The sequence below is a fragment of the Panthera tigris genome, chromosome A3 (assembly GCF_018350195.1).
Source record: "Panthera tigris isolate Pti1 chromosome A3, P.tigris_Pti1_mat1.1, whole genome shotgun sequence".
NCBI lineage: Eukaryota > Metazoa > Chordata > Mammalia > Carnivora > Felidae > Panthera > Panthera tigris.
In genome coordinates, this window is record NC_056662.1 from 12,475,668 (window position 1) to 12,619,846 (window position 144,179).

The 144,179-nt window shown below is 45.6% G+C and overlaps 1 protein-coding gene across 2 annotated transcripts; it reads right to left on the reverse strand.

The window, feature by feature from the left end:
- Positions 1 to 241: 241 nt before the first annotated feature.
- On the reverse strand, positions 242 to 99,000 carry ARFGEF2 (ADP ribosylation factor guanine nucleotide exchange factor 2). Of its 2 annotated transcripts, none has more exons than XM_042980206.1 (39): positions 98,715 to 99,000; positions 84,946 to 84,976; positions 84,238 to 84,361; positions 74,877 to 75,023; positions 73,737 to 73,916; positions 73,039 to 73,273; positions 63,880 to 63,948; positions 61,841 to 61,989; positions 59,090 to 59,220; positions 57,703 to 57,937; positions 56,957 to 57,056; positions 56,069 to 56,208; positions 54,464 to 54,572; positions 53,633 to 53,816; positions 51,288 to 51,399; positions 50,571 to 50,776; positions 47,661 to 47,745; positions 47,387 to 47,558; positions 46,678 to 46,829; positions 45,502 to 45,630; positions 44,097 to 44,255; positions 39,832 to 39,979; positions 38,596 to 38,695; positions 33,326 to 33,366; positions 33,052 to 33,221; positions 29,269 to 29,420; positions 23,699 to 23,871; positions 21,801 to 21,961; positions 19,919 to 20,049; positions 19,648 to 19,777; positions 16,704 to 16,839; positions 14,562 to 14,700; positions 14,399 to 14,453; positions 12,819 to 12,933; positions 10,356 to 10,486; positions 6,163 to 6,331; positions 5,131 to 5,269; positions 1,265 to 1,382; positions 242 to 699 (listed from the first exon to the last, which is right to left on the reverse strand). In XM_042980206.1, exons 1-39 carry the CDS (start codon positions 98,833 to 98,835, stop codon positions 523 to 525), a joined length of 5,355 nt encoding a protein of 1,784 aa, XP_042836140.1. In that variant the 5' UTR covers positions 98,836 to 99,000; the 3' UTR covers positions 242 to 522. The 2 variants fall into 2 exon arrangements, with proteins under 2 accessions (XP_042836140.1, XP_042836139.1); XM_042980205.1 differs by having other exon boundaries at positions 61,841 to 61,992.
- Positions 99,001 to 144,179: the final 45,179 nt, after the last annotated feature.

Below are 144,179 nucleotides of genomic sequence, written 5' to 3' on the forward strand. Positions count from 1 at the left end.
CCACAGCTGACTCACAACTGACAAAAACACTCAAAATTGTCCAACACGCTCAAACAACAACAAAAAATCCAGCATATTTTAGGTGGCACTTAGCCGTTACAACAAGAAATTTTATTAACATACTCTCTAATAATCACAAACCTATACAGCTATGTTCAGTGTTTTCAAGGAGAGCAACTTCCTCGGACAAAACACGGACAGCCAATCGTGGGACTCTGCTAGGAAATGACCACATGTGCAGTGACAGGTTTGACAGTTTAATCAGTAAAATGGAATGACGGAGAGGAAACAGACTCCCCACCTACTGTGTTAACTGGGTATGCAACACTTGAATGAAACGGCACAACGTCTTAGTCAGGGACCGATGGGGCCAGCGCAGCGGCCGGCTTCCTCCAGGCCATTCTGAGCTCCCAGAGGCCGACTCCTCGTGTCTAAGACCTGACCCCGTCACGAGATGTGCCAGGCAGAGGCGGCATGGTGAGCGTTCTGCAGAGCTGCAGCAGTGGCCCGCTGGGGCCGGGGCTACCACACTGGTGACAGTGTCCCCGGTAGCTGCGACGGCTCTTCTGGAATCCAGATCTTATACACAACGCCTATCCGCAGGAAGAACTTGCGCAGGACCGCTCGGAGCTCAGGGATGAGGTCAAACTGCATGATTTCACACAAGTAGGGGTAGTACATAGAAGCGTGTGCTTTAAACTTGAGGTGGGAGAGAAGGAGAGAGAGAATTAGACAGGGAGCTATTTTTTCTGGCACTACTTTGCCAAGAGTATTCATCTCACCCTGGAACTTCTTGCAAGATTCTGGTGGTTTTTCTTGCTATTAAAAAGTTGATGTGAGAAATTTGCAAATTAGACTGTCTCTTAATTACGTTTAACTCCAAACACAAATTATTTGGGGGACAGCTTTGCTACCGGAGTCAACTTTCATTTTAGCAAAGCAGATTCCCAGCTCTGAACCACTGCTTCACAATCGCCACCCTCTCTTCCAACACAGCCGCACTGAAAATCACCGCCGCTGTTTCACAGCCGCATGGACGGTCTCAACATCAGCCTTTCTCAACTGGGCTTCTTTGAGAGAAAGAGCCCCAGTGGGCCACAGCATCGCTGTCTGTCATGAATTAACTTTTCTCCAATGCATCTAGAATGGTGCTAGTTATGTAACCATCCTTAGAAGAATTGAGAAAAACAGTCTTGAAATTCTGAGTAAAATGCCAACCCAAACCTATGTCCTAGTGGAGACATTAGAGTTTCCTGGTTTATACCTTGTCATCGTTTATTTTGAGGGTTTTTGTTAGAAGTAACAACAGAAGACTTGTCCAGGCCTCCCGATGGCTTTCCGAATTCACGGTGATGAAATAGGCAAGGGCCTCACTGCACACGCTAGAAGAGTCGGAAACAGGGAGGCACATCAAACCCAAGATTAACCTCAGGGCGCCTGGGTGGCTCAGTCGGTTAAGTATCCGGCTTAAGCCCAGGTCATGGTGGGTTTGAGCCCCATGTTGGGCTCTGTGCAGCTCAGAGCCTGGAGCCTGCTTCAGATTCTGTGTCTCCCTCTCTCTCCGCCCCTCCTCTACTCACTCTTTCTCTCTCAAAAATAAATAAACATTTAAAATTTTTTTTTAAAAACCCACAAGATTAACCTCTCACATTTTACTAGACAATTTTTTTTTTTTTTTAATTTTAGAGACAGCATGTGAGTGAGGAAGAGGGGCAGAGGGAGGGAGAGAGGAAGCAGGGGTGGGAGGAGAGAGAGGGAGAGGGAGAGGGAGAGGGAGAGGGAGAGGGAGAGGGAGAGGGAGAGGGAGAGGGAGAGGGAGAGGGAGAGGGAGAGGGAGAGGGAGAGGGAGAGGGGGAGGGAGAGGGGGAGGGAGAGGGGGAGAGGGGGAGAGGGAGAGAGGGAGAGAGGGAGAGAGGGAGAGAGGGAGAGAGGGAGAGAGGGAGAGAGGGAGAGAGGGAGAGAGGGAGAGAGGGAGAGAGGGAGAGAGAAAATGAATGAATGAATGAATATCTTAAGCAGATTCCATGCTCAGCACAGAGCCTGATGCCAGGCTCCATCCAACGACCCTGGGATCATGACCTGAGCAGAAATCAAGAGTCAGACACCCAACCGACTGAGCCACCCAGGTGCCCCATGTAGTGGAAAACTCTTCATTCTGGCAATGAGTATTTATTTGCTGGGCACTTGCTCTGGCTTCTGGCTATGCCATCTTGGGCAAAGCTATAAAACAGGGATAAATAACTGTACCCAACTCAAGGGACTGTGGTAAAGATTAAATGAGACTGGTGTGTTGAATGTTAGCATAGCTCAGGGCCTGCTCAGAGAAGAGGGCCCAATCAGCATTTGTGCACAATGAACATAGAGCCTATCATCCACAGCTGGCTACACACTGCCTTTCTCTTCTCCTGTCACATACAATTGCTTTTTTTTTTTTTTTTTTTTAATGTTTGTTTATTTTTGAGAGAGAGGGAGCACAAGCAGGGGAGGGGCAAAGAGAGAGGGAGACACAGAATCTGAAGCAGGCTTCAGGCTCTGAGCGGTCAGCATAGAGCCCAACACCGGGCTCGAACCCATGAACCATGAGATCATGACCTGAGCTAAAGATGGACGCTTAACTGACTGAGCCCCCCAGGCACCCCACTACTTTTTTTTTTTTTAAAGTAATCTCTACCCCCAACATGTGGCTTGAACTTGCAACCACGAGACCAAAAGTAGCATGCTCTACCAACTGAGCCAGCTAGGTGCCCCACAAATGCTACTTTTATTTAACTTTTTGGTTATTATTTCTTTCAGTTTATTTTTGAGGGGGTGGGGCAGAGAGAGAATCCCAAGCAGGCTCTGCACTGTCAGTGCAGAACCCAACATGGAGCTCAATCCCATGAACTGTGAGATCATGACCTGAGCTGAAATCAAGAGCCAGAGGCTTAACCAACTGATCCAGTCAGGTGCCCTACAACTGCTACTTTCAAAACACATGTTATGCTGGGGTGCCTGGCTGGCTCAGTTGGTGGAGCATGTGACTCAAAATTGTGAGTTCAAGCCCCACACTAGAGGTAGAGCCTACTTAAAAAAAAATGTTATGCTAGAAATTGCAAATTTATCTCCTTTACAGAAACTTTATGAGACTATGTAGATAATTATCCTTTGAGCTTGATTGAAGTTAATATGAGCTATTGGTGTCTCTATAATTAATTATGATGAACGAAAAGTGCAAAAAATTATAAAGGAGAAAAAAATACCCGTAATTCCATCATCCTAAGGGACATATATCAAAATATTGTCCTATTTCCTTCTAGTCTTTTTGTCTGTGATATTTAAAAAACATTGCTGAAAAATCAGATCTATATGGTTTTACATCCTGTTTTGTGGTGAAACTTGTATCATGAGCACATTCCCACATTCTGGAAAATTATTTTGTAAAACTTCATTTTCAATGCCTGCATAATATTCTACCACAGGATAGACTGTAATTTAGTTATCCATTCTACAGCTGAGCTGTTTTAAATTTCTTCTCTTATTTTCGCATTTTTAATTTTTAAAAAGTAATCTATGCCTAACATGGGGACTCATGAGAGTGAACTCATGAGAGATTACTTTAAAATCTTAAAAGAAAAAAAAAAAAAAGTCTCATGCTTTACCAACTGAGCCAGCCAGGCACCCGATATTTCTTCTCTTTATAAGTAAGTCTGCAGTGAAGAGTTCTTTGTGGGAATCCTGGTTCCTATTTCTAACAAAATTTCTTTTTTTAAAAAAATTGTTTTGTAAGTAATCTCCATGCCCAAAGTGGGGCTGGAACTCACAACCCTGAGATCATGAGTCGCACGCTCTATAGACTGAGCCAGTCAGGCACCCCTCTAAGACATTTTAGATTCCATGACAGTGGAATTACTGTGCCAAAGAAAGGCACTGAACATTTTCACGTTCCTGATTTTAATGCCACCTGCTTTCTAGAAAAATCCCCTCACTGTACACTCCTAGCAGTGCAGGAGAATACACATCCTATCGTGGTTGCCAGAACCACAAGCTAATGATTTGAAATCATAAAGGAGTGAAAAGGGGGCGCAGACATGGTGTCTTGCTCACAAGATGCTGGGTGGCGAACGTCTACTTTTCTAATTTTTTTAATGTTTTACTTATTTTTGAGACAGAGACAGAACATGAGCAGGGGAGGGGCAGAGAGAGAGAGGGACACAGAATCCGAAGCAGGCTCCAGGCCCTGAGCCGTCAGCACAGAGCCTGATGCGGGGCTCGAAGTCGCGAACCGTGAGATCATGACCTGAGCCGAAGCCAGACACTTAACCAACTGAGCCGCCCAGGCGCCCCTCAAACGTCTACTTTTCTGTCTGGGACTCTCAGTGCCACCCCCCATCTCCTCCTTATGCGTTTCTGCATAATCTAAGTCAGGACACCCTGGTATCCACAGGATTCCAACACATGCTTCTTGGGAAGAAGGAAGGGTGGGAAGTTTAAGTGGACGTTGCCCTAAAGAGGACTTAGTCAGGACTTCACTCCGGACCTGCTGACTCAGAGTACTTTGTACTGCCCATGTTTTTGTGCCTTAAGAAATTTATGAATGAGGGACGCCTGGTAGCTTAGTCGGTTGAGCGTCTGACTCTTGATTTCAGCTCAGGTAATGATCTCAGGGTTGTGAGATTGAGCCCCACGCTGAATGGGGAGCCTGCTTAAGATTTTCTCTCTCGCCCCCTCTCAACCTATAAATGAAAGAAATGAGGCCCCAGCCTCCTCAGGGCATTAAGAAAAGTGAAGTAGAAGTGTCAGCAAAGGGGCACCTGGGTGGCTCAGTCGGTTGAGCATCCGACTTCAGCTCAGGTCATGATCTTAAGATCATGAGTTCAAGCTCCACAACAGGCTCGCTGCTGTCAGCACAGAGCCCGCTTCAGATCCTCCGTCCTCCCCTCTCTGCCCCTTCCCTGCCTACGCTCTCTCAAATAAAACGTTAAAAAAAAAAAAAAAAAAGCATCAGCAAATAGAAAACACAAAAAAAGAAAAGCAGTTTGTGAGGGTGTCAGCATGTATATGTTTTTTCTTATTCTTTTCAATTCAGAGTATTACTGTGATGCAGTTTGTGTTTTACAGATAAGACATTTAATCAGGAACCAATCTTCTTACGTTAAAAGTCGCTGCTGGATTTCATCCCAGGAATCCCTGCGGTTCTCGTCAACATACATCCGAAACAGGATCCTCAAACAACAGGCCAGGCTGCTGGTTTCTTGCTTTAGAAGATTGGGTTTAGATTTGCCTTTAAAACCTAGAGATTAGACAGTCAGATAAACAGTGCACACTTCTAGGATAAGACTGAGAAGTCACGCGGGAACCTAATCTAGTTACCTTAGGGAAAGAACACTGAAACATCTCACCTTCTTTTTAACTGAAATCTGGCTGACATATAACATTACTCTTAAACACCTTTTCTTAAACAAAGCAGTACCAGTCAGCCACAGAGATACGTAAACAACTCTCACAAGCAAAGCCTTATTACAGGCAAAGGCATAAAATACCTAGATCTGTTAAAGTCATAAAGGAAAACAGTATTATAAAACTGAGGATTAAAATAAGCACTTGGGAAGAAAATGAATGGATACCCAGTAACAGTAACAATACAAACATTATATAAAGTCTCACTTTTGTGCAAAGTTCACAAAATGAGACTCTTACTGGCACCATGCATGCACACCTATCTATATATAAATATATCTATATAAATGTGTGTATGTATCTATATGTATCTCTATATCACCTCCAGAGTTTATGTATTTATTTTTGGAGGTGGGAAGGAGAACCCCTAAAAGCCTCAGAAAATGTCTGAATGCTTTTCTGTTTCTCCCAGACCACCACAATTTTTGATACAAAAATATTTAACTACATAATTTTACCTTGATTTGCTAGATCAGTTCCGGTCTCTATGAATTCACTTTTCCGCCAGATACTTACTGAAAATCCCCTGCGTGCCAGGCAGTATTCCTGGAATTCCTGGTACCGGGATGGAATGTACCCAGCATTCCTTCTTTTTCCCTCAAGCATGAAAATTATCTGCCAAGTTATTCCAGCTAAGTGTACAAGTATCAGGAGTTTCCCAAGGGCTTCCATGTTTTAGGGTGGTGACCGGTGTGGCCACCTGTCCCATCTGCTGTGTGGCCTTACCTGCTCGCCACAGGACAGTCCGTTGCTCGTAATTGGAGTTGAAGGCCTTTGAGAACGAATGGGACTCCTGCAAGCAGTCCAGCAGCTTGAAGAGATGCTGGGAAGACATGCACTTATACATGCCCTGGTCCTCTGTCTCTATGTGGATGTCTGCATCCAGCGTGTCTTGCTAGAGAGGGGAGGGTGGGAGAGCTAAGTGAGGGTGGTTTTGGAGCCGTCACATCGAGGCACTCATTACTCGCCACAAGTCATACGCACACTTCGTTCCTCACCACCCTGAATGTCTCCCCTTTACACTCTGTTCACCGGCAGGGGCAGTGGGGAGAATTACGCCGAGCTCTTGCGTGACGTCAGGCTTTGCTGGCCCGAGTGTCCGTTCTGTCGGTACTGCCTTCATTGCATGAACACAAGTACTTCTCCAGTTATTTCACAATAGGACTGCACGGTCCTCTACTTATCAAAGAAACAATTTTTTAAAGACTTTATTTTTAAGTAATATCTACATCCAACGTGGGGATCAAACTCACAAGCCCGAGATCAAGAGTTGCACGTCCCTCGGACTGAACCAGCCAGGCGCTCCTCCTCTTTTATTTATTTTTATTTTTTATTTTTTTTTAATGTTTATTTATTTTTGAGAGAGACAGAAACAGAATGCGAGTGGGTTAGGGGCAGAGAGAGAGGGAGACACAGAAGCAGAAGCAGGCTCCAGGCTCTGAGCTGTCAGCACAGAGCCTGACGTGAGGCTTGAGCTCACGAGCTGTGAGATCATGACCTGAACCGAAGCTGGACGCTCAATGGACTGAGCCACCCAGGTGCCCCTATTTTATTTGTATTTTATAATGAGATTGGACATGAGAAAGTCAAACTGTACTGTATGTCATAGAAGGTGTGATCTCAAACCATACTTATTGAAAGACTGAAACTGGGGCGCCTGGCTGGCTCAATCAGTTGAGCATCCAACCCTTGGTTTTGACCCAGATCTTGATCTCATGGTTCAGGGGTTCGAGCCCCAGGTTGGGCTGTCCACTGATGGTACAGATCCTGCTTGGGATTCTCTCCGCCCCTCCCCCCCCACCCCACTCACGTGCTGTCTCTCAAAATAAAATAAACTTAACAGCAACAACAGAGAAACTGCTAAGTGAAGCCTGAGCGGCATCTTTAGCTTCAACTTTGTTTACAAATGTGAAGAGAAAAAAACATAAAAATAGGTACAAAATGCTAGACATTTTTATCAAACATGTTGCCTAAAATGTGAGACGTAATTAGGGATTTTATATTTGTTGAGCATTCTAAGAATAGAATGGATCTATCCTTCTTATAAGCCGGAGGTTAATGAAAAATGGAGTTGGCCATGTTTCCTAAATTGATCTATGAATTCAATGCAATCCTTATCAAAATCCCAGATTACTACCTTTTATTTATTAATTTTTTTTAACGTTTGTTTATTTCTGAGACAGAGAGAGACAGAGCATGAGTGGGGGAGGGGCAGAGAGAGAGGGAGACACAGAATCTGAAACAGGCACCAGGCTCTGAGCTGTCAGCACAGAGCCCAACGCGGGGCTCGAACTCACAAACCGTGAGATCATGACCTGAGCTGGAGTCGGTTGCTCAACTGACTGAGCCACCCAGGCGCCCCAGAAATTGACAAGCTGATCCTAAATTCATGTGGAAACACAACTGACACAGAATAGCCAAAACAATGTTGAAAAAAGAAATGCAAAGTTAGAAGACTCACAATTTGATTTCATTCAAGACAGTATGGTGGTATTGGTATAAAGATGGACATACAGGTCAGTGGAACAGAACTGAGAACCCAGAAATAAATCCTTATATTTAGGATTAAGTGATTTCCAACATGCATGCCAGAACAATTCACTGGGGAGAAAACAGTCTTTACAATAAATGGTGCTGGGACAACTGGGGATGTCCACGTGTTTAAAAAAAAAAAAAAAAAAAAAAAAGATGATCTCCTATTTCCCATTATACACAAAAATGAACTAAAAAATGGATCAAACACCTACATGTAAAAGCTAAAATTATAAAACTCTTAAAAGAAACCGTGGGCCTAATCTCTGTGACCCTGAATCAGGCCATGCTTTCTCAGATATAACACTAAAAGTACAAGGACTCAAGTAAAAATAGTAATTCAGAACTTCATTAAAATTAAGTTTTGGTGCTTCAAAGGCCACCATCAAGAAACTGAAAAGACAATGCACAGAATGGGAGAAAATAGTTGTATCTGATAAGTGGCTAGTATCCAGAATATATAAAAACTCATGTAATTCAATGGCTGAAAGATAAATACTCCAACTTAAAAGTGGGTACGTGATTTGAAAAGACATCTCCCCAAAAATACAAATCAGCCAATCAACACAGAAGATAGCTGTTCAAGGTCATTAGTCACTAGGGGAATGGGAATCCAAATCACAATGAGATACCACTTCATACTCACTGGGATGGCTGTGATAATTACAAAAAAAAAAAAAAGAAAGAAAAAAGAAAAAGAAAGAAAAAAGAACAATAACAACCATTGATGAGGATGTGGAAAATTAGAGCCTTCATCAATTGCTGATGGTAGGGTAAAATAGTCCAGCTGTTTTAGAAAATGGTCTGGTACTTCCTCAGAAAGGTAGGCATAGAGTTATGGTGTCACCTGGAAATTCCACTCCTAGGTACAAGCTCAAGAGAATTAAAAACATGTCCACATAAAAACTCATATACAAATGTTCACAGCACTGTTATTCACAATAGCCAGGCAGTGGAAACAATCCAAATGTCCATCGACTGATGAAAGGATAAATAAAATGTGGAACAGCTGTACGATGGAATATTCTAGACATATATATACACATATAGATGCGCGTACACACACATCTGTATATATATAACAACGTGGATGTCACATGCTACAACACGGATGAACTCGGGAAACGTTATGCTAAGTGGAGGAAGCTGGACACAAAAGCTCATGTATTATAGGATTCTATTAATATGAAATATGCAGATTAGGTAAACCCATAGAGCCAGACAGTAGATTAGTGGCTATCAAGGGCTGGGACGAAGAGAGAAGGGGGACTGACTGCTAATGGTTAGGGCATTCCCTTTTGCGGTGACAAAAATATTCTGGAATTAGATAGGGGTGATGTTTGTACAACTTTGTGAATATTCCAAAACACTGAACTGTACATTTAAAAAATAAAAACCAGGGGTGCCAGGGTGGCTCGGTCGGGAAAGAGTCTGACTCTTGACTTTGGCTCAGGTCATGATCTCATACTTTGTGAGTTTGAGCCCCACATCAGGCTCTGCACTGACAGCGTGGAGCCTGCTTGGGATTCTCTCTCTCCCTCTGTCTGTGTCCCTGTGCCACTTGCTCTCTCTGTCTCTCTCTCTCTCTCTCAAACAAACAAAAAGGAGGATAGCCTTTGGGCTGGATCTAGCCCACAGATATATTCTGTTCATTGGTAATTATATTACTTAATAAACAGGAGATTTCCTATATGAAAAAAAATCTCGATCTGGCTCCTGTTGAAAAACTGGGAGCCTGTCGTGACTTGACCCATCTGTTAGCAACACACCGCTGGGCTGGGAGGCGGCTGCGGCTCTGGCGGGGCTGGAGGTGCCTGGACTCTCTGCTCCCGGTCCCACCTAGGCTGAGTAGGCATTCACAGGATGTTAGTCCCAGAACCACGTAAGTTTACAACCCATGGTGTAATGTTATGGTTCAGCTTTTGGACACCCAACCCTCTGTCGCCAAGAACAATAGGTTGTACATACAAGACAAAAAAGTAAACTTTCTAAAGGAAAAAGTGGTATCTTCACCCATATATTTTTCTCTCTCGGTTACTTATGGTTAAACCATACAACAATTATGTGAAACAGGCCTGTGATTAACAACACTCTTTTTCGAAGCACTGGGGAGGGTGGGATCTGAGCAGTGGCATGCTGGTAGACCGGCTCTCTGGGAAATTAAAAAAAAAAAAAAAAAAGGAAAAGAAAGTTCTGATTTTTAGGGTTTGCTGATTTCTGTGGTATAAATATTCTCATCATGGCCAATTTCAAGCTACCAATATGCCGTGACTGATCACAGGGCTGGGGAGAGATGAGCACGATCTACGAGCTGGCTCCAGCACACCACTGCATCTGAGCAACCTCTCCAGGGGCAAGTTGGTCCTCCTCGAGGCTCGTCCTATTACCTGGGCAGCAACCATGTGTTCTGCATCTTCTTTTTTGCTTGTTGCAGGGTAGAACACGATGTTGTCAATGGTCTGTATCAATTCCAGCTGGACCACACACTTGATGAGGAGGCTGGCAAACAGTTTCTGATCTATATTAGATGATAAAGATTAACCCTAATAATGATTCAGCCAGTGTTGAGTAAGTATTAACCGAGCTCCTTCTACATGCCAGGCACAGTCCTTGATGCTGTGGCATAACAATGAATAAGCTGGACAAAAATCCCTGCTTCCATGGCAGAGACAGAAAATAAACAAGATGTTTAAGGCACATGTCTACCTATGTCAAATGACGATGACAAAGGTAGGGATGGGGACAAGGTAGGGATGTCATCAGGATGGGGCTTCAAGTTTAAATAAGCTGGTCAGGAAAGCTCCGAGAATGTGATACTTGAGCAAAGACCTGAAGGGGAGGAGTCAGCTACGCAGGGCCCACGTCTTCCGACAAGCTTCTCTGCCACCTGCAGCTACTGACTAGACTCTAGCTAACAACTCCTCCCTCCATCTTTGTCTTCTCACTCCCTGGGCTCAGTGGTGGTCCATGTCAGGCACTTCGGAGGTGTGGGTTGATTTGACTATAATAAAAGTAGAGATTCCTCATTCAACTTATTGTTATAGAATCAGGAAGTTGAAAACATTAAATAAAGCATTTAGTGATGTCAAATGAGGTTAGGTCATTCTCAAGTTTTGGAAAGTGACTAAAACTGTCTTTCTGTCTGTCTATCAATTTTCTATGTAGAATCAGTTTAATTAAAGAGGAATGTGGTGGAGCTGCAAAACATGTACATTTGACTCATGCCAATTCAGTAACATCAAAAATTAAAATTAAATTAAAAATTTAAATTAAAATTTAAAAGAACCAAAAATTAAAAATTAAAAAGAAGAGACCAAAAATTAAAAAGAAGAGAAACAACGCAAGTGCTGTGAGCCTGTACCTGCTGCCCACAGGGCAGGCTGAGATGGGAGACTGGAGGCACGTTCCCAGGAGGAAGGACAGGGGTCTCAAGGCCCAGGCACCTCTCAGAGTATAAACATCCTGCTGCACCAAGAGTGGTTCTAGTTAAAACGTGCCTCCTCCACACGAGCCAATCCTTTATCTGGAGCCAATGAGGCAGCACAGTTCATTCTCTCACTGGCTACTACAGAGAGACTGGCACGAGCTGCAGATATGGAGGAACATGGTAGCTTTTCAATGGATCCCAAGGGTGCTTCTGTTTTATGCCTTCAAAAAATAGCGGTGAGCACGTGTGGCTTTGTCTAATGCACTGGTTGCGAAGTTAACAGCGGTGTTAACACCTACAGCCTGGTGTGTGGAGAAGAGGGTGGGGCTGCTATGAAGGAAAACAATATGGCCACAGCTTGAAAACAACCAGACCAGGAAACAGGACGGTTCCAGTTTCTCAGTCAGCCAGAAGTGCGCTAGGTCCCAAGGATCCAAATGTCAACAGTACCTCCTCAAACGGTAGAGTACCAATTATGTGAGATCACATATTTGAAACACACAGTGCTGTGCCTGGTGCATAGCAACTGTCAGACCTGTTTTTTAAAATGACAGGCAGTAAAATAGATCACAAGAACACTGTGGGACAAACTGATAAAAGTCATCTGAAACTCATATCCAGAAAAGGGATCTCTAACACATAAAAAGCTTCTCCAAACCAATAAAGACTAACAGCCAATATAAAATGAAGATTTGAACAGATCATGAAAAGATCTTAGACACATGAAAAACTGCTCATTTCACTCATAATTAGGAAACTGAAAATTAAAAATACTCCAAAGGTCTGAAATATCACCTGTGTGTTCCTGAAGATCACGTCAACAGAAACAACATTAATGGGGCAAGAATCTAATCATCCGTCAAAATGGCAAGTGCACTTCACCCAGCAATCCCATTTTTAGGAATTTATTACACAGATAAACTCACAAATGACACACACATTAAGTGATTCAATGCTGTACTGTTCGTCACGAAGATTGGGAATAATATAAATGTCCATTAGTAGGAAACCCAATTAAGCAAACAATAGTACATCCACATCCTTGGATAACATAAACAGTATAAAAGAATGTGAAAGCTTTTAAGGTACTGATTTTGAATGATCTTAAAGATATACTAACTGAAAAAACAATGTATAGTATTCCCTAATTTGTATAAAAAGGACAGGAGAATTCATGTGTATGTGTGTACACGTACATATATGTTTACGGATATGCATTTCTTATATATGGATAAAATGTCTTTGGAAACGTACAGAAGCTGGTGACACTGGCTGCCACAGGAAGGGACTGGCAGACTGAGGCACAGGGTGGAAGGCAGGCTTATCGTGTTTATCCTCTTGTACTTTGCAAATATTTAAACTGAGTAAGTGTGTTACCTATTTAAAATAAATAAATGAAAACAACTAGAAAAAGTAGCCTTACTTGCATATGGTCTACCTTTCCAGCTGTCATCGGTCGGGTTAGAGAGTTGACTCTGGCCTCTCTCAGAGGCATTTCTATCTATGCTGCTCAGAGACTGGCGGTCCAGATCCACATCCTAAAAGTAAGCCAGAGAGAAATACAATGTTCACTTTATCCACAATTGAGTACCTGGGCAGAGATGTGCCCGGCTTAACACTGGGGCTGGCCCAACTTGACGGTAAGTGCCTTGCTTAGACTTCAGTAAAATGACATTCCATGCTGGACTGCAAAGGAGACATTATAAATTTCACTTATTTCTCCCTCTCTCTAAAATTTCACGTTTTCTTGGGGTGCCGGGGTGGCTCAGTCGGTTAAGCGTCTGACTTTGCCTCAGGTCACGATCTCACAGTTCGTGAGTCTGAGCCCCGCATCGGGCTCTGTGCTGACAGCTCAGAGCCTGGAACCTGCTTCGGATTCTGTGTCTCCTCCTCTCCTCCCCTCCCCTGCTCACGTTCTGTCTCTTTCTCAAAAATAAACAAACATTAAAAAAAATTTTTTTTTTAAATCTCGTATTTTCTTATTCTGACTTCGAAGGTATTTCTCTACATATTATGATTTAACAATACATATGACCAATTAATGAGGACAAGCTCAAAAATACACTAGTGCCAAAAGCTAGCTTTTCAAAAAGTTGACAGAAGACAAACAAAAAATGTTTAAATAGGGTGCTTCATTTTTTAAGTTGCTATATCCTAAATGCCACCCCTTTTTTAAAGTAGGCTCCAGGCCCAATGTGGGGCTCGAACTCATGACTCTGATAGTAAGTGTCACATGCTCCACTGAGTCAGCCAGATGCCCTCCAAATGACTTTTAAAATCTAATGGCTTTACAGTTATTTGGGAAGAGACGTTAATAATACAAACCCCGTATAAAGCAAAATATTGTAAAGTGAGACTTGAATTAGAACTTCTTGATGTGGCCTCACACAAAAAATAACAATCACTATTTCACTGGTGGTGGAAGAAAGCACTCTTTATTTAGGAGAGGAATAAATGAGGATAATTACACCAAAGTATTACTTCTAACCGGCAAACACCAGACCTGAGAGTCCAACAAGGGAGAATTCACTAAATATAATAATGTATAGCCACTGAAAAGGCTGCTCTCAAACAATATTTAAAAACATGGAAGACTGCTTACACGTTGTTAGGTAAAACATTCTGTGCCAAGCGCGCCCGAATTTCAAACACGCGTGGGTTATACGTGTGCCGTCGCACAAAGTAAAAACTAGAAATGTGAACTGTGGCTTTTATTGGGTGAGGTGACTTATCTTCTGTACTTTCTAAAACAACGTGTTAATGAACATAGTTTTTAACTCTTTTTTTTTTTTTTAAAGTAATCTCCATGCCCCAAGTGAGGCTCCAACTCACGACCCCAAGATCAAGAGCTGCACGCTCCACTGACTGAGCCAGCCTGGCACTCCTAAAGCTTATAGCCTTTTTTGCTCACTTCCCATCAGAAAAGCACAAACTCCTTGGGCTACTTAATTTTTTTTTTACCTAATACGAGATCAGAGAAAAGATGACAACAAAAACCCCTACCAAGTGTTTCTCCGATGGATCTTCCTCCATCCCTACAGGTCTCCATGTCAGCAAACTGAAGGGAATGCAAGAGAAGGAAAATGATCAGTGTGAAAGGCAATGTGGAGCGTTAAGACATCTACTGGGCTCAGCAAGAATCAGCAACAATCACATCTGCACTCACACGTGTGGAATGGTTGTCTTGAAGATATCCAGCATACAACTGCACGTTTCATCCCAGACGTCGGGACTGAATTTCTCTCCATTGGATATCACTAAGTTTTCTAAGCAATTTGTACCTGAGCGAGCCAACTGCTCATTATCTGCAAAATAAAGCAACATCTATCATCAAACTTCCGCTGCTGGTTTGATTCCCACCAGGGCACTGATGCTTCGTCTTGCGAGGTGGGGACATGACAGAGGGTTTGCAGGCTCTTACTTAATGAAGCAATGATACAGTGTTAAAACTTTTGTTGTTGGGGTGCCTGGGTGGCTCAGTCGGTTGAGCGTCCGACTTCAGCTCAGGTCATGATCTCACGGTCTGTGGGTTTGAGCTCTGTGCTGACAGCGCAGAGCCTGGAGCCTGCTTCGGATTCTGTCTCCCTCTCTCTCTGCCCCTCCCCCGTTCATGCTCTATCTTTCTCTTTGTCAAAAATAAATAAAAATTAAAAAAAAATTTTTTTTAAATAAAAAAAATAACTTTTGTTGTTAAACAGGCTATCAAGAGTTAAAATTACTTATCACAGCTTTACTGCTGGGATGGAAAAAGGTCAGTTTGTTAATTAACTGGCTTCTTATGTGATCAATGATAGAAGACGGAAATATTAGATCAGTGTCTCTCAAAATTTAGTCACTCAAACATTGCACTTCCAGTTTTTGCCATACTGGTATTGATTGTTTTTTCACTTATTTTAAAACTGAGTCAGTCACTTTTTGAAAAACTTTGCGAAATTAAGCTTTGTCCTAAGCCAAAACTATCTACGGAATCCAGGTCTAATGTGCTATGTAGGTATTCTTCCTAGGATGTACTAAAATCAACACATAAGTACTCAAACGAAAAATGTCCACTGATGAAGCTGTTGTTTATACTGACTCCCATAATATATTAAAAAAAAATGTTTATTTATTTTTGAGAGAGCAAGCAGGGGAGGGGCAGAGAGAGAGGGAGAGAGAGAGAATCCCAAGTAGGCTCACACTATCAGTGCAGAGCCCAACGAGGCCTTGAACTCAAGAACTCTGAGATAATGACCTGAGCCAAAATCAAGAGTCGGACACTTAATCAACTGAGCCATCCAGGTGCCCCTCCCACAGGACATTTTAAGAACATTACAGAAAATTTCAACTACGACAAAAGCAGAAACCATAGTATAATATAGAAAGGCACATCTTTTTTTAAAAATTTTTTTTAAATGTTTAATGTTTTTTTAATGTTTTATTTTTGAGAGAGACAGACACAGATTGTGAGCGGGGTTGGGGCAGAGAGAGAGGGAAACACAGAATCCGAAGCAGGCTCCGGGCTCTGAGCTGCCAGCACACAGCCTGACATGGGGCTCGAACTTGCAAACTACAAGATCATGACCTGAGCCAAAGTTGGGACGATTAACCCACTGAGCTACCCAGGCACCCCTAAAGGCACTTCTTTTTAAATATAATAACTACATCCATCTTTAAAAAATGCTTTAGGAGCACCTGGGTGGCTCAGTTGGTTAAGCATCCAACTTGGGTTCAGGTCATGATCTCACGGTTTGTGAGTTCAAGCCCCATGTCAGGCTCTGTGCTGACAGCTCAGAGCCCGGAGTCTGCTTTGGATTCTGTGTCTCCCTCTCTCTCTGCCCCTCCCCTGCTCGTGCTCTAGCTCTCTCAAAATAAATAAATAAATATTAAAATAATTAAACAAACAAACAAACAAGGGGCACCTGGGTGGCTCAGGCAGCTAAGCGTCTGACTTCAACTCGGGTCATGATCTCATGGTTCGTGAGTTCAAGCCCCGCACTGGGCTCTGTGCTGACAGCTCAGAGCTTGGAGCCTGCTTCGGATTCTGTGTCTCCCTCTCTCTCTTTGCCCTTCCTTCACTCACGGGCGCTCTCTCCCTCCCTCTCTCTCTCAAAAATAAACATTAAAAAAAAAAATTTAAAAAAATAATAAAAAATGCTTTATAACTGCCTTCAGATTGTTTCTATGTTCTTATTAAATAAAAAAATACACATTTTCACTGATTATATATTGTACTCCTTGGCATTACATTCTTGCTTTCATATACTGAAATAACGAACCTCTCATTAAAAACTACGTCAAGAAGGATGACGCCTGGAGACGGAGAGAGTACCTTGTTTTACACACCACTGCAACTGTGCAAACACATCAGAAAGAAGAACTTCGTTCAGAGCTTCATAAAACTGGGTGAACACGTCACAAATAGCATAGAGCGCGTGATTGCACGTTGTCGTCATCCACTCGGATTTCTGAAAAACAACAAGGTAATGTTTAAAAGCTACTCTCCTTGTGGTGAGATGGGCCCACTCCTACCTCAGGGGAAAAACCTCTCTGCTGTGCAACCTGGAAGTACGTGTCTACAGTCAGTCTTTACAACGCTCACACCCACGGACGCAGTCACGCTGCCCAAAGGAGTGGATCCTAAGGAAAGCAGTAAACATCTGTGGGTGAAGTCTTGTGAATAAAGATGTTTATGCCACACTGGCACTTACACACTGAAAACACATATGAACAAATGCCCAAGAAGGTGGCAACTAAATTAAATTTATACATATGTCAGGACATTAATAGTCATTCAAAGGGATACTGACCAAAGGCTTTAATGATTTGGAAAAAGTGAGTAGGAGATTGTGCTAAGTTATACCTTACACCCAAAATTTACCGCTGGTAATTTCATGGCACTATTTTAAGTATTTAATGTATACAGAGATTTAGAAAATCATCGAAAAGGGAAGGGTTGCTAATTGCAAAACAAGATTCCAGAAGTGGAAGCCATAAGGGAAAAAGACTGATGAATTTGGTTCCTTAAAAGCTAAAATTTTCTAAAATGAAAACAAAACGAGAATAATAAAGTGGGCAAAAGCATTTGCAATTTATGGAAGGATATGCTATGTTACTTATACACTAAAAAGCTCCTAAATCAATAGAAGAAAGATAACTAACCCAATAGATCGGCTAAGGATGTGAAAAAGCAACTCATAAAAGAAAAAAATTGTGAATCAGCAATGTGAAAAAAAGTTTGCAACCTCACCAGCAATTACAAAACTTTGTCACTGTGATACTTATGGCCCATCAAATGAACAAGGATTAAAAAAAGTATGGGGGCACCTGGGTGGCTCAGTCAGTTGAACATTCAGCTCTTGATTTCAGCTTAGGTCATAATCTCACAGTTCGTGAGATTGGGCCCCGAGTTGGGCACTGCGCTGACAGCATGGAGCCTACTTGGGATTCCTTTTCTCCCCCTCTCTCTCTGCCCTTCCCCCCACACGTGCTCTCTCTCTCAAAAATAAACATTAAAAAAATTCATTAAGGTATGAAGAGTTGGAGTGGGTATGGAGAAACGGGAACTCTTGTGCACTGTTCAAATGTAAAAGGCTGTAAATTTATAAAGGTTGCGAATTTATTTGGAAGTAATTTGAAAGTACGTATCAAAAGCCTCAGTAATGTGTAAGCCCCAAACCTGACATACCACTTGTCCCAAGAGAAAAAAAAAAACAAGAACAAAGGTAGCAGCAAAGAATGTTCATTTCAGTGCTGCCTTCTTTCTAATGTTTATTTATTTACTTTTGAAAGAGAGAGAGAAAGAGAGCGGGTATGCGGGGAGGGGTGGAGAGAAAGGGAGAGAGGGAATCCCAAGCAGGCTCTGCACTATAGCTGACATGGAGATCAATCCCACAAACGCATGAGACCAGGACCTGAGCTGAAATCAAGAGTCAGGTGCTTAACTGACTGAGCCACCCAGGTGCCCCAACAGTTTGCAGCTTTTAAAAACAGTATGGAAGAAGACTTAGGGTTGGGAAAAACACTCAGGTATTAAACTGATAAAGGAATTTACGGTGTGTGGGCTGGGATCCCATTTTTGTAAAAAAGAAAACACACGAAGAATGTGAAGGGGTTAACAGTGGTTGCCTGTGGAAGCTGGAACAGTGGCTGTTCAAATGTTTTCTTTGTTTTTCTGTCTTCTGATTGGTTTTACAAGGAAGAAAAATTTAAGTTACTTTAAAATAAGATTAGAAAGCTAAACTCTTATACTGTGACCTCAACCATACTTTAACCATGTAGAAGACAGAAATTTGCCAAAACATTAACTCTTATTTCTGAATGGTAAAATTGTGAGTCTTCTGCGTATTCTTTTCTTTTTTTTAAGCTTATTTATCTTGAGAGAGAGAGAAGAGAGAGTGTGAGTGGGGGAGGGGCAGAGAGAGAATCCCAAGCAGGCTCCACACTGTCAACAGAGAGCCTGATGTGGGGCTCGATCTCATGAACCGTGAGATCATGACTGGAGCCGAAGTTGGATGCTTAACTGACTGAGGTACCCAGGCGCCCCTGAGTTTTCTATATATTCTCAATATTCCATACTAAACCTATGTTGCTTTTATACCAGGGGGAGGGAGAGAACGGTATTCCTCAAAGTGGTTAAGAAAGTGACTCTTTCCCTTCTAAAAGTCTTAGAATATCCTCTCCTCCTCCCTCTATCCCTGGGGGATAAATAACAATGACAACTAGAGGCATCAGATATCCTTTAAAAAAAAAAAAAAGCCTAATAATTTGCCAACGTCATCTCCAACTGTAACTTCATTAAAAACTTTTCTTTTTAAAATTTTATTTTTAAGTAATCTCTATGCCAAATGTGGGGCTTCAACTCACAACTCCAAGATCAAGAATCCACATTCTTCTGACTGAACCAGCCAGGCACTCGTAAAAGTGTTTTAAATGGGTTCTTTTAGGGACCAGAGACATCCCATTGTTTACTGACTGCTGAGAAGCTGATACGGACCAAAGAACAGACAGGAGCAGTGCCCTGTTGAACTGGCAGGTGTAATGCCCAAGGGCCAAGCAGGCCAGCCATGGTGACTTCTCTCCCCTTACCCTTCCTCAGATGGGGACAGTTTCTTAGCATTAGTTGCTTCTGGTATAAGAGTTCCAAGGAGGGGGTTTTCATTTTGAAACACACCTCGTGGGGATGATGACACAATCCCACAGCAGACAAAGGCAGAGACTCCCCCACCCCCACGCCACCTAGCCATATCTAGGGCACCGTGTTAGTCATCACCTACCTCTGACTGCTGCTCAGGGAGTTTCATGTTGTCAAAAATCCTGAACACGATTCTGAACAAGTCCTGCCACCAGTGCTTCTCGAAGGTGTGGCCATAGCTCTTCATGATCTCGAACATGACTGTGAGTCCTCTGGAGGAACAAAGCCAGGCACAGAGAGGGAATGGGTGAGGGGGAAAAGAGCAGAGAAGACGGTGGGAGATCACGGGTCAACTAAGCCGGTGACCGAGGCTCATTCCATGACAGAAGCGGCACCGTCCGGGACATGGTTACCTTGTCCGAACATCCAGCTTGCATCTATTGATGATGCAGGAGAGCTCGAACAGGATGGGGAACCAGCCTCGGACCCAGACCCGATCGCCAGGAGCCACATTCATGTCGTCACTTGTGTATTCTTGTAGCACCTACAAGGAGGGTCGTCTCTCAGATGCAGGCCAAGCAAGCAAAGGAAGAAAGTCAAAGAGAACTACATGAAGCTCCAGGCCCCACACATCTTCCCCTCCTAAAAACATCCACTCAGCAAGGGTGGGACCGGGAATCCAGAGGAGGCAGACACAAGCCTCTTCTCCCAAGAGCACACGAGCAGCTTCCACGTATGAACCTCTGGACCTCTGTGGGTTTTAGAATAAGCCAAGTGGGCAGATCGCGAGGGTCCTGCGGGTGGGAGGTGTTCCATTAAGAAAAGCACCAAAGGTCGGGGCACCTGGGTGGCTCAGTCGATGAAGCGTCTCCCTCATGGTTCATGAATTTGAGCCCCATGTTAGGCTCTCTGCTGTCAGCACAGAGCCTGCCTCAGATCCTCTGTCCCCCACTTCTCTCTGCCCCTCCCCTGCTTGGGCGCACACTCTGTCTCTCTCTTTCTCAAAAATAAACATTAAAAAAAAAAAGAGCATTAAAGGTCAAAAGGTATTCAAGATGATTCCGTACCTTAGGCCTTTCTGGAATATAACTGTAATACACACTCCTTAAAACAATACCACCAGCAGCTCTTTATTGAGGGCTTGCTTTGCGTCAGGAACTGTGACAGTGCTTTATGTGGATTAACAATCCTCACGGTAACACCATGAGCCAGATACAAATAAATGTCCTACTTTACAGATGAGTTAACTGAGGCACCGGGATTATAAGTAAGCTGCCCGAGGTCATGCAGCTAGAAGCTGACAGTCTTTCCCAGTCTGGGTGGGAAGCCCTACTCCCTGCCCCACCTCTGGAATTTTGAGCCTTTTGCTCTGGAACCACTGTTGAAGCAGTGCTGTCTCTGCTGTAATGGGATTTCTTTATCAGCTCAGCTTATCCAACATTAGGCAATTTCTCTGTTTCAGTGAACTCTCCAGTACAATGGGGACATAATTCCCAATCTCATAGGTCTGATGTGGAGACTAAATAAGTCAATACGCAGAAAAGATCTGAAGAAGAGATCTGTATGAGCCATCGTAGTTTAGATGTGCTGATTCTACTTAATGTCACTGTTTGAGATGGTCGTTTAAACCAAGCAGGCTTCTTTGGAAAGGTGAGACATAACAGAATAAACTCGGACATTTCTGGGAGAAAACAAAAGATGATTTTTAAAGTGTGATTTCTCAGTCATGTCAAAATGGTAAAATGTCGTGTTTTTTTTTTGGGGGGGGGGTAAAATGTCTTTCCTTAAGAGGTAGGTTTGTTCTTTCTCTTGCTTTATTTTTTGAGAGAGCGAGCACGTGTGCGAGAGAGGGGAAGGTGAAAGGGAGAGGGAGAGAGAGAATCTCAAGCAAGCCCCACACCTGACTCAGGCCTTGCTCCCACCACTGGGAGATCACAACCTGAACCAAAATCAAGACTCGGACGCTCGCCCGACTGAGCCACTCGGGGGCCCCAGGTTTGTTCTCTTACAAATAGAAAGGTCTAGCTTCTTCAGCTTTGCCAAAATTCAAAGCTTAATACTATTATTTTCCACAAAAACAATTAGTAGAATACTACAAAGAAGTTCGGTAGGGGTAAAACAAGTCACCTCATACACACAAAACAGCAACAGCGGCATTCTGAACTGAACGCCTAGCTGAGGGCAAACACGCACTTCTAAAAGCACAGCTGGAAAGTTCTTTGCCAGGAGTAAGGGTTTTTTGCCCCGTGTTTCCTTTTCCCTCAGTGCCCGAGGGGGAGGAGAGGAAAAATGTACCCGAGGCCTCTCAGAGACATATTTCCCACAGAAGCGGATGAGCCGGATGGCCTCCATGCTGGTGTCCGGGAAGGCGGCATTGCAGGCAAACTCTGATAAGCACTTGACAGCATCCTGAAAGGAGTCGATGGCTGCAGGGAAATGGTGCTGGAAAATAGTTGCTGTGGAAACAAAGCCACACTGTTTATAAGACCAGGACTTAGAAATGGGGATCGAACACCCCCTCCCACCCCAAGACAATTACTTTTGTGAAAATCTAGGAGAAACATGTCACCATCTCCGGAAGACAACTTTTTATTAAGTTATTCAGGGATGAATCCACTGCGCACCACTTGGGCTAAACTGGTTCCTGAGCTCAAGCAACGATGCAAAGGTCCAAATATTCATTCATTCGACAAACGTTTAGAGTGCCAACTATGTGCAAAGCATGGTTGTGGGCCCTGGGGACAGAGGTGACCAATCGAATTCCCTGTCCTCACAATGCTCTTGCTCCAATGGGCAAGACAGACAAGAATCACCTGTGTCAGTACATTTATAAAATATCATCTCAGGTCGGGTGAGTGTTGGGTGAGGGGACAGAAGGCAGGAGAGGCTGCTTAGGCTGGGGGTCAGAGAAGGACTCTCTGAAGAAGTCCTACCTGACAGGTGTCCCCAAAGAAGTGAGAGAGGACAAGCCATAAAAAAAACAAGCTTCATCAGGATGCCAAGGTGTCCATTTCAATTTAAGCTACTTTAGGATGGAGTTTAAGGAATGATACAGGATAAACACTGATGTGTGTGTGAAATGGCCCCCTAGCTGCCTTCGCCGACAGAAGGTGAGCACTGAGTTAGGCCCTGGTTGGGTGATCCCGAGTGCGTCCTTTACTGCCCTGGCCGTTTCTGTCCCAAGACCACCCCTTACCTGACTGTGAAGACAAAGGGAGATAAAGAAGGTCAATGAGCTAAAGGTGAAAGGTAATTTAGAAATCTAAAGTTTCTGAAAACCTACAAATATCACCTAAGACAAAAATATGAATAGCAAGAAGCTTACAAAGAGTTAAAAGACCTCAAAAAAGATCAAAGATGATCTGCTTTATACTTTTTATGAAGACCGGGGCGCCTGGGCAGCTCAGCCGGTTGAGCGTCTGACTTCAGCTCAGGTCATGATCTTGCAGTCTGTGAGGTCGAGCCCCACGTCAGGCTCGGTGCTGACAGCTCGGAGCCTGGAGCCTGCTTCGGATCCTGTGTCTCCCTCTCTCTCTGCCCCTCCCCCACTCACACTCTGTCTCTCTCAAAAATGAATAAACGTTACAAAAAACCCGATCAATATATAACCTTGTTTTATGTGTGTTTCAGGATTTAACAAATAGTGTTCGTTCACAACACAGAACTTTTCGCCAACTGCACTTTAACTCAAGCTTGAACAAAGCTTATCGAGAACGTGTATTCTCTCCAGGGACACTGGACAGCACTCCGGCACTATACTTCAGGGCCATCTTAAATGGTGAACTCACCAACAAAAAAATCAAAAATGAAAACAATACGTGGTAGTAGGTAGACCATGGAAAGGACCTTTATTTATTTACAGCGGGAGAGCTGAAACAAAAAGGCAGAGCATCGCCTCGCTTCACCTCAGCTGGGAACACGTGCCTCGGGCGACTCAAGTGTCTCCCTGCTGGATGCACGCATGTGTCCGCAAAAGTGCTGGCAGCACTAGTTCTGTGGTTGCGAACCATGAGACTCGACCGTATCCCCCTCACGGGGTTCTTGCGCACATGCCTCAAGTGCTCAGAATACCACCTGTCACGTTATTATATGACGGCAGATCTCAAACAAGGAAGCCCCTTTGGGGAGTAAAAGAGACAGGAAATAAGTGGTCACCCTTTGAGACTTGCAGGCGGGACAGTAGAGCCACTTACTGACAATGTGGCCCGTGGTCTGGAAGGCCAGCTCCACAATGTTCCCGTCGTGATCCGAGGCTGCCTGGTGGAACACGGCAAAGATGTTCTTCCAGCCTGAGCGGATGTTGGCCGCCTGGGAGTTCACCATCTGGGCGATGCAGCGGATCACCATGTCCCGGATGGTCGGAGATCTGAGGAAAGAACGGGGCAGCCATGTCAGCTGTACTTTGCATGGTGGGACGAAAGTGACACGGCATCACCTTAGAAGCAGCATGTTAAAAAAAAAAAAACCCACATTTTTAAAAGCACATAGTAATCCACATTCATTAAAAATAAATTAAATTAGTGTCCCAAAAATAAATTAAAAACGTTGAAAAAAAAAATTAAAAAAAAAAAAAAAAAAAAAAGGGGGCGCCTGGGTGGCGCAGTCGGTTAAGCGTCCGACTTCAGCCAGGTCACGATCTCGCGGTCCGTGAGTTCGAGCCCCGCGTCAGGCTCTGGGCTGATGGCTCGGAGCCTGGAGCCTGTTTCCGATTCTGTGTCTCCCTCTCTCTCTGCCCCTCCCCCGTTCATGCTCTGTCTCTCTCTGTCCCAAAAATAAATTAAAAACGTTGAAAAAAAAAATTAAAAAAAAAAAATAAAAATAAATTAAATTAGAAACAACAAAAAGAAAAAACATTAAGATGATCACTGTGGCAGACAGTTAGCTGCTTTCCCAGCAGCCACCTCTCCCTCACCTCCTTGACAACAGGACTCTAGTTTTATCCAGGAAGCAACATGCCTGACCTCGGGGAACCAACCATAAATGGGACAAGACAACATGACAATCTTGTCTCATCTGTCAGGTCCTCAATTACCCAGACTTCTTTGGAGCCTGGGGAGCTATATGACTCGTTCTAATTACATATAAGAGACAGTCATGGGAATGGCATGGGGAGAGGTTTCTACTATGGCTTTGGTTTTACAAGGAAAACAATTCCTTGTCTTACAAGGAATACACGTGGTAGGTTCTGCCCCCTTCCCTGGCATCCCCATTGTGAACACAGCATGATGCCTGGAGATAGAACCTCCGTTCAGCAGCATGAAATAGTAGGCTCCAGGATAAAAAATGATCCTGTGGGTGGCCAAAGGGACAGAAAGAACCTGGGTCCTCGATGACAATCTGGGCTAAGGAATCAAAGTTGGGACTGCCTGCCTCTGACTTAAGTAAACAACACACAACCTTGTGGTTTAAGCCATCGTCGGCCAGTTTTTCTGGCTGAAAACCTTTACACGAATATAATTCTGCCACCCAGACATGACCATTCCTCAATTCTTAGCGCATATCCTCTTAGATTTTTGGGCAGGGATATACGTGTACGGTAAACACATATGCATGGATGGGAGTAGACATATATAACTTAAGATGCAACCTTTTAAATTATTACAAAACAAAACGTGAAGGTAGGAAAAATGGCCCATTTTCTGAAGCAGCTGCATGGTTCACCATGTTATTATCTGGGTATCTGTGACAGATTAGCGTATATGTCTTGGAACCTATTAAGACATATACAGTCATGAAGTAAGCTCTATTATTTTACAAATAAAACAAGAAGCAAGCTCTTATACCACTAGCTTTGAAAGTCACATTAGAGTGGCTTTGGGACTGCAAACTTGGCTTGCAAATTTCATCTGTCTTAGATAACATTCATGTTAGTCTGCAAGACTCATGCTAACTGATAACAGGTCATTTAGAGAAGGCAAACAAAAAGTCCAAACAGAGTCGAAAATTATCTAAAAGTCCACAAAGTAAATATGCTGCCCACAGATGACAAAAGACTGACTACATACTTAGGTGACTTTAATATGTAATATAACTGAATTTAGGGTTGCCTCCTAATGGGGAAAAAAAGCAGCTTGTTGAGATGAACTACACGTACTGATTAATGCTTGGGGCGCCTAGGTGGCTCGGTGGAATGTCTAGCTCTTAGTTTTGGCTCAGGTCATGATCTCACAGTTCATAGGATCGAGCCCCACATCAGGCTGTGTGCTGACAGTGCGGAGCTTGCTTGGGATTCTCTCTGCCCCTTCCCCACTATCTGTCTCTGGATAAACAGTTTTAAAAATACAAAAAAAACAATGAATAAAATAAAATGTTTTTTGCCTGATTGTTAATATGTGTCATACCGTAATACGTGATGACAGTTAATATTCTGGAAAATGTAGAAAAAACATGATGAAAAAAAATTCCTGTGATAGTACAGTATTCACATGCAGAGATTGATCTCGCTGTCTTTTTGAAATTTTCATTTATTTGTTTATAAACGTTTACTCGTTTTTGAGAGAGAGTGCAAGCAGGGGTGGGGTGGGGGAGGCAGACAGAGCATCCGATGTGGGCTCTGTGCAGACAGCAGCAGGCCCATTGCAGGGCTCGAGCTCACAAAATGTGAGATCATGACCTGAGGTGAAGTTGGACACTTAACCGACTGAACCACCCAGGTACCCCCACTTTTTTTTTTTTAAGTGTATTTATTTTAGGGGGTGCCTGGGTGGCTCTATCAGTTAAGCGTCCGACTTTGGCTCAGGTCATGATTGATCGCGCAGCTCATGGGTTTGAGCCCCACGTCGAGCTCTGTGCTGATACCATAGAGCCTGGAGCCTGCTTCGGATTCCGTGTTTCCGTCTCTCTCTGCCCCTCCCTCACTTGTGCTGTCTCTCAAAAATAAATAAACATTAAAAAAAGTTTATTTTTGAGCGAGAGTGTGCATGTGTGTGTGCAGGGGGAAGGCAGAGACAGAGAGAGACAGAGAGAGAGAGACAGAGAGAGACAGAGAGAGACAGAGAGAGGGAAGAGAATTCCAAGCAGGCTCTGTGCTCAGCACAGAGCCCAACATGGGGCTCAATCTCACAACAGTGAGCTCATGACCTGAGCCAAAATCAAGAGTCAGATGTTCAACCGACTGAGCCACCCAGGCGCCCCGATAGCACTATTATTACACTGTCCAATTCTATAACCTGGCCTTTTGACTAAACTCTTAAGCATTTCCTATGTCATAAACTTTGTGAACATCTTTTTTCTTTTTTTAAGTTTATTTTGAGAGAGAGAGCACGAGAAGGGGCAGGGCAGAGGGAGAGGGACAGAGAAGAGAATCCCAGGCAGGCTCTGCACCATCAGCATGGAGCCTGATGTGGGGCTCGAACTCACAAACCATGAGATCATGACCTGAGCCAAAACCAAGAGTTGGGCGCTTAACCGACTGAGCCACCCAGGCGCCCCAAACTTTGTGAACATCTTTCACAGCTGCACAATATTCCATGTTGTGGCTGTACCAAGAATTACTTTAACACTCTTGTATATTTAGGTGGTATCTGGCTTTTAAAAAATTATTTGGTGTTATTTCAACATTTCGTTGTATTTCAAATTAATTCCTTACAAGAGTTGCAAAAGTATAGAACTAGTGAGTCAAAAGGCACAAAAATAGTAAGGTTCTGGATGGACACTGCCCCAATGATTTTGAAAATGTTACAGCAAGTTACGGTTCCATCAACAGTGTCTAAGAGTGGCTGGCGATGTGTGATTCTAAACTCACTCTGCCCCTTACTCAAATGCTGGCTGGGCAGCCACGGGATGGGCAGGGAGGGCCTGGGATTCTGGGGCCATCAGTGCCACCAGCCAGTCAGGCAGGCGTGAGCACACTGCTCTGCTACACGAGGCCTCGGTCTCCTTGGCACTATCAACAGTGTCCCCAGAGGCGGGAGGGTATTTCTGTGTGCACATTAAACTCAGGGGTGAGGCCAGATTCTGGGATGAGCTTTATTTTCTATTAAAATAAGCAGTAAGGTGAAGAAGAAAGACACCAAGAGAAAGACACATCAAGCAGACTTTGCTGCTGCCCTTTTTATTATCCTAAGTGACCCACGCTGGCTTATAGCCTTTGAACTTGTAAGCTCTTTTTTTAATGTTTATTTTTGAGAGACAGAGACCAAGCGTGGGTGGCAGAGGGATAGAGAGAGGGAGACACAGAATCGGAAGCAGGCTCCAGGCTCTGAGCTGTCAGCACGGAGCCCGACGCGGGGCTTGAACTCATGGACTGGGAAATCATGATCTGAGTTGAAGTAGGATGCTTAACCGACCGAGCCACCCAGGCACCCCTCTCATTAAAAACAAACAATCCAAGCAGATCTCATGGACACATTTTAGGGATGGGGACAGACACAAAGGGTTACAGCTAAGAGTCATCCTTGACATTTTGTTTTATGCCCCACAGCTAACTCCTCAGCGCACACAGTAGGCTGTCCTTTCAAAACATATGCAGAATCAAATCCCACGGTATCTCACCCCCGGGTCCAAATCTGAACTATTATAGTAGCTGCTTAACCCATCCCACTGCTTTCCATTTTCCACAGATAAATGCAGGACAATCCCTTAACACTTCAGACCATTTCACTTCTCGGCTCAAAAGCCTCCAATGGCTTCTGTCTTTCACAGAGAACAAACCAAAGTGCTGACAAAAGCTGACGGCTCCTCTATGACCTAGGCACTCTGCGACCCAGGGCTTCATCCTCCAGGACCTTCTGCCTTTACTCTGTCCAGCTACACCAGCCTCCTTGCTCCTCCTTATCTATGTCCAGCATACTCTGTCACAGGGCTTTCGCTCTTACTTCTCCCAAGACCACATACAGCCACTCCTGGCTTGTTCCTCCCTTTGCATAAGGGTCAGCCTACCAAACGCCTGCTTACCGGCCTGTATAAAAGAGTGCTTCTACTCTTAGCCCCTTACCTTGATTTAAACATTTATTTATCTATCTCACTGGAATCTAAACAAGGGTTTACTTTTGAATTTCATTATGGAAAATTTCAAACATGTACAAAAGTAAAGAGAATATGGTAACGAACACCCCTGTACCCAGTTGCGATGAGGATTAAATCAGGGCCAGATGAAAACAGGAATTTTTGACTGTTTGCTTCTGTGCCGTATGCGTGGCACTTAGAACAGTACCTAGCGATGGCAGGCTGCAATAAATACAGGCGAAGGGAACAAATGATGAACAGGGAGAGTGCTTCAGAGGGACAGCTGTCCTGATCTCTTCTATCGCCTTCCGGGGCAGAAATGAAGGATCATGTAATTCTTGACCTTGTTTTGGGATGCCTCAGCAGTGGCTCTTTCTCTGGACTTCAGCACCCACCCCAGTAACGATGCATGGTATGTTTCTACTAGTTGTGGTGGTGTAACCTGTCCTTCTGGTGAAGGCCACACACAGATCTCAGTGATTTACTTAGAAATGACACGTGTGGGGGCGCCTGGGTGGCTCAGTCGGCTAGGCGTCATGGTCTCGTGGTGCGTGGGTTCAGGCCCCGCATTGGGCTCTCTGCTGTCAGTGCAGAGCCCGCGTTGGACCCTCTGTCCCTCAATCTTGTCTCTCACCCGCTCATGCTCTCTTTCAAAAATAGGTAAACATAAAAAAAAAAAAGATACAGATGAATTATAGGCTGTTCATTTTATTTGCTTCCATCAACAAGGGAAGAAAATATCGTGTGATTAGTGTTAGGTCTTTTTGGGCCTCCCCTGGGGAGTTTGACCAAAGGTCTTCTAGAACAATGTACATACCTGTTTTTCTTCATGATATGCTCAAAGGGCCTCAGAAAATCTTTCTGGAAACGGAAGTTGGCTAATTCTCCTTTCTCGAGAAACTTCATAGAGAGCTGCCTTAAGGAGTCAACAGCAAAGATGGCCACATCTTCATTGGGGTTACAGCCAACCTGAGCAGGAAAGGGAGGTGAGGTGACACAGGCACAGTGCAACTGTGGATGTGGGGTTCTGAACATCAAAAACGGATAGGCTGCCTTCAAAACAAATGCTCTGGAAAAGCACGCCGAAGGAAAAAAGAAAATGGCATTTCTTGGCTATGACCTGTACAATTTTTAAGTTTAATGATGAAAGATCAGTACTGCACATTTAAAGTGCTTTCAAAATATGCTAAAAATTTTTTTTTAATGTTCATTTATTTTTGGGAGAGAGACAGAGCACCAGCAAGTGGGGGAGGGGCAGAGAGAGACACACCCAGAATCCGAACAGGCTACAGGTTCTGAGCTGGCAGCATAGAGCCTGATGCAGGGCTCGAACTCATGAACCATGAGATCATGACCTGAGCCGAAGTCAGATGCTTAACTGCCTGAGCCACCCAGGCACCCCGCTATTTAAATTTTTTTTTTAAGATTGTGGCCAAATACATGTAAAACATAAAAGTGACCATCTGAAGTGCACACAGTTCAGCAGTGTTAAGTACATTCACGTTGTTGTGCAATAGATCTCTGGAACTCTTTATGTAGCAAAACTGAAACTCTATACTCATTAAATAATTCCTCATGTACTAATTAATTTTATCTAAACAAAAGGAGAAGTCAAAAGACTTTAAAGTCTCTAAAGCCTTTTCATACTTGCCTGTCACCTAAAGCAAATTATAAATGTCTATCGCCAGCCTCAAAGAATTCAGCACATTGAGGCTTTTGATTTCCTTAAAACTGTACTTGTCTATAGTCCACCTACTTTTAGGGACTGGAGCTGTGGCTATATATTTGGTTGCTCAGGCTTTTGCCTCAAAAAGAATCCTAAAAGCAGAGCAAGGGGATGTTTCCCACCAGAACCCATGCGAAGGGACCTGGGGCATGTTGCAGGAGCCTGCTCCAAGCAAGGAACTTCGCTAGCATGTGGTCTGACCTGAAAATGCGTTACTTTTAACGAAAGTAACATGGCAATAACATTTGCAATAAAGAAAAATTGGAGGTGCGCCTGGGTGGCTCAGTCGGTTAAGGGTCCAACTCTTCAACTCAGGTCATGGATCTCATGGTTCATGGAATCACGCCCCATGCTGGGCTCTGAGCTGACAGTATGGGGCCTCCTTGCGATTCTCTCTCTCTGCCTCTCCAGCACAAGCATGCTCGCTCGCTGTCTCTCTCTCAAAAGAAATAAACTTAAAAAAAAAAGAAAAATTGGAAACATCAATAGGAAAATGGTTACATAATGGTATATTCACATACATGCAATAAAATTTGGCAGTTAAAAACAAATACGTCCAAGCCTTAAAAAAAAAAAAAAAAGAAGAAGAAGAAAAAAGAAGAAAATTCTATCATAGGCTACAGTACAGATAAACCTTGAGGACATTATGCCAAGTGAAATAAGCCAGTCACCAAAAGATAAATACTGCATGATTCCACTTATACGAAGTCCCTAGAACAGTTGAATTCACAGAGACAAGAAGCAGAATGGTGGTTGCCAGGAACTGGGGGAGGGGTGGTGAAGAATGGGAAGCTGGTGTTTGATGAATTTGGAGTTTCAGTTTTACGGGAGGAAAAGAAGAGCTCGGCAGATCTGTTGCACATGATGTGAGTGTACTTAACACTAATAAATTCTACGTTTACCAACAGTTACAATGAAAAATGTTATGCGTATTTTACAATTATAAAAATAAATTCATACACTCTAATAGCAGTCAAATCTTTAAGATTCCTTGCTAAGTGGAAGACGAAAGTTACAAACTTACCGGTATGTAATACTAATCACGTTTTTTAGAAAAACAAAACAAATCAAGACAAGATTATCTGTATTTCTATGATATATTTCTATATATTTATATTTCTATTATATTTCTACAAAAATGTTTGGGAAAATATATACCAAACTGGTAACAATTAGTTTGGGGCAGGGCTCAACTGGGGAGTGGTGATGGTCGAAAGTGGTTTTAGCTGTAATTTTTTTTAAGGTGTTCATGGAGTGTTCATTTATTTAAAAAAAAAAATCTTTTTTTAATGTTTATTTATTTTTTGAGAGAGAGAAACACAGAGTGCAAGCAGGGGAGGGGCAGAGAGAGAGGGAGACACAGAATCCCAAGCAGGCTCCAGGCTCTGAGCCGTCAGCAGAGTCCGACATGGGACTTGAACCCACAAACCGCGAGATCACGACGTGAGCTGAAGTGGGACGCCCAACTGACCGAGCCACCCAGGCGCCCCTCATGTAACGTTCGTTTAATTAAAGACTAATAAAGAGAATATTCCTCTCGTAAAAATCAGGGGGATTCAGGAATTCCTGCTGCAGAGCACACTCCATGCTGATTGAGCAGCTTTGCACACACCCCAGGACACGCATGCGCCCTAGTTTAAAAGAGGAACATGGGACTGTGCCAAAGACTCTGCTAGAATTCCAAGAGCTAAGTTACAGCTGTACTCAGCCAACCATCTCTTCAAACCTTGAGACCCTTACGTGCCCCGGTTCCCAAGGGGAAGCACAACATCTTCCTGAAGTGGTAGAAAGAATGACGAGCTGCAGACGGAGGGACTGAATTTTCCACAACTTTGTGCTTAATGGTTCTGATGAGATGGAACAGACATTTGTAATGAAGCTGACAACCACGAAAAGTCTAATTACTACCTGCCAGCCCATGTCCCAGGCCTGCCCATAAGCGGCCCAAAGATAACTGAGAACCGGCACGTAAAGACTCTTGACAAAAGGGGTGCCTTCAGTCAGTTGAGCATCTGACTCTTGATTTCAGGTCAGGTCATGATCTCACGGTTCGTGGGATCGAGCCCCACATCCGGTTCTGTGCTTGGGATTCTCTGTCTCTCTCCCTCTCTCTCTGCCCCTCTCTGGCGTGCACTCTCTCTCTCTCTCTCTCTCTCAAAGTAAATAAAAGAAAAAAAAAAACTCTTGACAATAGAATCACAGGTGGGAACAGTAATCTGTATAAACTGATGTTCTCTCTCAAGTCCCACCGAACATAAAATCTAGACTCGAAAGAGTTGGGAAATGTTTACCAAAAAAACCCCACTTTTGGATGATCACTTCTTTTTTTTTTTTTTTTTTTTTTTTTATTTTTATTTTTTTTTTATTTTTTATTTTTTATTTTTTAATATATGAAATTTACTGTCAAATTGGTTTCCATACAACACCCAGTGCTCATCCCAAAAGGTGTGGATGATCACTTCTAAGAGAAAACAGTCCAGAGGCCGGACTGGTGTCACCAAGCCCCCGCCCCGGGAACTCCACTTGGTGTCCTCTGGCATCAAGCTGCCAGAGCTTTGAACTCTCACTGAGCACCTGGGCTTTATCTCGATTCCGTGCTTCGTTAGCAAGATGTGTCCTGAAGTATCAGAAATGCCTGAGAGAGGTTATTCGGGGGGTCTGGGGACACTCAAAAAACTTTTCATACAAGTTAACGGTAACTACCTCTTTGCTTTACATCATTTCAGCTTACAAAAGGTTTCACAGGAATGCTCTACTCTCGGATAGCATGGAAATGTGTACAGGCACCTACACTCTCAATCACTTCTTTTTTGAATACAGTTGCCTGCGTTTTTCTGGACATCGATGGAGTAGTTTTTGAATGTGAAGAGTTACCTTATTGAAGTGATCTCCAATCACATGCCATATTCGGGACCATTGCAGCCGAATCCGATTCATGTTGTAGTACGAGATCTCCACGATCTTCTGCAAGCTGAACATGCGGGGGTGGTGGGGGGAGGCCAGCTCATCCATGGACACGGCACACAACCAGCGGACAAAGTCAACTGCAGGCCGGACCCAACAACACATGTGAGGCTTCATTAGTAACGGCCAGAGAGTCACAACATGAGGATTCTGTAACTGTCACATGTGAGTGACAAATACATACCTATGGCATTTCCATCCAGTCTGGTAGATCCAGTAAAAATTCTAGGAAGATAATTTCAGACACAGTAAGATCAAAGTTAGATTTGGAAGCTGAGTTTCAATTTCAAACACTGAAGAAAAGGCAAAAAAGGAAACATTTTGGGTCTGGCACCTCTACTAAAATAAATGAGGAGGGATCAGAGGCACAGAACTGGTAAATGAACTGAGTTGAAAGCAGAAATGCCTACAACGGTAGAAAGAAAAAGCGACACATCAAAAGGAGGAAGGGGGAGTAAAGTATAACAGCACGTGATGTCACGACAGTGGGACACTGTCAACTAAATCAACTAAAGTTGATTATTTCAAATGTGTTCCAAGAACTTAAGGAAAGGATAAGAACAATGTCTCTCTAATAGAGAATATTAACAAATATACTAAAAAGGTGCTCCTCCATAAGATGAACACAAACACACAAAACAATTTTTTTTTTGGCAAAAAAACTTACCAAAACCAACTCTTCTAGGACTGACTCTGGAAATTACCAAAGGCTGATAAAATGCTCATTCAAGAAAAATGGCTAAATCTTGGTATGAATAGAGGACACGACGGTGTTTTAACTTGGCCTATTTCCATTACTGTCTCCCCAGCTCCATGGGAGTGTTGAAAACCAACCGCTCTGAAGTCAAAGTAACTGTGAGACCAGCAACCTAGCTCCACAGGAGAGAACAGAACAGTCCTGGAATTTCCCCCAAAATACCATTCTCAGGGAACTGACGTGTGACCTGCCTGGCACAGTACCCTGGGAACCCTCATTTCTAGGATTTGTCCATATTTGACACAGACCTCGTTCAGTTCAAACAGCCTTTTCTCTGGGGCTTTTGTCACAAGCAATCTGTGTAACCAATGAACAATGCAGCTACCTGAGTACGACCAGGTCAAACAAGGACCTGGGCAAAAATTTAAAAGGAAAAGTTGGGAATAAGGTGTCCACGGGAGGCTTTAAAAAGGTACACCAGGGGCGCCTGAGTGGCTCAGTCAGTTGAGCGTCTGACTCTTGATTTTGGCTCAGGCTGTGATCCCGGGGGCATGGGACTGAGCCCCGCATTGGGCTCTGCACTGGGTGTCAAGCCTGTTTGAGATTCTCTCTCTCCCTCTGCCCCTCTTCCCTACTCGCATGTGCACACATGCACATTCTCTCCCTCTTTCAAATAAAAATTAAAAAAAAATATTAAAAAAAAAAAGCAATAAAAAGCTCTACCATATTCCTGGTGATCTAGATAGCCATCACATGGGTAAGGCTTTGTACACACCCACGGAAGACAGGACAGGGCCCTAAGCGCTCATCTTTGGCAGGCCTTAAGGCACAACACAACATGCCAGAGCATCAGAGGGGCACCCCAAAACACACTCAAAACTCCGCAGCAAAGGCTGGCATGCTTAACAGTCCCAGGCATATGGGATCTTTGTCCAATTCTTAGCTGATCACAAAGACCAAATGAGCAGACAGTGGCTATATGTGAAAAGAATACAGGCTTTATATAGTTAGTTCAGGAAAGTCATTCAACAAACTAATAGCAATGACAACAATAATAAACCCTGGGTGTGTGGTGGGCAACCTGATACCCAAAGCTGTCTCAATGTATTTTTTTAAAGTATCAATTTTCAACAAAAAATTGTTAAGACATGTAAAGAAACAAGAAACGATGGCCTATTTACAGGTAAACAACAACAGATCCAGTCCCTGAGGAAACCGAGATATTGAATTTACTGAAGTTTTAAAGTTGATTATTTTATTTTTATTAAAAATTTTTAATGTTTATTTTTGAGAGAGAGAGAGAGAGAGAGAGAGTGTGTGTGTGTGTGAGAGAGAGAGAACAGGGGAGGGGCAGAGAGAGAACAGGGGAGGGGCAGAGAGAGAGGGAGACAGAGGATCCGAAGTAGGCTCTAGGCTCTGAGCTGTCAGCACAGAGCCGGATGCAAGGCTCGAACTCACGAGTTGTGAGATCATAACCTGAGCCGAAGTTGGATGCTTAACCAACTGAGCCACGCAGGTAACACCTAAAGATGATTATTTCAAATATGTTCAAAGAACTTAAGGAAAGGATAAGAACAATGTCTCATTAATAGTGAATATTAATAAATATATTAAAAAAGTAATAAATAACCCAACAGAAATTCTGGAGTTGAAAATCATAAAACTGAAATGAGAAATTCACTGGAGGGGCTCAACAGCAGTTTTCAGCTGACCAAAGAGTTCGTGAACTTGAAGATAGGTCAGATGAGATTATGCAGTGTGATAAACAGACATAAAAAGAATTAAAAAGAAAGTGAACAGAGCCTCAGAGACCTGTAGGGCACTATCAAATATATAGACATACATAAGGGATGTCTGAACAAGAGAGGAAAGAAAGCGGTTGGAAGAACTTTTGAAGAAATAATGGCTACAAATACCCCAAATTTGATGAAAAACAATCTACACATTCTAGAATCTCAACAAACTCCAGTAAGATAAACTCAAGAGATCCACATTCAGACATATAATAATCAAAATGATGAAAGGCACAGACTGTGAGAGAATCTTGGAAGTAGAAAGAGAGCAGAGATTTGTGACTGCATAATGGATCCTATGGAAAATGAAAAGCTGATTTCCCATCACAAACCACGGAGGCTAAAAGGCAGTGGGATATCATATTTAAGGTGCCAAAACAAAAAGACTATAAGCCAAGAATTCTAAATGCAGCAAAACTTACCTTCGAAAATGAAGGAGTAACTAAAATATCCCAAGATACACAAAATCGGAGATGATTCATTGCTAACCAACCTACCCTATAGGAAATATTAAAGGAAGTTCTTCAGGTTCTAATGAAAGGATGACAGAGAATAACTCAAAAGAATCTGAAGAAATAAAGAGCACTGGTAAAGGTAAGTGCGTGGGGAAATAGGTATTTCTTGTTTGTAACTCATTTTATTTACCGGATTCGAGGACAGCGAAGGTAATCATTGTAAACCGTGTTGATGGGCAGGTGTGTATAAACATGTAAGTCATATGACAGCACAAAGGAGAGGGGAGAGAATGGAGCTATACAGAAGACATGTTTCAGACTATTCAAATTAAGTGGACATTAATTCAAAGTCAAATGTTCAAAGTTAAAATGTTACTAATCATGATCCCCAAAGCAATCAGTAAGAAAAACACTCAAAAAATATAGTAAAACAGACGAGGAAAGTAAAATGATACACTAGAAAATATCTTACCATATAAGAAGGCAGTGATAATGAAGGAACGGGAGAACAAAAATGACACATTTTTAAAAAGAGCAAAAGAGCGGATATAAATCCTATATATCAGCAATTAAATTATAATTAAATGTAAATAGATACTTTAATAGATATAATTAAAAGTAATAGACACTTCTCGGGATTCTCTCTCTTCCCCCATCTCGTGTTCTCTCTCAAAATAAATTAAATAAAAACTTAAAAAATGGTCCAACCATCTGCTGTCCAAAGAGACTCGATTTGTTGATTATTATTTTGCTAAAGTAGGCTCCATGCCCAACGTGGGGTTTAAACTCATGACTCTGAGGTCAAGAGTCACATGCTCTACTGACTGAGCCAGACAGGTGCCCCCAAAGAGTTTCGCTTTAAATTCAAAGACACAAATAGGTTGAAAGTAAAACAATAGAAAAGACACAGCATATCAAAAAGTAAACAAGAGAGAGCTGGGTGGCTGCACCAATGTAAGACAAGAGATTTAAAAATCATTACTAGAGGGGTGCCTGTGTGGCTCAGTCGGTTAAGTGTCAGACTTCGGCTCAGGTCATGATCTCACGGTTTGAGTTCAAGCCCCGTGTCGGGCTCTGTGCTGACAGCTTAGAGCCTGGAGCCTGCTTCAGGTTCTGTGTCTCCTCCTCTCTCTCTGTCCCTCCCATGCTCATGCTCATGCTCTGTCTCTCAATAATAAATAAACGTTAAAAAAAATTAAATAAATAAATAAATAAATAAAAATCATTAGTAGAGACAAAGACTGTTTTATAACATAAAAGGTTAAATCTGTCAAGAAAACATATAATTACAAACATATGCATCTAACAACAAACCCCAAAGTCACGAGGCAAACAGATAGAACTGGAAAGCAGAAATGGACAATTGAACCATGCCCAGAATCCACAAATCCATATAGACGGAATGAAGATTACGGGCTCAGGGACCACTGGCAGAGGAAATGGGGAATGACTGCTAATAAGCACAGGGAGATGAAAATGCCCTGAAATTCCACAGTGGTGATGACCACACAACTCCAAATATACTAAAACCCACGGAATTGTACGTTTTAAAAGAACAGATCTTATGGTATGCGAATTATATCTCGGTTTTTAGAAATGTAACAGCACAAGAGTGGTGCTAGGCAAGACTGCCTGTGGTCCGTGATGTGGCTGAGGCAGAGAAACAGAAAAGAAGTAAGTGTGGTTAGTGGAAGAACAAAAATTTTGTACTATTAGCCTAAACCTAACTGAAAAATGTGGGGGAAACCAGTCAAAAGTATGTTACAGAGAGTGTCTCTCTTAGAAGCAGAGAAGCAACAGGAACAAGGTAATTAAATACACTGACAAAGAATTCAAAATACTAAGGATTGTCCTGAGAACAATACAAATTATGACAAAAATTCTGTACGGCTGTCATCGCAAAATGGTCTATATTTAACGCACCAGGCTGGGTCAATAACCAAATGAACAGCAGCGTACATGATTATTCGGTGGTAAGTTTCAGGAGCGTGTTCATTTTAGAAAATTCACATTTCAAGCACTGGTACCTAATGAATGTGTTCAAATGAGAGTACCTGTGTTTCTCTCAGATGTTTAGGTCAAGTTTCAAGTAAACAGATAGAATGGAAAGGTTCGGAGGAAAAACAAATGGAAACTATCAATTTGGCCAAGTCTCACTCATGGATGTAGGCTTTAAATCTTAAACCCTTCTTGACATTTTTATGAAAGTAATTTCTATTAAGGAAACAAGGTAACCTAAAACATGAGCACAAGCAAAAAATCTTGTTTCTGACATGATTTGGTCACAAGGTTAAAGTTATAATTTTTCTTCAAAAGGTCAGGAGGCAATTCAGGTCCCAATTCAGATGAACGTGAAGGTTATGAGTGGCTGTGGATGCCACTTCCTAGCCTGAGTGATCTGGAGCTCACCACACTCACAAGAGGCAAACGAGCGGAGAGTCCAATAACGACACAGACGATGTGCCAAGCTACTGGACAGTCCAGCTTTGCTGGAGAACAAAATCATTACCTGTCCACAGCTACAACCACACTCTGCGAGCTGGTCTCACCAACCGACTCCTGGAAGCTGGCCATCTGTCTTTTATCCACGCCACCACTCACCAAATTACCTGGAAGGCAACGCGCAAAAGTCAACAGTGCTTCAAAAACAGTCAAATATTTAGAACAAAGTATTCTGTGGCATCAGTCTGCAGCAACAAGAGACATATATGCGAAGGGTTTGGGGGGGGGGGGAAGCCCCAAGCCCCCTCAACTGATGACAGAATAAAAATATATTCTTATTCTGTAAATACAAACTCCTTTGCTTGTACCAACCACCTCCTTTCCTTTACAGTCTTTTACATTTTTATAGTATTGAATGCCTACATTTAGGAAAACAAATACGAATTAAACAACCCTAACTTAGAGCTCCTGGAAGATGTGATGGCCTCCACTTGCTGAATGTCCGGCATGCTTTCCAGGACTTCAGGCCAGCCATCCCTGTGTGCACCCTAAGGAGGCGATGCTATGACAACCCCTCCCCTCTCACACCATCTGTGCTTTTAACATTACCCGGCACTATTCCAACCAGTGCAGTGGGACCTAGGAGCCTGCCCTCTGCCCCGAGACAGCCTGGGTTTGACACCCGCCTCTGCTACCCCTTGCAGTGTGGTCTTGCTCGGGTCACTTCACCCCAGCCTCACCTTCCTCACTTACAAGATGGGGATGACAATCGTGCCAATCTCAATGCGTTGTTCAGAGGAATGAATGCGTTCAAATGTGTAAACGGAGGGTTTCGAATGTGGTCCCACACATCTGTTTGCCCTACTTACTGTTACTGTTCTATCACTGATGGAGTCTCTCGATTCAGTGAGAAAGAATTCTACTTTCATGAGAATACCATTTAGTTAAAAGGTCCCCAAATGAACACGGAAGAGACGGTGAAGAATCCTTCTAAAAATCGAGAGATGCAGATATCCACTAGGTACTAACGCTGCAGCCTTTCTAAAGCAAATGGCCCTCCACCCAATAGTTCTATGCACAGAAAGAGAAGTAATGCACCCTGATTTTGACAAAATAGGCATTTACTCAACAGTTCGAGCACAGACATGAGAGCCAGAGCAGCACTTGCACTTCCACGAATAAACATGCTGTCAGCTGGCACACAAGGAAGAGGTTTACACAACAGTCCTGCTGAGACAAGAAGCGTTTCATTCCGGTTAACTTGTGACTCCAGGATGGCCAGCCGTGGGGCCTGGTGTCTTACCAAGGCCAAGGCCCATGAACTCTTCTCCTGCCAACGTGTGGCTCTTCAGGCTCCCTTCTCTTTCACGTCCAGATCCAGACAAGTAGCGGGTTTTCACACCGGTTCCTATGAGCTGAGCAAGCTCCAGCTGGCTGATGCATTTCAAGATCTAATGAAGAGAAGGCATGAAGAAATGAGTTCCTGGGGCACCCAGGTGGCTCAGTCAGTTAAGCATCTGACTCCTGATTTTGGCTCAGGTCATGATCTCACAATTGTGAGACTGAGCCCTAAGTAGGACTCTGTGCTGGTCATGGAGCCTGCTTAAGATTCTCTCTCTTTCTCTCCCTCTGCTTCTCCCCCCACCCCACCCCCCCAAAAAAGAGTATACTTATCTTGATGAGCACTGAGTAATGTATAGAAATGTTGAATCACTGTATTGTACACCTGAAACTAATATAACACTATATGTTAACTGTACTAGAATTAAAAAAAATAAAAATAAAAAACAGTATCGGGGCACCTGGGTGGCTCAGTCGGTTAAGTGTCTGACTGCGGCTCAGGTCACGATCTCATGGTTTGTGAGTCCGAGCCCCGCGTCGGGCTCTGTGCTGACAGCTCGGAGCCTGGAGCCTGCTTCGGACTCTATGTCTCCCTCTCTTTCTGCCCCTCCCCTACTTGTGCTCTGTCTCTATCAAAACTAAATAAACGTAAAAAAAAAAAAAAAAAAAAAAACAACCAGTATCCACTAAGGCTGAAGAAAAAGAAAAAAAACCTCACATCTTTAAAATACAAAAAGAAACCAGTTCCCATTTCTAGCAATCTTAGTCATTAAAGAGTTCTTTGAAACACACAGCTTTTCAGGTGAGAATAAAATCTGAGGGTCTTAGGGTGGTTTCCCTAGTCATGGTTAGGCGACCCGTTGAGTGTGGGCCTGGAAGACAGACTTCGCTATTTTTTTTTCAAACTATTAAAAAGGAAAAGAGAAAATGACCGAAAGAAAAGCTGGTACGATGGAGTTATGCCATATGGATGTTTAATGAACTCCTCAGACACATAAAACACTAGTCTCCCTGCTGCTCCATTAACTTGACATGGCTCGTCGTGAGCCTTTGTACCTGCTGTTCCTTATCCCTAGAATATGTTCCTTACGCTCTTCCCTATGGCTCACTTCCACCTCAGACACGTGTGTCCCTCAGAGACCTCCTTTAACTGCCCTGAGATCACACACCCTCTCCACCACCATCCCCTGGTAACACTTTTTTTTTTTTTTCCCTCAGCGCTTACCACGTTTTGGCGTTTTGCCATCTATTTGCTTGTTCTCTGCCTTAAGTCCCAGCAGGGCACTGACTGTTTTGTTCACTTAAAATAGCTGATTATTGTTTGGCTGGCTGGCTGGCTGAGAACATGCCCCAGAATGGGGGTGCGGCGGGAAGAAAGGCTGCACCTTTCCAGCCCTGTGGGGTGGTTCTGGGGCTGAGAAGTCATACCTGCACACAAGCCCTCCCTCAACTGAAACTTACCTGAAGAAACAGAGATTGGTCCCAACTTCCACCAGAGGAAAAACTGGTTCCAAGAAACTGATTGTGGGACAGCGTGGAGATCCCCAGGTAAACCCTTCCCAAGGGATTTTCACGGGAATTTGTGACTAAAGCTGAGTATTGCCTTTCGTGTTGACTTTATCATCCGATGTCAGAGTATGGGAGCCCGTTATACCATGGAGCGCTTCTGTTATTATAGACTGCCTTCCAGCTGACTGAGAGAGGTACTTAACTCTACCAGAAAGAGCTATCCTCTGATTGCTCCATATACAATACTATTAAATTATTACCAGTAAACTATGAATTCCCTCCCTTTTCCAGAAGCTGAGGATGGCCAGAGTCTTGAGTATGTCAACAACCTGTGGCTGAGGGCTTCTTGGTTCCAAGTCTGATTTCTCAAGGTTTCTGACCATCACATAGGTGGTAATTCATTTTCACATTTCCAGGTGTTGCTACAGACTTGGCAACCAGCAGGAACCCCACATAGATCATGCCTCCCAGGTTAAAAAAAGTTCTACGAAACAAAGTGGCTACTTATTGACTCATCAGACGTTATGACTCCTCAGAAGACAGGAAATTATTTCTTAAAAAATAGGGGCGCCTGGGTGGCTCAGTCGGTTGAGCGTCCGACTTCGGCTCAGGTCATGATCTCATGGTCTGTGAGTTCGAGCCCCGAGTCGGGCTCTGTGCGGACAGCTCGGAGCCTGGAGCCTGTTTCAGATTCTGTGTCTCCCTCTCTCTCTGCCCCTCCCCCGCTCCCCCGCTCATGCTCTCTCTCAAAAATAAATAAACTTAAAAAAAAAAATACACACAAACAAAAAAACCAGGGCTCCTGGCTGGCTCAGTCACCAGAGCATGTCCCCGATCTTGGGGTCATGAGTTCAAACCACACACTGGGCATAGAGATAAAATAAAACAAAACAAAACAAAACCCAAACCAACCCAGCCCTCTCCACCCCCACCCCATGCAACTTCATCTTTTCTAATACAGAAAACTCCAGGATTGTGGCAGAGAAAGGAAAGGCTGGGTGGAAGAGGACGAAGGTGTGTGCCATGATAAGGGGGAGGAGGACAGCTAACACCTACTGAGCCCTTACCACCTGCCAAACGCAGTTCTGATCCCTTTCCCGCGCCATGACCTCCCTTCTCCTCATGGCACCCCACAGAGGTACGGCCTGGGGACTGAGGGACTTGCAGGCCACACACAGGCAGGCAGAGGTGCACACCCAGCCCGGCCCCCCGCAGTGCAGCCCGGGGGGGGGGGGGGGGGGGGGGGGGGGGGGATGGGATGGGGACCGGGGACTCTTCCCCCTTAAGGACTCTGTGGGGCAGGAGGCAGCAATCTTCCCTCTAGGTGCCCACAGTCCCCGCAACTCTGCACTCTCTCACCTCCACTTTTTCACAATTTTCTCTTTAAAGCAAGAAGCAATATACACAAATGGTAGAGAAATCAGGTAATGTAACTTAAGGGAAAAAAAGCAGAAAATAAATTGCCTACCTAATTCTATCACTCAGGATGTTAACGTTTTTCTTTATCTGTTCAAACCTCATTCTCTATGTACGTTTAAAATGAATTTTTACTTCATATACTGTGACCACCTTTCCATGACACAAAATCATTTTTATTTTTTTCTCTAAAGTCTTTTTAGAGACAGAGCATGAGCGGGAGAGGGGCAGAGAGGAGGGAGACACAGAATCCGAAACAGGGTCCTGAGCTGACAGCACAGAGCCCGACGTGGGGCTCGAACCCACGAACTGCGAGATCATGACCTGAGCTGAAGTCGGACGCTTAACCGACTGAGCCACCCAGGCGCCCCTAAAGTCTTTTTTAAGACTCCATTCATTATTTTCCTTGTCACTTATTTGTTGAAGAGCCTGGTCATTCAGTCGGGGGGGGGGGGGGAGTTTTCATCTCCTATAGTTGATGGACATGATCTCATTTACACATGCCTCTGGCCCCTAGATTTCCCGCAAACTGGCAGTACAGGCTTGGACTGACTCGGTTTGCAGGTGGGGGCAGAAGCATTTCGTGGGTGGTACTGTGTGCTTCCATCAAGGAGCACGTATGTCTGGCTGTCCCCCCCTTCAGCAACATTATTTCAAATGGCCTCTTAACACTCTAAGGAATGGCCTACCACACTTTTGTTCTATTTTCTTTTAAAGAGCAATGTCTCATTGCTGGGACATCCAGGCTGTTTCTCATACAATCTTTTTCCTATGATAACTAAAATTTCAATGAATGACCCTTCAAACACATGTCTGTACCCACAAATAATTATCTTTAGGTGAGCACCTTAGAATGTTATTGAAGGAAAAACGTAAACCCACCAGCAATCTCCTTAGTGGCTTACTGTAAATGTTGACCTTTCTTTTCAGATCAGGCTCCCAGCTTTTTCTAAATCTATACACTGGCATTAGGAGCTTCCAGGAGGCGGATAAGGGCTGGGGAAGCAGCACTCGGGTGGGAGGAAAGCCACTGCAACACAGCTGTGCTTGTGCAACATGAACTGCGGGGGCACGGGAACCCCATGAGGGGGTGCACGTGAACCCACCTGCCGTCTGCAGCCACACAGGCTGACTCTCAGATATGTGACATATTTGAAAGATAAGGGAAAACCCAGAGTTAAAGTCAGGTGTCACTGTAGTTCCAAAAATGCAATTGACCAAAGACAGATAGACAATGAATGAAAGGAATGCTGGGAGTCACCCTAAGAAAAGGCATTTACCAAGCTTTCAAAGGAAACACACCTCATGCCAGGAATTCCCAAGGTAGTTGCCATCGGTGTGTGCCACCGTAATAAGCGTCTTTATGGTGTCAATGTTCTTCTGCTTCATTTCTGTGATGCTGGAGCTGGCCGTCAGCAGGGAGAAGCGAGCAAGAGCCTGAACATAGGCGTCTCGCTCCAGCTGTAACGGAAGCCCAAACAAGAGACAACGCTCAGATTCCACCCTTAGCGTGACCGTTTTCACATCGACTGGACTGTGTACTGGGCTTCTGACACCTTCTGTATACATATCGCCTAACAGACTTCACGCACATTATCAGGCCAGTTATTCGGTGCTGGTGTCCTCCTGCTCCCGGAACATCCCTGCACACCTCATGGCTGAGAGCCAGCTCTCTCCCTTGCAGCTGACCTCAGACTTAAGTTCCAGGTTCTATTCCCTCTGGAGGGAGTGGGAGAGGAATCTGTTGAATGTTAAGATCGTCACATACACTCAGGGCGCCTGGGTGGCTCAGCTGATTAAGCATCCAACCTCGGCTCAGGTCATAATCTCACGGTTCGTCAGGCTCTCTGCTGTCAACACACAGCCTGCTTTGCATCCTCTGTGCCCCCTCTCTCCCTGCCCCTCCCCCTGCTCTCTCTCTCAAAAATAAGTTTTTTAAATAGACATTAAAAAATGTTTAAAAGTGTTGAAATGTTTACACTGTAACATCTGCAGCAGTATCTGCAACAATCTTGCAAAGTAGGCCTATTTTCTCAACTCTGCAAATGAGGAAATCAAGAGTGTCTTACAGAGAAGTTAGCTGGGCCAAGGTCACACGGTTCTGAAACCCAGACTGAGGTCAAAGCCTGTGGTCTTGGTACAGCAGAAAATGTCTAACTGTAAAGTAAGCGGGAATAGATTTGAGTTTTTCAAAATAAATGGGTGCAAATTCTTATTTAAGAAGTAATGCATGGAACTGACGATTTCCTAATTTCCTAGCAGTTTGAGAATCGTATTCTGTTCAGTTGCTTGCGTTTTTCAAGATTCAAAGGTTTACAGACACATTCATTTTGCAGTAAATTATTAGTCTCTCCCAGAGAAGACCTAGATATGAAGGAAATTATAATAAAAACGGATCTTAAAAGGAAAAGTAATATTTTAAGCACTAGGGCACACAAATTAGTCAGACGGATAGGAAGTCTGTTTTGTCAAGCCCTGTCAAGTAGCTTGAAACCCACCCACCCCTAAAGAAGGTTATAATCCAAATCTCCAATTCTTCCTGCAGAGGAGACTTGTCAGCATAAATCTGTGGGCTCCCTCTCAGCAGGCATGAGTAAGGAGCTTGCTGAGAATTTCTGGCTCGGTGGAAATATCTGGTAGCTTCTAAGTTTTGCCAAATCCAAAGGCACACAGCCCACCAGGATCGCTGGAGCTTTGTTAAACTCACCTGCATTCCAAAGATGCAGGCAATCCGGACTGCACACCGGATGCCCTCCAAGCACAGGGAGGCCACTTCTGTGTCGTCACAGTTCTGCAGTCCGATGCTATAGGCGGCCAGCAGTGGTGTCCACACCAGCTAAAAGGGAGCAAAGTTTCAAATGCTACAACTGTAGCATGGCAACAGCCATTAGAGACCACACTGCTACTTATGAGCACAGGCAGGATGCCAGAGTCATCACTATTTTGCTTTCAGCTTATTCCATTCACAATATAAAATAGTTCCTCCTAATCTGTGGTCAAAGGTATCACAACAGCACTACAGATACGCTCTTTACTAGACGTGTGGTTCAAAAGGAAGGAAGATAAATACGTGGCTGGAGTACCTGCGCTCGTGACAGACATCATTAATCAACTGGAGGGCCCACTCCCTCCTGAGTCTATTCAGGGCATGAGAATCCTTCATTCACAGCGCAGCAGGCAGCCATTGCCAATCAGAGGCTGGCATGCAAAATAAAACCTGTAAGTAACTTATATTCTATAAACTTAGTTTATTGAAAGTTTCCTAGTTCAAATTATTTAGACTTTATTTTTCCTCCAATTTTGTTGTGAATTCCCTGGAAATAAAGCTTCACAAAAATCTAGGAGGATATTGATAGTTACTATAAAAATATCTTAGAGAAAAATTATGTGCTATGTATATAAAACATGTATCTTTTCTAGACATCTTAAAAATAGAAGGACTTCAGGACATTATTCTTTACTTCCAGCTAATTTCATCTGGTAAACTAACCCTGAGGCCACTGAGGTGAGATGTTAAAATGATCTCTTTTGCCTGAATAATTATTCATTCATTCAATACCCCCGCAGCTCTAACAACAACCCTGTATTTGTCCCCATTTTACAGATGATGAGACGCTGAGTAACCCGAACCAGGTCACAGAGCTATGAAGTGGCAAACCAGCCATTCCGACACAGAGCCCGTGCCTGTGGCCAGTGCTGGTGCATCCCCGGCATCATAAGGGCTTCTGGGAAGGACTCACTTTAGTTACCGTTTAGACAGAAGCACCCAGACTTGGCCTTTCCTCTCCTCAACCTCTTCACCGTCACAGGGTGGCTGGTTAGCTTCTAGCTGGTCACCTCCAGAATCAGGCTGAGCCGGGTCCTCACTTCTCAGTATACTCACCTTGAACATTGGCCGGACGTGGTCCAAGTGTGTGGCACTTGTGAACGGGGCTTTGGCATGGCTCACGGCCTCCATCAGGGCCTTGGCTGTTCTAGCCATTTGCTCCATCTCCAAATTGTACAGCAGCCGTCGCTGTTTTTCACTAGCTACGCCTACAAAGAAATAGGGGAGTGTGACACCCACGGACAGCTTGCTATGTGCTAGGCACACAAGTCCCCCTGACCACCTCCATGAGCATGTTCTGAATATTACCATTTTACTGAAGGAGGAAATGAGGCAAGGAGAGGCCTAGTACCTCGGCCAGTAAGCAGTAGAGGTGGGACCTGAGCCCAGCCAGCGTGGCTCTACAGCCGGTGCTCTAAACACCTACACTGGGCTGAAACTGATCGTGCCGTGGGCCTTACTTAACAGAATCCTCACCAACGTTGGCACAATCACCAGTGGCATTAAAGCAGTTTCAGGGAACATTTTGTGGGGGTAATTTGGCTCTCAGATCACTCACTGAAATTCTTTCTTGTAGCTAATCACAAATTTAGCAAGAAGATGGTTATAATTATGAAAAGACTCAACATAATCACAATAACTAATTTAAACACATTTGCTATTCAGATGTCTAGATACACGAATTAGATTTATTATCAAGGGACTTAATCATGCACTCTAATACACTTGAAATTTAGAATAAAAATAATTTGCCATTAGACCTTACTCTGCTTAGTTGATTTGGTTGCGATCGTATGCTCTTTTGTTTCTTTCATTGCAATTTTCTTGCCTTCTATTTCTTCATATATGCTTGAGAGGTATTCTTCCGGTAGGTCTTTACTATCGTTGATACCCCGATTCATTTTAATATACTGTTCTTTTGTCATTTTATTTTTTACCTGAAATTAAAAAAAATAAAAAACAATTTAGAAAACATCCAGTGGTCCAAATAAAGCTCCTTATTTAGCTGCTGCAATATATAAATCACTAAAATATTTTACCTGAGGGCTGTGCAAGTCTGTAGTTAGCATGATAATGGAGTATGCTAGGACATATGCAGTGTCAGCACTAGCGAATAGGGTTTGCCTGGAAGAGAAGGTTCCAGATGTAAGAACATGCACAGAGAGGAGGCGAATGGAGACATACTGCACTGAAAGCAGGCTGACCGTTCCACGTGATGGCAAACTAGTCAAAAGCATTCATCCTTTCATCATCACTGAATAACAATTACTAATGACCCTGAGTGTAGAAAAAGCTAATCAAGAAACCGTGTCAAGCTTTAGATTTCTTTGCATAACGCAGTTTTAAGTGAAGTTTTAAAGGCCTAGGGATCAGGGTGTGGCAAGCAAGGCACCCAGAGCACAAAATGCGAGGAGACCCTCACTCCAACCATGAGCGTGAGGCCCCCTTCTAGTCTGCACCTTTGTGCCTCACTTGCCTTACCCTGGTTCTGTTCCTGAGAGCATCTACTTTGTGCCGGGCACTGGGTGTAAAGAGGACAAGAACCGCTGTTCAGGGACACCTGGCCGGCTCAGTCAGGGGGGCGTGCGACTCTTGATCTCGGGGTCCTAAGTTTAATAAGCCCCATGTTGGGGGCACCTGGGTGCCTCAGTCGGTGGAGCATCTGACTTCAGTTCAGGTCATGATCTCACAGCTCATGGGTTCAAGCCCCGCGTCGGGCTCTGTGCTGACAGCTCAGAGCCTGGAGCCTGCTTCGGAGTCTGTCCCCCCCTCTCTCTCTCTGCCCCTCCCCCGCTCATATTCTCCCTCTCTCTCTCTCTCTTTCTCTCTGTCAAAGTAAATAAACATTTAAAAAAAAGTAAATAAATACAAATAAAAATAAAAGAATAAGCCCCAAGTTGGGTGTAGAGATTACTTAAATAAAATCTTAAAAAAACAGCTGTTCAGTTATTGTTCATAGCTTACATTCCCCACTGTAATACTGAACAGCAGACATTTGAAGAAAAATACATTGTTCTAAATAATAAGCTGAAGTCTGACTGTTTTTTTGCCCAAGGCAAGAGAAGAAAGGCAAAAACTGGTGGATGCATAGCCTCAAAAACATGTGAGGCTGAAGCTACAAAACTGGTCTGTGTCCACATCGCCCCCGAAAGGAAAGGGAGACACTCTGAAGAACATAACGAAAAGACCGATTCCAAAATAAAATTCAATTGGGTCGCTTGTTTACCGATGAAGAGAAACAGATCAAGGCACGAGGCTCGCACAGGAGACTACGTTCAAAGGAAACAAAATCTCCTTACGCCTTTGTAGCAAATTCTAATGTCCACTGGGTTAAAATGACCAGGTGCTGCCTTTATTGTCCATGTGTCTCAGAGGGGACAGCCGGCTGTGTACCTGGAGCATCAGGACCGATTAATATGAAAACCAAGTTGACCTGAGGCAAAACTGTTCTCGAAATGTCTCCACTGAACAGTCTCCATATCACGTTCAAGTACATTCAGAAATTCTGCACTTCGTGCCCACTGGGAGCAGCATGAGCTTTTGAGTCAGACAATTCACATTCAATCCTATTCCGCTACTTGCTGGCCGATCAGCTTTTGGTCAGGTTGCTCAATCTCCCAGAGCCTCAGGTTTCTCGTCTATAAAACGGAGACCTACTCACAGGATTACCATTAATTGTGAAAAACCCATGGCATGACAGACATATAAGAAATATTTAATAACGGTCAGCCCTCTTTTTAATTTCCACTTCTACAAAAAAAACATGAACTACCCACCAAAAGAGGCCCTAAGATGAAATCATGTATTTAAGGCAGGTTTTATTAGTTATATAGCCATTTTTGTAACCTGCTCATTAGTTACATAACCAAAGAAAAACCAAAATCCTTGAGATCTACTCTGTATGTTAAATCGGGGAGCTGTTTTTTGTTTTTTTTTTTAAACAGTACTTTTTTGTTTTTTATTTTAGAGAGAAAGAGAGAAAGCAAGCGGGGGAGAGGGAGAGAGGGGGAGAGGGACTGAGAGAGAGTGAGACAGAGAGACAGAGAATGAATCCCAAGCAGGTTCCATGCTCAGCATGGAGCCCCATGTGGGGCTTGATCCCATGATCCTGTGATCATGAGCCAAGTCAAAATCAAGTCAAATGTTTCACTGAGCCACCCAGCACCCCAAGGAGCCGTTGTTAATTAGGGAAGAGATGCCCAATGACCTCCCTCCAACTCATAAAATTACTCTTATCACAATAGCACGGATTCTAGGAGCACCTGGGTGGCTCAGGCAGTTAAGCGTCCGGCTCTTGATTTCGGCTCAGCTCATGATCTCACGGTTTTGGGGTTTGATCCCTGCATCCAAGTGCCACACTTGACAGTGCAGAGCCCACCTGGGATTCTCTCTCTGTCCCCCCCCCAAATAAATAAACATAAAAATAAAAAAATAGGGGCGCCTGGGTGGCTCAGTCGGTTAAACGTCTGACTTCAGCTCAGGTCAAGATCTCGCAGTCCGTGAGTTCGAGCCCCGCGTCGGGCTCTGGGCTGATGGCTCAGAGCCTGGAGCCTGCTTCCGATTCTGTGTCTCCCTCTCTCTCTGCCCCCCCTCCCCCCCGTTCATGCTCTGTCTCTCGCTGTCTCAAAAATAAATAAAACGTTAAAAAAAATAATAATAATAATAAAAAATAAATTAAAAAAACCAGTATGGGCTTCAGCTGTGTGAACGTGGGCAAGTTACTTAAGCATCTCCAGTCCTCTCCTTGTCTGTAGAAAGGGGACACAGACAGAAGCTGTGAGGTCCTACATAAAATAATCCCTCAGCACAATGCCTGGCACATGGTAACTGAAACTTCAGTTGCCCAGCACAGATTTAGAAAGATTAAACTCAACTGCTAACCAATCGAAGACTAGTGCTCTGAGGCAGGCAAAAAGGTGATGTGGAAGGGACTTAGACACAGTGCTCACCCCTGGTTGCACTCTATGTATCTCGCTGCAAACTTCTCCATCAATCGATCAATCTTCTGGGCTTCCCCAGGTAGGCGGAAACCTTCCAGAAATGTCCGCAGGGCTGAGACAAACTCCTTTTCACAGAAGTCAAGTTGGTCCACGTAGGCATACATCACTTCCTTGTTGAACCTCGTGCTCTCTCCCAGAAAATCACCTACCTGGGTCTGAAACATATGCACCCACTCACATCTAGAAACTGTCATACGTGAACCCGCAGTAAGGCACACTTCAGGCAGAGCGGAGAAGGCAGAACACCCTGCTCTCAACACCCAGAACAGGCTGGCCCACTAGAAAAGCTGGGCGACTCCGAGCCTGCCCACCCGCCCAACCGGTCCGGGCTCAGGCTATCCTGCCGTGGACGAAGCAGGAGGAGGCAGCACGAGAGACTTAAAGATGGCAACACGATGAGACGCACTCAGGAGGGGGGTTAGCTGCAGATGGGCAGCCAGAAGTCTCCAGCAGTCAAAGGGCACTTCTAGTTCTGACGCTGTTCCACCAAGAACACAACTACCTCTTGGGAGCTTTTTGCAACGCTGGAGCAAGTAGGACTGCTGTCAGCAGGGGTGTGGACAAAAGCCACTGCACTCAGGGTCAGTCACACTGTAGGTTAAAGCCGGAAGGGTCTCAGAATCACCTGATAAAACCTACACGCAAGTGCCCCACCCCGAGGCTTACAGAATCGAGGCGCTCCTCCTGGTGCAGGAATTGGGCAATATCTTCGACGGACGTTCCCAGCATGCCCTGCTCCTGAAGGAACTGGATCCCTCTCTTGGGTTTCTTGTTGAAACTGTTTCGAGAAGAGACAGGACATGGGTTACTTATTTCAACGCCTGGAGAACAGAAAAAGCTGGCATCTGAGCCATGAACAAGTCACGTTTATCAGCTTAGGAAGGTCGTGTGTGTCCTGGCAGCTTCTCCAAATTCCGCCTTTAATTTCTGACCTAGCTGTAGCAGAGTCTGACGGCTGTCACCCAACATCAGTTCTCCTCTTCTCCCACATGAACAGAACTCAAGGATGTTTAGCCGGGCACACGACTACCTGAAATAAAAACTACATTTTCCTGCCTCCCTCAAACAAAGTATGGCCATGCGATAAAGTTCTGGCCTGTGACATACGAGCAGAAGTGGTGTGGGTACTTTCAGGAAGGAGCCCTAAACAAAGCTGGCTTGGCTGGGAGGTATATTCTTTTTGCCCTTTCTTCTTTATTCCCTAGGATATATGGGACGGCTGGTGCTCCAGCAGTCACCTTAAGCCATGAGGTAACACGGAAGGTGAAAATTGTGTTAAGGATGGTGAAGCAGAAAAAGTAAAAGAGCCTGGATCTCTGATGTCCGTAAGAGCCAATATAAGAGCCCTAGACCGTCCATGTTGGGATTTCCTTTACCAGTGCTTAAGTACTGTTTGTATTTCCTGTTAAAGGTAGGCATACTTAACTATGTATAAATTCAACTCACTACTTACCAGGCCCTGCACTGGAGGAGGCTATTCACGTGTCAGCACGGACTGGGGCAAAGGCTACAAGGGAAGGACATGGATAGTGTGCAAGCAAGAGCAGCTTGGGACCTGTGCAGACAGGTGGCTACAGAAGGCCTCCTTGAGGAAGAGAGGTTTTGCCAAGTCTTAAGGAGGAAAAAGACCCACGAGTATTCCAAGCAGAGGGCACGAGGGTGAAAAGAGCTTGAGGTATTCAAGGGACTGAAGTGTATCTTACGACGTGGATACCGGCAGGAGGATGAGGTCAGTGAGGGGGACCCAGAGGTGGGATCAGGCTGTGATGAGGAGAGAGACACCTGGAATGATTGTAGGCAGGGGAGTGGTATGACCTGATTTAAGTTTTTAAAAGATTAGCTCCGGGAGAACAGACTGGGGAGATGCCAGTCTGGGGAGAGCAGAAATAAGACCAACACTTCAATTAATAAGTGAGTATTCTAACATCAACTTTTTTTTTTTTTTTTAATATTTATTTACTTTTGAGCGAGAAAGAGAGACAGAGTGTGAGTGGATGAGGGGCAGAGAGGGAGGGGGACACAGAATCCGAAGCAGGCTCCAGGCATTGAACTGACAGCACAGAGCCCAACATGGGGCTCGAACTCATGAACGGCGAGATCGTGACCTGAGCCGAAGTCAGATGCTTAACTGACTGACCCACCCAGGTGCTCAACTATTTTTTTTTTTAATGTTCTATTTTTGAGACAGAGAGAGAACAAGTGAGCATGAGCAAGGGAGGGGCAAAGACAGAGGGGGACAAGGATCTGAAGTGGGCTCTGTGCTGACAGCAGAGGGCCTGATGCAGGGCTCGAACTCACAAACTGTGAGATCACGACTTGAGCCGAAGTTGGACACTCAACTGACTGAGCCATCCAGGCACCCCTCACATCAACTTTTAAAACAAACTGAATTTACTAAGTTAACCAATCATTCAAAATTTGGACATGATGTAAAACTGTGCTTATATATTTTTGTGTGTGAAAGACTGGAAAGAAATACATTAAAATTTACCAATGATTGTGATAATGATGTGCTTATATGGGAGAATGTCCTTCTTTTTCACAGATGTAGGGCTGAGGTATTACGATGGGTGTAAATTACTTTCAAATGGCTCAGAAAAAAAGATACACAGATAACCCTAATAGGGTAACATTAATTCTTCTGTGTGTTGAAATTTTTCATAAGATCTAGTTGGAAAATAGTTATCAACAGTGATTTCCTCTACATGGTAATTTCACGAATGATTAAACATTCCTGTGTTGTACTTCTATTTTCTGAATTGGTTTAACTTCTTTCATTAGGAAAAATAAAAATAAAAAGACCAGGCATCAGTTGCACGAAGCTGTTCAATTTCAGTCTCGATGTCCCTCTCCCTCTCCCACTCCCTCCCTCTGCCTGGCACAGTCGAGCTCAGCTGCAAGTGCCAGCACTGCCCTTTTGTGACGGGCATTCCCCTCGTGGACTCAGTCCCAGGGGATGTGGCTTTGTCAGAGGCCCCAAGAGATTCGGCTGGAGTAGCAGCCATACTCACAGCTCGATGCCGTGTTCAATAATCTCCTTTTGTTGCTTGATGACCTCAAACTGCTCCGGATCATCTTGGACAGCCATCTGGGTCCCTGAGGACACTGTGGACTCCATGGATGTCACACTGCTCCGTCTGGCCATGTCAAGGCCTTTCCCGTCCCCCATTTCCTGATCTGTGGGCCTCTCCTGACCTGACATAAAAGCAAAGGAAACCAAATAAGCAGATGGGATACAGACACACCTGAGCTCAGATGGGGCTCTGTGGTTTCCTTTCCCAGACCTGTAACAATAAAGCTTGTACTGGAAGAATCACAAGCCTGAAAACTTGATATCACTCAGATACTTAAAAACTTACTTTTTTGTTGAACTTGATAAGCTAATTCTAAAAAGTACAGAAACTGTCAAGACACTTGAAGAGCAGTGGCTAGGAAGACCTGCCCTAACAGGTACAAACTCACTAAGAACTCAAGGCATCTGAAAAGGCTGGTATTGGCACAAGAACAGACAAATCCATGCAACAGAATAGAAAATTCAGGAACAGGCTTCCTTCTGCAGGGAAATGTGTGTATCATAAAGGTGGTGCTTCAAGGTGGTGAGGGAAGGAGAGACTACTAAAAATATGTCAGAACAACTGTCTCTCCATTTGGGAAAATGACATTAGAGCACAACTCACACTATTCCCCCCAAATTCCAGTTGCATTAAAAAGCAGAAGCTTTCAGGTAGTCTGAAAACTACAGCGTTTTGCTAATTCTGAGACAGCGACACAAACACAGCTCTCCCCAACAGTCGGAAGCAGCCTATCGTGAATGGAGGTGGCGGTGCAAAGTGCTCTCTCACCGAGGCTGGTCTGGTGGTTGGGATTGACATACAGGTCTTTGCTCCATTCCACCATGCACTTGAGAATGGACACGAGGCACTCCAAACCTTTCTTCCTCAGACTGAGCTCCTAAAGGACAGAAGGGACATAGCACAGAGGCTTAACAGACAAATTGAGTGCAGACATCTACAGGGCTCTTAGGGAATCCTGCGAGGATACAAGATAATCACCGACATTCGGTGCTATTAACCACAGAACCCAAGGAAAAATTAACAGGTGACGTAAGTATTAAGGGCTCATCGCAAAACCCCTGAAACTCTACCGCTGTTCATCACAAACACCCTAGCAGCAAAAATGTGAGATGTGTGCTTTCCAAAAATGAGCAGTGTGATCTGCCTTTTTTTTTTTTTTTTAAAAGTAAACTCTACACCCAATTAGGGGTTTGGACTCACAACCCCCAGATCAAGAGTCATACGCTCAAGGGTGCCTGGGTGGCTTAGCTGGTTGGGCATCTGACTCTTGATTTCTACTCAGGTCATGGTCCCAGGGTCATGGGATCGAGCACCATGTTGGGCTTCACACGGAGCGTGGAGTCTGCTCAAGATTTTTTTCTCTTTCTCTCTCTACCCCTCTCCCCTGCTTGTGTGTGTGAGCTCTTAAAAGAAAATTAATCTTAAAAAACAAAACAGTTGCACACTCTACCTACTGAGGCAGCCAGGTACACCAAGTGTGATCTGAATTTTTAAAAGGAAGCTATTCACTGTTTATATAATTAAAAAAAACACTTAACACTTTTCCTTTTTAAAAAACCAACAGGGTCTTAACGAGTGACTGCCCTCCCTCCTGAAAAAAAGAAAAGAATTTCACATCATCCAGCAAATGAGTGATTCTGGACATATTCTTACTCCTCAGACACTCACAAATGCATTCCATTTTAAGGTTTACTCTACAAGTAAATAAAAATACTGTTTGTTTTTAAGTAGCATTCCTTAAAAAATCGAATGTGAATCACAGATAACCTAAAGAAATACAAATAGTTTAAGACTCAAAACAGCATCTAAGGTGGCACAGCTCTCTCTGCAAGTCTAATGACAGCTATGGACTTTCTACGGAAAATGCCCATACACCAGAATTGTACCCATAATTCCAGGCAGCGCACAGACCTTCTGACCAGTTCCCTCAGAGACCTTAGGTTAAGATCCTGTTCTCTGTGTAGGCACACTAACGAGGCAATCTGATAAGAGGCAACGTCCTTTGCCTTACTGGAGCCTGGGATCCTGTTTTCATTCAATCTCTGGAACGGTGATTAAGTGTGAAATCACTTCCTACAGTTCTAGGCTCAAATGTCACCCTGGAGGGACTACCCTCATGACCCCATTAAAAGTGGCAATACCCTTACTTCTAGGACTCCTTTATCCCCACTTTATTTTTCTCTACAGCTTATTTCTTCATTGTCTGCTAGTAAGCGTCATGACCACAGCAACTGTGCATGTTCATGGGAGTGTCCTTTCACCACTGTATTCCAGCACCACGGACAGCGCCTGCCTGGCACAAGGTCATGCTCCATAAATGTTTACTGAAACAAACACACATTAAGTAGAAATGGGTGTTCTCAGTGTCCTTACCTGCAGAGGTGTCATTCCCAGCTCATGTCCACTTCTTCCCTGAGCGATTTTGGATAAATCGTTTACGAGGCGCTCAAAAATGTTAGCAGCATTTAAATCACAGTCGTAGTTGACGTAAATATCTACAACACACTGGGCATCTTGGAAAATAACACACAGATATTAGAAATTCTGATCAAACACACACAGCAGTTACATTTTCTTATCACATGAGATTCCTTTTATAAAAATGCTTCCCTGTAAACTACGGACTCGGGTGGACACACCGCCCTCAGGAAAAGTGTGTCAGACGTTCTAGAAGTCGGGAGGCCCGCTTTCCAGGCCTGCCTCAGCACCGACTGAAATCTCAGGCATCTCATTCCACCTCTCCAAGGCTCACTCTCCTCAAAAGAAGTAATGATTGCCTGATCCACCTCTTAAAGTTATGTAACTAATGAAATCATGCTTGATGACAGACAAGAGGGGGCTTGATTGATAGCCCCACAACTGTGCGTTCATAAGGTAAATCCAAATTTACCGTAGCATCCAACCAGGGCTTAGCAGCACCAACACCTTGCGTCCTGTGACTAACAAACTGTTCAGTTTGTAGGTAGAGTGACCAAGTCTCCTAGTTTGGCAGGATGATGGGGTTTCCCACGATGTGGGACTTTCTGTGCTAAGACCACAAAGTGCCAGGCAAACCGGATTGAGCTGGTCATCCTCTAAGGGAGAAGTGGGGCAGGACTAGACAGTACGTTAGCAGTAGCCTTTAAGGTAAGGATTTCCCAGCACTGCATTAAAACTCTAATAGCATAAAGTAAAGGGCTCAATCTGGATTCTGGAAAATCAAAGCTTCAGAAGCATTTCTGGGTAAGTCAATGGATGAGCACACCCTCAGGGTGAAAATACCTGCACAGATCCTTGTCAGAGTCTGAATGACCATCCACCTGTGCTCAAAAGAACTTGTTGATGTTTCTAAAATGTTCAGGAAAATCTCTTTGAAAAAGACCTACATGGCATGGAGACAAAGGAGGACACCAATTAATCCAGTTTAAATTAGGGCTCAAAAACCCCAAAGGCTTTAGAGGATGGGCACAGTGAAGCAGCCTGGGTACAAGTCAAAGAGCAAGGCACACACGCACTGCTGAGGCGCCCTGGAGCCCCGGCCTCCCGTGGGAACGGCTAGTGGGGTGGGGTGGGCCCACGGTGACCTGGAGAACATGGGCCCCACCGGAAACAGGACCAGCTGCTCCTGAGCAACGAGTAAGAGGAGCTGCCAGGCACAGTTATGTGCACTAAGTTATGATTTTGAGAGAAACCAGAAATCTGGATTTTCACGTAAAATCTGACTTCTCGATTTGCCAACTATTTAGGTTATTTCAAACAATTTATAGGCTAAACATGTTGCGGGGACTGAGTCCAGCATACAGACCATTTGATTTAAACTTCTGGTTAAAATGAAACGCATGCAAGATTCTGGGGCAAAAAAGGACTTTTAGGAAAAAGTACTCTCTTGCTCATTCAGAAAGTCCTTCTTTGGGGTGCCAGCAAGTAGACTGTGTAACTCTAGTTCCTGGAGACTGTGTCACCAGGGGTTAACGGAGTGTAAGCGTCATCATCATTAAAAAAAAAAAAAGTCATTTCAGAGCCCATACCTCTATCTGCATTTTCAAGTGCACTTTAAAGTTTGAGAGAAGAGTAAGAAAAATGGCAAGAGAGAGCTCAAAGACATCAGGCACTGAAGAGACGCCGTTTTTGGACAACGCCACACAGAGATACTGCTTGATCGCGTTGATGAACATCTCGTGAGTCCTGAAGACGGGGCCCGCGTTCTGCAGCACGGACAGGAGCAGCTGCAGGGAGACCACCTTGGAGCGCAGCTCGTGGGATCTGGGACAGAAAGTGAGAAACGGTGACGGCGCTGCAAGATTCCATTTCAAGGAGCACGTTTCTTGACAAGGCTTTGCTTCTCTACCAGCGGGTAGCGTTTTCTGAGAGCCAGTGAGGTAAGGATTGTCACCTGCACCTAAATGCCAAGAGAGTGAGGGCAGATGGCATGAGGTGGGCCCTCCTGGAGGACTGTGAGAACCGGAACTGCCAACTCCTGCTTTTTTTCTCTCCGTGCCAAAAATAGGGAATACAGCAGGAGCAAAATGAGTGTAAACTGACTCCAGAAAGCTGATTCTACAACTAACCTAATAGAATCAATTACTTTACATTATACAGGTGAAACTAAACGTGTGTCCTGCTCCATGTTTATGGACAATGCATACAGTGCTCTTTATCCACCTGTCTCCTGCTCCCCACCACCACCCGCAGGGCTGCAAAGAAAGGGAAATTTTCCTGAATCATCTCCTTAATGGTCATTGTGTCTCAACAGAAAAGCTGAAGATTATTATTAGCAACTAATAATAACAGTGACTATAAAACTCCTAAAGTGCAGGGCCCTTGCACTCAGGATGCGATTACATCATCTCATGTAATTGATCCTGCAAGGCAATTTTCCACATTCCCATTTTTTCAGAAGAGGTACAGTAATTCATATGGCTGTGGAGTTGGGTCTCAAGCGAGCTAGGAGGGAATGCAGCTTTCCGGCTCCAAAGGGCTATCATCCTTGCAGTAACTTGTTCACTACGAAGAATGTTTTGGCTTCTCTGGGTTCAATCTGAGTCTTAAATCTGTACTCAGGGAAGCAGAGGTTTCCAATGAGGGCAGGGAAGTGAGGTTTGTACACATCCTGCCTCTGCCCACCCTGCTCTGGATTAAATTCATTAGTTAGGAAACAGAGGGGGCACATTCAATATAATGACTATTTTTCACACACAAACCAAGGAAAGCAACACCGGGCAAAATCTTGGTTGGTGTGGGCACAGAGACAACACATTATGAAAGGGCTGTCGGGACACCAGGAATGTGGAAAGCTGTAAATTCCTGCATTTGCAGCAACCATGGGAGAAGGCACTGAGATTTTTTGGAACCCCCAAGATCCTCCTGGGTTATCTGGGTTATGTTATACACAGTCAAGAACTGCTGTCCGCTTACTTTGGATCTGGGGGGCCTTCACCAAGGGGCTTCATGGACAGCTTGCAAAGGGAGCGAAACACCAGGAAGGCGTCCTTCTGGAGAATGTGAGAGAACCTAGCGGCCACCTGATGTCCCTGTGCATCTGATTCCTGAGATTAGAAACAAATAAGAGAAAAATCAAACCGTCAAAACCAAGTAAGAACTCTTCTCAAAAATAAGAAATATAATTATCTCATGGAAATTAAAATTTTTTTATTTATTCAATGGGGGAACTGAGGAATGTGGGGAAGGGGACAATACGTCAAAATAGGAGCGATAGGGGAGTCATTATAGCAATTCTAAAACCTTGCTCCTTGTCCTTTAAAAAGTGGGTATGGATGACTTAATGATAAATGAGCAAACATAAAACCATTAAAAATCTAAGACAAATACAGTTGACCCTTGAACAACACGGGTTTGAACTGCACGGATCCACTTATCTGCAGATTTTTTTCGATAAACAAAGTACTGTGAATGTATTTTTTCTTCCTTATGATTTTGTTTAGTCTATTGTTAGGAATATAGTATATAATACATATATATGAAATATGTGTTAATCAACTATTTATGCTATGGGTAAGACTTCCAGTCAACAGGTTAGTAGTAGTTAAGTTTTGGGGGAGTGAAAAGTCATATGCAGATTCTCGGCTGCCTGCCCCTAGCCCCGGCATTATTTAAGGGTCATGTGTATAAGTAATTCTATTAGCTTGGATAGCAGTATTTCTAAGAACACTATTGCAGGGTAGATAGGGGAAAATGACAGGCATTTTAAAATATACTTCTTTAACTAAAAAGACTATATTTAAAAATTAAAAAAGTATTTGTAACATACAACAAAGATTAATACGCTCAACATACGAAAAGTTGTTATAATTCATTAAGGAAATACAGAAACCTTCCACCGAAATGAAAAGCAGGCAAAAAAAACATGAACAAGCAATTTACCAAGAAATGCAAATGACAGATTCACCTAAATAATCTTACTACTGATTATTAAGGCAGGATCCTTCTCCCAACAGACTAGCAAAATTCTGAATGAATTCTATTGCCCGGTTTTAATGAGGGAATGGGGAAATGAGCACTGATAGCCTACAGGTGGGCAGAAATTTGAGCATTACCTTCCCAGCAGGCTAATGTGATGTTAAGGAACAAAAGCCTTAAAGCTTCCAACTCGTGACCCAGCAATATCACTTGTAGGAATTTATCCTAAAGAAAGAATTAAGGACGTGCACAAGATTTATCTATAAGGATGTTCATTATAGAACCATTTCCTGCGATAAAACTGAAATGACATAAAAACCTAATGGGGAATTCGTAAAATAGATTATGGTAATCTATATGACAGAGTTTTACATGACCACTTAAAAAATTTGTTAGGTCTATACGTACTCATGTGGAAAGATGTCCATAAAATAGTGCTGAGTGAACAAAGTAAGTCACGGCCTGGTATACAAGGCATGTGTCCTCATATAGATTTAAGTACATCCCTGTTAGTGCATCCTTTCTTAATGGAAATGACATAACCCCATGGGGACTGCAATAGACTGAATGCTTATGCCTCCCACCCCCATTCATAAACTGATATCTAATCACCAAAATGATGGTATTTGGAGGGTGGGGACTTTGGGAGGTGATTATATCGAGAGGGTGGAGTCCTCACGAATGGGATTAGTGTCCTTATTAAAGAGGCCCAGAAAGCTCTGGGCCACAGTGAGAAGACAGCCATTAGTAAATCAGGAAATGGTTTCTCACCAGACGCCAAAACTGCTGGTACCTTGATCTTGGACTTCCTAGCCTCCAAAACTGTGAGAAGTCAATTTTTATTGCTTATAAACCACCCAATCTATGCTATTCTGTTATGGCAGTCCAAACAGACTAAGACTGGGACAGGTATCGGTACTTGGTGGAAGGATGGGGGGGCGGGTTGAAAAAAATCTTATTCTTTTTATGTATAAAGCACAGACACACATATAATACATAAACAGATATCCAGTTTATCAGTGGCTTTAAAATTCATGAAAGGGGGTGGTAAGTCAGAAAAAGGAATATATAAAAAGGCTTGGGGGGTGCTAATAACGCAAAAGGTTGAGAAACACTAGTAAAAAGGTGCAGGCAGTGGGTTCAGGTGGGATGTTAACGTCATATCTCTCCCTGTTTTGAATGCTTACATACAGCATTTTCGAGAGAACAACAAAGCTATTAAAGAAAAATAATATGGCAGACAGATCTAGGAGTCTGAAAGATGTTCGTAACACACATTAAGTTTAAAAAGTAGGTTACAAAACAGCATGTATCTCGTGTGATTACATCTAACTGAAAAAAAAGTATGAGAAGGGGAGAAAAATCTAGAAGGATGTAAGTAAAATGTTGGCCAAGTGTTATCTCTAGGTTAGGGGATTATAGATGACTTTTACTTCCCTATTTTTCCTCCTCTGTATTTTCTTATTCTTCTGTAACGAATGTATATTAAAGGAGAAGAAAAAGGGCAGGAAATCTAAGTTTTTACAAGTCTGAACAACAAGCGTTAACAACAATGTCCTATACAACCAACAGTAACACATTCCGGGAATGGAACCTACTAATAATACAAAGCGTATCAGGCCAGGACTGTGTGACTAGCTGAACAGGGGTTGCTGGTTTTCACTCGCTTCTTCTGCTAGAGATTTAAATCTGCATCTTCTAAAAAAGGAAACTTCGAGAGGCATCTGTATGGGAGGATCACCAGCATACCAGATTATCCGCTGATGACAAGGACTGCCTGTCGTCCGCTATCCCGTTGGTTTGTGAATCTTCATCAGCTGCTGGGGGCACAGCACACTCCTGGGACTCCATTTCACCTGGGACCCTCTCAGGTTCTGTCAGACCGTGCTTTTGTGCTGCTTCTTAAAACACAGGTGCAGAAGTCATCACCAAATTAGTACTTGGTCTAAAAGGTGGCCTGACCCCAGGAAGAAGTTATTCACATGATTTGCCAGCTCCTGCTTTTTCCCTTTTCCCTTCGCACTACCTTAAGAACTGACACAATATCGAAAAAGCCTTGGCCAAAGCGGTGCTTAGACTTTACATGTGTCCATTATCCACAGTCCCATTCCCTGGAGGTTTCATTCATACCACAGTCCATGTCAGTGGTGTCTCTAGAATTCAGCAATACAGCAGCCTACCCACCCCTGTCCACTTCTGGAAAAGGTTAGAAGCAGCTAAACCTGCAAAGCACAGATTTTCGTTTTTAAAGGGGCTACTAATATAGGTGTTAAAGAAGAGCCATGTAAATGAAAAGAATTTGATAGTTATGACAGAAGACCTTAGTCATGGAGCGGAGGGAGAGGGGGACCCCAAAAAAAAAAAAAAGACCTGAGCTTCCTGGCAGCCATGTGAAAAGGGAAAGATAAAGAATTAAAACTATTCTATTTTACTTTTTTTAATTTTTAAATGTTTATTCATTTATTAAAATAGAGACAGAGCATGAGTGGGGGAGGGGCAGAGAGAGAGAGACAGAGACACAGAATCCGAAGCAGGCTCCAGGCCCTGAATTATCAGCACAGAGCCGGATGTGGGGCTCAAACCCACAAACCATGAGATCATGACCTGAGCTGAAGTTGGATGCTCAACCAACTGAGCTAACCAGGCACCCCAAAACTATTCTATTTTAAAGACATTTCTACCAGAGTGTACATTTTTATGTTCTATTAATTTAATTCTACATTACATAAATAATGAAATCTATGAATACAGATTGGTGGTAACCTAAATTAACAAAAGGACAGGGCTTAGAGCAGTGTATCAAACTTCTTTGACCATGACCCTCAGCAAGAAATGCATTTTAATGGCTTGCCTGGGTGGCTCAGTTGGTCAAGTGTCTAACTTCAGCTTGGGTCATGAGCTCAAGGTTCTTGGGCCCGAGCCCTGCGTCTGGCTCCACGCTGGCAGTGCAGAGCTTTCTTCGGATTCTCTTTCTCCCTCTCTCTGTTCCTCCCTCCAACACGTATGTGTGTGCGTGTGTGTGTGCATGTGGGCTCTCTCTCTCAAGGTAAAAAAAAAAAAAAAAAAAAAAAAAAGACCCAGTACACGTGTGCATATAATAACTGAAGCACGTTTCATGAAACAGCGCTTAACATTACCATCGTGATGTATTCAGTTTCTGTTCTATTTTCATTTTATTCTCTCTCCTTTAAGAAAGGCTGATTGTAACCCCTGTTAAGTTAATGATTTCTCAATCCACTAATGGTTTACTGCCCCTGGAACCAAGTGTTCAACACAAAGGCACTGACGTAAGATTTGGGGCAAAAACAAAGAAAAAACTCATCCAACAGTCATTCTGAGCTATACAAGTTTAATTCCACCAAAACCACACCATAAAACTGAGGCAGCTATGAGTGAAGACTAACAAAACAAAGGTTCCCTGTGCATCGGATACCCACTGACATGATACATCAATGGTTGGCCATGAACATTCAGCAGCACCTCAGGACTCCCAGCCACTCCTGGGAAAAGCTGGATATATATGGGAATGGCTTTCTGTCTTTCGTGTGGAGCGCCCAATTCTAGCACCGTCAGACTGTGCTTTCTGAACTCTGAACCTGGCCCTAGTGAGAATAAAATTAATCACTAAAAAGAAGTAATTTCTGAGTTCCACATGAAAGATGGGCAGATACAGGCAGACTCAGTTTCCATGACTTCACCGAGGGTGGGCACTCCACCACTAAAATCATCTGCCCAAGGACTTTTTTGGAGGAGTGTGTAGGAAGAAAGGCTGGGCTCTTGGTTCTTACCTTTAACAGCAGATGTGACCACATCTTCTAAGATCTCCTTGACCACCTCCTGGGCTCCGTCATCAGTCCCTACACACACCCAGAGACATAAACAAATACATATGGGTATTTCCAGGGAAAGCAAAGGAAGGGGCAGAAGGTCACATCTCAAAAGGCAAAGGGGTCAAACGAGTCCTCTCCAAAGCCAAATCGGATTATGCCAACGAAAAACAAGTCCTGTGCAATCTGGAAACTCTCAGGCAGTGTCTGCCATGACTTTGAGTTTCCTTTTGTGGATCTCTCTTCCTTCTTAAGTCACAGCTATGCGGTCAAGGGCCCTCTCCACCACCCCAGAGTTTGAGGCAGGAGCTGGATCTCATCCAGCTACGCTGCTCAGCAGAACAAAAGACAGGGCTTTCTCTTGTGCCTTCATATCCAGTACCCCAGGGCCTTGGGAAGTGACATGCCCCCTGCTGCCTCTACTCCTCCACAATCTGACCCCAGAACTCAGCATGAGACTTCTAATGTGGTGAGGATTTAGTAAATTTTAAGTAAAATTATTCTGTACACTGTTAATACTTAAGCAAAGAGCTTCAGCACCGATTGTTCTAAAACTAGTTTTGGGAGAACTAGTAAACAGTTCTGGACTTGACTTTTAGGAATAAACATTACTGCCTTTTCAAACATCACACTGACCAAAACTTAACAGAGCTAAAATACCCCTTTAAATTCTTCCTCAATGAGGACTTGCAACCAAGCCCTTATTTTTATGAGTTCTGTGCTTGGCCCAAAAGGTCCTAGAGAGCAGCACAATGTATTTTCATTTCCACTGAGCACTTGACCCACCCAAACTATTTATTTGCTCCCCCTCCCCGACCACACACACATGCCCCAAGCTTTACGGAGGTACGACTGACCAATGAAACTACATAATAAGTATGTAAATGGCTAAGTAAATCTCTGGAAAACATTGATGTTGTGTGCCCTTTTCTTAGAGGGCAAAAAAGAGCTTGAATGAAAGAAAGTCCACAGCCGCAGTGACAATCTCCGGTACCCACGTCTTCACCTAAACAAGGGGAGTTAGCCTAGCTCCGCGTGTGACTTCGGGCATCCTCGTACTACCTTTGCCATTTTCACGCATCACTCGTATCAGTATATTACACGTGTACATTTAACAGTGCTCTTTACATTAACTCACCTTAAACAAGAATATTCACAAAACCGCAGGTTTCATGCACTAATTATATTCTCTGAATGCATGTTAAAATAAACGTGTAACTATTAAAATAAAAACTGTTTACGCATGAGCCACCTAAAATCACCTCATCTACATGTGACAAGATGTTTCCAACTTCCTTCCCAGTTCCAACATTCTCTGATGCTATATGTGCTGCTCCCCGCCACCCCCACCACAACCAAGCTTCACTGAGGTATAAGCGACGATTAAGACTTGTATATACTTGGGGCACCTGGGTGGCTCAGTTGGTTAAGCATTCAACTTCAGCTCAGGTCGTGATCTCACGGTCTGTGGGTTCGAGCCCTGTGTCGGGCTCTGTGCTGACAGCTCAGAGCCTGGAGCCTGCTTCGGATTCTGTGTCTCCCTGTCTCTCTGCCCCTCCCCTGCTCACGCTCAGTCTCTTTCCTTCTCAAAAATAAACATTAAAAAAAAAAAACCCAAACCTTGTATATACTTAAGGTACACAACTTGATGATTTGATATACATATACACTGTGAAATAATCACTACAGTCAAGCTAATTAACGCATCTATCACCTCACAGTTACCATTTTCTTCCTTTCCTGTGTGTGGTGAAAACACGTAGACCTACACTCAGCAAATTTCAAGTGTACAACACAGTACTGTTAACTATGTTTATACTGTTGGCATTTTGCACCTCCAGAACTCTGCCCCTTACATAACTGAAACTCTGTACCCCCGACTAGTACCTCCCCATTTCTTCAACCACCATTCTACATTCTGTGTCAATGACTCTGACTACTCTAGGCACCTCATCTATGTGGAATCACACGGTATTTTTCCTTTTTTTTTTTTTTTTTTTAATGTTTTGGTTTTGAGAGAGCGCAAGCAGGGAAGGAGCAGAGAGAGGGGCACAGAGGATCTGAAGCAGGCTCTGCGCTGAAAGCAGCGATCCCAACGTGGGGCCCTAAGTCATGAAATGGGAGATCGTGACCCGAGCCCAAGTCAGACACTCAACTGACTAAGCCACCAAGGTGCCCCCAGCAGTATTTGTCCTTTTGTGACTGGCTTATTTCACTTAGCACAATGCCCTGTAGATCCATCCATGTTGTTACAAACATCAGGATTTTCTTCTTTTTTAAGGTGGAATGGTATTCCAGTGTGCGCGTGCATGCGTGTGCGAGCGTGTATGTATGTCTGCACTTTATCCATTCATCTTTTGACATTTAGATTATTTCTGTATCTTGGCTATTATGAATAATGCTGAAATGAACACAGGAGCGCAGATGATCTCTTCAAGATCCTGATTTCATTTCCTTTGGAGATATACCTAGACATAAAACTTCTGGGTCATAAAGTAGTTCTATTTTTAATTTTCTGAGAAACCTCCATACTGTTTTCCATATGGGCCGTACTGATTTACATTCCCGCCAACGGGGCACAAGGACTCCCTTCTCTCCACATGCTCACCTAGCCCTTGTCTTTCACCTTTCTGATAACAGCCATTCTAACAGGTGTGAGGCGATATCTCATTGTGGTGTTGATTTGTATTTCCCTGATGATTAGTGAAGCTGAGCACCTTTTTAAGTATCTGTTGGCTATTTGTATGTCTTCTTTTGAGAAAGATCTATTCAGGTTCTTTGTCCATTTTTCAGTGGGTTGTTCGGGTTTGTTTTTGTTTTTGTTTTTTTTTGCTGAGTGGTATAAGTTCCTTGTATATTTTAGATATTAACTCCTGATCAGATATATGGTTTGCAAATAGGTTCTCCCATTCCACAGGATGCAGTCAAACTCCACTGGTTGTTTCATTTGCTGTGCTTATGCACTGTTTTTAAAGACAGCTGAATTAGCTGTGAACATTTAAGGACTGGGAGACATGTCATAAAAATCCAGATGTGGCTTCAGAAAAATTATCTGGCAACATCAGGCCACAGTGGCTGGACCCAGGAGTAACTGCCCCCTGTAGCCAGGGTGTGAACTCTGCAGATGTCCTGGTGCCTCGGTCCTTGCCAAGGTCAACAGTCTTTCATCCACTGAGGACAGGTGCTATCACAGTCAGCAGGAATGTGACACATGTCTGTCAAGAGTGCGGAAAAAGGGAGACTGACGGGGCTGGGTATTTGAAAGACATCAGAGAGACAATGTTCCCTTGTGGAAGTGACTTCAACACGGTAAGGAGGAGTGAAGGCTCTGGAGCCAGTGTGTCTGGTTCAGGTCCCCACTCTGCCACTTCCCAATGTGGGGACTTAGGTCGCCTGACCTGCTCGAGCCTCAGTTCCCTCAGGAGCGAACAAGGACGATTTCCACAGCACTTACCTCTGGGGCCTCGTGAGAATTCAATAAAAATAATACCCAGAAAGTGTTTCAAATGGCGCCCGGAGAGTGAGGAGCGCAAGGTTCATTTTTCTTAGGCCTGCAGAGTGTGACTGTGGTAAGATGCTCATAAGGTGCCCTCAGGACAGAGGACGTCTCATCTCTGTCATCTGCCTGGCCCTGGAGACTAAGTCCATACTGAACTTTCCCAACTAACCACGCGGAAAGCAGTTTCAGTTACTTCAAGCCATCACTATCTTTCATTCTGAAGAATGTCCATTTCTACAGGGATCTTCCTCTTCCCTCACTGCAGTTTTCCACTTAAACAGCATCAGGCCCACCATTATTTGGAGGGATAACAGTGTTTAACTCATTTTCCTCAATAGGCTGGATCCATAATGGCACCTGTGCAAAATCAAAATATTCTCGGGCTAGGAAGGGGTGGGAGATAACAGGAAGCCCTAATTCCAACAGAAGGTTCCTGCACAGGGAGCTGCTGCTGAAGAGTCCCCAGAGAGGCCCAGAAGTAGCAGGACTTCCCACAGTACCCCTGGACTGCTTCATGTCAGCCTGGGATAGGTCTCAGGAGAGGCCTTTCTGGATGACATAATAACCACTGAGAAGTCTGTTGTGTTTAACTTTCAAGCATGCTGTCAAATGTTAGGAAACCAAATCAAATCAAATCCTTGGAAGGTTCAGAGTATACTTAAAACACTCCGGTTTTGCTGGTTCTCTGGGATGTCCAACAGTCACCATTTGGCCATTACTGATTAGGCACCAGATCCTACCTGTTTCATAGACTCTGTCCCTACGAGGGTCACCTTGAATACGTTCAGATGAAAGAAAGCCTTGCTGCCATTCCCTCCCTAGCCAGCAGGAGAATAACCTCCATGGTGGGTACACCAGGTCCTGACTCATACCCTTAGTCCTCTAACAGAGCTCTAATTTTGTTTTGGAAGGGGCTGTCCCTAGATTCCTGGCCATCCTAGCAGAGACGGTAGCCATCTGACCAAGTTGCGGCCAATGAGGGGTAAGCGCAAATTACTGGGGATTGCATCGGGTTCCAGAAAGTCTCCTTAGAAAGGGGCATGACTCAGCCGGGAGTCCTTTAGTCCCACCCTCTTCCTCCTTTCTGCCTAGAGCAAAATGACAGCATCTGGAACCATGAGGTAACCTGGAGGATGAAAGTCACAAACTAAGAATAACCGGGGAAAAAATGGAAAGAATCTGAAACAGACCCACCCACATCCTGCTTTCTGTCCAGCGAAGCAAGGACCATGGGGGGTGGGGGGAGGTGGGGTGGGAAGATGCACTCACTCATTCGTGCAGTTAACATATTGTTAACATATTGAGTGCCTACAAGTTTGGCACCGTTCCAGGCGTTTGGACTCTATCACTGTTTAAAATGAAGATCCTGATCCTCATGGTGCTTACATTCTAGCTGGGATAGTAAATAACTATACATGCTGTGTCCTACAGCGCTAGGGGAAAAGTAGAGTGGGAAGAGGCAGATGTGGGATTGGAAGGGACAAATGTGAACCCATGGTGACAAGAAAACGTGACATGCCTGTTTCCTAGAAACTGGGGTTTGGTTGTGCCCAATGTCCAAGCACTTGGTAACATGTAAGAATACTAGAGGGAAAAAATCAGGGAACATAGCTGTTTGCTATCACATTCCAGCCACACACCAGTATGGTTCCTCGACAGGAAGAAATACATTAGGCAACCTCCTGTTGCACAATAAATGTCCCTTATACAAATGTTGTAACCCCATGAGTTGAAGCCTCCCTGCCAGACAGCCTGTGTCAAGAACAGGTCAGAAAGGAGGGGGGCCTGTGGGTACATTTTGTTATTTTCATAAAGTGTTGTTCTGAGACAATTTTTGTCCTCTCCACAAAAAAAATAAATAAATAAATAAATAAATAAAAATAAAAATAAAAATAAAATAAAATTCCTAAAGCAGAAGATCGGGTGCTAACATGGAAAATAGGCTCATGTTATTCTACAGGACCGTGCCTACTACCTTCACATCTGGTTACCATCTTAACTCTTTGCCACTGTTCCTTAACTCCTTTTTGAAGCTGAAATTTACTTGAAAGCTAATTATAGCAAACACTTACACAGGTCCCAGGGCCAGTCACTGGTCTCACTGGACTCTCACAGACCCGCAGGGCAGGTACTAGCTGTAGACTCATTTTACAGATGAGGAGCCTGAGCCCAGAGAGGTTAAAGATTCCCCCAAGGTCACAGAGCTACTACAGGGTAGAGTCATGGTCTGAAACCAGGCTGTCTGATCAGAATCTCCATATTGGTTGAAAAGAGGATAGCTTTTCTCTAGTGTATAGTACTTAGGGACTGGGTTGTTTTTCTCTTAAAGAATGAGATGCAAGAAGAAAAAATGAGCTAAGAAATGTTTAAACCCACAGGTATTTATGTACCCACAATACTCATTAGCTGTATAAATGCAAAAACGCTAATGTCTCATGCATGGTGGGAGCCAAAAAGTCAGGATCTTAAAAATGATCTTAAAAGAAAACAAGAAGTGGGGGGCCTGGGTGGGTCACTCAGATAAGCGGCCAACTTCAGCTCAGGTCATGGTCTCCATGAGTTCGAGACCCCTGTCAGCCTCTGTGCTAACAGCTAAGAGCCTGGAGCCTGTTTCGGGTTCTGTGTCTCCCTCCCTCTCTGCACCTCCCCCGCTCATGCTCTAGCTCAAAAATAAACATTGAAAAAAAAAAAAGAAAGAAAACAAAAAGTGACTGCTACTGGGTACAGGATTTCTTTTGGGTATAATGAAAATGTTCTAAAATTGACTGTGGTGATGACTGCAAGCTCTGCGAACATACTAAAAATAACTGAAGTGTACATTTTAAACAGGTGAATTTCTGGTACGTGAACTGTATCTCAATAAAGCTGTTTTTTAAAAAATCGACAAGACTAGCCAGGCAATGAGGAGGAGTGTAAATGGACAAATGGGGTGAGGTCCCCTAGGGAGACTGCTGGCTGTGCCCCCAAATTCACAGAAGCTAGCATATCTTAGGTTCAAAGATCATTTTGTAAGTTTACAAAGAGCAATCTAATGCATGTCTTGGACAAGCTGATAAAGATCTACCAAATGATTACTGACTTATCAACTTAGAATGAAAAACTTCTCAGCGGAAAGAGATACTCAAGTCTGCTGGTGAACTGTCTCCATGTATGCAAATTTCACCGTGGGAGGCAAGTGATCCCAGGAAGGCCGTGGGCAGGGTTCTCGGTGAATTAAAAAGGAAAATGTATGTGGAGTGCTCAGATGGCGAACTGGGTGCCTGACACAGTGACCAGCTGGTGAGGGGCGGCTCCAGGATGGTGAGGACTACAGGACGGACCCCACAGAAGGGCAGGCTGTGTCATCTCCAACGCAGAGACACTAGAGCCCGGGCCTCTCAGTGGGCCTCGACAGCCTGGACTCCAGCCCAGGGTGCCGTCTCCCAGCACCGTCCCCTCCACCACCTGCCTCTCACGCTGTCCTTCCTCTTTGGCTTCTATGGCTGCTCAACCCCTTCTTCTGAAGGAGAGGTTCTTTCTTTAGAGCTACATCTTGAGAACCAGAAGCCACTCACTCTTTTTAAGGGGAACAGACCCACTTCCATTCTGACCCACTATTTTGCGGGTTTGCTACTGGATTCTTACCGGCAATCCGGTTCCCATATTCTCGGGAGAAGCCTTGCAGAGGACACCAAGTACTGGCAACAAAACCCACAGCAATACAAGAATTACAAATCATTCTTTGTTACTGCAGAAGTTTAAGTTACGGTGTTTCTGCAAAACCGCATTTTAGAAATCAAGCTTTTTCCCCCCATTCATTCAAAAAAATGCATTTACTGACAGTCTGCCGTGAGTGTTGGGCACCATTCCGGTGTCGGGCACACAGTGGTGAACACAGCGGTCTAGATCTCAGCCCAGGGATAAGTGAACATAAATCCTTCAGTGATCTCAGGTAACAATAAGTGCTTTGAAGGAAAGAAGAGAGGCTGATGGGGCAGAAGGAGTGGCAGCTTCAGAGAGGGTGATCAGTTCAAACAGGGATACCTGAAGATGGGGGCGGGCGGGGCAGGGAAGGGACAGGAAGTGCAAAGGCAACAAGAGTACGCATGGCACTTTCAAGACAGAAACACTGCCTGCACACTGGGTGGCAAACAAGGGGGAAAGAGGTGTAAGACGGGGATAGGGAGGTGGGCAGGAGCTGGTCACACTGGGCCTCGGAAGCCACGGGGCAGTGAGGGCACAGATTTCATTCTGAATAGGATACGATGGGAAATTACCAGAGAGGGTTGGCTGGGGGGGGTGGGGGGGGGGTGGGCGGTGCTGGATCTAATTCATGCTTTTAAGACATCACTTTGGATGCCATGTAGAAAATGGGCTATAGTGGAAGCACTTTCCTGCAGCTAAAGAGACTGACATTTGTATCTGCACAGCTACGCTTACTACCTCGCATGTGTTTAAATATTAATACTTATGGATTGACCACAGCCTGATAAGGGTTACAGTAAAAACCTGGTCCTTGCCCTGAAAGCTTAAGAAGGCAAAGACGGTAACAGACACAGAGGGTGGGCCAGTAGTTTCTGAGCACGTTCCCCGAGACACAGGGCAGCAGGACCGAGGAGACAGCAACTCTGTGCTGGCGCTCAGGCACATGCCAGTCTTAGTGGCAACTGTTTCTTTTGTCCTTTCCTTGAGTAAAGACACAGAAAAACCTTCCAGCAACAGCACTTGGTCCGCTCCTGTGTATGCCAAGCATTCTGATAAATAATAGAGGAACAAAAGCTCTCAAATATGCATGCTTTCACAGAACACACGACCAACAGAAACTGCCATCAATAATGGGACAGAGGAAGAGATGAGATAAAGTATAAAGATGGGTCAGATATTTCATGCAGACCAAGCAGCCAGAGTGAAGAATTACTGGACAAGTATCATCGGGAAGGTACCTTCCTGGAAAAAATATGAATTTGAGAACGGGTTCGTAAAAACTGCCCAGGGCAACATGCAAACATTCAGAAATACTCTTATGATAATCCAATCCACCGTCTCATGCCTGATGCTTCATTTACGTGGAGACTAGAATCAGCTGTGGGATAGCTCTTTCATTTAAAAAAAGCAAACAAAAAACCATGCGACGTACTAGGTCACAGAAGGAGAAAACAAAGCTATCTGTCTGTCCATCTATCTGCCCGCTCGCTCATCCGCCTTCCTGCTTCTTTCACAGATGTCCACGAGTAGCCACTAACTACCAGGCTGTGGGCACAGTGCAGAGATCCCGTCCGTGTATACGTGACATGACAGATGAGGTCCCCTTGTCCTCCCCTGAGCAGATAAGGCAGGCACTGAGTGACTAATTACCCAAACAGTTAACCACTGGGAGAGAAACACCCCAAACTGAACCCACTGCACTGAAGCTGTAGCCTGATGCATTCCAGGGCCTATTTAGAGAAAACCACGCAGCTGACATCGGACATCATGCCTTGCTGACTATGTTCAAGAGAAAAGCAGCAGGGAAGGGGAAGGCCCAGAAATAGACAAGCTGCTATCAGAGCTTTCCTGCAGATGTTACCAGGCTCCTTCAACTGCCCCTCAGACACAAAATAGGTCCCTCTCACAGTGGGAAAGGGACATTGCCCAGGACATACCTGACAGCGACGGGCCTCTTTCACCAGGTGCATCTCCGTTCTCTGAGCTCTCTTTTCCAGAACCACTCCTGGCATGTTCACCATTAGTTAAATCTGTCTTTTCAGGAGTCGTTGGTTTGCTTTGTGCCTGGCTCTGCTTCAAATGACTGAACTTTGGGGACACTGTTGCAGCTTGGATCACAGGGGACTGGGGTTTTGACTGGACTGGTTTTTCCAATTCTCTGGCCTCCTGCAACTAAAAGGCAACAAAAAAGGGATTCGATCTAAATGGTCCCAGCATTGGGGCACCTGGCTGGCTCAGCTGGTGGAGAGTGCGACTCTTGATCTCAGGGTTGTGAGTTCGAGCCACCCCCTCCCCCGCCCCCGCCATTGGGTACAGAGATTACTTAAAAATAAGAAAATCTTAAAAAAAAAAAAAAAAAAGTCCCAGCATTTTGAGAAGGATCAGAAAATATGCCAGCCTGTTGCTTAAAAAAAAAATCCAACCAGAAGGATAACATTTTAAAAAGGAGATAAATTCTTTTGATAAAACTCAGAACAAATTCTCAATGTTGATTCCAAAACTCATGCTAGTTTCTCTGCCTTTTAAAACAAGAACAAAAACAGAATTCACAGGAAGAAGGGACAAACTTTAAAGTGAAACAGTCACATATCAGAAGATGTTGCATCCCTAGGAGCTGATAACTACTACCACTCACCACTTGGTTTTCCATGCGGGTGAAAATGACGTTCAGCATCTGAGTAAGGGTAGCCTTGGCAGTGGTTTGATTGATGAGATTTTTGCTGGCCAAATAGATATTGTAACATGTCCTAACTGTCTGCAGAATAGTACCCTCATGAATTTCAATGTGTGGGGACGTCACCGCTGTCAGAAGAGCCTAAAACGAAAACCCACAACATTCACCTTCACAAACACCCACCTGCTTCCCATCCTCCCACAGCCAAACTTTCATACAGGGTTTAGCTTTGTTTTGGTTTCATAAATTTTAAGATGGCTCTGCACACGAAAACTCCCCATTGCTCTGAGTTTAAAGATAATTATTAACTCTATAAAATCCAAATTATTTGATGTTAATTAAGTTGTGTTGAAGAGGGCTTTCTACCAGTTTACTTTTTTAAGAGCCAAAAATACAGACCATTCTCTCAGGAGGGAAATTGCTCTAATTCTATCTCGTCTATATTAATCACAAAATATACAGGTTTTGATAGGCAGTCAGTGTCCTAGTTCCCTGGAGGGTTTCCAAGAGAGCTTTGGGAGTGGCCAACACGGAACCATCCCACACAAAGCTAATACAGTTAGGACTTAAGATCTGGAATGTTGGCTACACCCATCCAGATCCTGTTTCCCAACAAGCAGATGGTACTACTACATGCTAAACCACTCCTGGCAGCACAAATGGAATGGAACAGGGAAATGGGATAAATGGGATGGGGGGAGGGGTTGGAATGGAACAGGGAAATGGAATGGGGGCGGGGGTGCAGGACAAGGGGCAGACTGGTATAAGATTATCAACAAGGACCCACTGAGAAATGGCAGATTGGGAATCCAGAATTTCAAGGAGAAAGACCAGGAGATTTCAAGCCGATCCAATTGACAAGCAATTTACATTGTTATTAGCGGAACTGTTTACTCTGAAAACACACCTGGTTCCACTCTTCTTGTCTCAGCCTGGGCTAACAAATTCTGACACTTAACAAAAGATGTAAGTGATGCTTACACTCTTCTGTTCCAGCTCAGCACCACCTGAGACAACTAACACATGGCAAATTAGAAATCCAAATTCCCAAAAGACACTAGCTTTATTTAAAATCCAGATCAGGCAAACAAACAGAAATACCTTAATTATTTGTAACTGAACTCCTTCATCGGTCTGAGGGCCCTGAAAGCAGTTGCAAATGGTTTCAACAATCCTGTCGATAAGCCGCTTCCCTGGGGCCCCACTGTCGGGGGCGTTGCCGGTGATGTGCCCATATGCGATGAGTTTCTAAATACAGAAAGAACAGACATGAAAAGTTTCTGCCTGACAAGGACTGAGGCTGCCCATGGCAGCAAAGGAAGTGCTTAACCTCTGGTTCCCACAGATGTCTCTGTTCTCCCGGGGCACGGCGGACACAGCCACCCTCTGGGCACAGTGTTCACCCTGTGTCCCCTGGCAGGAGAGCCTCAGGATGGTGAAACGGTGTCCAGTGGAACAGAGTGTAGGACAATCGCCAATACACAACCACTAGTGCGAAGGACTGAGGGACTAAAATCTGTACGGAATAGAGACAGGAAGTCATCAGTGCGAAACGGGCAGTGATTACTCACGAGCCCACTTTCTTTCTGAAGTGATAAAGATGGTCTAGAATTTGATCGTGGTGATCGTTGTACACCTGTCAACGTACAAAAATCACTGAATTGTACACTTTCAATGGGTGACTTGTGTGCATATAAATTGTATCACGAGCCGTTAAAAATCCGTATGTATGGATTTTTCTTTTTAAAAGGAAAGATACATAGGAAACAACTGATCATGTGTCTTGCTTGAGGGGGAACTCAATTCTGCACCTATGTATTAGACGTGTGTCAAGCCCGTGGCTGAAGAGGTGAGGGGTCACTTGGGCCATGCCCTCTGGGTCAGGCGACAGACTGGGTTGCAGAGGGGCTGCCTTTCAAAGGCCTGTGCCACCTCACTCATGACCTGGATTTCACCACAGAGAATCTGAAAGCCGGAAAGGAACCCAAAGGTCAGGGGCAGGATGATTTCCAAGCCTGCGTGAGACTCACAATCACCTGAGGGAGCCCACTACACATACAGATTCCCGGACCTCAACCCGGACCTGCGGAATCGTAACTTCTGGGGTAGAGCCTGGGAATTGGTGTTTTTCTCCAAGCTGTCCAGGTTATTTGGAAGGCTGCCCAGATAAAAGAATCACTCATCTGACACAACCCCTCTAGGATATGTGACTTCTAAGGCATTCTCTGCTTCCACTGACTCAAAGACTCTTTAAAATGCTGTTCTATTTTTTACCCTTTTTGGTTCCTGATTGGTCACATCCTTGCCTCTACACACACAAAATGACACAAGGTCCTAAGATTATCTACGGTGCTAGGAAAACCTGCCACTCTGCAGAGGCCGGACCCCGTTTCTCACTGGCTTCCCCCATCACTGACTGTGGAAGCATCGCCATTCAGTAAGCAGAAAAAAACAAGAGAGAGTGGCTCAGAGTAGAACATGATACTGCCAGATCGTATGACTGACGGAGCAGAAGAGGCCTGCACAGCCTCTGTTCATCAAGTCCAACCCCAGAGGTCACCACACAGGGGCAGGGGGTGGGGGCGGGAGTGGGGAAGTTGCGGGGGAGGGGAGGCGTGCTAAAATGTGTTTCTGAAAAACAGGTCAAGATGCCCTTTACCTCACCCCCCCTTCCCCCACTGCTGATGCACATGCAGGCTTCGGAAGAGGGCAGCACGGGCTGCCTGGTAAGTGAGTTCCTGTTCTTGACGTTGCTTCTGCCTTACTCCTAGTGGATGCATAAGCCCATGTGGAGCACTGGGTTACGAGTGGGATGGTTATAAACTCCTCAAATGTGACGTTAACAAGTAGGCCCCACAGAACTGATGCTGCAAAGCAGGACTGAGGTGAAGGAACCACTGGATATTTAATTCAAATACGAAAAGGACTAGAAGTAGTCTCTCTACAGACTCCTGTGAGGGCACATTCCCCTTCAAACTGAACAGGGTTTTTTTTTGTGTGTTTTTTTTTTTAATTTTTTTTTTTTTAACGTTTATTTATTTTTGAGACAGAGAGAGACAGAGCATGAACGGGGGAGGGTCAGAGAGAGAGGAAGACACAGAATCTGAAACAGGCTCCAGGCTCTGAGCGGTCAGCACAGAGCCCGACGCGGGGCTCGAACTCACGGACCGTGAGATCATGACCTGAGCCGAAGTCGGCCGCTTAACCGACTGAGCCACCCAGGCGCCCCTGAACAGGGTTTTAAAGCACGACATTATTCCCTTGTCTGTGCAGTGACACAGGGCCAGAAGAAAGAGTTCCCGTGACCTTCCTGTTCTGCCTTCTCACTCCTTGTGCCAGATATTGTTCTGGGCACTGGAGGTACAACAGGGAGTAAGATGGTCCTTCTTCTCATGGGGTTTATATTCTCCCGGGTGGGGGCAGGCCAAAGCCAAAAGTCCTGGCTGCGATCTCCAGGGCCCTGTCTGATTTGTAGACACTTCAAAAAGAGCAAGTTGCAGTGATCATGCATAAGACTATCTCATTTTTGGAAAATACAAACTGTGTGTGTGTGTGTGTGTGTGTGTGTGTGTGTGTATACGCGTGCGTAAATTTTTGTCAATGCACAGAAAAAAACCTGGAAACATAGCAGAGGTCCAGCAGCACAAGCGTGCTTGGCAAGCTCACTTGAGGAAAGCGCTTTGCATGGTGAGTGGGGTGGAAAGTTACTGGCAGGTTTAAGCAAAGGATTAACATGATGTGATACATTTCTAAAGACTCCCCCCGCCTCCCCCCCTGCCCAGTTCCTGCATGGAGGACAGACTAGAGGACAACAGGAGGAGAAGCAGGGGACTAGTGAGGAGGCTACCGAAGCTGTCCAGGAGGGAGAAGCTAGTGGCTTGGACTCTGGGAGGGTGACAGAGATGGAGGGTAGAAATTCCTGCTTTATTCCTTGTCAATGCAATGAGATGAGAAGAGGGAAGAGGAGGGAGGCCTCTGGGTAGCTGGCTCGCTCACCCCTGTGTCTAAGGAGGCTGCCTGCACAGGGATGTTCACTGTCACCCTATTTATCCATGCCCCTCAACAGAACAAGAGATAAATAAAATGGTGGTATCACATATCATACATCAGTCAAAAGAAACGCCCTGTATCTGCAGGTAGCAATACAGCCAGATCTTAAAAACACTACTGAATGTAAAAAGCTGCAGAACACCTGAAACTAATATTACAGGTCAACTTCAATAACATTTTTTAAAAATTATTTTAAAGAAAAGTATTAAATACTTTTGATAAAGAGGAGTGAAGACATGGAAGAGGCTGTGTGGGAGAAACATGACTGATTTGTGTTTGGGAAACACTGAGTAGTTATATTTGGTCCCCATCATCACCTACGGAGGCAGATGACACCACTGTTATTCTGTGTCTGAGGATCCCGGACCCTGGAAAGGTTAAAGAACTTGTCTCAGATGCTAAGCCATCTGTAAGCCAAGTCTGTGCTCTCAGTCTTGACTTATCTGCCTTCTTTATGGACAAAAAGTTGTCATACAAAGTTGGGGTCGTACGAAGTTACTGATATTTGAGTTTTTCAGTCCATGAGAATGACAACTTCATGTGGTTCAACCTAAAACAGTATTAAAATGAGAAAATGGGGCACCTGGGTGGCTCAGTCGGTTAAGCGTCCAACTTTGCCTCAGGTCATGATCTCACGGCTTGTGAGTTTAAGCCCGGCATCAGGCTCAGTGCTGGCAGCTCAGAGCCTGGAGCCTGCTTTGGATTCTGTGTCTCCCTCTCTCTGCCCCTCCCTCCCCCACTCTCAAAAATAAATAAACATTGGGGCGCCTGGGTGGCTCAGTTGGTTGAGCGTCCGACTCCGGCTCAGGTCATGATCTCTCAGTCTGTGGGTTCGAGCCCCGCGTCGGGCTCTGTGCTGACAGCTCAGAGCCTGGAGCCTGTTTTGGATTCTGTGTCTCCCTCTCTCTGACCCTCCCCCGTTCATGCTCTGTCTCTCTCTGTCTCAAAAAAATAAATAAATAAACGTTAAAAAATAAAAATTAAAAAAAAATAAAAATTAAAAAAAAATAAATAAACATTAAAATTTTTTTAAAATATTAAAATGAGAAAGAAATTCCATGTATCCAACTAACATTTTAAAGATGCAAATAAATTAGGGAAATTTGTCAAATTCATAAGATAAAATTCTACCACCCACAGGTAAGGAAAAAAACAATGAAAAAGACGAGAGGAAAAAAAGTATATTACCTACACAGGCAACTGGGTTTGGGGTTAGCAGTCTAAGGGATTTCAGTCTTACCTTTTTTTTTTTTTTTTTAAAGCGTTTATTTATTTATTTTTCAGAGAGACAGAGTTTGAGAGGGAGACGGGTACAGAGAGAGGCAGACACAGAATCCAAAGCAGGCTCCAGGCTCCGAGCCGTCAGCATGGATCCCGACGGGGGGCTTGAACTCACAAACCGTGAGATCATTACCTGAATTGAAGTTGGACACTTAACTGACTGAGCCACCCATGCACCCCCAGTCTTATCTTTAAAGTTCTAAAAAAAATATTTAACAGAGAATGTAATCATGTACAAGCTTTGATAATTATGAATGGCTTTTATTTTTAAATTTTTAAAAATATTTATTTATTTTTGAGAGAGAGAGAGAGAGAACGAACGTGGGGGGAAGGGGCAGAGACAGAGACGGAGACACAGAATCTGAAGCAGGCTCCAAGCTCTGAGATGTTAGCACAGAGCCTGATGGAGGGCTCAAACTCACGAACTGTGGGATCATGACCTGAGCTGAAGTTGGGTGCTTAACGACTGAGCCACCCAGGAGCCCCAATTACGAATGGATTTTAAGATATGCATTAAAAAATCCAAAGTTTTCTAGAAATAAGAACTAAAAGATAATGTTTGTGGTATGAACAAGACAGCTGAGACCAGTGGTTCCCTACAGCCTTCACTAGGACATAGAAAGAACTCTATTCATGTTTTTCTTATCCTTTTAAAAGTTCTATTTTTGTTTTATAATATAAATAATTTAATAAGAGTCGTACATGTACATAATCTTACCACTGAAGATATATGAACGTATTAAAAGGTTATTCTCAAAAAAATTTGGTTATTGACATATGTCCAGGGTACCCTGGAGATCACTGAGTTAGGCAAGACAGACCCTAATGCTCCTCCCCTGGGAAGGGGGAAGTGTGTGACAGACCAGGTACAGAAAGGAAGGAATAAAGAGGATCTTTACCTTTGGTAGAAGTGAGCACCAGGAGAACTCGGTAGGCTTCTCCCCGTGGGGAGAGGGAACTCTAAGCTAACTGTGCTCAGGACAAACCAAACCCAGAAGCATCTTTGCTACCCCATCACCTCTCCAAGCTCAAAGAAGGAATCCTTTATTTATTTATTTATTTATTTATTTATTTATTTATTTATTTAACGTTTATTTATTTTTGAGACAGAGAGAGACAGAGCATGAATGCGGGAGGGTCAGAGAGAGATAGGGAGACACAGAATCTGAAACAGGCTCTAGGCTCTGCACTGTCAGCACAGAGCCCGACGCGGGGCTCGAACTCACGGACGTGAGATCATGACCTGGGCCGAAGTCGGACGCTTAACCGACTGAACCACCCAGGTGCCCCATGCCTTTATTTATTTTTAAAAATTTTAATGTTTATTTAATTTTGAGAAAGAGAGAGAGAGAGAGAGAATGCGCAGGTGTGGGGGAGGGGGCAGAGAGAGAGGGAGACACAGAATCTGAAGCAGGCTCCAGGCTGTCAGCACAGAGACCGATGGGGCTCGAACCAACGAACTGCAAGATCATGACCTGAGCCAAAGTCGGCTGCTTAACCAACTGAGCCACCCAGGCACCCCTAAGAAGGATGCCTTTAAATGCCCAGAGCAGAATGCGGATACGTCTGCAGCAGTCTTCAATTCTGCCTAAACCAACTTTTACCCCTGGACACTGACCTTCCATTTCCAAGTCGGAAGTTACCTCTCCCACACTGGGAAAAGCCAGTCAAACAGGCTTTGAAGGGCAACCTCCAAGAGGAAATGCATTTCATTTAGTATTCCAGAGGGCACTGGGTCACTTTCTAATGTCATAAAAAGGACAACATATTTTGCATTTTGTATACAAACCAAAGAAATCCAAGTGTACCTATTAAATCACAGAGAACTTTCATTCTGTGTGGGGGGGGGGGTGGAGAAGAAGAGCTAACCATATGTCATAGGTCTCAAGACACTCTTAAATCTACAACTCGAGTCAGGACTGTGGCCTAAAGTAGAGCAGGATGTCAGTGTTTCCGTTCCAGAGTTCTACAAACAGACTATTTCTAGGAAAATATAGAACATAAATCATAAACAGCAGCATATTTTTAATCAAAGACGCCAAACCACAGGGTAATAGTTAAGAGGGGTGGTCAGCAACCTTTTTCTGTAAAGAACCAAATTTCTAGGCTTTGCAAGTCATGTGATCTGTTCCAACAACTCAACTCAGCCGTAGTAGTGGGCAAGCAGCCAGAGGTAATACATTAACAATGGGTACAGTTGCTGCTGTGGACTAAATGTTTGTGATCCCCTGTTCCTATGTTGAAGCCCTACCCCCAGTGAGATGGTATCAGGAGGAAGAGCCTCTGGGAGGTGATTAGGTTTAGGTAAGATCAGGAAGGTGGGGTCCCTCATGGGATTAGTGTCCTATAAGAAGAGAGCAGAGATCTAATGTGCTCTGTCTTGTGAGAACTCGGCTGTCTACAAACCAGGAAGAGGGCTCTTACCAGGAACTGAATCAGCTGGCACCCTGATCTTGCACTGCCCAGCCTCCAGAACTGAGGGAAGTAAGTGCCTCCAGCTTAAGCCACCCAGTCCGTGGTGTTCTGTTAGAGCAGCCTGAGTGGATTCAGGCAGCCGTGTTCCAATAAAATTTTATTTACAAAAGCAGGGAGCAGGCCAGATTTAGCTCACAGCTGCAGCTTAAGGACCCCTGGTTAAGAATTCAGACAGGGTGGGGAGAGTCCTAGATGCCCACTCAATCCCACCACTTTCTGGGCACGGGAGCTCCGTAGGGTGGTCACTTTATTCTTTAAGCCTCCGTTTCCTCCATTCTGAAATGAGGATGAGAGTTAAGTAACCAGAGGGGTGCTGGGAAGATCAGACACGATGCTGTGGACAGAGTTGATGCAGCACTCTGCACAAGGCCCAGCACTGGCTGAGACCTCAACACGCGTTAGACACCATTCTTTACACATCAGTCATGTTAACTCTCAGCACCAGCTTCAGAACTAAACCGTAACATGAGAAGGAAACAACTAAAGTTAAACTTATGCCAAATTTCCTCAGAAAATTTCACGGCCACAAATATTTCAGGATAGAAGCAGGACTTGGGTCTGCCATTTAAGAATTCTGGGCTCACAGTATGTTTCACATAGGACAATCTGTACAGAATCTGGATGAACGAGAAAAATGGCTTTTCATTTGGAAGAACTGCTTCCATGAAGAAACTGTCACCAACTTTCAAGCACAGACATATCAAAGAAGCGAGACTGGTAGAGTAAATATTAGACCACCAATGCCAAAAACGTGGCATGCCCACTGCCACTTGGCAGTCCTGTGCCACGGCAGACAGAACCAATCGATCACAGTCCTTTCTCAAGAAACCCAGATGAAGCTTCAGATAGCTTTTCAACACAGCTTCTGGGCAATTACAGAACCTGTTCACTATCCCTGCTCTAGAAAGTCCTGGTAAACTGTGGGCTTCTGACCATCATTTTTTAATTTATCAAGCTTTTTTCATTGATGCTGGTTGCTTGCTGGGGTTAAGAATCAAAGTGAGGTAACCACAAACCTCAAGAGTAGATCTTAAGAAAAAATACAAGAATGCTGGACCAGGAAGAATTAAGAAACCGTAGTTGTAGTCCTGTTTCTTTCACGCTACGTATTATCGGACAAGTTACCTTAACTTCTCTGTTCCTGCTTCTTCATTAAGCAAAGGTAATTTATAACAAGGTCACTGTGGCTCTAATACAGTCGATCCTCATCATTCCCAGATCCTGTGTTTGCAAATGTACCCACTCACTAAAATTTATTTGTAAGCCCCAAATCAATACTTGTGGTACTTTTATAGTCATCTGCGGACACATGCAAAGCGAGGAGAAAATTGAATCACCCGATGCGCACATTCCCAGCCGAGGTCAAACACAGAGACACTCTGTCTTCTCGTTTCAGCTCTTTTACTATAAACAGGGTCTTTTTCTGTGGCCTATTTCATGCCATGTTTTTTATATTTCGGTTCATTTTGTTGTTTTTTTTTGACATTAAAAAATTTTTTTAACATTTATTCATCTTTTTGATAGAGACAGAGCGTGAGTGGGGGAGGAGCAGAGACAGAGGGAGACACAGAATCCAAAGCAGGCTCCAGGCTCTGAGCTGACAGCACAGAGCCCGAGGCAGGGCTCGAACTCACGGACCAAGAGATCATGACCTAAGCTATAGTCGGACGCCCAACAGACTGAGCCACCCAGGTGTCCCAATTTTTTTGACGTTTAAGATGGCCCCCAAGGGGTGCCTGGGTGGCTCAGTCAGTTGAGCGACCGACTTCGGCTCAGGTCATGATCTCACGGTTTGTGAGTCCGAGCCCTACCTCAGGCTCTGTGCTGACAGCTCAGAGCCTGGAGCCTGTTTCGGATTCTGTGTCTCCCTCTCTCTCTGCCCCTCCCCCACTCATGCTCTGTCTCTCTCTGCCTCTGAAATAAATAAACCTAAAAAATTAAAAAAAAAAATAAATAAATAAATAAAAAGATGGCCCAAACACATTGCTGAAGTGCCGTCTATCGTTCCTAAGAGCGAGAACACAATGATGTGCCTTACGGAGAAATTACACGTCGAGATAAACTTTGTTCAGGCATGTGTTATAGTGCTTTGACCGTGAGTTTGATGATAATGAATCAGTAACATATATTAAATAAGGTGTCTTTAAACAGAAACACACCAAGAACAAACTTATGTACTGATTTATGTATTAATCAGTTGATGAACATGTTGAGGCCAGAGGCTCACAGGAACCTTACTCTGTACTTCCTGTGGGAACCATGGTTCAGCATTTGCTTATTCAGGATTCACAGGGACTTTATGGAATATTACCACAAATGATGAATATTGCTTATATTTCTCTACTGGATATTATGAATTTTAATGCCATCAAGAAAGAGGTGGCGTAAAAATACCACGTGCCCACGTATACCAACTCTTCCAACGAATCCTAAAGGTTTCAGTTAGAAAACCGCACATAAGACAGTACAACACAACATTTCTGGGGAAACACATTCTTCTTTAGCTGAGGTCAGATCAGACCTCTTACTTTTCCCTCCCTCATGAGACCTCCATAAAGAATACACTGGATGGCTCCTTTCCTCACTGCCCCTGTGAAAGGACCCCCCTGTGGCTTGGAGACAACCCTCCTGACACCAGCAAGTTTCAACGTGGTACCTGCAAGCAGTCGAGGGATGTGCTGACCACCCGGGGGGACTTGGACTGGCAAGCTAGCTCAAACGGAAGGAAATACTTGTCGGCTTCGATGAAGTTTGCCTTCGGGGGTGCAGCAGCGCCACGCCTAGGGAAGAAGCAGGAGAGGGCGGAGAGGGGAAATGGAAAAAAGTCTGCTTTTCTACACCTCACTCTAACTGCCCATCCCACTTGTAATCACTTGACTGGAAGTGCCTGCAAACTGCCTCTGCGGGGCCAGACAACTGAAAACCGAAACACATGCATTAGGACAAAAGACCATAGGGCCACATGCCGGCATCAGCTACATCGGGGCTGTAGTTTTGAAACGCGACGAACTGGCTTCTTGACCATGAAGACGAGGCACAGCCACTTTCGGGACAAGCTGTCCTCCTGCCTAAAGAAGCCGGACACAGAGGGCAAGCAAGGGCTTTGCCTCGTCTGTCAAGAAAAGGGACAGCAGCTTTAACCTGATCTTCCTTACCCTTTCCTGCAAATATGCAGTTACCGAGTCGGTAACCTGCTAACCTAGCATCTGTTCAAACACACACAGAGTCGGGCCCTGTGCCCGGCACTGTGCTAGGAGAGCATGCGCTGTCCATAATACAATATGAGAAAACACGCACAGAGAGGGGTTCCCGTGGCCACTACCCACTCCCTTAATACTGTATTTCAGCCAGGAGAAGAGCTTACCTCTGCTTTTCTATTTCTGCTTTAATTTCATCTGTGGGGAAAAAAGAAGGGCACGTTAAGAGAATGCAATAATTATGTAAAAGAAAACTTTACTGAAAGATTTGGAAAATATTAAAAAGAATGTTTATCAGAATTTTAAGAATGAAATGCTGATATGAAGTAATAAAAAGTGATTACGGTAACAATAACAATAGCTAACACGTGCACAGCAGCTATGTTGTGCTAGGCATTGCTCTAAGTACTTTACATACTTTTAATTTACTTAACCCTCAGAACAACCCTATAAGGCAGGTAGTATTTATCTCCATCGTATCTACAGCAGGCCTTCTCAACCAAGACACTGCTGACATCTGGGAGCAGCTAATCCATTATGGGGCTGTCCTACGCACTGCAGAACGTTCGCCGGTATCCCTGGCTTCTACCAGTGGGATCAGTAGCAGCCCTCTGCGGTCCGCAACACCAAAAATGTCTCCAGACGTTGCCAACTATCCTCTGGGGCAAAACTGCCCCAGGTGAGAATCACTGGTTTAGATGAGAAACCAAGGCACAGAAAGGTTAGGTAACTTGCCCCCTGTCAGATATCAGGAACTGGGGAACTAGAATTGGAATCCAAGCATTCCGGCCCATAGTGCAATGTTCTAGCTATTTCCCTGTCGTGCAAAATGCATGTTAAGGATAGCTACCGCAATAATATGGTAATACTATCAACATTTCCACTGTGCAAAAATATGTATAGGAGATTGGCAACAAATATAACAGAAAGCTGTGTTAGTAGAATGACTATTTTTTATTTTTTTCACATTTTCTATAAGCATATATACTTTGTTATTTTTACATAGAAGTTTTCTTTTATTGTGGCAAACACAAATAAAACTTACCATCTTAACCATTTTAAAATACACAGTTCAGTGCATTAAGTACACTCATATTGTTGTGCCAAGGTATATAAAAATTTTTATGAATTTATAAAAAATCTTTACCATGGAGGTTATACAACCTCACAGTTAGGGTTTCAGAAATAAAGCGTCATTGTTCACAAATCACAATCTCGGATAGTCTTATTTCCAGGAGAACAAGGTTTTGTGCCCTTGAGGCAACAGAACGCCCCATCTAAATATGGAGAGAATTCTCCCCCATTCTCTTGGTCAAAAGTATTCCTGCACATTAGGCTTCACAGGCTCAACATATTATCAAACCAGGCCACTGAAGTAAGCCTGCTGTGTACTCAGATAATCTCCAAGAGCAGTCTTCTTTATCCAATCTGTTGAGAACCAGTGGTCTGGATACAGCATTAGTTATCCCAGCAACACAGCTCTGGAAATTACAGATTTCCTTTTCTTGGACAACTATTGTCCTAGACTGAACTAGGAAGTGAAAACTCAACAACCAGATTCACTAGAGGTGGCAATTTCTAACCCTAAAGCAATCTTCCAATGTCTTCTTACTGCACACATCAGACAACGGGGGAGAAACACCCAGATGATCGTTAGCAAGCATTTTGCTCATGGACCATCGGGGCTGTGACACACAGGGTCTGTTACAGAGAGCTCTGTGGCATTCCCTTTTGGGACAAGAATCCACTAAGGACGTAGCTGTGGCTTCCTCTAGTGGAGGCCTCCGGGCTGTGGGAGTGGCTCAGGAGACCCATCCAGCCCAGGACACTGGTAGCCAAGCTTTCAGCTGGGAGAAATCTGTGCCCATAACGTCAAGGCTTTCTTGGTCCTTGGTGTCACCGTGTGACAGGCCAGAGGCACACCGCTCCTCAAACTCAAACGTAAGGTCTCCTTCTGTTCGCGGTTACCTTGTTAGCGTCTAGATGTTAAATATATCTGAAGCAATTAAGCCTTCACTAGAGTCTGAGCTGGCCTCTGAGCTCCAAAATCATCTGTTTTGGAATGTCACCGGTGCCAACTCACTAATGGATGAGGCAATCACCAGGAATGCCAGCTACTCAGTCACTGGGGCATCAAGGGTAATAAACTCAAGTGCAACACTCAAAGGCCTACGGAGGCCAGGCAGTGGACATCAAGGAGAGGCACGGGTGGGTTTAAGACATCAGTGGAAGGGGGGGACCCCTCCACGTCCCACAGGGCCTCAGTCCCAGCGGAGCCCAGAGGTGCCAGCTGTTTTGATTTTTCCAGAGGTCAAAACCCGGATTTTAAGTGAAAGTTTGACTGTAATCCAAAGCAACCTCAATTATTTTTAAAAGTATTATGCTCAAAAAAAACTAGTTTGCAACCTTTGCTTTACCGATCAGGAAAAATCGAGGAAAATGTACTTCACTGGCTGCAGAGAAGTTAACAACTGCTGGGGACAAAAGTGGCTTTTAAGGACTATGGCCAGCACTATGAAGACAAAACATCCAAGTTTTACACCAGCTAAAATGCTTCTCAGCCAAAAGGCATGTAAGGAGCCTGAGGACCAGGGTTCAAGGCCCAACTCCACTAAATTTTACAGATGAAAACACCAGACTCCGAGACATTACAGTCTAGTAAGTGGTAGGGCTGGAACTTGAACCCAGAAAATTAAGGCCCTTGTTCATAACCCTTGGGTACGAGGGTGACTCCCAAATAAGCACCCAGAATTTCCTGGTAAGCTATAAATGCAGAATGTAAATGTTGGCTTTGCTATCACTAACGCAGACTTGATTACTGCGACCATAGTTCGAAGCACCAGTGTTTGGACCGCTCTGAGCCCCATCCGGCCTCGGGAGGCTGAACCCCGGCTCTGGACTCTCTCGATCTCCTTTCCTGGCCTGCTGTGGCAGAGCCACCAAGATGGTACGCCCTGGTTTTCCAAAAGAACTGAACACAGGCCAGAGTGACTTGTGGCAGTGAGTGAAGGGCACAGCCCTCCACAGTGAGCAGGACAGAGGACACTACTGGCGACAGCTATTGCCAAAGGCCAAGACACCAAGGTCACAAATCGTATGTTTGCAGATTTTCTTCAGTTTCTCACTTTATGCTTAAGTAGTCCCACAAGAATGAGGAATTGTTGCACTCTCTACACCATTCTTAAAGAAGAAAAATTATGAAAAAAACCTCTTCATTGGGCACAGCTGGGGTCCCGATGATGCTGGAAAGCCCCGGGGGGGGGGGGGGGGCGGGGGCGGGCAGGGGGAGGCAGCCTGAGCTGACCTACCTATGTTCTGACAGATCAATCTGGTGGCTGTTTTGAGTATAAAGAGGAGGGTGGCCAGGACAGAAGCAGGGACTCCAATCAAGGGGCTACTGTTACTAATCCAGGCGAGCAGTAACAGGGGCCTGGACCAGGATGGAGTCCATGGGGGAAGGTGAAGCATCAGAACCACAGGAACGCGCCACTTCTGTAGGCTGGGAACGGCCGAACAGTAGCAGTTTCATATGGCCTGCCCTAACAGTTGGCTTCTGGATATATCTGGATAATAGGGTATGTTCTTCCCATTAAACAGAGGCAGAAAAAGAAACAGGGGAAAGGTGTGTGGCAGGGGGCCTCACAGATAGCTTGGCACGGCCTGGTGTGGTGGAAGACAGGAAATTCGTTTGAGATTCAGCAAGAACTAGGTTCAAGTCCTCGCATGGACATCTATTAGCTGAACGAGGCCAGCTGGGTTAGTAAGCCTTTCTGACTCTTGACTGCCAACTTTAAAAAATGGGGATGATGAAAAGCAGCCCCCTCTGCCCCACAGACTGTAACCAGGCCTTTGGGTGCAGGTGATTCTCTTGACAAGCCCATGAGAGAGGTATTGTCAGATTAATGGCTAAGGCAGGGTCCGGCCTACAGCAGGTGGTCAACCAAGTGACAGTTCTCTTGCTTTTTTCCTAAAAGAGGAGTCAGAAATTGCGCAAAACCTCTAGTGCTATCAGTGGAACCAAGCAGAGACAAGGGAAAAAAGAAAATGAGGGGCAGGTGCCGATTCGGTCCTCCCCAACACCCAGGAAGCCAAGAGCACTCTTATCCCGTAACTGTTACCCAGGTGAGGAATCTGGGCACACGGCCGAAGTCACCTGTCCACCATCACAGCCACCAAGTGCTACTGCATCATACCCAGGCTGTCTGCTCCAGAAGCCCCTCAATGATGAGACAGAGGAGGAGGAAGAGGAGCATACGGTAGGACACACCTGCTCTGGTTTATTGCTCCACATTTTAACAGGTGTTCCCAGTAGCCAACCGGGCAATTAGCAGCCATAAATGAACAGGCTGGAGAGGAGGAAGACCTGAGTGGGGTGGAGCAGCTTCAGCTGAAAAGCCACACTCTTCCTAGGAAATCCTTTCGGGGCATGGCTGCCATCTACCAACCCCTAGGGTCAGGACCACCCCCGCCCCCCATTCATCAGTGACTTTGGCACAAGCCTCTACTCCACTCCCAGGCTGAGTCCAAAGACGACCCACATCAACCTCAATGATCCCATCACTGGTCAACTCACCCAGAGACCCCAAAAGTCCCTGCAAATCTTCAACTCTCCCCACACATCTGACCTGCCACACACCCCCCTGCCTCCTATGCAAACCAAGGCTGCCCCAAACTCGTGCAACTTCTCCTCCAAGGCCCTCTTCCCCCACTCCAAGCCAGCCTGGGGAGGCTGGTCACACTCTGAATCTTGTCCCTATGTGGAATGGTGGACTTCCAGCTCCTTCCTGACCCATGCCCTCAGTCTTCTCTCCTTCCAGCTGACCAGCAGGGCCCTTCTTTGGCCTGTCAGATCTTGACAAGGCCAGCATTAGCTTTCCCCTTCCTTCAGTTCCCAGGATGGGTCCCATTAGCAGGACTGCTATCAGAATGGTAGGTGATCAACAGTCATGACTCTCTCTGACCTTCAGTCTTTAACTTGTGGCAAAATCCCAAACTGAGATTATACTACCATCTCCTTCTGACCTGTCTCCACCTAGCAACCAGACCTCTGACAGTGGGGCAAGTTGGTAGGGCTAGAGAGTCATAACCGCCAACCATAAATGGAGCCCTAAATAATGCCGGGTGAGCCCATCTCCTCTACCCTCCCTAAACTACTGCTCCTTTCTCCGCTCTTCTCCAACACCCCACCTCCCCTCCTAACTAACCACCAACCGGTCCTCCTCTTTCCTCATTACCCACGAAGTGGCCTCCTATTTCATACAGAGATTAGAAGCCGCCACAAGGAGACTGACTCAGCTTCCCGTTAGAGAACCTAACTGGTTCTGTACCCAGAATTTCACTCTTTCCTGCCAGAAGACAGTGTCCAATCCCTCCACCTCTATAATCTCCCATCCCTACCTGCCTCTGCATGCTCTCCGTTCTGCCTGGAATCTGATTACTTCTCACGGTGCCGGGCCACCACCACTGCCATCCACGCTGCTCCAGCTCCCACCCTGTCCTCCCACAGCAGCCAGAGGGATTCCCTTAAAATGTAAATGAGATCACATTTGCTCAAAACAGATTATCCATAACCCTTACGACGGAAATCAGATTACATCTGCTCCTTTGCTCAAAACTTTCCACTGGCTTCGCATCTCACCCTGAGTAAAATCCAAAATCTTGACCTTGGCCTCCAAGCCTCTGTAAGATCTGGCCCCCTGCCATCCCTCTGATCTCACCTTCTAGACACTCCGCTGCCCCCACCCCCAGCCTGCTCGTTCCAGTCTGAGGGACTTTGCAATCGCTATTCCTGCTGCCTTGGAATGCCCTCCCTCCCCCAGATATCCGCAGGGCTCACTCCCTCACTTCCTTCAGTTCCCCCTTCCAATGTCACCTTCCCTCACCACCCAAACTGCCACCTCTGCCCCTCCTTGTCATTCTCTATTTCCTCACCTGCTTCACTTTTCCACTTCACCCTGGTTTACTTTTCTCATCTTGCTTCACAGTACTTCCCGCCCTTGACGTATTATTTATCAGTTCATTTGTTTTCTGTCTTCCCCAGGAGAATATAAACTATGATAACTGAGACTTTTGTCTCTTCTGGTCACTGCTGAATTCCCAGCACCTAGGAATTCCTAGGCAGAGGGGAGGCACTCGATATTTGTTGAATGAATAAACTGTCCTTTCTCTATCCTGCATTATTTAACCTCTCACTCAGCTGGACCCTTCCCAAGTTTAAACCTTTAAATAAAGAAAAGATAAGACAAAAAAACCTTCCGGGATCCACACCTCCCTCCTCCCCTTCACACCAGAGCCAAATTTGGGGAAAGAGCTGCCCATGCTCACTGCCTACTTCCTCACCTCCTACCCACGCCCCAGCCCACTCCAGTCTGGCTTTCACCTTCACCGACCGTACCACCAAAGCAGCCCAAACTAAGGTCACCAATGACCCACATGTTTCTTGATCTGATGGGCATTTTGCCACTCTCCATCTAACCCGACCTCCCTGCAGCATTTGACCTTACCGACCTCACCCTCCTTGAAATGTTCTCTGCTTCTATCTTCCCAGGCACACATTCTCATCTGCCCTCTGCTTCTGCCCCAACTCCTCTCTATGGCCTTTGCAGGCTGCCTCCTCTGCCCAGCCAGGCAGGGGTTCCCGAGGCCCAGGCAGACCTCTGGCTCTCGTTCTCTGTACACTCTCTCCCTAGGCCACCTCACTCTCACCGACACCTTCGGTTCCCACCTAGGCTCTCCTGACTCCCAAATCATGACTTCTGGCCCCGGTCTGTCTCAGGAGCAACAGGCTCATATGTCCACCTGCTGCCTGCTCCACCTAACTGGATGCTCGAAGGCAGGTGAGCCTCAACACATCAAGTCCCAACTCAGATCACTCCCACCTTATGGAACGGCACCACCATCCATTCAGTCGGGTGAGTCAGAAACTTAACAGCCAGCCTCTTCCTTATCCAATGTTCTCATTCACCTTCTGGACAAGTGGGGAATACACTCGCTTTGCTTGGCTTCTGTCCTCACCACTGAGGCCAGGAACCAACATCTCCCACCCGGGTGACGGGAACTGCCTCCTCACTGTCCCTGAGCAATCCCTCTGGTCCTCCTCTAAAATGTTCTGAACACAACAGTCCAAGTCCAAGTGATCTTTCCAAAACACAAACCTGGTCATCATGGCACCTTCTCCCCTGTTTACTACTCTCCAGTGTTGTCTCACTGCTTTTGCTTGGAAAATCAGACTCCTCACCATGAAAACCTTGCGGTCCTGCATGGTAGGGCCCTGGCCACCCCTCCCACCTTATTCTCACACACTCTCCCCTTTCATTTACCATATCTCTCTCTTTCTTTTTCAATTAAATGATCACATTTTTTTTTTCTATTTTGAGATAACTGTCGATCGACTTTTTAGTTTAACAGTTGTACTCCTCCCTGCCACGGGACCTTTGTACATACTATTCCCACATCCTGCCAAAACACCTGTCACCCTAACCTATTTAATTTTTTTTAAGCTTTTATCTTTAAGGAATCTCCACACCCAACATGGGGCTCAAACTCACATTCCCAAGATCAAGAGTCACTCTACTGAAGGAGCCAGGCAGGTGCCCCGCCCACCTACTTAATTCTTATTTATCATTCAAATCTCAAGACTTCCTCAGGGAAATTTTCCCTCACAACTTTGCTCACTCCCCTGCAGGACCAGGTTTCTCTCCTTCATAGGACTTTTTAGGTTAACTTTTTTTTTTTTTTTAAACGTTGATTCAGAGGATGTGAGCATTTGAATAATGCACTTCTTCCCCATTAACTGCAAACTCCATGAGAAGAGGGTCCTTGTTTGCTTCCCCTGCATCATGACACCAAATGTGACACCCAAATAAATATCTTCTCAGTGAATGTCACCCTTGTTTAGTCAACAGACAAAAGGACCATATAAAGAGCAAAATATGCACTAACCGCTCCCTGGGACTGAGGAAAAATTTAAGAATTTAATGGCACAAGAAGGCTGTTCTCCCCACAAATCTATGAAACTTAACAAAATACCTTTAATAAAAAAAAAAAAAAAAAAGCAGCAAAAGACTTATTTACAACCAAGACAGTAAACTGAAAGAAGCTCCTTTAGGAAGACTCCAGGAATGAGTCAAGGTTTTCTAAGATAACCTTGCTGGAAAGAAAGTCAAGTATTTTCCTGGCAGCCCCCTAAGCCTGCTGAAATTGGTGAGGACTAAATACAGTTCTGAGCTATTTATATAGGAAACTCCATGTACTTGCTGATTAAGTACACATTTCACAAGTCTGCTCTTTTCCATAAAGAATAGTCTTACTGTTTTCCCCAGACTCTCCCCTGAGATTTACACGTACAGGACAGAGCTCTAAATTCATCCAACGGCTTGCTTCACCAGCATCGAAATGTCAGAGACCAGAAAAACGTCCACGAACCAACTAATACGGGAGGCAGAAAAGAGCAAGCATTCAGTTTCTTCTCCTTTAAATATGGTTAACACCAGAGCCTCTAAATTTTAACAGGTTATCTGTTAGGCACCAGACTTTACTACACTGGGTCACTTAACCTTCACAATAATCCCGGGACAAAGGTATTATCACCTTTAGCATTTCGGGAAACTGAGGCTCAAAGAAGCTAAATTATCAACCCAGCATCACAGAACTAATCAAGAAGCAAAGTTTCCAACTCAGCTCTCAGTGAATTTTCTGCTAATCCAATAAACAAACAATTTTCAGTAATCAAAATCCAACTTTTAGATGGTGCTTCTAGGCAGGTGACCGCTTCCTGAAGAATCATCATAAAGCTTTTCAACAAAAACTAATCTGTCAGGGTCCTGAGTCCTGGTATTTCTCAAAACATTAATCTGCACCACGTGCAAACAAAATGTCTCATCCAAACACCAGAGTTTGCCAAAATTAAAGGGTTTATTTTGTATTTCACCAGGAAGGCTTACTTTATTTGCTATGACAATTTAGAGATGGTTTTCATATTTTTCAAATTTTGCACTTAGGTTCTTCCTAGTGGTGAGAACAGTTATTTTGAACACATCAAAATTAGAATAACAACAACATCATATGGAGGACAAAGCAGTTCACTTTATCATATGGACGTGTAAATGTTGAATTTTTTTTTTTGCACATTAATATACAACTAAGATTTATGAGCATACTCCCTTAACTGGCTTCTCCCCAAGGACATTTAAACCCGTTCGAGTTTTTTCTATTTTAAAATAATAAGGAGAAAAACCCTCCCAGGATCCACATCTCCTGCCTCTCCTTCACGCCACAGCCAAACTTTGGAAAACAGTTGTCTGTGCTCGCTATTTCCTCACCTCCCACTCATGCTTCGCCCATTCCATTCTGGTTTTCTCCTTCATTGTGCCACCAGAACAGCTCAAGCTAAGATCACCAATGACCCGCACGCCTCTCAGTCCCATATATCAAGCGGAGTGGCAGATCTAAAGCTGGATTTTACGATTTGTATGTCAGGCCAGGGCACGTGTGTTCCGTAGGTGTCCCGCCTGGCTGTGCAGATGTGGCAAGACTCTCTCTGGGCCTCGGTTTCCCTTTGCCTGCGGTACCCAAAGACGGACACCAGCTACATGCTACACCTCCAGAATTCATCAAAGGCACTTTACCGCTGATGGAGAGAGAGGTCATAAATCAGAAAGCTTCATCACTCAAGCGAAGCTTATGGGCCATCGGCTCTTTACCCTCATTTCTTTCTTCCCCTTAGTTCCTAAACTAAAGTAAACCGAAGATACATGCAGCAAAAAGCTGCAGGGGAACAAAGCTGTCATCATTGTGACGACAGGCTTTCAAATATATCAAAATTCAACTATAGAAAATATGGTCTCTCTACTTACCAAATGCTTTTACTTAATGAAACTTCAAAACTTTACTGCAGTGCAATTATCGCTTAAAGACTCCACTGAGTATTTTACATACAATAACTCTCCTACGGAGAAGCAGCGCAAGCGTGACAGTAACGGTTAAGGTCCTGGGCTCTGGAGCCAGCCTGCCAGTGTTCCATCCTGGCTCCACTGCTTCCTGGTTGAGGTATGCTGGCCAACTTCTCTGGGCCTCAATGAGGATAATAACAGTTAAGAAGTAAACTGCCGCAGAGCACATGGCATGGTGCCTGGAACACAGAAATGCTTAGTACATGGTAGAGACCAATAGTTATTACATAACATGTGATTTTAAGACGTTACTCAATTGGGTGACAATGATGTGTCAGTGTAGCGTCATCATAGTAATAAATGTTCCACTCTGGTGAGGCATGTCGCTAACGGGAGAGGCAGCGCATGTGTGGGGGCAGGGAGATGAGAATTCTCTGTACCTTCTGTGCAACTTTGCTGTGGACCTAAAACTGCTCTAAAAAAAAAGTCTATTTAAAAAAAGAAATCACTCTATTTCATACGAAAGCCATACAGATATGTTTGTTATTCTTTTTATGTTTTCTTGATAATGACTAAGAATGACACCAAGTAATTACGGAGCACTCAGCTCTTAGCACTCTGTGTGGATTAAGTTACGAAGTAAGATAATGCATCTCTTATCATATATAGATGAGAAGAGTACTGTTAGAACTCAGTTAACGTTTTCCAGATTTCCAGGCAAATTTTTCCATACTCAATTTAAAAACACCCAGATTATCCTGTCAAGTCTCCAAACTCTAGAATTTATAATTTATAACTCAGTAAAGAGAGATCATGACAGAAAATGGCCCTTAAGACACTTATGAAAGGGAGGTTTAGGAATGTATGTGTGTACCCCAACAAGAAGGCTGAAGGGTTCAAGATTATTAATACACATCAGAGCTTCGTTAACAAGGTAAAGACCGACAAAATCCTTGGGGTGATGAATACTCTTACAGGCTATTTTGATACTCCAGATAAAGGCTGGCAGGACAAAATCCCCTAACTGGGTAGTCTATACCTACCTATGCATTTGGCATTTAGTGCAGATAAATCACTGAGATTACTCCAAACCTGTTCGATCCTGATCATCACTGCTGTTACAAGGGACAACCCTGTCTTCATTGAGCTTTAGCAAGTTAACACTGCGATAAACACAGCCTCCTGGTCGTGTAATTACATTCTTATTTACTGCAGCAACAAACCAAATAGAGCAATAAGTCATTCCTGAACGAGGAACCAATGCAGGTTAAGAACATCAGGCTAGAGCCCTCAGTGTCTGTGGTCTGTTACAGCTTAAGCTAATAATAAAACCTGGGTGGCTCAGTCGGTTGAGTGTCCGACTTCGGCTCAGGTCATGCTCTCGCGGTTTGTGGGTTCGAGCCCCACGTCGGGCTCTGTGCTGACAACTCAGAGCCTGGAGCCTGCTTCGGATTCTGTGTCTCCCTCTCTCTGCCCCTTCCCCGCTCATGCTCTGTCTCTGTCTCTCAAAGATGTATAAATGTTAAAAAAAAAAAAAAACCAACCAAGAGCAAAACCAAGAGCATCCACTACGTGCCAAGTTCTTTGCACATGTCAACTAACTTCATCCTTACAATAACCCAATGAAGAAGGTATAATACCTGTCCAAGATCACAAAGATAAGAAGCGGAAGGCAAGCGACTTGAACCCCGGCAGTCTTGAGTCCAGAGAACACACTCCTAACCTCCCTACTATGCAGTCCCTGCAGCCCTGATCCCCTCCCCCAATACACTACAACAGACGAATCCTATCACAGCTGCTTCCTGTAAGTGCGCTCCATCATCTAAGCACTTCAACTTTGGGTGGTCATTTACAGTTCCTCTTATCAAAATTAACGATAATCTGTATGTGGTAATCTCCAAAACGCTGGCCACGTTACAAAACTTCTTATACACAAGCTCACACACAGGCTTGTTTCTGGGCACAAGACTGTGCCTGGAGATGCAGAGTGAAGCATCAATCACCATGTACTTTGCTATAGGTTTTCTACTGTTTACAAATAAAAGCAGTCATTTCTATTCAACAGCAATGACACAATTACTCTCTTAAAAAAATGGCCACTTTGACTCAACACTGTGCACAGGTTCCCTTATAATAGTTCCTATGACCCAATTTGATGACAGTGATGAGCCACCATGTCCATTTGTTTGCTATTCATTTAACCTATGGTCAAATTACTTCTTATATGAGCTATTTCTTACAATCCACTACTAAAACATTGAACGTGCATTCCACAACTTCTGAATAAAGATATGATCCAAAAACATCTAAAAAAGCTCTCAATGTTATGACCCTTTATGACCCATAATACAATTTTAGAAGTAGGTTGCAAAATTGTGATAAACAACTTAGTGAAAATGAGGAATGAAAAATTTTCTGCCAAATAGTTATCTTTAAATTTCTGCGACAATACTCTTAAAGTAATATTGACAGGATAGACTCCAGGCAGGTTTCAAAATGGAGTTCTAGCTATTGGGCTTTTGCCTAACAAACTGCTTTGAGGTGTTTATCCTGCATTCCTGATAAAACAATATCCAACAATTAGCCTTGGTTTTCTGAATAGAAAAGCTTTACAAATCTAAATCTCAGTAAATTCCTCCAATTGATCCTGGGTTTCACAGGACTAGTTTCTGTTTCCAGATTATCTAAGCAACTACAACCTCTCAATCAATAGTTCCTGACCCCTGAGGGAGTCTCAGACCCTTCCGAGAATCAGATAAAGCCAAAGACCTTCTCCTCGACAAGTGCAAAGTTCACAAGCTAGTTCCTAGGCCCCAAGAGAAGAATCTCGGCTCTGTCCCTTACACCAAACGTAGCGAGAAAAGTGACGGCAACTACAAACTCCCTAACAGAAAATCAAACTTTCCATTTACTCGATTTGTTAGGGCAAAACCAGGTCTTTTTACAGATGTCAAACCAAAGGCACTGGGGTCGTGAATTAGCTTGAAGCTAGCGCTCGTCAAATGTATTGATCCTCAACACCCAGAACTCTTCTCCTGAAACTCCACATGGTGGATACTTCTTGCCTTTCGGTACTCAGCTCAAATGTCACCTCCTCAGAAAGGATTACTTTCTTGACACCCTATCAAAACCAGTCCGCAGGCCCCCCCCCCTTTTTTTTATCATATCTTGCTCTTTTACTTTCACAAAAGTATTTATCAGTACTCAAAAACGTCTCAGTAATTTTAGTTTCCCCTTTTAGAGTATAAGCCCCACAAAGGCAAGTATCTTGTCTGTCTTGTAGTGCCCATCACAGCACCTAGTAGACAGTGGCCACTTGGTAAATATTTCAACGATTAAAAGACAGGATGTCGATGCTGTAATCAACTACCAAGGTTTTAACTAGCTATGAGTGAGAGTCCTCTCCCTCTTTGCATAATCCGTGGGTCCATTCAATCAGCACCTACTATGTGCCAGGCAGAGCTGCAGACGCAGGGAATCCAGCAGTGAATAAAACAGACGAGCCTTTTTGCCCTCAAAGAACATCTATTTCAGTGGACTGCCCGCAACGAGCGGATCTCTTGCACCTACCTAAGAGGTGCAGGACATGACGGAGTTATGGGAGATCCCCAAATGAAAGGGAAAACATTCTCCAATCCAGGACTTCCAAAACAAATGTCAGGGGTTTCCCTAAGGCAGGTGAGCAAAGCACTTGCTCTGCTCGCATGGGGGAACCCTAACCAGCAGAACGCAGGTAAAGAGAAAACTTGGGGCAAGGACTACCGCTCCTGAGGTTGGTGAGGGGAGGAACCAGGAAACAGGACGGCAAGGAGTCGTGGCAAGAGCCCGGGGCTGGGAGGCTGGATTAGCTAGCGCTGGCTGTCACTAACTTGCTAGGTGACCTTGGGCCAGTCCCGAGCTGCCTGGACATCAGTTTCCCCGGGCTATAATAAGGGGGTCGGCAGGGTGGGATTCGAGGTCGGGGGAGGTGGAAACCAGGAGGCCGGGCGGGGTAACGGCCGGCGTGGGGAGGCCGGCGCGGGGCCGGGCCGGGGCGGCTCACCCACCGAGCGCCACCTGGCAGGCCCTGCGCAGCTGGGAGTGCTGGGGCCGCTTCACCTCCTTGTCGGCTAGGATCTTCTCCAGGGCCCGAGACACGAACATGCTCTTGGTCTGGCTCTCCTGCATGGCCCCGGCCCGGCGGGGGCTGGCAGCCCCGCGGGCGGGCGGTGCGAACAAGCGGGCGAGCGACGCTGCGAGCCCGGCGTCCCGGCCACCACCGGCCGCGTTCGTCCGCGCCGCCCCGTCAGGAAGCGACGCCGCGGCCCCACGGCGCCGCCATGTTGGAGCGCGTCACGTGACCACGTGACTGGCGGGGCCGCTACGGCCGCCGAGCGTCCGTCGACCCCGTGACCCCGGCGGGGCGGGGCCTGCGGCTGGGGGCGGGGCCCGGCGGGTGAGGAGGGGAGGGGCGAGGGTGGAGGAAGGAAGAAAAAAAGGTGGGGGAGGAGAATGGGAGTGGGTGAAAGGCCAGAGGGCCCGGGAGGGACAAAGGAGAAAGGTGAAAAGGAGGACAGGTAGGGGGTCGATTGGAGGTGAAGGGGTGAGGGGAGAGAGGAGGTAGGAAGAGGAGAGTTCAGGGGAAAAGAGATGAGAAGGAGAGAAGATAAGGGCAGGTGAGAGAGGAAAGGAAGGGGTGGAGGGAAAGGGGAGGTGAAAGGAAGGCAGAGAGAGGGAAGGGGGATTCATGGACACTCTCCAGACACAGGATTTCTCCATGCCTGTTGGCGAGACACACACCTTGCACCCAACTTTACCGTCACTGCACTGCGTGCCTGGCCGTCCAGTTCAGTGAGCTGTGTGACCAGTGCCACCTCTGTGCACCTCCCTTTGGAGCGTGCCTGTCCACGTTCGTCAGTCTGTGGTTCTTCACAGTGCTGTGCACAGGGCAGGGTGTCTGACAGAGGAAGAAACAGAGATCACCAGTGTCACACAGCCTACAAGTGAGTGTAAGAAGACAAATTCTGGCCCCCGGGGCCCCTTGTATTCTATCCTACTGCCAGTGACATCACCACACCACTGGTGATGTCCCCCGAGCCCTTCCTTTCATACCGCCTGTATCCCACAAGGCAACTGTGTGCTCATGCAAGGAGGGCGTCTCTCTTGGAAACCACGGAAACTTCTCATGCAGGCATGCTCAAATGCTCAAACATCTCAGGAGGTCCTCCCTGACAGTTTCATGCACAGGAGCCCCTTGTCTCCCTATTTGATGTTTTTCACAACACCTTCTGGCCTTTTGCACTTGTTGACTTGTGTGTTGTCAGACTAGGGTGTAGGTGTAGGCCACAAAGGGGCAGCATTCTCCCCAGGGTCTGGTCCAGAGCCAAGTAGAATGTTCCATGGCCATAAATTCCATTTCTGTAATGCAACTTTGCAGCTCTTCTCGGCGGGCACTGCTGTTTGTTTCTCCACCCCTTGATTTGCCTTGCCTTGACTAACAGAATGTGGTGGAAGTGAGCCTGTCCTGTGCATCGGGAGGCCTCAGGTGCTCAGGACCATCCTGAAGGAAGAGCACATGGAGGGAGAGGCCCAGTCGTCCCAGAACTCCCAGCTAAGCCCAGCCCCCAGCCAACTCGCCAGCCGAATACAGCAGGTTGAATAACCCTTGTGAGACCAGCAGAACGGCCCAGCCAACCCACAGAAGAGCAGAAAGCAACACATTATTGTTATGTTACGCCACTATATTTGGGGGTTGCTTGTTACACAGCAATGCATCACTGAGACACCTCTCAATCCTTATGTGTTGAATGAATACGTGAACGAATGGATGTATGACACTCTCAAAAAATGCAGTATGATCCAAGGAGTAACAGATGTTTGGAGTCCCCCCCTCCCCCAAACAAGGTCAGGCCAAGTCATTTCCTTGCTATAAAACCTACAATGACTCCCAGTTGCCCTTGGAATTGACTAAGTATCTCACTGTGGCCGACTTCTCTGCCCTCACTTCTCTCTTCCCTTCTTCCTCCTTGGGACTCTCCAGCCACTCTGGATTCCTTTCTGTTCCCCTTAAGGGCTTGGCTTATGCACCTCTGTTCCTCCCAATCAGTGCCTCTCACTGAGGCCAGTACCAATGCTAGGGACATTTTGAAGTTTTATTGTCATGATAGGGGAGCAGGACTGCTTGATAACATTCTACAGGGAGCTGAACCATCCTGCAGAGTCCCACATGGCTGGAGTACACATTCTTGGAGGTGAAAAACCTATTAGCAGCCATCTGAACCTAGAACGTACATCTGCTTAACATATAAACACAAGCGTTTTTCATAGGCTTAATATACATTTGAATTTTCTAGGAATGTAAGTATTATAGTAATTCCAGAGAAAACTGCATTCTGTCTGGTTGTTCTCTGTTTCAAAACCACATTAGCACCATTTACACCAGCCCTGGTATTTGCGTTGCCACAATAGCACCCCTGATCAATCTGCAGTTGTCGTGATCCACAGGATTCTACTTTTAGGTTCCAGTATCTGACTGCTTCATTATATCTCTTAGTGTAATTGTGCCTGAGCACTTACATGTTGAAATAAAGTTTGTGGATTGTACATTACTTTCCTTTTGTTTTGTCTTTGTTTTTTATTACCTTTAAAAAAAAAATATGCATGGGGCACCTAGGTGGCTCAGTCGGTTGAGCATCCGACTTTGGCTCAGGTCATGTTCTCGTGGTTTGTGGGTTCGAGCCCCGCATCGGGCTCTGTGCTGACAGCTCAGAGCCTGAGGCCTGCTTAGAATTCTGTATTATTTCCTCTCTCTGTCCCTCCCATGCTCATGCTCTGTCTCTCTCTGTCTCTCAATAATAAATAAACGTTAAAAAAAATTATGCATGTAGAAAGATTCTGTTATCTATGAATTTCATTTCAGAAGAGTTAACAGAGGCTTTGTGGTTATAATAAAGGGAGTGTGGTGTCTGTTGGGGTTGGAAGGCACATCTGGCTGACACCTTCCCATCAATCCACTCTCAGCTCACGGTCACCCACAAGGGAGGTTTTCACCAACCTCCCTGTCATATCATGCCTGCCTTCACCATTGGATTCCACACCATCTTGATTTATTTTCTTTATTACACTAAACTTAATTTGCAATGGAGATGTTTATTTATCTGTATATTAGTTATCTATTGCTGCATAACAAATTATGTGAATACTCAGTGGCTCAAAATCAAATCTTTATTATCTCACAGTTTCTGTGGAATTTGAGAGCAGCTTGGGTAGTTCTGGCTCAGGGGCTCCCATGAGATTGAAGTCAAGCTGTCAGTTGGGATTGCAGTCATCCGAAGGCTTGACTGGGGCTGGAGTTGCTGCTTCCAAGATGTTCACTCACATGGCTGTTGGCTACAGGCCTCGGGTAGTCACCTCACCATGGAGCTGCTTGAAAGTGCTTGTGACCTGGTACCTCACTTTCCCCAGAGAGTGATCCAAGAGAAAAAAAGAGGGAACAGCCATAGAAAGCTGCAGTAGTTTTTATGACCTTGTCTTCAAGGTATCTTCCATCCAGACTGATCAAGGGTGCTGTTTTGGAGACTTGACTGTGGTTGACATAAATGGCGGTGCTATGGCTTTGCAATGGTGAGTGACATTTGGTCAAGTTCCAGACAAAAGGCAGCTTTCCCTTGATTTGCATATAGTTGCTTTAGAAGTGATAAGTCCAGCCCACACTCAAGAGGAGAAAAATTAGGCTCCAGCTTTTTAAAGGAAAGGTCTGTTTTCACACGAGTTTCTTTGCTTATTGTCTCCTCTTCCCCAAGTAGAATGTGCATCCACAAAGGTAGAGACATCATCTGTCTTGCTGTTAGCTCTCTGCCCAGAGCATGTAGGAGGTGCTCTGTAGCTATTTATGGAATGAATGAATGAATGAATGAATGAAGGTGTCTGGATTGGGCCCACAGGATTCAATAATTTCATCAGCAAGTTATTTGGGGGCAACTTCTGTGTTTCTATGGGTACAATAACAGTCCCCAAAGATATCCACATTGCAACCCCCTGAACTTGTGAATATATTACCTTAGAGAGCAAAAGGAGTTTTTTTTTTTGTTTTTTTTTTTAAAGGAATCTCTATGCTCAACGTGGAGCTCACAACCCTGAGATTAAGTGTCACATGCTCTACCGACTGAGCCCGCCAGGCACCCCACAAAAGGGGCTTTGAAGGTGTGATTAAGTTAAAGGTTTTGAGACTGGGAAATCATCCTGGATTACCGGGCTGGCTCAATAGAATCACGGGGGTCTTTATAAGAAGGACACGGGAGGGCCAGAGTCAGGAGGAGAGGAGATGTTAGAAGCCAGCAGTGATGTGAGACCACAAGCCAAGGAACACAGGCAGCCTTTAGAAGCTGGAAAAGAAGAAATGGAATCCCTCTCAGTGCCTCCACAAGGAACACCACTCTGCTGCTTCTTTGTACACCTCTGACCTCCCAAACGGTGAGTGAATCAGTTGGTATTGCTTTAAGCCACTAAATTTGTGGTCATTTGTTACAGAAGTTAAGTTTGAATTTCAGATGAACGATGAATACTTTTTTGAGTAGAAGTGTGTCCCATGCAATAACGAGGACATTGTTATATTACAAAAATTCACCATTTATCTGACATTAAAATATAACTAGAGGGGGAAAAGTTTATAACTGGAGGGGTACCTGCTTGGCTCAGTTAGAAGAGCATGCGACTCAATCTCAGGGTCGTGAGTTTAGGCCCCATGTTGGATGTAGAGATTACAGTAAAAAAATAAATAGAGAGCCTGGGTGACTCAGTTGGCTAGGTGTCTGACTTTGGCTCAGGTCACAATCTCATGGTTTGTGAGTTCAAGCCCCATATCAGGCTCTCCGCAGAGCCTGCTTCAGATCCTCTGTCCCCCTCTCTCTGCCCTTCCCCAGCTTGCACTCTCTCTCAGAGATAAATATATATTTTTAATTTTTATTTATTTATTTACTTATTTATTTATTTATTTAAAAAAATTTTTAAATGTTTTTATTTATTTTTGAGACAGAGAGAGACAGAGCATGAGCAGGGGAGGGGCAGAGAGAGAGGGAGACACAGAATCTGAAGCAGGCTCCAGGCTCCGAGCTGTCAGCACAGAGCCTGATGCGGGGCCTGAACTCACAGACTGTGAGATCATGACCTGAGCCAAAGTCGGATGCTTAACCGACTGAGCCACCCAGGCACCCCTATGTTTTTTAATTTTTAAAACATTTTTAATGTTTATTTATTTTTGAGAGAAAGAGAGAGAGAGAGAGAGAGAGAGCAAAAGTGGGGTAGAGGCAGAGAGAGAGGGAGACACAGAATTGGAAGCAGGCTCCAGGCTCTGAACTGTCAGCACAGAGCTTGACGTGGGCCTCGAACCCACCAACCGTGAGATCATGACCTGAGCTGAAGTTAGATACTCAACCGAGCCACCCAGGCACCCCCATTTAGTTTTTAAATATTTATTTGTCTTTGGAGCGCCTCAGTGGCTCAGTCAGTTGAGCGTCCAACTTCAGCTCAGGTCATGATCTCATGGTTGGTGGGTTCCCCACGTCAGGCTCTGTGCTGACAGCTCAGAGCTCGCTTCGGATCCTCTGTCTCCCTCTCTCTGTGTCCCTCCCCTGCTCTTGCTCTCTCTCTCTCTCTCTCTCTCTCTCTCTCAAATGTAAATAAACATTTAATAAATAAATAAAGAACAAAATAAATAAAAATAAAATATAACTGGCTACATTGTATTTTGTCTAACTGACACCCCCACCCCTGGCTCCCTTTGCCAGCAGCCATGTTGGGCCCATGAGGCAATCTGAAATAGAAGTTTTTCTCAGCAGAGCAGCGAGAGAGAAGGCACCTGTGTCCCTGACATTCTGGAGAGCCACACCAGCTCTGGGGTGCTTACCTGTTGCCTTTTACACAAGGCAGCCTTTTATTTTTAGTTCCCAATCTCGTGCAGCGGAACCTAGTCCTAGCTAATCATATTGACACCCAGCAGCGTCTTCTCTGACTCCCACTTTCCCCTGAGTCATGTCTCAACTTGGAAGCCCGAGCCAGTCACCCAAGGCCCTTGTGGCCGTGCCTGCAGCCAACCTTTCCAGCCGCCGGTCTGGTCTCCTCCCGCTACACACAGGCTCTTTATACCCTCGTCACATTGGATGGTCTGAGCCTGCTCCCACAGTGCCTCTGTGTGTCACTGTTCTCTGTGACAGATGTTTATTTTCTGTGTTTACTTTAAGGCAAAACTCAAATACAGCCTCTCTGATTCTCGTAGCAGGACTGGGGAGGAGCCCCATTTGGTTGGGGCCTTAGATTTAGGGCGAGCCTCGAAGGTAGACTTGTGAGAGTCTCTCCAAAGGAAGTTATGTGTGTAGCGGGTGTTTTCTGTTTGTGGACATGAGTCCAGTTACACTAGAAAAATGTTGACTTGTTCAGTGTAAATATGTAAGACACCACCGTTGTGGGGGTTTGTTGTTTATTTGTGTGCCCCTGGATCTTGGTTTGGGCTCCCGGAGGAGAGGACGAGCCTGAGACAAGGATTCAAGTGTGTTTAGGAGGTGACCCCAGGACACAGCAGCAGGGAGTGAGAATGGAGCCAGTACAGGTGTGACATCAAGCCGGTCACCCCTGAGGGCATCTGGGGCCCATCGGCCTGGAGAGCCCTGGGAGCCAGCGTAGATATGCGTCAGAGTTATGCCAGCCAAGGGATGAGAAAGCCCGGGTATTAATTCATCTAGTTCCCATCCATTGTTGCCTACGGCTGCTTCTCGGGGCATCAGCTCTGACACCGTGTCCTGCACACAGGCTGACCGAGACCCGCGGAAGCGGCCTCCTCCAGCCACGAGAGGTGAGCGCCCGGGCCAGATGGCTGGAGCACCGACGGTGTCTGCTGCGTGCCGTTTGGGTACTTTTTTGTCCTTATATATGTCAGACCCTTGGCTCGAGTACTCTCCCGGGGGCACAGACGTGTGCTCGGCCAAGCGTCTTGGGAGAGCCACCTAAGGATGAACAGAGAGGTCTGCAGCGTGCTCTGCTATCTCCCAGAGGTCCTCGGGGCTCGCTGGCCAGAGAGCACATCCCATGGCGGCTTCCTTCCCCTCTCTGTCTCACTTCCCCACTCGCCTGCTGGTTCCTGCCGAGCACACCATGTGCACCCAAGTCCTTGCCTCAGAATGTGCTTCTGGGGGAACCTAACGGTGGTGGGCAGAACGATAGCTGCCCGGGGATACCCACACCCTGATCCCCAGGACCTGTGACTACATGGCCCTACATGGCAGTGGGGATGAAATTAAGGATCTTGAGAGGGGAAGATTATTCTGGATTGTCTAGGTAGGCTAACCATAATCGCAAGGGTCCATATAAGAGAAAGAGGGAAGCATAAGAGGCAGAGAAGGGAGATGTGACAGAAGCAGAGGCCAGCTCGATGCTACTGCTGACCTTGAAGGTGGAAGAGGGCCGCAAGCCACGGGATGTGGGCTGCCTCTAGAATTTGAAATAGGCAGGAAGACAGATTCTCCTCGAGAACCTCTAGGAGGCAACACAGCTCTTCCCAGTGAGACCCATCTCAGACCTCTGACCTCTAGAACTGTAGGGTAATAAACTTGTATTTCAGGCCACTAGGTGTGTGTCACTTTGTGGGAACAGCCATAGGACACTAATGCCTGGACCGTGAGTTTATCAGAGAAGTTTCTGAATTACAAACAACAGGCTTCACTGTAGGTAATTGAAGCAGGAAAGGGTTTTATTGAAATACACCAAGAAGCTCACAGAAACTCTGGGAGGCCCGGAGACTCATGTTTGAGGATCGGTAGCCAGATGCAATGTCCATGTGTCACCGCCTCAGAAAGACCCCGCTGCTGCCACCCTGGGGTACAGACCCTCCGTGGGCCTTGTACCCACATAACTGGTCTTACTTCTTGTTTTGGCCATCCACTGCTGTGTGACAATCTACCCCAAAACGTAGCGGCCTAAAACAACGATTTGTTATTTCTCACGATTCTGTGCTCGCCTGGGATCAGCTGGGTGGTTCTCCTGTCGTGTGCGGTGTTGGCTATAGCTATCAGGGGCTCACACAGTGCCGGGACACCCAGAATGGTTTGCTCGCACATCTGGCACCTTAGGGAAGGACAGCTGAGGTGCTAGGACAGCTGGGACACCTGGCCTCTTTCATAGACTCAGAGTCTGTCCCTATGTAACCTCACCACACGGTCCCTGCTGGCAGGGTAGCCAGACCCCTTATGCGGTGGCACAGGGCTCCCCAAGGTGCAGAACCTGAAGCTACCAGACCTTCTTAAGGCTGAGCCTTGGAAAGGCGCAGCGCCCCTTCCACTGCATTCTATTGGTTCAATCAAGGCAGGAGATCAGGCCAGAATAGATGTTTAAGGAGCTATGTGGGTGCGTGAATACTAAGAGGCTGGCTGGTGGTGCTCGTCCTTGAGAAGAGCTGCCACACTGTTCTTCCCCGAACACCTGCAGGTCTCCTGGGACTCGTCGTCGTGAAGAAATCCCACCCACGTGGCCTCCAAAGAAGTATGGTGCACAGAGCGCCTGAGTCCCGAGTTGCCACATAACCCAGATGCACTGTCCTGAGTCCCCCACTCTGAGGAAACCCAGAGGGGCCCCCGTGGAGACAGGGAGATGCCAGGCCACCCCAGCTGCTCCGGCTCCCCCTGTGCCAGCTTCAGCAGGCATCGGGCTGCAATCACATCAGAAATTTCCATCTAGGGGCGGCCTGGGTGCTTCAGTTGGTTGAGCGTCTGGCTTTGGCTCGTGTCATGATCTCACGGTTCGTGAGATCTCTGTTGGGATCTCTGCTGTCAGCACAGAGCCCACTTCGGATCCTCTGTCTCCCTCTTTCTCCGCCCCTCCCCTCCTCACGTGCACTCTCTCAAAAATAAATAAAACATTAAAAAAAAAAAGAAAAGAACTCTCCAGCCAGAACTACCAGACCATGCTCTTTCCGAATTCCTGACCCACGAAATGGAGACAGGTACGGATTTTTGGTTGTTTTAAGCCACCAAGTTTTGGGGCGACTTATTCTAAGGTAATAGTAACCAGAACAGTTATTGAATGACAGAAGGAAAGATCACCCTGCTGGAATGGCTTGAAGAGAGAAGCTACTCGAAACAGAGAAGCTTCTGCCATTTTCTGGCTGATATAGCAGCAAAGGTGGTCAAAAACAGGCAGATTCAAGACAAATTTAGAAAGCTAAATGAACAGGCCTCAGGGACTGCCTGCATGTGAGAATGAGGGAGAGTAGGGTGTCTAGGCAGGAGGGCCCCCAAGTTTCTTATCTGGGGAAGCAGACAGGTGGTGAGGCCATTTACCAAGCCAACGGTGCACAGGAAAAGCTGGTTTCAGAAAGAGGATGTCATAAACTCCAACTCCAAGACCTCACCTTCCGGTAGATATTCCTCATAAGCAAAGCCAGCCTCTCTGAAACCTCTTGGTATAACCATTTCTCATCACAGAAGGGAAAGGACAGACCCTCCACCCTACGTCCACGCTCAACCTCGATGCAATTTGTGTCTCAGCCACCAGAGAGCGACAATGTTCAGGAAGTTCAGATCGGCCCGGTCCTGCGTCACTCCTCTCCGAAGAAAAGGTGGGGAAAAGGTTTGGGCCTCATCATTTTGCCTTAGACTCATTCTCATGAGCTGCCCTGAAACCAGAAGAAAGTCTGATAGCTATGTCCCGTGGGAGGGTCTGGCACTGGCTTATTTGATCCCTCAGTGCTAATCAGGAAAAGTCTCCCTCAGCACAGTTTTCCATGAGCCCACCTCACAGAGCACGGGGACTTTTCCTCGTATTTTCATTAGGGGAAGGTCAGCCAAGTTTGATTCTAATACACTGATACTTCTGCCCTATGACCTTCCCCCATCTATGACCTTTATCGTCCCCTTTCCTCGTTTCTTCCAGCAGTGGGAGCTTACAAGAGGACGGTTGTTTCTTTTTCAGTTTACTTACTGATTTCAAAAGCGAGAGAAAGCATGAGTGGGGGAGGGGCAGAGAGAGAGGAGAGAGTGAGAATCCCAAGCAGGCTCCGCACGGCTTGCACTGAGCCCGACGCGGGGCTCGAACTCACAAACCGTGAGATCATGACCTGAGCCGAAGTCGGACGCTTGACCGACTGAGCCACCCAGGCGCCCTGACAGCTGTTTCTTATAATGAGTTCATCTACAGCTGCTCCCAAAAGTCTCCAAGGGGATTTAGGAGCTTGAGGGAAGTGTGTTCTCAGAGCCTCACAGCCCTCCGGTACCTGCTGCCCCAGGTACAGCTTCCTTTCGTTCCTTCATGATGGTGCTAGGACCCCATAAATCTCCTGACCTCCTGAGGGCGGCTGCTTCCCTCCCAAACAGGTGGCAGGCACTTGAGGGTTCATTTCCCAGCTGGCCTCCATCAGAGGTGATGGGTCTCAGAGCCTCTGGGGCCCAGGAGGACAGGGGACCGAACTTGCCCACTCCTGTTGTGAATGTCCCAACTGGAAGAGATTGCTTGGCCGTAGAACCTCTGTTCCTAAAGGTACCGACACTTCCAGGAGTTGCAGACTCTCTCTGGTCTGGCAAAAGTGGCCTCCCGGACTTGTGGGCGTGTGGAATTCACCTTGGCTTGCTCAGGTCTCCACCCCTCACCTGCTCTTCCCACGGTCGGAACGAATTTCTGTCTCTGAGTTCTCTTGATGCGTGTGCCTCAGTTAAAGCAATTGTCCTGGTTTTTGTTCTTCTCAGAGCCTGAAGCTCCTTGGGGTAAGAACCGCTGTTTGCACATCTCAGAACTCCCTAGAGCTGGGGTACCTGACATCCCCGTGCGGCACGCGCACTCTCTCTCTCTCTCTCTCTCTGTCTCAAGCACACACACACACACACACACACACACACACACAGCCTGGCTGGACTCTGAGGAGGTGTGTTGTTATTTTCTTTTTTAACCCGTTCACAGTACTTTGTGGAAAACAACAATGTAGTGAAGTTTGCATAAATTTGAATCGCTGCTGTTTATTCTAGTATTTTAATCTCTTTCCCTTGTTGGGGATAGTGGTGGTGGGAGTTAACATGTTCTTGCTCTGTAAAGTAATGAGGAATTTATTTCTTTGATCTTAAAGTCTTTACTTGGTGGCATAACAAATAGATCGTCTTAGATAGATGGCCCAATCATCTGTTTTGTTGTTGGGAATTTTTACTGGCCTTGAGAAGTCTGGAAAGCTGAGAACCCTTGTCCTACCACAGCCAGTGCAGTCCCCAAAGCAGAAAACAGCCAGTTGTCATATGACACGGCCATTCCATTCTGAAGTGTATACCTAAGAGAATTAAAAACAAGGTCCACAAAACCTGGTACAGGAATGCTCATAGCAGCACGATTCGTGACAGCCAAACAGTGGAAACAACCCGAACATCCATCGACTGATGAATGTATAGACAAGATGTGGCCTAGCCATACAATGGAATATTATCTGGCCATAAAAAGGATGGAAGTACTGATACTTGCTACAATGTGGATAAACCTTGAAAACATCACACTCAATGAAAGAAGATAAATCCCAAAGGATAAAGGTTGTACAATTCGACTTCTATGAAATATCTAGAATATGCAAACTCGCAGAGACAGAAAGCAGGTTAGAGATTACCGGGGGCTGGGGAGTAGAAGGCAATGGGGGGTGATTGTTGAAAGGGTACAGAGTTTCTGTTTGGAGTGACAAAAACTTTGGAAATGGTGTTGACGGTTGTACAACTTTATGACTGTGATTGAGGCCACTGATGTGCACTTAAAAATGACAAATTTTATGGTAAATATATTTTACCACCATAAAAAAGTGAAAAATATGTGGAAATAATCCAAGTGTCCACCGGCTAGTGAATAGCTAAAAAAATGTGCTGTATCCATACACTAGAGTAGCATCAGCAGCTAAAAGGAACAAGATACTGATCCATTTATAGGAATTAGAGACTACAATTCCATTCATATCAATATCCAGAAAAGGCAAATGTGGAGACAGAGAGAGGAGATTAAAGTCTCCTGCAGCTGGGGCGGGGGGATCGGGAGTGATGGCAAATGGGCTTGAGGGACCTTTTTAGGGTAATGGACATGTTCTCGAATTGTGCTAATGGCCGCGCTCTATAAATTTCACAAACCTTCGTGACTCATACAGTTAAAGTAGGGGATTTCATGGTATGTAAACACCATTTTGATAAAGCTGTTTTTAAAAAAAGAAGGACATTTCCTTCTGGGGTGCCTGGGTAGCTCAGTCAGTCAAGTGTCCGGCTCTTAGTTTCTGCTCAGGTCATGATCTCCCAGTTTGTGAGCTGGAGCCCCACGTCGGGCTTTGTGCTGACAGCACGGAGCCCGCTTAGGATTCTCTCTTTTCCTCTCTCTCTCTGCCCCTCCCCTGCTCACTCACTCTCTCTCTCTCTCAAAGAAGTGAACTTAAAAAATTAATAAAAATATAAAATAAAATAAAAAATAAAAAGAAGAAGGAAATGACAAGGGCTGGTGAGGATGTGGAGAAATTGAAACCCTTGTGCACTGCTGGTGGGAATGTAAAATAGTGCAGCTGCTGAGGAATACGGGAGGTTCCTCAAAAAATAGAATTACCATATGACCCAGCAGTTCCTCTTCTGGATATATACCCAAAAGAACCAGAAGCAGGGACTCGGACAGACATTTGAACACCCATGTCCAAATCAGCATGATGCACAATGGCCACAAGGTGAACGCAACCTGATTGTCTAATGACAGATGAATGGATAAACACAATGTAGTGGATAGATAGATAGATAGATGTACACACTAGAACATTATTCAGCCTTAAAAAGGAAGGAAATTCTGACCCAGGCTATGACATGGATGAACCCCGAAAGACATCCTGTTGAGTGAAACAACTCAGAAGAGGACAAGTACTGTGTGATTCCACTTCGATGAGGTCCCGGGGGTGGTCAGACTCAGAGACAGAGAGTAGGTTCCCGGGTATGAGGGGCTGGGAGGGGGGTTAGGGTTTCACGGGGGTAGGGTTTCCGTCTGCGAAGATGAAACAGCTCTGCAGCTGGATGGTGGTGATGGTGACACGACACGGCAGACGTCCCGAAGGCCACCGAGCTGTACCCTTAGAAATGGCGCAAGTGGTACATTTTATGGTATGTACAATTTGCCATAATTAACAATGGAAAAGTAGGGAGTAAGCAACTGTGTCACATGCTGCTGAGTGGTCCAGGTTATAGACAGAGACATCACAAGGATAGGAAACTCCAGACTAATAGCCTTAAGAGTACGGATGTAAATATCCCCCACAAAAGACTAGCAAACTGATTCCAGGAACGTATGAAAAGGATTACACACCAAAAATGTATCCCAGGAATGCAAAGGTGACTTAACATTCAAAAATCAATTAATATAATGAACAATAGTAACAGACTAAAGGATAAAAACCACATGATCATCCCACAGGTACAGAAAAAGCATTTGACAAAATCCAACAGCCTTTTATGATAAAAAAAAAAAAAAACACTACATGAACTATGGACAGAGGGACTTCCTCAACCCAATAAAAGAGGTCTGCAAAAATCCCACAGCTAACATCCTCCTTAATGATGAAGAAATGGAGGCTTTCTACCTGGGATCAGAAACAAGACAAGATTGTCTGCTCTCAACACATCTAGTAAATATTGTACTGGACATTCCAGTTGGGTCAATCAGATAAAATGAAATAAAAGACATCCAGATTGGAAAGGAAGAAACAAGACTATGCTACGTGCAAATAACATCACCTTGTATAATATAAATGGTAAGGAATTTATTTAAAAACAATTAGGACTGATAAATCAGTTCTGCAAGTTTACAGGATATGATTGATGTGAAAAATAATTAAATATCTATAAAATATAAAAAATTTTGGAAATGAAATTAAGTAAAAATTCCACTTACATGAACAATAAAAAGAATAAAATACTTGGTAATAAATTAACAGAAGAAGTATAAAACTTGCACTCTGAAAGCTGTAAGACATTGAAGGAAACCAGGGAAGACCTAAACAAATGGAAAGGCATCCCATTTTCATGGATTGGAACACTTAATATTGTTACAGTGGCAATACTCTCTGAATTGATCTACAGATTCAAAGCACTTCCTATAAAAATCCCAGCTGGCTTCCTCTCACTTAGCTGGCTGATCCTAAATTGATGTGGAAATGCAAGTGATCCAGAATAACTGAACAACCTCAAAAAAGAACAAAATTGGAGGACTCACAATTTCTGAGTTCAAAACTTAGTACAAGGCCATGGTAATCAAGACAGTGTGGTATTGGCGTATGATAGACGCGTAGATCAACGGAATAGATTAGAAAGAGTATAAGTAAATCCTTACAGTTATTAGTCAGTTGCTTTTTGACAAGGATGCCAAGACAATTCAATGGAGAAATATAATCTTTTCAATAAGAGATGCTGTGACCGCTGGATATTCACATGCAAAATAACGAATTTGGTCCCCTTCCTCACTCTATACATAAAGAATAACTCAAAATGGACCACAAACGTAAAGGCTAGGACTAAAATAATAAATTCTAAGAAGAAAACATTGGAACAAATCGTTGTGACCTTAGGTTGAGCAAAGTCTTCTTAGATATGATGCCAAGAAAGCACAAATGACAAGAAAAAAATAGATAAATTGGACTTCATCAAAATTAAAAACATTTGTGCTTCAGAGGGTACCATCAAGAGAGTGTAAAGACACAATGACAGAGAATACTTGCAAGTCATACATGTGATAAGGGACTTTCATCCAAGAATGTATGAAAAACACCTGCAATCCAACAATAAAAAGACAATAAGCCAGTTGACAAGTGGGCAGAGGATTTGAATAGACATTCTCCGCAGAAGATATACAAATGACAGATAAGCACGTTAAAGGATGGCCGACATCATTAACCATCAGGGAGGTACAAATCAAAGACACAAGATCCCACTTCATACTCATGGCTGTGGCTAAAACAAAAAAGACCATCACAAGTGTTGAAGCCACAGCACGGTTGGAACCCTTGTACATTGCTGGTGCGAATGCAAAAATGATGCGGCCGCTTTGGAACACAGTTCATCAATTCCTCAAAATGTTAAACGTGGGGTTAGCATTCAACCCAGCCATTCCAGCTCTAGGGACATACCCAAGAGAAGCGAAAATAGGCATTCACGCAAGAACTTGTACGTGAAGGTTCTTACCAGCCTTATCACAATAGCCAAAAATTGGAAACAACCAAAATGCCCATTGACTGATGATTGCATAAGCAAAATGTGGTGTATCAATGAAAGGGAATATTCTTTGGCCGTAAAATATATGCAGTGCCACAAACACTCCTTGAATACATCATGCTAAGGTAAGAAGCTAGTCACACATCCAAAACATATTGTTTGAGTCCACTTATGAGATACACAGAATAGAGTCAGAAAGTAGGTGAGTGGCTGTTTAGGGCTAGGGGTGGAGACAGGGGAATGGGAATGGGGTGTGACCACGGTAAGAAATACTTACCGTGTTTCTTCTGGGGGCGATGAAGGTATTCTAAAATAGATTGTGGTGATGGTAGTATAACTCCGTGAGAAACCAGTGAATTGTACACTTTAAGGGGGGTCAACTGTATGGTGTGCGAATTACATCTCGGTAGAGCCGTTCAAGAATCAGTTCATAAATATGGAAAGGAGATAAAAAGGCCAAAAAATGGAGAATGTAGTTTTGATAGAAGCTGTCTGTCAATGAACCTTAAAAAGCACATTTATTAAGGGAACATTTAAAAAAGCAATTGTAGGAAAGGATTTACTGCAGATTTTGAATTCTTTTTTTAGTATGGAAAAATTTTGAACATACAGCAAAGTAAAGGGAAACATATGAAAACTTTCATGTGTGTATCACCTAGTCAAGCAATTATCAACTCATGGCCCATCTGGTTTTAGCTATACTCCCACCCACCCCCTCGCCCCCAAGTTTTGAAACAAATCCCAGAATGGAGCTGTTCCATTAGTGCAGGAATATTGTTAAGGATATTGTCCACCTCACGAAGACTGGTGCATAGACTTTCTTTTTCACCCTTGTATCAGGAGCTTGTTTGTTTGTTTGTTTTTTCCTGAGGAGTGGGTTTGCCTTCTTTGCTAGGATAATAAGATAATATACTTTGTATTCAGTCATGGATTCCTTTCTTCTATTGGCATTAGGATGCTCAGAGACAATTTGGTAGCCAGGCACCTGGAAAGGTCTTTGTGGCAGGTAGTTTTGTGGACCCCATGAACTCCAGGCTTTACCTCATTTTCTCACCTGTAGCAGAAATTACTAGTGGTCTATCTGTTACCTATTCTCCCTTCTTTCCTAGTAGGAAAGAGCCCTGATTTCATTGGGGGTGACATTGGACAGAGCTAAACGACAGCACTTCTCAGTTTCCCATATAGTTAGGGCTAAGTCCTACCTAGTAATTTACAAATAGATGTTTGGGACTAGGACTTCCAAAGAGGCTCCTTAAAGAAAGCTGAGATTGCAAGCTTTTCTCCCTCCATTCTTCTTGCTGCCTGGAATGCGGCCGTAATTGCTGGAGTTCCTGTAGTCATCTTGCACCGTGAGGTGGCCTTCAGGACGGAAGCCACATTGTGAGGATAATAAAGTAGGGTGATAGAAGGGACTGTGTTCTCAATCTGTGGAGCTACCGCACCACTTCCAGACTTCCTTCCCCCAGATTTTATTTACATAAGAGAAAAATAAACATCTATGTTGTTTAAGCCACTGTTATTTCTGGTCTTACCACCAGCTGGGCACAATACTTATCAGATGGACCTGCTCCTTATTTTCTCTTCTCCCCGATTCCCTCCTCTATTGATTTCATCTTGCACGTATTTTTATAAAACCACTTTGAATCCTTTATGGACTTAGAATCAAAATAAATAATTTATTAAATGGGCAGCATTACACAATCGAGCACATGGGTTCTCACTTCAAAGAGCAACAAGAACCATTTGCAGACAAAAAGTTAAACTGTGTCTTGTGATTCGCAAAACTGAAGTTTTGAATCAGGAAGGAAATCCGTTGCTTATTACCAGAAAGATGGGCACCACATGGAAAATCAATTTCCCACAGAGAGAGTTTTTAAAATTTGAAAAGCTGAACAAAACCGGACCATATGTCCCACCGTGGAGGAAGGGTGAGGCGGTCCATGGTGTGCGCTAAGACAAAGGAATATCAGATTGCCACGGTGAACGGCAAAAAGGACCGTGATGTGGAAATCAGGGAAGGCGCCCCACGAGGTAGCAGGCAGGGAGAAAGACAGCACTCGGCCTGCACCCATGCCTGCTTAGTCACCACTGTGCAAAATCATGTCTCTGGTATCTTCAGGATCAGAGGAGTTTACACAGTTAAGGATCACCGGTGATTCGAGGAATGGAGAGTGGGGCCCTTATTTCATGGAGCTGTTGATAATTCAGTGTTTCCATTTAATGCGTGCATATTGAAGAGTTAATAGGTATACCCAGAGGTGATGTAAAAAATACGGAGCATGGAGGAAGCCTTAGAGAGCAGCCTGGTGTTCACCTGTCAGGTGCTAGATTGTAAGATGGGCCGGAGGGTCGCAAGAGAGGAGGTGAGTGCATCCTGGAGAGCCAGGAGACTGAGAGTGGTGCTATTTATCAACCATCACAGAAGTATTTCAGTATTTTAACAACTTGTGTGGTTGCACTGGTACCAAGTAAATAAGAGCTCTGATTTTACAGACGTTTAAGTATTTGTTTCTTTTTTTAAAATGTTTATTTATTTTTGAGAGAGAGAAAGAGAGAGTGTGTGAGCAAGTGGGGGGGAGGGACAGACGGTGGGGGGGGACAGAGGATCTGAAGCAGGCTCTGTGCTGACAGCAGACAGCCCTATGCGGGGCTTGAACTCACCAACTGTGAGATCATGACCTGAGCTGAAGTCAGACTCTTAACTGACTGAGCCACCCAGGCACCCCTAAATATTTGTTTCTTCAGCGAAAGTTTTAAAAATGAAAACATATTTAAATATGGAATCATAAAATACTCCTGATAACAATTCCTACCTTTTGAGCACTTATTGTGCGAAACATGTTATAATTCGCAATCTCATTTAACCCTTACAACTGCGGCCCTGAAATGTGGTCTTTTGCTTACAAGTGACTGAAATCCAATTCCTGTTGGCCTGAGCAAAGACGGGAAGCTTCTAAGGTGTGTAACTAAAAAGTCTGGTGGGATTCAGGTGTGGCTGAATCCAGGGGCTCAAAGATATCACCAGAACTCAGTGTTCCTCTCCCTCCATCCTTGCCCTCCGTTCCCTGGTGTTTCTCAAGTAGACTCTCTTTCCATGTGGTAGCTCTGATGGTTCAATGCCTATATTATCCTTCCAACAACACCAGTATAAAGAGAGCTTTCTATTTCCAACAACCCTAATTAAGGTTTCAGGATTGAATCTCAGTAGACTGACTTGGATCCCATGCCCATCCCTGAGCCACCCTCTGTGATTGGTTCCAGAACACCACTAGAACACTCCGATTGGCCAGCCACAAGCACACCTTTGGATCTGGGATGGGGTCAACACTTCCGGAGGGTGAGGGGATGTCACTGAGTTGCAAGGAAAAGGGGAATACCGAACAGAGTGTCAGGCGTCTGCTACAAGTGTCCGCATTTTAGTAACAAAGAAACCGAAGCCTAATTGTTTGTGGATCAGCAAGGAGGACAGCCTGGTTGGAACACAGTGAGCAAAGGGAGATGAATGGGAGAGGAGTCAGCCAGGGCAGGGGAGCAGATCGCACTGGGCCTTAGAGGTCATTGGAAGGACTTGGGCTTTTGCTCTGAGGGGGAAGGAAGGCTCCCAGCAGAGGAGTGAAGTGATCCCATAGAGGTTTTGGAAAGGATCAGTCTAGTTGCTCTGGGGTGCAAATGTAGACTATTGTATTTCTTTCTCTAGCCTTTCATGTTTATTCATGTAACAAATGTGAAATCAACGTGGGGCCCAGGCAGGGTCAATCACCACATTCCACTTCCCTGCTAGGTGATTGTATCAGAGATGGGCATGTGACCCATGTGGGGTCTGCATGATCTAGTCCAATGACTAGAAAAGGCTCTTTCCACCATGTTGCTAAAGATAGAAGTCTGGCCACTGAGGCCCACCATACAGTAAGACTCCACCTGAGAAGGAGGCCAACACAAAGAACAAGGGACAAGTGATGGGGAGGAAGAAAGTCTAACCTTGATGACACTGGCTGACCCTTAGATCCAGCCAAACCTGACATCATTCTGGGCTTCTCAGTTCTGTGAGCCAATATATTCCACTTTTCTCTGAAGCCATTTTGAGCTGGGTTTCTTTTCTTTCCTTTTTAAAAATTTTTAAATCTTTCATTTACTTTTGAGAGAGAGAGAGAGGGAGAGAGAGGGAGAGACAAAGCACGAGCAGAGGAGGAACAGGGAGAGAGGGAGACACAGAATCTGAAGCAGGCTCCAGGCTCCAAGCTGTCAGCACAGAGCCTCACGCGGGGCTCGAACCCACGAACTGTGAGATCATGACCTGAGCCGAAGTCGGATGCTCAACTGACTGAGTCACCCAAGCGCCCTGAGCCGGGTTTCTAATACTTACAATTGGAAGAATCCTTGGTGAGATGCCATGTACGCTGAGCCCCACTTTGTGCCAGGATGGTTTTGACTAGTGCCTCGCTCCTAACAAGTTCACGGTTGATGGAGATAAAGAACCTGTGCCTCACTTCCCGTCTCCGTCTAGATCATAGACTCCTTTTGTGCAAAGACAGGCTTTTGCCTTTTACGTCACTCCCAAGAGCATTTATTTAGCCCTTTGTAGAGCCTTTGGTGGCTGCTCCTTAAATGTGCCCCAACAGTTTGCTTGAGGATGTGACTCCCAACAACACCAAAAACTGGGAATAATCCAGGGTGCCCGGGAAACCTGCCTGGCTCCCAAGCCAGATTACAGGTCCAAGAGTCCCCCGCAGACCCCTGGCTCACAGCTAACCGGGACGGAAAAGGAGAGACAACAAGAAAAGTTTTATTCCCTTTCTTTGATTCCAAGGAGGAGTTTGCCTGATAAAATCAGCACTTGGCCACCTCCTGCCATCTTTCATGTCACATTGGATTTCATTTGCACCCTCTAAGGGCCGATCCCGCAGCCAGAGCTGTCTCCAGAGGACTCTGTTGGGCTCCCATCCCATCCACCTGAGGCCAGGTGGATGAGAAAAACAGTTTTCTGCCCTCTGTCTCAACAGCAGACCTGGGCTGGACCCCGCTGGGGAAAGAGCTTCTTGACCCAGGGACTGCGGATACGGTTACAGGATCTGTCACCCACATCTGCCACCTCGCCCTCCCCAAAAGGTGTGTCTTTGTGTGAGGAAGAGGGGGAAGGGCCCCAAATGCCTCGCTCTACTCCCCTTGGGGTGAGAGAGCAGGGAGGCGAGCCCAATATATTATTACGAGACATGTGATCCTGTTCTCAGCTCCCGTGGCTGGGCGGCTCTGCACAGCCTGTCCCCAGCTCAGCTGCCCAGTATTCCCTCGTGCCCTCTCTCCTCCAGGAACCCAAGCTCGTACCCTTCCCAGCCTGCTCTCTGTACCCACTGGGCCCCTTCAGAACACCCTGCCTTCGCCTCTGCTCTGCTCTCTGCCTGTCTGTCTTCCCTACCAACCTAGCCTGGTGATCTCCCACTCATTCCTCAGGGCCTGGCTCAGGCGGCTCCCGTGACACCTTCCAAACCCCAGTCGCTCCCTCCTCCACCTCCTCCCCGAGCTCCGCACCACAAACACATCAGAGTTTGTCTCGTTGGTGCTTTGCTCAAACCCCTTGTCAGGTTCTGCTATGCCAGGCACCCTTTTGAAAACTTGAATTTGTAGCTGCAGACCTGAATGGATGAAATTGTAACCGGGGTCATCTCACTGTATATACAGTAGCTACCCTGGCCGGGTCTCTGAACCGCGGGCTGCCCTGGCCTCGCTCTCGTCTATGCTCAGGCAGCCGCTCTTTGCACGCTCACGTAAGCGCACCACCCTCCTCGGGCACCAGCTCGTGCTCATGCCATGGCCTCTGCCCCCCCGTCCACCTTCCCAGGGCGGCTCAGTCCTAGTCCCTGCACACCCCGGCCCCCGGTGGCCACCCAGCCTTATCTCCCACCTTCCCCCCACTCTACCCTTACCCTTTTCGCCTCACCGCCCCGGGTCCCTCCTCTTTCTCGGATGCCAAGCCCTCTCCAGCTTCAGTCAAGGCATCCCCACTCGCTGTTCCCTTAGTCTTTGCCTAATTCCCACTCAGCCTGCAGGTTTCTGCTCGGATGTTACCTGTTCGAGAAGCCTTCCCTGACCCCCAGTCTATATTAAACCCCCTGGTGACACCCTCATATCGCATGGGCAGCACTACGGCGGGCAGTGTAACAATCATTACTCTTCACAATCCGTGCAAAAGTTCCTTCAACTTTCTCTAAATGCTACCAGTTACTTATTTATTTATTTATTCACTTATTTTCGAGTTAGCTCGTTAAGGCTTGTGTCATCCCCAGGGCCGAGCAGAGATACCAGCCTGTGGCTCAGCTCGCTTTCAGCATTCAGTTCTTAGAAGGACAGATAAAAAAAAAAACTTCCCGTAGGTGCCCGACACCCAGCTAGCACATCCTGTCGTGCTGTTAAACTGCCTCAAGAGCCTCCTTGTTTCCTCAGCTTAGTCCCAAGCGACCTGAAGGTGAGGGTCATTGTCCTCCACCTCGTGTCTGGGAAAGCCCCCAACACAAGTCTGGTCACGGTAAACATGCCCCTTTCCTTTTCCTAAAACTCGCGCCCCCAGCGCAACACACACACACACGATGCCTGCGCGTCCACAGCACAGGCGTAGTGAGCTGGTGACGATGAGTCTGGAGCCACAACTCGAACCCCCGTTTGGAGAGGCAGCTTTCCCGTAATTGAAAGGACTTGTGGAAAGTCCTGGGTTCAAATGGGAGTCCAGCTACTGAAGAGGTGAGTGATCTTGGGTAAGCACCCTAACCTCAGATTCCTCATTTGTAAAATAGAAACTCAACCTGCCTAATCATAGGGTCACTATAATAGTTAAATGATTAGATACTTATAACTGTCATGTGAGAATACATGTAGTATGATCTCATTGTGTAAAATGAAAACCTTCCGTGTGTGTGAAAGCGTGGGAAAAATCTGAGGGGACGCGTCCCGCACTGGTGGAGTGTTTGTGTTTGGAGAGGGTGGGGCAGGAGGGTGATAAAGTATTCTTCTCCTTTGCTATGGTTTTATATTTTCCTGCTTGGATATTTAATGAGACCACATTCACATGCGATACAAGCTGCTGTAGATCAGGTTGTCATTGAGCAAGTATTTACCTTCTCCCCCTCCACTTTCGTGGAAGGGGTGCACTTCTCTGGCCCTCGTCGTTGGCCGTGGCCATGTGACTGGCTTTGGCCAATGGGATATTAGCGGACATGATATAAACCAAAGCTTGGAATGTACTGGTGGAATGGGGCCTCTCCCCTGTGTTCCTGGCTTTCGACACGAGAAGAACATGCCCTGGGTGGCCCACTAGCTCCCCCAGATGAATGACTTAGAAGCACCCCGAACCAAACCCACTGCCCAGAGGCCCAGTTGAGATCACAAGACCAATAGCACCTCCTCAGAAAATACATGCATGAGATGCAAACGGGAGTATATTTCGCAGCAAAAGCCGACTGATACACTTGTGTTATTTAAAAAAATTTTTTTTTAACATTTATTCATTTTTTGAGAGGCAGAGAGAGAGCATAAGCAGGGGAGGGGCAGAGAGAGAGGGAGACGCAGAATCCAAAGCAGGCTCCAGGCTCTGAGCTGTCAGCACAGAGCCTGATGCAGGGATTGAACCCACGAACCGTGAGATCATGACCTGAGCTGAAGTCGGACACTTAACTGACTGAGTCCCCCGGGTGCCCCATACACTTGTGTTATTTTTAAAAGAGAGGGGGAGAAACTAAATAGAAAAAAAATGAAATCAGGAAACCGAATGCCGAGCAAATAGCTGGACCCTCTTTCATCTCCTAAAATCCCCCTTCAAGCGCTGGTTCAGAAGACTCCAGAAGACCTTCCAGGCCTACGTTTGACTGGGTTGCCTTTCTTCATGAGATTGTGACCTGGCCGAAGCTGGACACTTAACCGACTGAGCCACCCAGGCGCCCCTAAGCTGGGCCTGATTCTAATGTTTAAGGTACTTATTTTGTGTGAGCTGTGGTTACCAAGTGTAATTCAAAGTGGGGTCTGTTATTATCCCTGTATTAGAGTTGCAGAAACAGAAGCTGAAAAGGGACAATTTCCCAAAGTCATGTACAGCTTGTAAGGGAGATTGGGTCAGGATTGGGGTTCAGGCTGTCTGGATCCAAAGCTGCATCCTGGGTTCCAGCTGTAGACGCCCTTCTGCAGTAAGAGACCTCCACAAGCACTTAGTGAAGGGCTTTAGGTTAGATGAACAGATAAGTGAGGTTATTTGTTACACATCAGGAGCCGACCAATACATCGGAGAGGTGGGCACCTGCTGGGTCTGAGGACAGCTCCATGCACATTTACCACCTGCACGGAAATAGGACTTCTTCCACGCACCGAGCTGACAGAGGCTCCGGGTAACTCTGCAGAAGCCCCAGTCTCTTACCACCGAAGCTGAGTGCTCCCCCAAGCTGGTTGTCAGCCAGGAAGTGGATCCGGGACAGGCATAGGCATCAGGCAGTTGAGATTTGAATGATGACTTTGCAGTTCACTTGCTGTGCAATTTGAGGAAAGTCAATCAACGTTTCTGGGCCTTGAAGGGTTGGAGCTGGTGACGCTGGGGCCTGCATGGCCCACAGGCATGTTTATGTGGATGGCACATGGTTTTGTTTTGATTCATTTCAGTTTATTTGACAACATTAAAACAATAAGGTATTTGTGAGGAAGTAGTCACTGATACATAATTGGCGGGAGTGGATCTTGGTACAACCACTGGAAAGGAACAATTTGGCCACTTGATTACGTGTTAAAAATGCACCCACGGGGGCGCCTGGGTGGCTCAGTTATGCATCCGACTCTTGATCTCAGCTCAGGTCTTGATCTCAGCATGGGGAGTTCAACCCCCACGTTGGGCTCTGCGCTGGGCATGAAGCCTACTTTAAACAAACGCACACAGAGAGGTTCTGCTTTTTGGAACGTCGTCCACAAATACACTTGCACATGTGAAGAATGATATACATTGGAGGTCAAGCAGGCAGCATCGTTTGTAATGTTAACAGTTCTGAAAAATAGCCCAGTGCCTACCCAGAGGAGATGGTTTAGATCCAATATGGATCATCCACACATTGAAATACTATGTGGCTAGAAAAAAGGCCAACGGCGCTTCTTAGGTACTGATAAGGAAAGTTCTCTAGGATATACTGTTAAGTAAAAAAGCCAGGTGTCAAACAAAGTGCTCATTATGCTTTCTTTTGTCTGAAGGAAAAAAAAATGCGTATGCCTATGTTACTATTTGCTTGCATAATTCTAAAGAAATCTTAAATATTCAAGAAAAGTCAGTAACTGTTACCTTTGGGAGTAGGAGACTGGAGTGGGAGGGAGACTTTTTTGTTTACCTTTTCAAAATGTTTTGAATTTTGGGAAAAAAAAAAGAGTTTAAAACATCGATGTTTTCATATCTACAGGACCTACCCGCCCTGCAGGTAAGGGTCAGTGCAGAGCTGGGTGGTAAGTCTACCTCTTAGATGGGCTGTGTGCTCTCCGATTTGCCATACTCCCCACCACTCCCTGTTGTCTCCCTGACCCCGAGACCTGCAGTCTGTTGCCATCTATCATTTTCCTCTCATTTTCTTAGAGAACTGAGAGAAAAGCCAAGCACTTCTTACACCCAGGCCTTTATCAAAGGCGGCAGGCTTTTGCACAACAATGTGAATATACTAAATCACTACACTACATTGACACTCAAAAATGGTTAAGACGGGGGCACCTGGGTGGCTCAGTCAGTTAAGCGTCTGACTCTTGATTTATGCTCAGGTCATGATCTCACAGTTCGTGAATTCGAGCCCCCCATCAGGCTCCATGATGATGGTGTGGAGCCTGCTTGGAATTCTCTGTCTCCCTCTCTCTCTGCCCCTCCCTGGCTCCCTCTCTCTCTCTCTCTCTCTCAAAAATAAATAAAATTTAATAAATGTTTACTTATTTTTGAGAGAGAGAGAGAGAGAGAGAGAGCTGGGAGGGGCACAGAGAGAGGGAGACACAGAATCCAAAGCAGGCTCCAGGCTCTGAGCTGTCAGCACAGAGCCCCACACGGGGCTCGAACTCACAGACTGCAAGATCATGACCTGAGCTGAAGTCACATGCTTTACCCACTGAGCCACCCAGGTGCTCCTTAAAATAAGTAAACTTTAAAAAATGTGGTTCAGATGGTAAATTTCATGTTGCGTGTATTTTACCACTGTTTAAAAAGAAAATGTGGCAGGTTCTATACCTGCATGTCAAGGCATAGATGGTTCTCAGTACCAAGGAAAGTTCCAGAACCAATTATCATGAGCCCAGCTTGGCCCCTGTGCCAGCTCTGTGGCCTGTGGGATGGAAAAGCCAACCTGCTTCTCTTACAGCCCGTGTGGCCCCCTCGAGTGTGCCACTCTGAAAAGAGTGGTTTCCAGTTCTCTCCTGCCTCTAGGATTCCTAAAACGCTTCTGTCCCCAACTTGCTGTGTGACCGTGGACAAATCACTTCCCTCTCGGGGCCTCTACTTCCGCATCTGTGAAATGAGAAGCTTGAAGTGGGTCCTCTCAGAGGCTCTTCAGCCCTTAGAATCTCTGACTTGGTTTGTCCTTGAGCAATCCTCCCGTCACCGTCTCCACAGAAGGATCAAATGGGCTGTGGTGGGGAAGCAGGGAGCAGAGGCTTTCCTTTTGTGTTGGGGATGTGTGGGCTGCAGTGGGAGGCTCCCTTTTCTTTCTTTCTTTTTCTTTGTAGCCAGAAAGTTATTTTAAACCTAAGCGGGGAGCTGCTAAACGCCACATGCCTCAGATCTCATGTGCTACAACGTCTTCTGGGGAGAGAGTGAGCAGAATTCTAGTTCTTACTGTTCTCTACCCCCTCCCCCATCCCGAGGGAGGGGCAACCCATTCCATTCATCCTCTGCTCTGCTGAGTCACAAAACTGAGAACCACTTGTCTTCTGGCCTCTGGCAGCCGCTAGGGCCGCAGTCTGAAATTCAGTACCCCCTCAAACTTGCACACTCAAACTTGTGTGGTTCCAGGAACCCTTATTAAGTTGCAGATTCTGGCTCAGCAGGTCTGGGACGGGGCCGAGGGTGGCTGTTCTACCAATATCCCCTGTGATGTCTTGAAGGGCCGTGCCCAGGAAGCTGTTAGCTCAAAATCCAGCTGGAAAGTCACCCGAAAATCATTCACCTGCTCCTTCTCATTTTGGATTTGCCTTGCCCCCCCATTAAGTCTTTTTAAATATTTATTTATTTTGAGAGAGAGAGAGAGAGCATGAGCAGGGGAGGGACAGAGACAGGGAGAGAGAGAATCCCGAGCAGGCTCTATGCCGTCATTGTGGAGCCCGATGGGAGGCTCGAACCCACAAACCTCGAGATCAGGACGCGAGCCAGAATCAAGAGTAGGACACTTAACCAAATCAGCCACCTAGGCGCCCCAGCATAGCTCTTCTTTATTGACCGGTTCCTGTGTCCTTGGCACTGAGCGGAGCTCTTTAGGTAGATTACTTAATCTCTCCAACAAGCCCAGCAAGGAGGACACAATTTTACAGGTGAGGAAACTGAAGCACAGAGAGGTTGAGCATTTTGCTTCTCTTTACACAGCAAAGGAGGGCCAGAATTGGTTTGCCTCGGCCCCAGGTCCTGGCCCTTTCTCAGGATTCAACGCCTCTGTAGACTTGCCGCCCCCCCCGCCCCACTTTTGTTATAGCTAAGACAGCATATAATGTTCTGAACCTTGCTTTCCCCCCTTTCCAATTTATCTTGGAGACAGCTCAACCACAGTACACGGAGAGCTGCCCTTTTCTTTCGACCAACAGCATAGAATTTCTGTGCAAGTACGGACCTTACTGGTTTCACCAGGGACCTCTCTGGGGGATGGGCGAAGGGTGCGTCATTTCGGTTCTTTCACTACTAACCCCTGTAAGGAACCACAGGTCTGCAGATACATGGTTTCACACAAGTGTGAGGGTATTTGTAGGATAAACTCTTGGGCCTGGAATGGGTGTGTCAAAGGCTGCGTTCCTTTAAGTTTGGGTAGGTGATATCAGTATCACTTGTTTCCCAAAACACCTACAGCAAGTGGCTCTCACCCCAGAGTCTCACCTACATCGTTTTATAAACTTTTGGCTTTTCTGCTGCTGAGTTTGAGCAGAGAGGCCGGCCTTCTCCGTCTGATGGTCAAAAACACAGCTGAGGTGTGTGGCTTTGAGATCATTTTCCGTATCCAGTGACTCTGTTCTAGCGGTCAGGTCAGCCTGCTTGTCCGTAGAGCGGCATTTGTCATCGGGGATTTAATGGCTTAAAAATAAAGGGGATCGGATTGCACTCAGGAGCCCTGGCAGTAGCTCCCAGCCCTTTCCCCTCACCCCCAGGGACCACAGCTAAGAAACTGGAAGAAGTCACAAAAGAATAATGAAGTTTGGCTTCTCAGGACCCCGAACGGCAGAGGGGCCCCTGGCACAAAGGCGTCTAGAAGCTGAAGATCAGGGTTCAGCCTGGGCTCTGCCACCACCCCTCCCTCTAAATGACCTCCCCTTACTGCAGAGTGGTGGTGAGCCCACAGACTCAGGAGCCCCAAGACCTGGGTCCGCATCCGGCCTTCTCCACGTTTGAGCTACGCCATCATTCCATCTTACGTTAGTGATTTAAACTCTGTACCCGTTTTCCCATCTGCAAAATCGGGACAATGACAGACAGCGTGGTCGTGAGAACTAATTGCCTTGATGTACACAAAGATTCTGGAACAACATCTGGCACAAAGAAAGTACGTGATAAATATTAGCCATTCTTTCGTTCGGATTTACTTCCTTCCTTGATTATTGTTCGTCTAGACTGCAGGAGGGCAGAGACCTCAACTCCTTATTCCCAGAGGTGTCCCCTGCCCCAGCACAGTGCCTGCACGTAGTAGGTCCTCTGCAAACAGTCACTGGAGAAATGAATGAATGGACACTTTTCTTCCTCTCCTTGACCGTCGGTTTTCTTATTTGTAAATGCGAGACTTTTATTCTGTTCTCTGTGCTCATCTATGTTTTCCAAATCTGTGGTGATCGTGTATCGTTTCTTTTTGCAATTGGAAGAAAAAATTATTATTAAAAAACTTTTTTTAATGTTTATTTGTTTTTGAGAGGCAGAGACAGAAGGCACGTGGGGGAGGGGCAGAGAGAGAGAGGGAGGCACAGAATCCTCAGGGAGGCTCTGAGCTGTCAGTGTAGAACCCAATGTGGGGCTCAAACCCACGAACCATGAGATCATGACCTGAGCTGAAGTCGGACGCTCAATTGATTGAGCCACCCAGGTGCCCCCGTAAGAAAAAATTACTAAAAAATGGATAAACCCTTACCCATAAATTGCTGAAACTTGAAGGCAACCTTTGATCAGTGAGTGGATAGACAAATTGTGGTCCATCCAGACAATGGAATATTATTCAGCACTAGTATATAAGCTATTAAGCCGGAAAAGACATGGTGGAATCTTAAAAGCATATAACTAAGTGAAACAAGCCAGTCTGAAAAGTCTACATATGGTATGATTCCAAGTGTGTGACGTCCTGGAAAAGGCAAAATTATGGTGGCCATGAGAAGAGCAGTGGTTGCCAAGGGTTTGTGGGGAGGGAAGGAAGGGATCACTAGGCAAAGCACAGGATTTTGGGGGCAGTGAAACCATTCTGTATGATACTGAAATGGGAAATTATGTGTTATTATACATTTGTCCGAACCCGTAGAATATGCAACACAGAATGAACCCTACTGTAAACCATGGGCTTAGTTAATAACGATGTACCAATATGGCTCTAATGTTGGCTGTTGGCATTAACTAATGTGCCACGCTAATGCAAGATGTTAGTAATAGGGGGAACTTAGCGGGGGGTGAGAGGGTTATAGGGGAACTCTCTGTACTTTCCCCTCAATTTTTCTGTAAACCTAAAATTCCTCTAAAAAAAAAAGTCTATTAATTAGGGGCACCTGGGTGGCTCAGTTGGTTGAATGTCCAACTTCTTTTTTTAAGAATTTTTTTTAATGTTTATTTATTTGAGAGAGAGAGAGAGCAAGCATGAGTCGGGGAGGGGCAGAGAGAGAGGGAGACACAGGATCAGAAGCAGGCTCCAGGCTCTGAGCTGTCAGCCCAGAGCCTGACGCAGGGCTCGAACCCACGAACGGTGAGATCCTGACCTGAGCTGAAGTCAGACGCTTAACCTGAGCCACCCCGGTGCCCCTGAGGTCTGACTCTTGATTTCAGCTTGGGTCATGATCTCATGGTTCGTGAGTTCGAACCCCACATGGGGTTCCGTGCTGACAGTGCAGAACCTGCTTGGGATTCTCCCTCTCTCTCTGCTCCCCCGACCCACTCTCAAAATATAAATAAAAAAACTTCAAAAAAAGATAAAAAAAATTTAAACGGCTATTAATTTTTTAAAAAGTATAGGTTCAGTTTTAAAACTTTAATTCACTTTTTTGTTTGCTTGGATTTATAACTATTTGGCCATCAGTGGTTCTCATCCACATTGAATAAAGATTTTTGGAAGTGGGAACAGGGATGCAGGTGACCCAAGTACAGAGCTTGTTCGATGAACCTCCCTCCTGTCATTACATTTTCTGGACAACTGCCTACGGACACAGTAGGGGGCATTCCTTATTCCTCTGGCCTGGGTCAATGCGCATATCTGGGGTGCCCATCTCTTTCAAGGCAAATTTCCGGATCTCTTTGAGGTTCCCAAGAGTGCACTTTTTGAAGCCTGTTCCTTGGATGTGCTTGGGAACGCTGATGATATGTTCTCTGGTCACCACCTCCTTGATGGCAGGATGGCCTTCTTGTAACCATCCTTCTTTGCGGGAGCCATTCTGCCTGGCCCAGGTTGGAAAGGAAGAACAGAGTGGAATGTTGATTCACTGGCTTGGCAATCACACACATGCATGCATGTGCATGCACACACACACACACACACACGTATGCACACACACGACTTACACAGGCAGGGATAGTTTCCAATTCATTCTTTCTGGATGTGCTTCGAGTTTTAGGAAATGTGTTCAAGACCTAACAAAACGTTTAGACCGTAATGATGGCATCGTACAACTTGGAGATTTCACAGATGAGAAAAGTGAGGCCTGGAGAGAGGAAGTGACTTGTCATGAGAGGAGAGAGAGGTGAAATCTTTCCCAGGTCCGCTCACCACCACTGTGTGGGCTCTGTCTCAGGTACGTCCTCTGTAATATGGGTTATAAGAGCATCCACCTCCCCTGATTGTTGTCGGGTATAAATGAAACTATATGCAAGCGCTTCGGAAAAAGCCTGGTACATAGCACATGCTCAGTTAAAGTCAGGCATCATTATTATTAGTGTTCACTTATGGTAAGGAGGAAGGGGAGGATGTTAGTTCCTATTCTTCCTGTTTGAATTGTCAGGGTAGAATGCCTGCATCTGTTTACATCCCCACCTTAAGGTATAAGGGTATATTTTGTTTTTAGTTTTTTTGTTTTTTTTACTTTCTATAACTTTGCGATGGAGGGTGGGAAGGAGGTTATTGTCTGAAAGGCCCTTGAGCAAAGCCCATAGCCCACTGTAGGATTTCTTCGTACACGACATGTCTCTGTGAAACACTATCAGGTGGAGACAGTGTGTCCCCTGATCAGAAACCCCAGGGCTGTGACTGACCTTCACCCAAGAAACTCTAATCAAACTGTTATTGAAGTCAGAGGCCTCTGGGGTGTCATCTTGTCCAGGCTTTGCAAACTCAACCACCTACAGGGCCCTGGCAGGGAAAGTTCAGGCCCAGGGGGACCTGCAGTGAACTGGGGCGCACTGGCTCCATCCAAGGGTGCCACCTCTAGATGGTGGTGACCACTCAATTTTAAAGCTTGCGTGAGACAAATAAGAAATGTCTGGGGCCCAGGTACGGTTCCTGGGCAACTTCTGAAGTCCAACCTCTCACTGGGAAAGATGGGGAAACTGAGGCCCAAGGAGGTAGAACAACTTGCTTAAGGTCCCCCAAAGCTAATATGAAAACCCCATTTTTTCAGCCTGCTTTCACTGCTGTGCTGTTCTGGGGCCAAAGGGTGTTACCTAAAGTCTGTGATGGTTTCTCTTAGGGTCACAGAGGCGTGTCCCAGCCTCTGAATGTACAGACTAAGCTAGATGGGGCCACAGGGCTGCTGGAGGTATAAGTCAAACCCCACCCTTCCTGTCGGAAAATGAGACCTCCTCTCTGGGCCTCAGTGAAGAGGCAGAGACATCTTTTTCTTTAAAAAAATTTGTTTTAATTGTGGCAAAATACACCTAATATAAAGTTTACCACAGTAACCATTTAAAAAAAATTTTTTTTTAACATTTATTTGTTTTTGAGACAGAGAGAGACAGAGCATGAACGGGGGAGGGTCAGAGAGAGAGGGAGACACAGAATCTGAAACAGGCTCCAGGCTCCGAGATGTCAGCACAGAGCCCGACGCGGGGCTCGAACCCACGGACAGTGAGATCATGACCTGAGCCGAAGTCGGACGCTTAACCGACCGAGCCACCCAGGCGCCCCACAGTAACCATTTTTTGAAGCTTTAATTAATTAATTAATTGATTAATTTTTAATGTTTATTTATTTTGAGAGAGAGAGAGAGAGAGAGAGAGAGCATTCACGTGCAACTGCCTGAGCAGGGGAGTGGCAGAGAGAAAGGGAGAGAGAGAATCCCAAGCAGGCTCTGTGCTGTTAGCACAGAGCCCAACGCGGGGCTCCAACCCATGAACCATGAGATCATGACCTGAGCTGAAATCAAGAGTCCGACACTGAACCGACTGGGCCACCCAGGTGCCCCCATCGTAACTCTATTTAAGCATTTGGTTTAGGGGTATTAAGGACACACGTTGTTGGGCAAACATCCCCACCGCCCATCTCCAGAACTCTTTTCATCCGGCAGAGCTGGAACTCTGTCCCCATGAAGCCATGACTCCCCAGGCCCCCCTCTGCCTGGCCCCTGGTGCCCTCCATTCCACTTTCCGTCTCCATGAACTTGGCTCTCCTAAGGACCTCACAGAAGTGGAGTCAGTGTTTGTCCTTTTGTGACGGCCTTGCTCCGCTCGACATAAGATCCTCAAGATTCATCCGTGTTGTAACCTGTGTCAGAATTCCCTCCCTTTTAAAGGCAGGATGATATTCTGTTGTATGAATAGACCACAATCTGCTTATCGATTCATGCACTGATGGACCCTTGGGTCACTTCCGCCTTTCGGCTACTGTGAATAATGCCATGAACGTGGGTGTATAAACATCGGTGTTAAGTCCCCGCCTTTAATTCTTTTGGGTACATACCCAGAAGAGGAATTTCTGGGTCACATGCTAATTCTATTTTTAATTTTTTGAGGAACCACCATACTGTTTTCCAGTGGCTGCATCATTTTACACCCCCACCCACAAAACCCCGAAGGGTTCCCATTTCTGCACGTTCTCACCGACACTTGTTATTTTCTGTTATTCTGATGGCAGCCAAACCTAATGGGTGTTTGGTGAGGCAGGACACCTTGGTTTGTGTCTGGAAGGGTGGTTAGATGACCAGATTCGTGCTCAGTGTCAGCAGAATACCTTGGTTTTGTTGTTGCAGCTGTTTTGATTTAGTGGGCCTGTTAAAACTTATTAACGATCACTAGGCTTTCTAAGAATCTTTTTATTTCCATAAAACATAAGTGTTTTTGTGAGTTAAAACTGTAAAGTAGATAGTACACTGCCTAGTAGACAGTAAGTGCTCAATAAATGTGACCTAGAGGCAGAAGGTAGGGAAGTGGATGAAATAGTTGAAGGGGGTCCAAAGGTATATACTTCCGGATAGAAAATAAAAAAAGTCACAAAGATGTGACGTACAGCATAGTTGCTATAGTTGATAATGCTATGCTACATATTTGAAAGTTGCTAAGAGGATAGATCTTAGAAGTTCTGATCAGGAGGAAAAAACGTGTAACTACGTGTGGTGATGGATGTTAACTTACGGTGGTGGTTATTTTGTAACATTTACAGATATCAAATCATATTGCACGCTGGAAACCAATATAATGTTATATGTTAGGTATATCTCAGTTACAAAGAAAAAAAAAAGACTTCAGCTGCCTACATCAAGAAAGATAACCCCAAGGAGGGGCTTTGGAGGTTTGATGGTGATTTGCTGGGGGGGGGGGGGGTGTGTGTGGCTACGACCCCTTCCCCACCCCCACCCCCAGGGTTCCCTGGAGGCTGTCCCTGCTGCTTGGCTAGTTTTAGGCCAGCCTCATTCTGGGATCCTGTCTGGCACCTCCTAGCACCGGGAGTAAGGAAGAGAGGCAGCCCTTGCCCCTGGGAGCCTGTCACCCAGGACAGGGCTGATTAACCCTCCGCCAGACCTGGCCTGTGTCCCATCTAGTCTGCAGGCAGATTCTCTCCTGGAGGCCTTCTCTGCTGTTTTCTCCCCACCCCTCCACCCCCTGCCCCATCCCCAATTCCTGTTGCCTTGGGGGCAGGGGAGATGCAAATTTGTCTGCTGCTGAGAGGCTCCCAGAGAGTGTGAACTTGAGAAACCAAGGTCAAGGTCTGCCACGTGCATGTGTGTGTGTGTGTGAGATAGAGAGAGACAGAGAGACAGACACAGACAGAGACAGAAAGGCGGTGGGTGCTGAGTGAGTTTGTGGGAAATCAGGGCTGAGGAGGGCAAGAAAGAGACACGCTCTGGGAGGACAACCAGAAGCTTTCAGAGTCAGGCTGAAGAGGAACTGGGATGTGAACAAGGCCAAAGGGAGTCATAGAAGAGGGAGTCTTGGGTCTGAAGAAGGAGACCTGAGTCTTTTTTTTTTTTTTTTTTTTTAATGTTTATTTATTTTTGAGAGAGAGAGAAGCAGAGAGAAAGGGAGACACCAAATCCGAAGCAGGCTCCAGGCTCTGCACTGTCAGCACAGCCCGACACAGGGCTTGAACCCACCAACCCCGAGATCATGACCTGAGCCGAAGCCAGACGCTTAACCGACTGAGCCACCCGGGCGCCCCAAAGGAGGCCTGAGTCTTAATGCCCAGCTATGCTGCGAACCATAGAGCCCTGGATTTGGGACTGAATTGGCGTTCCTTGCAGTGGCCTGCAGGGCCCTCTCCCACCCCTCTGATCTCATCTCTCCCTCCCCTCCCCTTGGTCTGCTTTGCTCCCTCCATAGTGGCCTCTCCTTTCTGTTCTGCCAGCACCAAACTTGTTCCTACCACAGGGCCTTTGCATTCGCCGTCCTTTGGTCGGGAACCCTCTTTTGCCTGGCTCCGGACTTGGCTGGTTGCATCTCAGCTACTGGTCCTGCTCATCTGTCACCTCCCCTGGGGCCCTTCTCTGATCACCCTAGATTAGTTCTGCCGGTTTCTTTGTTTATTGCTTTTGGTATTCTTTTGGTATTCTCTGAAATTATCTTGTATGTTACATTATTTTCTACGTGGCCTGTTCCCGGCCGTTTCCCAGGTCCACCATCATGCGTATCTGCTGACTGAACAGATAAACCTGCTGTTCGGCCTCCGATGAGCTATTTCACTACTCTGGGCCTTGGTTTTGTGGAAAAGTGACAAAAAGCCCAGTCTTCTCTAACCCTTTGTCAGCGCTGGTTGTGAAAACCTAAGAAAATTAGGGGAATGTTTTGAAAAGCACAAATGAGAAGTCACTTGCTGAGAGCAGAGAGAGAATGGTCTAGGGGAGAAATTGCTCATTTAACACATTGAATTTGCTTTGCAAAGTGTTACTCCTCACAGCCAACCCCCAAGCAAACAGTCTCACCTTCTTCTTACCCTTGGGGAAGTAACAACTTCTTAAGGAGATAAGAATATTGATTTTATTTGCTCTCATCTGCACCTGTGGGTGGGATGGTTCACTGCTTGTTGCACTCTTGCCAAATCTTGAAAACTAGGCCTCTAGCAGGAGCTTGCTGTGTGACCTTGGGCAGGCCTCCTCCCCTCTCTGGGCCCTACCTTTTCCATCCCTCGAATGAGAGAATGGAAATGTTTGAAACTTGGGCTTTCCCAGCACTAGTATTTAGGGTGTCACAGACTCGCCAGGAGGGAGAAGAAACCACGCTGACCTCAAATGCCCCTGGGATGGGTCTTGTCCAACATGTCCATTAGTAACACTGATCATCGCTGGTCTCCCTCTCAAAGCATTTTGCCATCTATTAGCTGGGATGGAGGTGGGGCATCAGGCTGTTGTCTTTATTCCACTTTGGTAGAGAAAAAAGGAGAGAAGCAAGGCCTTACCTGCCTCTCCAAACTCAATTCCTACCATTCTCCACCCTGGTTGTGCCTCAGGGCCTTTGTGCATGCCACTCATTCTTCATTCTGGAATATTTTTTCCCCAGCTACCCTCACTTCACTAGCTCTGAACTTAAATGTCTGCAGGAGGCCTTCCCTGATCACCTTGTTTAAAATAACAGCCCTCCTGGAGCACCTGGGTGGCTCAGTCAGTTAAGTGTCTGACTCAGCTCATGATCTCATGGTTTGTGAGTTCGAGCCCCGCGTCGGTCTCTGTGCTGACAGCTCAGAGCCTGGAACCTGCTTCAGATTCTGTGTCTCCCTCTCTCTCTGCCCCTCCCCTGCTCACGCTCTGCCTCTCTCTGTCTCCCAATAATAAATAAACATTAAAAAAAGTTAAAAAAAATTTTTTTTAAATTAACAGCCCTCCCACACCTATTACTCTCTGTTTTATTTTTCTTTAGGTAATTTCTCAACACTTGACATTAGAATGATGTCTCTATTTTTTAACTGTCTGTCTCCTCCCCTAGAATGTTAGCTGCGTGAGATGGAGATTTCTATCTGTCTTGTTCAGTGCCGTCTTCCCAATCCCCAGCAGAGGCCTGGAACTGTGTGAACGTTTACTAAATAACTGTTGAATTGAATTAACCTCCTGGGGATGCAGAGGTGGAAGTGACCTTGAAAGATAAATTTCATCTGTCCCCCTGCCACCAAGCTGGACTCAGGGGCCTGCGTGGGTGTGTCTATTCCGTGAGAATCTCTCAGCAGCCATCAAGATTCTTGACATCTTTAAAAAATACAGTGGTTTTGATCGCGACCAAGATCTGCACACTTTCTTTGCTAGCCCCGTGTTGCTTTCTCACCGAGGTTGACAGAAACAGGAAAAAAGGCAAGATATTTACAGATGAATGATACAGGCAAACTGCTAAAAAGAGAGATTTGAGGGGCGCCTGGGTGGCTCAGTCGGTTAAGCGGCCGACTTCGGCTCAGGTCACGATCTCGTGGGCCATGGGTTCGAGCCCCATGTTGGGCTCTGTGCTGACCGCTCAGAGCCTGGAGCCTGCTTCGGATTCTGTGTCTCCCTCTCTCTCTGACCCTTCCCCGTTCATGCTCTGTCTCTCTCTGTCTCAAAAATAAATAAACGTTAAAAAAAAATTTAAAAAAAAAAGAGAGACTTGATTCTTTCTCGCGCGGGACTGAGGGTGTCTGTGTTCCATTCGATAGTACACCCACTGGATGAGGGTGAACGTGATCATCTTATTAACACGATGATCCTCGCGAAGGCTAATGTTATGTGCAAGGCCCCATGTGCCGGACTTTCAGTGCTTCATTACTAAGCCCCAGAACAGCCCTGAGAGGTGAGTAATGCTGTGTCACCGGTGAGGAAACCGGGGCTCGGCCACACGCCGATGTCAGTGACATCTGAGAAACCCCCTCAAGAGATGAAACGTTCGGGGCTGGGGATCTGGAATCAGACTGCCTCTCCCCGCCGTGGGATGTCTGACCTTGGGCGATTTAATTAGCTGCCCTGTACCTCAGTCTCCCCATCTGGAAGATGGGACTCTGCTGCTGCTGCCCATGTCAATGAAAATTCACTGTGACGTGACTAGAGACCATGCAAAGTATGTCCTCAGTAGTTGTTAGTTATTTGTGTTATCATTTCCTTGTGCACTTTTCTTCTCTCTCTGTCACAGTTTACACACAGGCACGCACACACACGCAAATACCTGGTGGGCTTCCTGGAGGAGAAGTTCTGCCAGTCAGCCCGGCAGCCAGCTGAGTTCCGGAGCCAGAGTCAGGCTTGGATCTCCTCCTCTGGCAGGAAATCTCCCACTGAGAGGGGAATGCCAGCCCCCTGCAGCCTTTCCCACCCTCCCCCACCCCTGCACTCAGGCCAGCCCCACACACAGGGCATGTGCCAGTCCCTCTGCCTGTGTGTGCCTCACCCTGGTAGCTGGACCAGATGGTGGGACAGTCGGAGAGGGGTTCTGGCAGGGGTCGTTCAGAGCACCTGCCCAACTGCAAAGGTCAGGGTGTTGGGTTTCCACCTCGCGTGGGGCCCTGGGACACAGACACGAGACCTCGCAGGGACCAGGCTGGGGTTCGTCTCAGCCCTGCTCACCCCCAGGCTTCTTGCTATAGTCAGTCTTCTCGTGTGTGCCCTTGACAGTTTGGGAGGTGTCTTCCCACCCCTGAAGGTCCCCAGGGCGCCAGCGTTATTTTGATCGTCTCCATGGCATGGGGCTCGTTGGCGCTGAATGTCTTGCTCTGTGTCACTGCGCCCACGGAACTGGGATCCAACTGAAGTTTACAGAGTTTAAGCCCAGGGTGCTGGCCACCACGCTGCACAGACTGTATGCAAGTGTGTGTGTGTTGTGTGTGCACAAATATTATTCCGTGTGCCAAGAAAGGAGATGGCTGGCCCTGGAACGGGCGGTTCAGCCTTTCTGACGGTCCGAGTTTATGTGTGAGCTGTTCGAAGTACGTGGTGAGTCCTTTTATTTAGGTATCCTTATGATTTAAATTTTTAACTTACTTTTTGGACAGGTATTACATTCACAGAGTTAAAAATCCACATCGGTACGGTAGAGCGTTCCCCTCTCCCCCCTGGATGCATCCGCTCAGCTCCCCTCTCCAGAGGCACTCGGTTATCACTTTCCCCTGCCAGGCTGTCCTGTGCGTCTACAGGTCGATATGAACTTAAATACCCACCCCTCCCCAAACACTCCATACACTCCACTCGCTGTTTGCTCCTTGCTTTTCTTGTTTAATATGTATGTCCCAGAGATCATTCCATAGCAGTACATAAAGAGCAGCTTCGATACTTTTCATGGCTGTGTCATGCTCCATGGTAGGGAGGCACTTATTGGACTGCATCCCTGTCGACGGACATTTAGGTTATCTCCACCACTTGTCACGACAGACTATGGTACAAAGGATCATTCTGTATATGCATCACTGGGTGTGTGTATGTGGGCAGGATATAGCACCTTGCTACTCAAAATGTCCCCAAACTAGCAGCTGGGCATCAGGTGGGAGCTTCATCAAAACTGTAGCATCACGTAATCCCCCCCACTCAGACCTGCTGGATTGGGACCAGTGTTTTAAAAACATTTGTATTAGGCAGTTTGTATTACGCACATTAAAGTTTCAGAAGCGCTGGTCTGGAAGACAGATTCCCAGGAGTGGAATGCTGGGTCAGGAGAGAGGTGCATTAGTAATTTTGACAGGGACAGCCAAGTTCACATCTGTGGAGCTCGATTCAATACATAGTCTCACCTGTGACGTGTACGCATTTGGATAGAATCTTGAAAAAGGATCCATATCCAGGGCCACACAGACTATGGAGAGGAGGATTCAGTGGGGCCGGGGTGGGCCTGGAATCTGTATTTCCTGCACTCCCTGCTTAATTCTGGGTCAACTAGGTTTGAGAACTGGTCTAAATACATCCTTACTGGGGCGCCTGGGTGGCTCAGTCGGTTTGGCGTCCGACTTCGGCTCAGGTCACGATCTCGCAGTCCGTGAGTTCGAGCCCCGCGTCGGGCTCTGGGCTGATGGCTCAGAGCCTGGAGCCTGCTTCCGATTCTGTGTCTCCCTCTCTCTCTGCCCCTCCCCCGTTCATGCTCTGTCTCTCTCTGTCCCAAAATTAAATAAAAAACGTTGGAAAAAAAAAATTTAAAAATAAATAAACGTTAAAAAAAAAAATACATCCCTACTCTTTGCACAGGCATCTTTAAAGGGCTCCTGGGCAGGAGGGCTATACTGGTCTTTAAGCCTCCATCCAGGGTTAGTACTTGTGACTGGAGTGGGCTAGGTTAGATTTCTAGGACATCAAAGTAAAAAGGGAAATTAGAGGGGCGCCCGAATGGCTCAGTTAGTTAAGCATCCAACTCTAGATTTCAGTTTAGGGCATGATCTCACGGTTCGTGGGATTGAGCCCCACCACGGGCTCTGCACTGACAGCACAGAGCCTTGGAATTCTCTCTTGCTTGGAATTCTCTCTCTTTCTGCCCCGCCCCTGGTTCTTCTCTCTCTCTCTCAAATAAATAAATAAACTTAAAAGAAAAATAGAAGAAAGTTAGAAAAGGTGCAAACCAAGCAAAACACATGTGGGTTGAAATTGGTCCCCAATCCTTGAGTTTGTGACTTTTGGTGCCCTCATGATGCATTTTTTTTTTTTAATGTTTATTTATTCTTGAGAGAGAAAGAGAGCAGCAGAGGGGCAGAGAGAGAGGGAGACAGAGGATCTGAAGCTGGCTCCACACTGACAGCAGAGAGCCCGACGTGGGGCTCCAGCTCACCAAAGGTGAGATAATGACCTGAGCTGATGTCAGAGGCTTAACCCACTGAGCCACCGGGGTGCCCCCTGCATGATGCCTTTAAAAAACCAAAAATCTGTTTCGGTCAAATCTCATATTGCCTCGCAAGGATTCAGGTATCCTTCCTTCATGCAGTGTTGGGGATCTCAGGGATCGAGGCCCCCACCTTACAGAGGAGAAAACCGGGCCCAGGCATAGAAGGGGTGGGCCGGGTCCCTGCAGAAAAGTTTATTCAGTATTTATGGACGCTCAGATATTATGCTCCATGCTGGGGGATTTCAGCCTGCACAATAAGATTCAGGTCCTTGTGGAGGGGGAGGGGACAAACACATAGTCGGCAAGTAGCAGCCACTGAGGGTACAGTGTGCAGTAGGGGTTGATCCTGGCTCCAAAGTGGGTTCCAGAACCAGGGAGGGTTTCACAGAGGAGCTAAGGCTGAGAAGGACGTTGGTGGTTTTTGGTTTTTGAACATGTCAAAGAGGGATTCAAACGTTTCCTGTCAAGGCCAGATAGCAAATATTTTAGACTTTGCAGGACGCACAGCCTCTGTCGCAACCCCACATCGCGACCGTTCCAGCGGCGAAAGCTGCCACAGGGAACAGGTAAACAAATGGGAGGCGGGCGGACAGGGGAGGCTATGTGCCAATAAAATATGGACACTCGAATTTGAATTTTACGTAGGTTTCACGTGTCATGAGATCGTCTCCTTTTGACTTTTCTCCCTCCAGCCACTTAAAAATGTAAAAACCATTCTTAGCTCACAAGCTGTAGGAAAACAGGCGGTGGGCTGGATCTGGCTGGCGGGTGGAGTTTGCCGACCCCTGATTCAGAAGATGAGGAGGAGTTTGCCAGGCAGATGGGAGAAGGGTGTTCCAGGCACCGAGGGTGGCAGGTGCAGGGGCAGGGAGATGGCAGGGAGAAAAGGATTCCACAGGCAAGTTGGGGTCGAAGTGCCGGGCTTTGGGCTTCCAAGGCAATGCTGTCACCTGCCCAGGTTGGGGACTACGGTGAACGGGAGTGGGGGCGGCCCCTCCTTTTCTAGCTCCCGCCCAGTGTCGCCCAGTTCTTCTGATGGTCCAAGGGAAGGTGGACATGTGCTCATTGCTCACATGTGCTTACCATGTGCCAGGACTGTTGCAGGCACAGGAGAGTCCGGGGTCGGGGTGGTGGGGTGGTGGTGGAAACAGACCAAAGACACTGCTTACAAACGGATGTGGGACAGATGTGAACAGAACAGATAGACTATGTAGCATGTGAGGCGTTGATAAGCGCTGTGGAGAAACAGAAGTCCTGGCAGGGGGTGGACGAGTCGGGATGCGGTGTGAACTTTCAGATTAGGGTCTGGGGAAACCTCAGTGAGGTGGGGCCTTTGGGTAAAGGTTGGAAAGATTCACAGAATGAGCTGTGGGGTACCCTTTCCCCAGGAGAAGAGCAGTCCAGGCAGAAGGGGAAACAAATGCAAAGTCCCAAGGGAGGAGACTGTCTGGAATGTTCTAGAAACAGCAAGGGGCCTGTGTGGCTGGAGCAGAGGGTGCGAGGGGGAAACCAGAAGGAACTAAGGGCGGAGAGGTAATGTGAACAGACCACACGGGACTTTGTGGGCCATTGTGAGGACTTCTGCTCCGAGTAGGTGGGAGCTATGGAGGGTTCTGAGCGGAGGAGGGAGACGGCCTGACTTAGGGCCTCATGATATCCCTCTGGCTGCATGTGGAGAGTGGACAGTAGGCAAGTGAGAGTGGAGGTGGGAAGGAGTCGTGGGACTTTGGATACCTGCCTTTCGAAGGTGGAGCCATAGGATTTGCTGACGTGGGTTGTGGGGTGTGAGAGATGGAGATTTTACTGTGAAAACTTCCTAGTTGCTGCTGGTGGCAACCAAGTCGAATTTGAAAACGTCTGCCTGTGGGCCATGAGAACCTTCTGTAGGCTGCCAGTTTGCAGCCTCTTTCGAGCCACGACTGTCTCCTGTGTTTTAGCTTTTTCATTATGACTTTACTTTTTTCTTGTTCCTCTGTCCTTTTTCCAAATGAGGCTGGAATCCACCCTGAATGAGGGGCGGTGACCGACCTTGTTATTTCTTGGTATCTCACAGTGAAATGAGTGAGCGTGGGGTGGGCGGGTGACGGGGCTTTTCCCTTCCCATGGTTAACCGCTCGATAGTAATTTGTGCAACAACTAACTGTGTCATGAATGTCCTAAGAGAGTCAGGCCCTGCATATCTCAGTCCTGGCTCCCACCCTTTCAGACTCTGTAGTCGTGGCTCTCGAAAAAAATTTCCCCCTCAACCTGAGCTCGGCTCTGTGATCGTTAACAAACAAACCACGTTCCCCCCCCCCCCTTTCAGGTCCAGTCCAGTCTGGCCAGATTGCTCAGAAGAGCACTGACCAACTCCTGACCAACTCCTCCGCCCCCGGGGTTTGGGCTCTGTCCCTGTCCCTCTGCAGCTGTTTCTGCCCCTGTGTCCCTCCCAAAGGTCCCTGGCTGCATGTCTTTCCTAGCTCTTCACTGCACTCAGGTCTGGGGCTTTTGTTCCTATTCAACGAAAGTCTCTTGCTTCTGGAAACTCAGCTCTCTCTGGGTCCCCTCCCCCTCAGACCTCCCGCTCCTCCCCCACCTCTCCTTTCTCCCAAATAAATGTCCTAGGTCAGCTGATGGAAGAGCCAAGGTCTGTGGCTCTGTGACCCAAGTGATCTGAATGTGTTCTTGAGACACAAACACACTTTGCTTGTTAAATGAGAACGGTAGATGACGCTTACAGAATATTTAACAAGTGTCCATTCTTGCTCTAAGCACTTTGCCCATGTGTGAATTCTCCTAATAACTGTCCGAAGTGGCTACCATCATTGTTCCCGTTTTCCAGATGGGAAACTGAGGCACAGAGAGGTTGGGTAACTAGCCTGCGGTCACACAACTTTTCAGCGGCAGAGCCATAATTTGAACCCAGGGGGTCTGGCCCCAGGGTATCCGAACGTAAACGTAATCACAATCCACTACAACTTTGATGGCACCTCCTCCCCACCACCCTCCTTTCGCCAAATCATACAAATTCTATCCGTTTACCATTGATTCCCCCCACCCCCCGCCACTGTGTCTCAAGTGGACCGTGTGTTGATCTCCATGCAGTACCTGGTAGCAGAAACCCTACTTTGGCTGATTTTGTTAAAGTTTACAATGTGCAGACCCTCTGCTCCAGCCATTTCCTTCTCCTGTTGTAAAGAAATATTGTGTTCAAGGGGGGCAAGCCCAGATGTTCACAACAGCAATGCTTCTGATAATAATAATAATAATAAAAAAAAAAATCGGAAACAACCTAACTGTCCAACGATAGGGGAATGAGAAAGGAATTTTGTGTATTCCTATTACAGAATACTATGCAGCAGGTTGCAGAAGCCCACAGATCTATAAGCATTGGGGTGGAAAGATCTATGGCATATTACGGAGGGGGGAGAAGCAACTCGCAGGACAATACATGCATTATTTCTGCAGTTCACAGATATTTATGCATTAAAGATTTGCATTTCACATCGCTCTATGCCTGACGCTGTTCTAGGCACTGGGAACCCAGCAGTGAACAAACAAACTCCCTACCCTAGCTACTGTCCTACCTCGGGGAAGGGTAAAGGCAGAGAACAAATGGTATGTCGGGGTTGCTAAGTACAATACAGAAATATATAATGGGAGATGTTTTCGCATTTTTAAAAAAAGGACTGCCACAAAACAATACTATGTGTTTTCTCTGGGTATTTATTTATGTATATAAAAGCATGGGAAAAGGTCTGCATGGAAGCACCCCAAAACTGCCGACAGTGTTATTCCGGAGGAGGGGAATGGTGGATGCCGGACGGTATAGACCCCTGCATTACCTGTGTAATGGCAAGTTCAGAGTAGTGAAGCGGCTGGATCCCTCACACAGTGCTGGTGGGATTCTAAAATGGCACAACCACTTTGGAAACTGTTGGCAATTTCTCATAACAACGTGTGATTCAGCCATCCCCCTTATAAGGGGTTTGCTTGAGGAAAACGAACACCTACGTCTGCACAGCTGTCCACCGATGTTTACAGTGGCTTTATCCAGGGAGACAACCTAAAACACCACCACAGGGCGACTAGGAGAACACATTGTATCTTCACACACTAGAGCACTACTCAGCCATGAAAAGGAGCAAGGTCCTGGCACATCCATCTGCTGAGTGGAAGAAGCCAGTCACAAAAATCACATACCATCTGATTCCAATTACGTGACAGGCAAAATTAATCTCTGCTGACAGAAACAGAAGGATTGTTGCGGATGGGGGTTGTGGGTTGATTGGAAGGGACCCCGAGGGAATTTTTCCGGGAGGATGGAAATGTTCCAGATCTTGATTGGAGGGGTATACCCATGGTGGAGGCATTTGTCAAAATTCATTGAATCATATACTTCAGATCTGTGCATTTCACTGTCCGTAATTTCTACCTTAATAATAATAATAAAATAACCACCAGAGCTTGGAGAGGACTACATTCTGACATGTTAGGAGTGTTTAGTTCTAAATGGTGGAGGAAATATAGGTGATTTTCATGTTCTCCTATATGCTCATCTGGGTTTTTCCAAGGTTTCAGCGACGCATATATTCCTTTAGTGATCAGAAAAAGAAAAGTTAAAAAAAATTACATGGCCTGTGTATTTATAAAAAAAAAAAAGAAGAAGAAAATATGGCTCTGTTGAGCCACTTTTATTTGTTTAGCCATTTTGAGGGTTTTTTGTTTTTGTTTTTAAGAAGGAAAGGAAGAGGGAAGAAGGCGAGAAAAGGAATCCTGTCATTTTCTTTTCTTTTCAACAAATATTCACTGGGAAGCAGTGATAGTGCTGAGTACTATGGAAAATGACAATAATTCCAGGCAACAGATTCTGCACTCAAGAAGCTTACAATTGTACTGAGCTCGTGAGGAATCCTTAGTCTCTACAGAGTTCTTGAAAAAGGCCCCCTCCTTTATGAAGCCTTCCTTGATTTCTTCGTCAACCCTCTGCCTCTGCACACAGAACTCACCTTACCCCCACTTTGCCCTTTGAGGGCACAGTGCTTTCCTTTCTCTGAATCCCCCAGAGCCTGGCGCCGTGCTTTGCTTGAGGTGAGTTCTCTGCCCAGGCTCGGTGTTCTTAATTTTTTAGAAAGCCCCAAAGCAGGCCCTGGGGTGTGGGTAGGTCCCTAGCTTTTCACACTTTCACCCTACACTGAAACCATCCCAGATCGATGAGGAACCGAGAGGGCGACCTCTCAGCCTTTGGGGGTGGGAACAGATGCTTCGGGGAGTCCCAGAGGCTTTGTTAGAAACTCCTGCCTCCCCTTGGAAAGGTCAGGCTGGCCATCTCTGGCCTGCCTTCTCTCCTTTCCTGGTTTTCTTGGCCTAGAAGGAGACGTGTGCATGGGTGGGGGCTGCGACCCGGCCGAAGTGTTCAGCGCACTTCTGGCTCCCCTCCTGCCCCTCTGGCCTGCCCTGGAGCTTAGGCGCCCCAGCCTGGGGGCTGGGAGAGAGTGTGTTTGCCCCCGCAAGGTTTGGCCCGGGAGCAACTGGGCCACTCGCATTGTTTTCTGTCTCCAGCAACACAATAGAAGTTTTTGCTCAAGGAGGCTCAGGGAGCGTCTACAAAGTGCCCTCCTCCGAGAGCGAGGCCCTGGGCCCCGGCGTTTTGGCGGCTTTTTATCTTTGGATCCAGGCGAAGGTGTGGAGGGGCAGGGCAAGAGCAGGGTGGGAGACGGTTGTAGCCATCGGGCTTTGCTCCGGGGATGGTGGGCGTGTGAAATGAACAAGATGCCAGGCTGCAGGACGAA

What these genes read in the sequence shown, in the direction of transcription:
- ARFGEF2 (XM_042980205.1), bottom strand. Translation starts at nt 98,835, where the DNA reads ATGCAGGAGAGCCAGACCAAGAGCATGTTCGTGTCTCGGGCCCTGGAG. An exon ending in GGTCACATCTGCTGTTAAAG is followed by an intron (nt 61,993 to 63,879) that starts GTAAGAACCAAG and finishes CTGTGTTTTAAG; the next exon opens with AAGCAGCACAAAAGCACGGT. An exon ending in AACACATGGTTGCTGCCCAG is followed by an intron (nt 6,332 to 10,355) that starts GTAATAGGACGA and finishes TCCCCTCTCTAG; the next exon opens with CAAGACACGCTGGATGCAGA.